Consider the following 107108-nt stretch of genomic DNA (forward strand, 5'->3'; position numbering starts at 1 on the left):
CAAGTGACATCTCAAATGCTGCACCAAACACCTGCCCGTATGGTATTTATAGCAATATTGTTAAAAATAAATAACAGGAAATTTTAAAGATTGTTTTCTTTTACTTCTTTTTCGCACTTATTTGAGAGACAGAGAGAGAGAACTCCCATCTGCCGATCACTCCCCAAATGCCTGTATTGGCCAGGGCTGGGACAAGTGAAGCTGGAAGCCAAGCAAGAACTCCATCCAGGTCTCCCACATGGGTGGCAAGGACCCAACTACTTGAGCCTACTGCCTCTCAGGGTGCCTGTTAGCAGGAAGCTGGAACAGGAAGCAGAGCTGGGACTTGAACCCAGGCTGTACACATACATCCCAACAAGTGACTTAGCCTTCAAGCCAAACACTTGCCCCTGAAAATATTTTTTCCTAGTTTCCAAACATTTAAAATATGGATGCTGAGAGTTATTGAATGTTTTCTTACATATGCTGCTTATTAAAAAATAAACTAGGTGGGATATTGCTGTAACACACTATAGTAATAAATTCTCCAGTATTGAGTTATCCTGGTCTGGTATAAACAATAAAAGAAAAGATGGCTAGAGAGTTATCAGATACATAAAGCAACAGTGGCAATACTAATATACAAGGAAGAAATCAAAGCAAAAAGCCTTAAATGATATGCAAAGGGCAATTCTGTTTGAATTTCTGTCTATTTCTTTATGTTTCACAAATAGGAACAATACATGGGCAGCGTAGGGGAGCAGAGATAATACAAAATGCTATAAAATGAAAAGTTTAATTTTGTCTTTGCCACAGTCATGGAATCCAGCTGCTCCTGAAAGGAAACTGGTGTTAAATATGTTAATAACGGTTACACTTCACAGACCTGGAAACAGTGAACACCATTGTGCCAAAGTACAAAAGCCAAAGAAGAAAGAAAAAGAACATCATATCTGCAAGATATTTTAGTGTATCATTCTCAGTCTCCAACAAATTACACAGGCAACAAATTAACAAGATTAACAAACCTTAATAGTGCATATCAAATGTTGTACCTTTGCAAGGTCTTTTTTTCTCAACATCAATGGAGTTTATTATTAGTAAAACTGAATAGCAGAAACTAAATACTGTCTGGCTACAGTGCATTAAGACAAAAATCTGCGATGATATTTTAAATTCTAAGTAAGCAAAATACTTGGGATTTTAGTGATAAATGTATGTAACATTAATGTGTATTACATGTAGGGAAAGCTACCATCTTCTAGAATGGATTTTCTCCTGGATATTCCTATATTCACAACATAATTATGAATTTAGCTTTACCTTTACAGCAATGCAATGAAAACACTCATTTTATCTCATGAAAGAAGGCATATAAATATTGTTGTTTTTAACCAAAATGAAAATCTAGAGATAAAAGTTGACTGTTCAAGCTCCTCACAGGAGAAAGTGACATTTCCCTAGAATGGATTTGTGTTTTTCTATTCTTCATTATTATGACCATTGAAATTGATCAAAGAAAATGAAATGAAATGAATAACAGCAGGCGCTTCTCTGATACACATATACTAATATATCAACTGTAAGAAATAGACATGATAGTAGAATCAATGAACAGAAAAACCTGCCAAGATGTGATTGAATTAAGTCTCACTTTTCCAGCATGAAAAAAAATTTTTTAATGATTGACTTATTTATTTGAAAGTCAGAGTTATAGAGAGGGGTAAGGGGGAGACATAGAGAGAAATCTTCCATCTCCTGGTTCACTCCCCAAATGGCTGCAACAGCCAGAGCTGGACCAAACTGAAGTCAGGAGCCAGGAGCTTCTTCCTTGTCTCCCATGTAGGTGCAGGAGCCCAAGCACTTTGGCCATCTTCCATTGCTTTCCCAGGCCATAGCAGAGAGCTGGATCAGAACAGGAGCAGCTGGGACTCAAACTGGTACCCATATGGGATGCTGAGGTTATAGGCAGCGGCTTTACCTTGCTATTCTACAGCGCCAGCCCCAGTATTTATTCTGACCTTCATACTCTGGAGAGAGAAAGTAGTAAGGATTTTGTATTTGAGTAGACACTGCATAGCACTGCAGGGCCATACCAGTTGTAGCTTCATTCTCCATTTCTTTCTTTTCAAAAAAAGGTTTATTTACATTTACTTAGATATTTATTTTTTAAATATTTACTAATTTGAAAGGCAGAGTTAGAGAGAGAGAGAGAGAGAAAGAAAGAAATCTTCCATCTGCTAGTTCACTCCCCAAATGGCCACAACAAAACAAGGAGCCTGGAACTACTTGCTGGTCTCCCACATGGTTGGCAGGGACCCAAGCACTTGGGCCATATTACGCTGCTTTCCCAGGTGCATGAGTAGGGAGCTGGATCTGAAGTGGAGCAGTCAGGACTCAAACTCATACCCGTTTGGGATGCCGCAGGCGTGGTTTAACCCTCTGCATCACAACGCCAGCCACCATTCTCTATTGCAGGCCATGTCTGCGAGGGTGTTTCATTGGCAGTCAATCAAATGTGGGTTTGCTGTTTCCTGGCGACAAAACCTGTTGCTTGAAGTCAGCTTTCTTTACTTTGCTCTTGCGTGTCTCTCAGTCATAAACTGCACCACACGAGGCCCTCACATTACCGCAGTTGCTGTGTTAGACCTGACTCATTTCTCCGAATTTTCCTGACGGGGTAGATTCCATGGTCTTGGGGGTATGAGCTCACTAATGAGACACCTGAAGAAATGGAGTTCTTACCAGAGGTTATACAGCCAGAGTAAAATGGGGGAGTCAATTTGAGACTTTTTTGTCTTTCTCTTTTCTTTTAATTGATTAATTTTTATTTTATTTGAAAGGCAGAGAGAGAGGGAGTGAGAGAGAGAGAGATAACTCATCCATCCACTGGTTCACTCCTCAAATGCCTACAACAGCTGGGGCTAGGCCAGGCTGAAGCCAGGAGTTGTGAACTCCATTCAGGTCTCTCTCATGGGTGTCAGAGGCCCAGGCATTTGAGCCATCACCTGCTGCCCTCCAGGGTACGCATTGGCAGGAAGCTGGATCAGAAGCAGGGTAGCCAGAACTCAAACCAGGCACTCTGGTACGGGATGGAGTCCACCTCTGTGCCAAATGCCCACCTCCCGCCTTTCTAGTTCTTGGCGTATTTAGGCTTTCTCCAGGGTATCCCTGGACTGCCTTAGCTAGCATTTATTCTGCTTCCCAGGCAGGTTCCTCGTTCTTGTGTTCCAGGGACTGGTTACAGTTATTTAAACAGTTTTCTAGTCCATTCATTTGTTTTGCTACTACTCTTTCATTTTTAAAAACATTGCTGTCATCATTTTTTTAAAAAAATATTTATTCATTTGGAAGTTAGAGTTACACCGAGAGAGGGAGAGACAGAAAGAGAGAATCTTCCATCTGCTGGTTCACTCCCAGATGGCTACAATGGCCAGGGCTGGGTCAGGCCAAAGCCAGGAGCCAGGAGCTTCTTCTGGGTCTCCCATGTGGGTGGCCAGGACCCAAGCTGTTTTTCCCAGGCCAATAGCAGGGAGCTGGATCAGCAGTGGATCAGGGGCACGAACCAACACCCACATGGGATGCTGTCATCACAGGAGGCAGCTTTACCCGCTACATCACAACACTGGGTCCAACTGTCATCCTTCTTAAAATTTTTTTTATTTTCTATTGCATAATTCTTATCTTTCTTTAATAAGAAATGAAAGTAAAGGAGGCTGTGAATTCTTCTCTTGGCATAACTGTGTTTTTGCCTCAAATATTTTGATCAGTATTTATTATTATTATTCTCGATTAGTCATTGTGTACGGTTTCCAAGTTGAGATTTGTTTTGTCCCAATACTTTTATTACTGCTTTTATCTTTTATTATACTTTAAAAATTATTATTATACTCTTGTCAGAGAGAGTAGAACATAGTCTCTTCCTTGGGGATATTTCTGAAACTTTCTTGGAGGCAAAATATTTGCAGTAAATTCAAGTAATAATTGATTGGTGTTTGCAGAGGTTTCATCAAGACCCAGGCTGAGGTTTCTGAAGGCCTCTCGTAACTGCTTCCTATGTTAAGTGTAACAACGCATGAAGATGATAAATGCAAAGCCAGACGTTGTGTTATTCTTCCTCCCCAGCTCCTTGTTACAAGTAAAGGATCTTGTCATATATTAGCTTTCATACATACATTTTGACCTTTTAAATTGTGTTACTGCATCCTTTTCTTAGTTTTTCTTAGTACTGAGAAAAAATATTAATTTTTCAGTTTTTATATTTTTATTCTTGTAATACTTCTTAAACTTAAAGCTTTATACATTTTGATGCTTTGTTAGTTGGTACGTAATGCTTTATGACTTTTCAAAGTTTTATTTATTTTATTTGAAAGGCAAAGTGACAAAGAGAGATCCTCTGTTCTGCCCTCAGCAGCTAACGTTAGACTGGACCAAACCCAGGAACAAGGAGCTGGGTCTCCCATGTGGGTGACAAGGACCCAAGTATTTGGGCCATCACCCAGTGCCTCCAGAAGGGTATATATTAGCAGGGAGCTGGATTGAAAGTGGAGTGGGGACTGGAACCCAGGCACTTGTGAGTGTTCTAAGGGGAATCTTAACAGTTTAGCCAAATGCCCACTTCTGATGATATTTATATATTAATTTTGTATAAGTCTCTTTATTATTACTAAGCAAACCTCTTTGTCCTGTTTATTTCTTTTTGCCTTTAAATTTTTTACCACTACTTTCTTTTTAAAAAAATTTTTTTTACTTATTTATTTTTTAGAGACCAAGAGAGAGCTGCCATCAGTTGGTTCTCTCCCCAGATGCCTGCAATAACCAGGGCTGGGCCAGCAAAGCCAAGATCTAAGAATACAATCCAGGTCTCCCATGTGAACGGCAATGACCCAGCTACTTGAGCCACTGCCGCTGCCCCCAAGGTCCACATCAGCAGGAAGCGAGAATCGGGCATCGGGGCAGAGTTGAATTCAGGCACGCTGGTGCAGGATAGGGGTGTCTTTACCGGCAGCTGAACCACTATGCCAAACGCCTGCCTCTATTTTCTTTTTGTTGAATTGTCTGGCTACACTTTTGATCAACCTTTCATTATATTCTTTCTAAGCTGTTTTATCTTCAGTGTGCCTCTTACTATGTGTGGTTGGGTTCTGTATTTTTACCTAATCAGGGTCTTTATATGTATATATGATTTTTTTATAGAATAAAGGGAAAACCCCACATTTTTATATCCTGAGGCAATTGATAATATTTTGTTATATTTCTTTCCTTTGCTTTTTATGAATTAAATACCAGCTTTTAATGAGGTATTTAATTAGGTTTTTAAAAAACTTGATTAGTACAGGGCCAGTGCTGTGGTGCAGTGGTAAAGCTGCTGCCTGCAGTGCCAGCATCCCATATGGGCGCCAGTTCAAGACTCGACTGCTCCTCTTCCAACCCAGCTCTCTCCCATGGCCTGGGAAAGCAGTGGAAGATGGCTCAAGTCCTTGAGCTCCTGCACCCGGGTAGGAGACCCAGAAGAAGCTCCTGGCTCCTGGCTTCGGATCAGCACAGCTCCAGCCATTGCAGCCATTTGGAGAGTGAACCAGTGAATGGAAGACCTTTCTCTCTCTCTCTCTGCCTCTGCCTTTCAAACAAATAAATAAATCTTTTAAAAAACCAAAAACATGACAAGTAGTTCTACATGCAAAAAATTAATGAAAAACATATAGAAGTACCTAAAATTAAATAATACAAATACAAGTCTGAATAATTCTCAGTTCCACTTTCCAGATACAACTTTTTTATTTTTTATTTTTTTTAACTTTTATTTAATGAATATAAATTTCCAAAGTACAGCTTATGGATTACAATGGCTTCCCCCCCATAATGTCCCTCCCACCCGCAACCCTCCCCTTTCCCATTCCCTCTCCCCTTCCATTCACATCAAGATTCATTTTTGATTCTCTTTATATACAGAAGATCAGTTCAGCATACATTAAGTAAAGATTTCAACAGTTTGCTCCCACACAGAAACATAAAGTGAAAAATACTGTTTGAGTACTAGTTATAGCATTAAATATCAAGGTACAGCACATTAAGGACAGAGATCCTACATGAGGAGTAAGTGCACAGTGACTCCTGTTGTTGACTTAACAAATTGACACTCTTGTTTATGGCATCAGTAATCACCCTAGGCTCTTGTCATGAGCTGCCAAGGCTATGGAAGCCCCCTGAGTTCACCGACTCTGATCATATTTAGACAAGGCCATGGTCAAAGTGGAAGTTCTCTCCTCCCTTCAGAGAAAGGTACCTCCTTCTTTGATGACCTGTTCTTTCCACTGGGATCTCACTCGCAGAGATCTTTCATTTAGGTGTTTTTTTTTTTTTTTTTTCCCAGAGTGTCTTGGCTTTCCATGCCTGAAATACTCTCATGGGCTTTTCAGCCAGATCCGCATGCCTTAAAGGCTGATTCTGAGGCCAGAGTGCTGTTTAGGACATCTGCCATTCTATGGGTCTGCTGTGTATCTCACTTCCCATGAGATACAACTTTTTTTTTTATTAAAAATTTATTTATTTGTTTGAAAGGCAGAGTTACAGAGAGTTGGAGAGAGAGGGATCTTCTGTCTGCTGGTTCACTCTCCAAATGGCCTCAATGGTTGGGGCCAGGAGTCAGGAGCTTCTTCTGGGTCTCCCACATGAATACAGGGGCCCAAGCACTTGGGCCATCTTCCACTGCTTTCGTAGGCGCATTATCAGAGAGCTGGATCTGAAGTGGGGCAGTTGGGTCTCAAACCAGCACCCATATGAGATGCCTGCATTGCAGCTTGCAGGTGGAGCACCAGCTGTGCCACAGTGCTAACCTCATTAAAGGACAAACATTTTATACACCTTCACTCCCTCTCACATCCCTTTCCCTCACAGCTCTCTGTATTTGTTAATTACTGTATAATTTTGCATTATCAATTTTAAATATTTGCATATTATTCCATAATTGGAATTAAGTATTTTGTGCTTTGTCTTTAGATTAATCTTGACCACTGAAACCCACAAAGCATCATTTTTAGCATAATGCACACATATACATTATTTAGTGCTTTGCTTTCTTTTGGAGGGGGATCTACTTAAATCTGCCACTGTTTTTCAATCTTTCATGTTATTATTTTTTTAAAAAATGTTTCCCTTTCCTTTTTCAGGAGCAAAATTCTCTTTATGGGTTGCATCATTTTTGGAATCCCTGTGTGTAAGGAAAGGCTTTTCCCCTCTTTTCTCAGTTTTGTGCTAGACCAACCAGAACTAGAAATCTAACTTCAAATCTCCCGAAGGGAAGGTGGAAGGGGAAGGGAAAGAGAAAGGAGAGGGGCGAATTCAACTGGCCCCGTGATTCCAGTGAGATGCTCTCAGGACCTGTGACTGCCCGGAACGCTTGTTTGGTTATCTGCGGCTGTGTAATAATCTTGAAAATTAGTGGTTGAAAACAATGCCCATTTTATTATTTCCAATGATCCTACGGGTTAACTGGGCTCAGCTGGGCCAGTTTTCAGCTGCATATAATGAGGGCTGCGGCTGTGTTCAGCTGGGCTCTGGACTGGGTGTATTATCCCAATGGCTCATTCCCACGGCTGGCAGAGATGCTGGCTGTTGGCTGGGGCACCTTAGGTTGGCCTTTCCATGTGGCTTGCGCTTTTCAGTGTGGCAGCTGCCTTCCGAGAGTCCCCAGAGAAAGGAAGTAGAAGCTGCCAGTCCTCCCGACAGCAGGGCCTGGAACTGGCACGCTGTCTCTTTCACCATGTTTTGAATTTGTTGACTCTGAGCTTAGAGCTACTCCAGAGGCTTCCCTGGGAAAATTCTCTCCTACATCTGACACCTGGCATTGTGCAATTATCCGCCCCCCCCCCCCCCCCCCCGCTTTGTTTTTTGTCTTACAAACTCTTATGTATCTTCGTTGATTTCTTCCCACTTTGCAGTTTGCTCTCTTTACTTTCCTGAGCTCTTTTCATTGTATCATCTTTTGGCTTCTTTGAGTTATCTCCGTGGAACCTGGGGAGTAAAGGGGCATAATTGTTTAATTTGCCATCACCAAACAACTCTACAATTTTAGTTTGGTGTTGATCATGTTCTGAAATTTTTATCCTAGTTTTTTATTGGCTAATTATTATTATATAATGTATATTGTATAAAGTAATAAAAATAGATTTCTTTCAAAAGTCATTAAAACCATTTTATTTAGAAACAATAGGTACCAATGGGTATAGTAATAATCATTAAGTTCTATGTGTAACAGAATACAAACTTACTGTTACTCTATGTCTATCACAATTTCTCCATTTGTAAATTCTTGTTTGTAAGTTTATTTTTTTTTTCATTCATTTGAAAGGCAGAGAGAGAGAGAGAGAGAGAGAGAGAGAAGGATCTTCCATATGCTGGTTCACTTCCCAAATGCCTGCAACAGCCAGGGCCAAAGCCAGGAGGCCAGAATTGCATCTGGATCTGTCACATGTATGGCAGGGACTCAATCATTTGAGACATCACCTGCTGCCTCCCAGGATGTTATTAGTAAGAGGCTGGATCAGAAGCAGAGGAGCTAGGATTCAAACTAGGTACTCCAGTATGAGATATGGATGTACCAAGTGGCAGCTTAACCCATTGGACCCCAACACACGGCTCCTGTAAATTCATTTTAAAAACCTTTTGATTGATTGATTTGAGAGAGAGAGAGAAAGAGAGAGAGAGAGAGTGAGTCCCTTCTGCTAGCTCACTCTCCAAATGCCTGCAACAGCCAGGGTTGGGCCAGGGTCTGAAGGGGAGAGCCAGGAACTCAGTCTAGATCTTCCATGGGTGGCTGGAGCCCAGCTACTTGAGTCATCACCCCTGCCTCCTAGGGTCTGCAGTAGAAGGAAGCCAGAGTCAGGAGCCAGAGCTGGGCCTCTAACCTAGGACACTCCTAAATGGAATACAGTCATCCCAAACAGCATCTTAACAGCTCTGCCAAATGCCCACTCCTCCACTGGTAGATTCTTTGAATTCCTTTAACAACAGAACTGTTCTTTCAAGTATACTTTCCAGGAAGATTTGATTAATACTAAAATTACCAAGTTCTTTCATATTTAGGAACATATTTCCCATGCCTCTGTCTTTGAAAGATATTGTGCCTAGGTTATGAGTTCTTGAATCATAGCCTTGCTTCTCAATATTGTTCCATGACCTTGTTCATCTTGTGTTCCAATGGATAGTTATCTAAAGTCAGTCTGATACATATGTTTTTCTTTTAAAGGTGCCAAGTTTCCTCTGCCCAGATGCTTGTAAGACTGTTCTCAGCCTTGAAATTCAGCTATTTCATCGTGCTGTGTCTTGGTCTTGGAGAATGTCTCTCTTTCCTTGATGCATTGTTTTAACCTGAAGAGTGAGACCTCTCTTTTGGCAGCATGTCCTCCTCTGTAGCCTTTGAGTCACTTTCTCATCCTTCTTTTGCTTCATTTTGCTCTCCCTTCTCTAGGACACCCATGATGTGTGTGCTGAATCACCCTTCTTTCTTTTCCCGTATGTGACTCAGGTGTCAGCTAAGGCCACTTGGCCACTTGAAATCTGGGTAACTGATGAAGGCCCCAGTCAATTCCAGGCCCTAAAAGACCAAAGACCCCACAATTGCAAGTATATCCTGTGTCTCTTTGTCTCTGTCTTTCTTACTAGACTGACAGCCACAAACTCACACTTTTTGTAAAAAATTATTTTCGCCAAAAAATCAACTGACATCAATATTGCCTCACTTATTTAAAAAAAGATTCATTTTATTTGTTAGAAAGACAGAGTTACAGAGTGGAGGAAGAGAAAGAAAAAGAGATCTTCTATCTACTGGTTCACTCCCCAGATAGCTGCAACAGCCAGGAACCAGGAGCTTCATCCAGGTCTCCCACATGGGTGGAGGCGCCCAAGCATTTGAGTCATCTTCCACTGCTTTTCCTAGGTGCATTAGCAGGGAGCTGGATCAGGAGTGGAGCCCATATGAAATGCTAGCAAGGCAGGCAGTGGCTTAACCCATTACACCACAACACTAGCCCCTTCCATCATTTTAAATTGATCTGGAGTTTGTGACCTTCCATCATCTCTCTCCCCCGATTTCTCTACCCCTTCATTCCACCTCTGGTCCTTACCCACTTTACGGCAGATAGTGGCCCCAGTTCCAAATTCTTTCACCTGGATGTTTCTTTAAAACCTTAACAACTTAATGAGCCTACAGCTGGGAGTAGGGTGGGTGCGGGGAATTTAGAACTCATTCTATACACTTCCAATCTGCCCAAACAAAAGCTTTGGTCACAGGTGCATTCAGGTATTTAAATGATGTCATCAAGATTATGTTTCCCACTCTTCCTCTCAGGTTATGTTTGTCTCTGCTTCTTTTTCTTGTGGCCTCATTCTCTTTGGATACAAATATGCTCATTCTATGCAGTAGAAAAGATGGCCGCGGGTAGCCTCAATCCAGTGTACAACCTTTTAACACATACAAAAGGGAGACACTCCCTCCGTTTCCCAGTATTTCATATATCAAGTCTCTTGGAAGAAATATGATTGGGCTGGCTTGAGTCAGTGCCCAATTGCATTGTGTAAACATGGCTGGCGTAGCATGATTGGACAGGGTGTATTGTGTACCCGCTCTCTTAGCCAGTCCCATGGGAATCACTGGGGATCTGTGAAGACCAGTTCTCCAGTGGAAAGAGGAGTGTTTTGTTGAAAAGACAAAAGCAACAGATGTCTACCACACCTCGCACCCTTTGGTATGGAAATGTGCCCTAGCTGTATTCTCTTTCCCTGTGTGGCTCATCCTGTCTCTAGTTAAGAGTTATTTGCAAAACCTTTCAAAACCTTGTCACTTAAATATCAATATTTAGGGAACCCACATTGGCTTGTGTTTTCACCTCTTTTGTGATTTTTTTTTGTCCTCTCAGTAGATTTCAAGGAAGGGGTGATAGTGGCAAGTTACTTTTATGAAAGGTCTTTTGTTTGTTTTTGTTTTGTTTGCCAGTAAAACATGTTGGAAACAGAAGAGCAAATTCTATGAAGAAGAGGGAGAAGGACCAAAGGACAGATGACCTTCTGAATCCCAATTTTTCCAAGTGAAATTATAGCAGCTGCAATGGTTTCACAAAAGAGTGTATGGTGTATATGACAATACAGCAATTCCGGCAGTAAAAATGCACAATCCACTAGGTGTCTGAATGGTTTTAAATTCAAAGAAAAATCCTGCTCTGCAGTTACTCATGGAAAGCAACAACATTTATTGAGGACTTATGATTTTCCAGGCACTCTGCTGAATAATGAGTACACTCATGGGTTAAGATTAAAGCGAAGTCTATGTTAAGCATTTAAAATCAACCTTTATGTAGATTTTAAAACCCTTTACTTGCTCCATGTACTCCACTCTTTATTATAAGTGATGATTTTAGAAGATTCTACCTAATTTTTTCCCTTGGAAATTTTTTTTAAAATTAATTTACTTGACTGACAGAGCAAGCTCTCCTGCAGTGGTTCATGCACAAATGCCTTCAATGGTGTGGGCTGGGCTGGACTGAAGTAAGAGTTAGGGACTGAATCCAGGTCTCCAGCATGGGTAGCAGGCAGGGACTCGAGTACTTGGGACATCACCGCTGCTTCCTGGAGTCTGCACAGCTGGGACTGCTAACCAGGAGCTGGAGCCGGGACCTGGACTAAGGTGCTCCTGGATAGTACACGGACATCTTAACTGCTCTGCTAAATGTCTGCTCCTATTTCCCTTAAAAGACAAAACAAAACAAACAACAACAAAAACTCTGTTTTTGTGTAACAGCAGCCATCATTTGGTGAAGTTCTATTACGTTATTTGAATTTTATATACATATCGCTAATCCTCCTCAAAACACTATACGTGTGATCATTGCCACTTATATATGAAAACAATGAGATTTAAAGGGGTTAACACTCACTGCTCAAGATCAAGCAACAGAATCCATAGAAGATGAAAGCAGTATCTAGGGGTAGTGAGCTAAGCCTCCGCGTATGGCACCAGCATCCCTTATGGGTGCCAGCTCAGATCCAGCTCTCTGCTATGGCCTGGGGAAAGCAGTACAAGATGGCCCAAGTCCTTGGGTCCCTGTACCTCCGTGGAAGACCCAGAAAAAGCTCCTCGCTCCTGGCTTCAAATTGCTCAGTTCTGGCCATTCGGCCATTTGAGGAGTGAACCAGCAGATGGAAGACCTTTCTCTCTGTCTCTCCATCTCTCTCTAACTCTACCTCTCAAACAAATAAATAAAAATCTTTAAAAAAAAAAAAAAGAAAGAAAGCAGTATCTGGAAGACATACCTGTGCCCTCATGTTCACTGCAGCATGAGTCACAAAAGCCAAGTTATGGAGCAACCTTCGTGCATGTAGCTGGATGAATAACATGTGGTCTAAATGTGCAATGCAGTGTTACTCAGCTTTCAGAAGGAGAAAACTCCTGTCATCGAGGACAATGTGGAAGAACTGGAGAAGGGATAAGTGGTTAGATAAGCCAGGCACAGGGGTGCTGCATGATCTTATGAATTTACTTCCAACAGACCAGAGAAATGGAATTCAAAGGTCTTTATTTTGAGGCAACCATTTTGAAATTTACGCATACAAGGGATTTCAAAAAGTTCATGAAAATTGGGTATTATGAAAAACCTATATATATATATTTCAAAATGTGTGTACCAAGATACACTTTTCTTGGAGCTCATGTTGTGACACGAGTCAAGCCTCTGCCTGTGACACTGGCACTACGTATGGATGCTGGTTTGTGTACAGTCTGCTCCACTTCCGATCCAGCTCCCTGCTAATGGCCTGGGGAAAGCAGTGGAAGATGGTCCAAGTGTTTGGCTCCTGCCACTCACATGGGAAACTCAGATGAAGCTCCTGGCTCCTGGCTCCTGTCTTCGGTCTGGCCCAACACTGGCTGTTGCGGTCTTTGAGGAGGGGACCAATGGATGGAAGATCTCTTTCTGTCTCTATCTCTGTCTCTCTCTCTCTCTAACTCTGGCTTTCAAATTAATAAATAAATCCTTTAAAAAATTGCAATCAAAATGTCAAAAAGCAACTAATTAAACAATTACACTGCAGAAATTGTAATAATACTTATCAAGAGTCATGTTTTCAAATGATTTTAATGACATGGAGAAATGTCTAAAATATACCAAGTGAAAATTAAAAAGTGAAAGAGATAAAAATTCTAAATACATTATATATTAAGTGAACAAAATTCGCATTTTTAAATGACTGGAGGCCAATCTGAAGTTAACACTGCAAAGTGGAGAAGGCGGAAAATAGCAATTGAAAGAATTCTAGAGACAAGAAAGAAAGGCACAAAACCACAGGTTTCTCTGCATCACTGTCCGAGGTTTCCAGCGCGGGAAGCAGAGAATCATGGGACAAACAGACACACCGTAGGCTCTGACGTTCTGGGAAAAATAGTGGGCGTCGGGGTTGAGTCCCTTTATCAGGTTCCACAGAGCTGGCTTGTGCTTCTTAAGCTTCCCCAGTTCCTTAGCACGGGAAAGTGATGCTCCTGCGAGCATCCCTGCTTCGGAGCGTCCTCGCAGTGAGGCTGCTAGGCTGACCGTCTGGCTTACACAGCAGCTCCCTGTCTGGATCAAGGGAGACGGTTACCTCAGTGACCTTGTTCACCTCAGGGTTCACTGTGGCAGCTCCGAAACTGCAGAGTGGAGAAAGTAAACCCTACATTGTGGTCACCTCGCCACCACAGAAAGAAACCAAACAGGTTCAACCTGAAACTGCCTGCTGACCTTTCCTGTTTCCTCACCCTGCAGAGTTCTGAGATCACTCACCTAAGGGACCAGCATTTGTTTATTTAATGCAGAGGGAGAGAGAGCTTCCATCCGCTGGTCCCCTCCCCAAAGGCCTGCAATAGCTTGGCCAAAGTTGGGAGCCAGAAGTTCAATTCAGGTCTCCTATGTCGTTGGCAAGGACCCAAGTTCCTGAGCCATCACCACCGACTCCTGGCTCTGAATAAGCAGGAGGCTGGAATCAGGAGTTGGAGCCTGGTATGGAGCCCAGGCACTTGGATACAGGAGGCAAGTGTCTTAATGGGTATCTTCACTGCTAAGGCTCAAAGCCCACCCCACCTCACCTGTTTTTTTGTATTTGGGTCTAATGTAAATGATGGTGCCCTGGATCGCCTACAGCTTATAAAATGGCTCCAAGACAACACCTCTACTGTTGGCGCTGACAGTCACACCCACATACCTTTTGAAGTTAGATAGGTAGATTTTTGTGGATAAGGAAGGATACATTCCATAAACACAAACTGGAGGACATTGATTAGATGGAACCAAGGAAGAACGTTTAGGACAGAAAATAGACCACGAGCTGGATATGAGTCAACAAAGCTACATAAAACATGCAGCATTTGGGAATTCTCAATGAAAGCATTGTTTGTAAGACAATTCTCCCTCTCTCTTTGTCCCTCTCCAGTGAAGATGTGGGTACAACATGTTGCAGAGAGAACACAGTGACAGCAGGAAATCTGGAGAGCAAATTACAAAGAGAGAGTGGATAAACACTAAGGCATTTCTAGAAGTGCAATAGTAATCAATAAATATATGAGTACGTATATCTAAGAAAACAGCAAGGTAGAGTGAGAGGTCAATGAGTATGCAGGTTGGTTTACTCCATTCACTGCAGAAGTAAGAGGTACAGCTGTCAAACTCAAAGGTTTAAGTTAAACATTCTGAGTTTAAATAGAAGAAAAAAGTCTCCAGTCTAGGGTAAGCTCTATCATTACTCCACGGGGTGGGGAATGCTTGGCCCATAGGCCATATACGGCCCACAGAATCATTTAGTCTGGCCCTACCAAGGCAACTGTAGGTGAGACTCAAAAGTCAATAAATCTATAGCAGGCTGATTTTTAAGTTGATGATTTTGTATGGTTTGTGGATGATGTTATAAAATCTAAATGGCCCTTGGCAGAAAAAGTTTCCCCATCTCTGCCAGATAAACTGTGGTTAATATTCATTGCATTATGCCACTTGCCACGTACCCTTCCAAGGTTCTGACATACATCAGCTTATTGATTCTCTGAGAAACACTATGAAATGTGTGCTATTATAGCCTCAATTTATAATGCATGCATAGAAAGGTTAAGTATCTTGGCCAATGACTTGCTGCCAGTGTCAGGGCAAGGTTTGAGGCAGGAAGCCAACTGACATCCAGCAAACTGGTGCTCCAGTCTTCCTACAATGAACCTATTTGAAGAGTTCACTCCTTGCCCTTTTGAGTTCATCACTGTGATTGTTCATTTTATGTGTCAACCTCCCTGTGTCACAGGTGGCCCAGACTAAAGACAGCTTCTGCATGTATCTTTGAGGATATTTATGGAGAGGGCTAGCACATGAGTTGGTGGAAAATGTATAGAGGATTGTTCTCTGCAATGTTGCTGGGCATCACCCAATCCACTGGGGGCCCAGCAGAACAAAAGCTGAAGGAGAAAGGCTTTGACTCTGTCTGCCTCCTGCCTGCCTGATATCTGGTGCTGGGACTTGGTCTTCTGCCCCTGGACTGGGATTTATATAATGAAGCTTCCTGAGTTCTCAGGCCTTCAGAGCTGGGCTGGATTTACTCCACCCACTTTCTTGGTTCTCCAGCCTGCAGAAAGCAAATCATGGAACTTCCCAGTCTCCTATGCACATGAGCCAGCTCCTCATAGCAAATCTCTTCATATACCTATGTACTCTCTGTATCCACAGATTATGATATACATCTTCTACCAACCACAATCTGAAAATATTACCAAAAAATTGATCATTACTGACATGAACTGTGCAGTTAGGCCTACAATGGTTGCATCTGTACTTTTTTCCTCACCATTATTCCCTACACAATACTGTCTGATGACTATTTGCAAACATTTTCATTATATTAGGTATGATAAGTAATCCACAGATGATTTAAAGTGTACAGGAAGATTGCATAGGTTATATGCAAATACTATGCAGAACTTGAGCATCTACACCCTTTGGTATCCCAGGGAGTCCTGGAACCGATTCTCTGAGGACACCAAGGAATGAGTGTGTATTCTGTTGGTTCTGTTTCTCTGGCTAATCCTGACTCACACAATTGTATGACTCCAATCTGCTCAGAGTCTGGTGCAACTTTAGGGAACTGAGAAAAGATACAATATGAATGATCTGCATTCACAAGTATCACTTTCTTATTTCCAGCTTCGCATCAGCTTATAGAAACATCCTGAAATCATAAAAAAATCATTAAAAAACATAAAAAAATATGTTTTGACAATGTATCTGCTCAGCACAAGAACCTCTGAGGGAGGCCGGCACTGTGGTGTAGTGGATGGAGCCACCGCCTGCAGTGCTGGCATCCAATGTGGGTTCTGGTTTGAGTCCTGGCTGTACCAATTCTGATCCAGCTCCCTGTTAATGCACCTGAGAAAGCAGTGGAGGACAGCCCAAGTGCTTGGGCCTCTGCACCCATGTGGGAGACCCAGAGGAAGATCCTGGCTTCAGCTTGGCCCAGCCCTGTTTGTTGAAGTCATTTGGGGAGTGAACCATCAGGTGTGAGATCTCTCTCTCTCTCTCTTTCTATCCTTCTTTCTCTGTAACTCTTTCAAGTAAATAAAATAAATCTTAAAAAAAAAAAAAAAGGAACCTCTTAGGATGTAATCACCACTGTGCATATTTGCATGCAAGTTTTATGCCTTTACTTTGTTACAAATGTTCTCACATATTCCTTATAAAAACCCTGACTGCATGTTGAGGCTGGTATTATCCTCTGCATTCTGTGGGTGAGATACCCGAAGTGGTGAGAGGTCAGAAGACTTGTCCAAGCCTCAACAGAACCAGGATGAGAATTCTTATTCACTGAGTGTTCCCCCAAGGGATGGAACCCCCCGAGGCCGGGGAAAGTCCCTGTTCCTCGGCGCATCTTGTGTCACTAGTATGATCATACATACCCTATGGGAGATCTTTAACATGGATTGTTGAAAGATGTTGGTAGCAAGAAGAATTCTAAAATGCTAGTGCATAGCAGGCGCAGTGCCTGCATCCTGAGGTAAAGGGCTGGAAGAGGTCTTTATTCTTTATTTTGTTCCACGAGGGCCCCTTCAGTCCCTTGTTCCTAAGGGAGGCCAGTAGTGCAGTCGTCTGAATGCACCAATCTCAGCCGGCGGGGGTGGGAGCTGTTGAAGAAGATCCTGCTGTTATTAGCGTGCCTTTCTCTAATGAAAGGGGGAGGGGTCTTGTTTTGAGCAGAGATTTTCTTTTTTGTTGTTGTCATGGGATTTCTGCCCCCTATACCTGATGATGGTAGAAGTGAGGCGGTTGACAAGGAGGAACTGGGCCCCAACAGCGCAGTGGTAAGCTGGGGGGTGGAAAACAGATGGCCCATGGGGAGCATAACAGATGAAATAGACATCCAGCTTAAATTTCCCTCTTCTGCTAACAGTGCCCTCGCCTTTTGGTCATGTCTGTTGAACATGGCAGCCCTGCCTTCCATGCTTGTGGAAATAAGACAGAGGGCTTCGTGCTTGCTGTGGGAAGATCAGGGATTAGAGAGGGGGCAATGGGTGGAGAAATGATTATGAAATAGCCAGAAGCGGGGCCAGCGCCACAGCTCACTAGGCTAATCCTCCGCCTTGCGGTGCTGGCACACCGGGTTCTAGTCCCGGTCGGGGCGCTAGATTCTGTCCTGGTTGCCCCTCTTCCAGGCCAGCTCTCTGCTGTTGCCCGGGAGTGCAGTGGAGGATGGCCCAGGTGCTTGGGCCCTGCACCCCATGGGAGACCAGGATAAGTACCTGGCTCCTGCCATTGGATCAGCACAGTGCGCCGGCCACAGCGCGCCGGCCGCAGCACGCCAGCCATTGGAGGGTGAACCAACGGCAAAGGAAGACCTTTCTCTCTGTCTCTCTCTCTCACTGTCCATTCTGCCTGTCAAAAAAAAAATTAAAAAAAAAAATAGCCAGAAATGAACAGCAGAGAAGCTTCAAGACATGGAAGGTGCAAGAGGTAAGCCAAGACGACCAGGATGAAAGTGTGGGGAAAAGGAGCAGCCCCAGGCACCCTGGAGGAGACTCAGAAGGGGTCGGGAGGACACCGGACCTGCTGCACACAAGCAGGGGCAAATTTGTATGAGCTTGAAATAGAAAGGCTCCCCCACCGCGGTGCACGTGCTCAGAAGCAGACACACGCACACGAGCGTGCTGAGAGCTGGACAGCCTGGGGAGGACGCGGGTTACTTCTGTTAACTGCGTGAACTTCCATGTGTCCTGAATCTGTGAACAACCACAAAGTGACACTAGCTCACACTGGCTCTGTGGAAGATGGGGGTGGGGATGAATAGTTCGTGGAAGGAAATGAAACCGTAGAAGCAACAGAACTGCAACCAGGAGAAACATTACTTATGCAAGTGGCATGTAAATACCTGCCTTTCTGCAGATACAACTCTGCCCCTTCGGATGGTTTTAGACACCTGCCGGGGGCTCTGGGCTGCAGCCCAGATAAACGGCTGTTTCAGCCAGGGAAAGTCAGATGTTGAGACATTTTTTAAAAAGATTGATTTTATTTATTTGAAAAGCAGAGTAATGGGGGGGGGGGAGAGAAAGAGAGAGAGAAAGAGAGATCTTTCATTCTCTGGTTCACTCCCCAGATGGCTGCAATGGCTAGGGCTGGGCCAGTCTGAAACCAGGAGCCTGGAACTCCCTCTGGGTCTCACACATGGGTGCAGGGACCCAAGCACTTGGGCCATCTTCCACTGCTTCCCCAGGCCATAGCAGGGAGCTGAATTGGAAGTGGAGCAGCCCAGGACTGCTCATATAGGCATCAGCACTCATAGGATGCCAGCATCACAGGCAGTGGCTTAAAAGCTGGCCCCTGTTAACATTGATTTTTATAAAGAATATAATAGACATCTGAATCAGCAAAAATAGTTTATAATTATTTGCATGTATGAAATAGTCTTTTTAAATGTGTTTGTTATAATCCACTATATATTAAAAGAACTCAAGAATTAATACACAATAGGCACATCTAGGCCTAATGGGTAGCTACATGTTTCCTGAAGAACTGTCAGCAATGAAAACAGTAATATTATAAATGTTTAAGTGACAATAATTACACTTGGCATTGAGATGAACGCCATACTTATTTTAGCCATTGTTTTGCTTCATATTCTACAAAAAAGCAGTACTCTGAAGATAATCTTTATACCCTAAAAGACCTACCTTTCATCATGATGCATCGTTTAATACCCTAAAATTCTTTTCTGTAACACTATGTTGTTGAATATATTCTACTACATCTAATGGAACAATGGTAACTCCTGGGTATATTTTTTTCTTTTTCTTTCTTTCTTTTCTTTTTTTCTTTTTGACAGGCAGAATTAGAGAGAGAGAGAGAGAGAGAGAGAGAGAGAGAGAAAGGGCTTCCTTTTTCGTTGGTTCACCCCCAAAATGGCTGCTATGGCCAGCGCACTGTGCCGATCCGAAGCCAGGAGCCAAGTGCTTCCTCCTGGTCTCCCATGCGGGTGCAGGGCCCAAGCACTTGGGCCATCCTCCACTGCCTTTCCAGGCCACAGCAGAGCGCTGGACTGGAAGAGGAGCAACTGGGACAGAATCCGGCACCCTTTCCGGGACTAGAACCTGGGGTGCAGGCGCCACAAGCGGAGGATTAGCCAAGTGAGCCGTGGCGCTGGCCACTCCTGGGTATATTTTAACATTTGTAAAATTTTAGCTCAAAATAAAAATCATCCATTGAAGTGGAAGTCTCAATAATAGATTCAAGATACAAAAATACCAGGTTACCTTCGAATAGAATTTTACCCTCTTTTTAGCAACTGTGTAGGTATTTATGTAAGCTGATTTCGAGAAATTCTTTTGCTAATAATACTTGAATGCACCAAGGAGTGAGAGAAACAGAGGCTGTGGAGAGGAGCCCCAGTTAAGGTGGTATCCTCCCCAGAAGATACGTTGAAGTCCTAACTCCCAGGACCTCAGAATGTGACCTTATTTGGAAACAGAGTCTTTGAAGCTGTAATGAGTGAAAATGAGGTCACACTGGAAGGGACGTCTCTTAATGCATTAGGGCTGACATCCTCATAAAAAGACAACCACGTGAAGACGGGCACACACAGGGAGCACTGTGACCACGGAGGCAGGCTAGAGGCAGCCAGGGATTGCTTGTCACACCAGGAGCTTAGAGAAAGGCGTGGAACAGTCTCCTTAGGCCTTCGAGAGAGTATGGCCTTGCTGATACCTGGATTTCAAACTTTGAGCCTCCAGCACTGGGAGAGTCAAGGCCTGCTACTTTGTAGGGCACCCTAGGAAATGAGTGCAGATGGAATGGATGCACACGCTTGTCTCTGGAGCCTGCTAAGTCGTGCACAGGTGACACACATATTTTGGGGTCTGGAATAAGTGGGAATTGATGCGAACCTAGCCAATTCCTTCCTATGTTTCCTCAGCATTATGATAGAAATAACATCTACACAGGATTATTAAGGGTATCGATTAGTACATACATGAAAGTTATGAGGCACAAAGTAGGCTCTCAAGAAATATTGTTTTTTAAACATATGATGGCCCATATTAATGGCCCATTAATATTATTTGATGTGCTCATGAAAATAAATAACTTTTTTCTTCAATGATTTCAATGATTATGAAAAAAAATCTATTTTAGAATTCAAACTTTCAGTGACCTAGATGTTACGTGTAATATTTTTGCAGTAATTATAAACAAAGAATTATTCACAATTAGTGGGATACAGATAATTCCTTCATTTACATGCACTACAGTTCTTGTTCAGTCATAAAAACTCCAGTTCCCTAACTAGATAAAGAACCCTCGAGGCTGGCTTTCCAGTACAATGAGTTAACTGCTGACAGACAGGATTGCTGGGTTCCGACCCAGCATCCTACTAAGGAGCCTAGGAAGGCAGTGGAAGGTGGTCCAAGCACCAGGTCCCTGCCATCCATGTGGGAAATCTGGATGCATTTCTAGGCTCCAGGCCTTTGGCCTGGCCCAGCCCTGGGTGTTTTGGCCATTTGATGAGTAATCTAGCAGATGGAAATGCTCTCTCCCCATCCCACTCCCCATTTTCTCTCTCTCTCTCTCTGTCACTCTGCCTTTCCAATAAAGAAAAATAATTTTTTAAAAAGAATACTAAGGTAAGAACCACAGAAGGTGTGTGATAGATAGAAATCCCCAAGCAAACACCAAGTTTTTTCATCTATTATATACTTTGAATGGAAAAAAAAATTTTTGAGAAATAGTAAGATGATTTTCATTCCAAGAGTACTGAAATGTGAATTATCCAAACTGGCGATACTGTTTCAAAGTCTGGGTTATCTATCAGTCTTATTAAAGGGGATAAAACCTGTGGTTCAGGGTGGGGGAATGATATATTACTTATGTGATTATCCCCTGAGATTCCATTAAAAAGATACTCAAGAAATAAAAAGAGTATAAATAGAAAGCAAAGGGTGATTAAGGGGAGAGGAATGGGCCTTTAAGTGACCTAAGTCTTTCAACAAATTTCTGGAAGACAGGGGAGTCATTTGAGCTAACGATTAAGATGCTCACATCCCACATCAAAATAACTGGGTTTGATACGCTGCTCTGGATCCTGACTCCAGCTTCCTCCTAATGCAGACCTGGGGAGGCAGTAGTTGATGGCTCAATTACCTGGGGTCCCTGCCACGCATGTGGATGATCCGGATCGCATTTGAGGCTCTTGACCCTGGTCCCGAACAAGCCCCAGCTGTTGTGGGCATTTGAGGAATGAATCAGCAGATAGGAGATCTCTCTCTGCCTCTCAAATAAATAAAATGTTTTAACTTGCCTGGAAAGCAAAAAAAGTAAACGGTAACTAGAGAAACCCGAGGAGGTGAAGGAGTTAAAAGCATACAACTTTGGCATGTTGACTACTTTGAGTTACAGGCACTTTTAAAACAGCAGATGTGAGATCACTCTGACCTTCCTTCTGTCTCTTCAAAGCAGATGAAATCCTCATGTGCAAGGTGTCCTCCCTACACCAGAAGGAAAACATCACTCTTATCAGCAAAGATAAGAAGTTGAGGCTCAGGAGAATCCGTCCAAACAAACCTTGTTAAACCAACCCTTATCCTCCCGGTTGCATCTCCACCCAATTAAGTACCCGAGCTCAAGCCTCTGCCTCGTCACTTTTACGATTCACTACTCTTGGCTTCATTCAGCAAACGTAAGTGTTCATCGCTTCCCAGCCTTTTGGCGAAGATCAAGTGAAGTGTTCATCTCCAACTGCATCTTGGGGTGTTCCTTTCCTTATGAAGACTCCGGTGCCACACAAACTTGTATGAAGTAGATTTGTAAGTTGTCTTTCTGTGGATCTGTTATGTCAATTTAACCCTCGGGCTCAGCCGAAACGCCTTAAAGGCGTGGAGGTAAGATTTAGTTTCCTCTACAAAGGGAATTCTAGCCTGGAGGATGTGTGAAGAAACCATAGTTAAGAAGGAAACCTAAAAGAAAAATAAGAAATGAAGGAGAAGGGAGGGTAGGAAGTATCTTACATGTTCTTAAATCTGTGTATATGAAGTACATGAAATCTGTCCCCCTTATGTAAATAAATAAATAGGAGGGTTAGGAAGCGCAATAGCTTGCAAGGGCTCAGAAAGTTCACTTCCCATGTATCTTTTCTTAGCAACTTACTTGGCCATGTGCCTCAGCAAAACAAAGGAGTAAACCAGGGAATGGACGCTATGATCCAGGAAATAGTGGTTTCCAATGAGGTGAGTAATTACGGGAAGTCCCTGGGTGGCAGCTGTCAACAGACCCAGACAGCAAGCAACAAAGGGCTTAGGAGGAAGTTATCCTGGGGAAAAAAAAAAAAAGAAAAGAGAATGAGTCTTTTAGAAAATCTTATACTAACTTTGAGATATTAGAATAATATAAAGATAACAAGGATCCAAAAGTAAAATGAAGAGAAAGAGCAGCAGGCATTTGGCCCAGCAGTTGAGATGTTGGTTAGGGTGCCTGTGCTGCAATTGGAGTTCCTGGGTTTGATTCCTGGCCCTGACTCCTGATTCTAGCGTCCTGCACCCTGGAAGGCAACAAGTACTTGGGTCCCTGCCATCCATGTGGGAGGACTAGATTTGAGTCTCCAGCTCCTGACCTTGGCTCTGGACCCAACCCACTGTGGGCATCTGGGGAGTCAGCCAATGGATGGGCACTCTCTGTGCTTCTGTCTCTTGAATAAATGATGGATGGAAGGAAGGAAGGAAGGAAGGAAGGAAGGAAGGAAGGAAGGAAGGAAGGAAGGAAGGGAGGAAGGAAGGGAGGAAGTAGGGGAGGAGCAGAATAAGGAAGGAAGGGAGGGGATTAAAAGTTACCTTATTAGGACAACTGGGCTGTAAACAACAGAAAAAAGAACTCAGTTTGGCTCCTAGAATAAGACATTTCTGATCTGAAGTACCAAGGGCTCTCTTTAGGCCAAGGAGGCTGCAGTTGACCCATTAATTCAGTAGTTCTGATTCTTCACCAAGCACGTGGTTTCTTTTCATCTTTCTCTCTCCCACCTCACTCATCCCAAGTCTGCCCCCCTCACACCGCTATTTCAGGGTTCACATCCAACATAACAGACTCCCAAGGAAGGCACTGTCTCTCTTGCAGAGAAGAAAAATTTCCAGAAGCCCTCAGCAGACACACCTTCTTGTCCACCGGCTAAAAGTATGTCATTTGCACAATCTAAACAATTGCTAGAAAAGAGAACAGAATCACTGCAGAAATTGATTGCCCCCCAACACCCACTCTCCTCTTTCTATTCTGTAGTAGAACTCTCTGAATTGTATCTGGATGCATAACCACCAAGCTAGAAGCTACCTTTCCCAGCCTCTCTTGAAGCTAGCTATAGTCATGTAAATAGGTTCTGGCCAATAGGACATGGTAGAAATGATGTGAGCAATTTGAGGATTTTATTTCTTTAAATGAAGTTTTATGTTCTTCACTACTTCCTTTCCTCCCTTCTGCATCATATGAGGGCTTGGTGGGAGTGAACCAGCCTCAAATATTAAGACCAGGGCAACCCCAAAGAGATGACAGAGTCACGGAGAGAAGGAGCCTGAGGCCTAGGACATGCACATGCAACTGTGCTGCTCTGTCTCCGTAGATTGTCTGCTAACTTGAAATTCTGCATCACAGGGAAATCAGATTTGGTCTATTTATTCTGATCAGTATTAAGTCAGCCAAAGTAATATCCTAATATCTGCAATGGCTCTCAGAGTATGATCCCATCCTGGCAGCACCAATACTGGCAGGTTTTCGGAAATGCAAATTCTTCGTACTCATCCTAGACCACTGAGTCAGTGTCTGTGGGTATAGCCTAGACATCTGTGGTTTTGTTGCTTTAATTTGAAATTGAAAAATTATGATTAATTTTTATTTGTTTGAGAGGCAGGGAAATGGAGAGAGCTCCCATCCATTAATGCACAATGCCATCCCAAATGCCCACAATGGGCAAGGTTAAGCCATGGGCAAAGCTAAGATCCAGGAACAGTCTCACACAGGGTACCAGGAAGCCAATTACTTGACCATCACCACTGCTTCCCAGAGTTTATATTATTGGGAAGCTGAAGTCAAGAGCCTGTGCTGGGAATCAAGCCCAGGTACTCTGATGTGGAACACAGGCGTCTTAACTGCTAGGCTCAACACCCATCCTGCAATCTTTCTCTATTTTTTGTTTCACTTGTTTTTGGAAAGACAGAAAGAAAGAAACTGAAGAAAGTTCCCACTCTGGTTGATTCCTTAAAAACTTTCCAAGATTGGGGCTGGGCCAGGGCCTAAGTCAGGAACTAGGAGCCCAGTTAAGGTCTCCCATGTATGTATGCAGCAGGAACCAACTACATGAGCCATCACCACTCCCTCCATGGTTCTGCCTTAGGAGGAAGCTGGAGTCAGGAGTCAGACGCAGGATTTGCACCTAGGTACTCGGATATGGGACGTGTGTATCTTACACCCCAGGCTAAATACCCACCCTGTCATCTATATTTTTAACAAGCCATCAGGGTCATTTTCATGCATATTCAAGTTTGAGAAACATTGATTCACCCATGCTGGATACCTTTCTCTGAAATGAAAAAATTGGGGATTGTGTTAGGTTCTGTTAGTGAGGTTGGAAAGATGCTGAGAAGGCAAGCAAGAGCATCTGCCACTGTTATAATCCAAGAAGCACAGTTCATTGATGTCTAACTTCTAGAATAAACCTAAAGATGAGTTTATAGTCTCAGAATAGAATTTAAAGGCCATGATCTTTGATAAAAAGTACAGTTATGAGAATTTAAAGGCCATGGTCCTTGATAATATGAAAGTACAGCTTACAGACCAAGTAATGGAAATCAAGAGAAGTGAGGAGCAGGAGGAGATGTTGGTCAAAGGAAACTGTAGTGGTGAAAAAAATGTCTTTTTCCTCTTTAGAGGTTTAATAATTGAGACTTCGGTAAAAACTAATCAGGCTGATTAGCAGAAGAAAAGACATGTTTTCTTTCTCACAATACAAGTTTACTGCGCACAAGGGCATTACAGGAAAATGAGAACTCAATATCCCAATGAAATGTAGACGCTTCAATACCCTCTTTATGTGGAAGCGAGAAGTGGAGGATGTGCACAACTTCAGAAGAAGAGTAAATGACTCTTAGGGGAGATAAAAGGGCCTGAGGAACAGACTACAGCCTGGAACAGGGTTTGTCTTGGCTCTGGGGGTGGTGTTGACTAGTTGCTAGGCATCGGCCTCCCCCACTGATGAGGTGTCTGAGGAAGGGATTCCCAACTATTCACAAGCAGAGATATCCTGCACAATTCAGCCTTTGGGAGTGGGAGAATTTCAGAGAAGACCTGCCCTGCATTTGCTGCGCCAAAGGTGCTCTCAGTTTGAAGTCCAAAGAGGCATATTTTGGGGTATCATTAGCTGAGCCTCAAAAGTACAAAGTTTCAGTTGGATGAGAGGAATAGGCTTCTGAGATAAACTGCATAGTATGGTGACTATCACTGAAAAGAAATTGCTAAGGGAGTAAATTACAAATGTTCTCACTATAAAGCATGATGTTAATTAGCTTGACATAGTCATTCCACATTGTATACATACATCACATTATACCCCATAAGTATATACAATTATAATTTGTCAATCAAAAATAAATTTTAGGGCTGGTGTTGTGGCATAGCAGGTTAGATCTCTGCCAATGATGTTGGCATCCCATATGGGTGCTGGTTCAAGATCTGGTTGCTCCACTTCCAATCCAGCTCCTTGCTAATGCACCTGGGAGAGCAGCAGAAGATGACCCAGGTTCTTGGGCCCCTGTGCCCACATGGGAGACCCAGAATAAACTCCAGGCTCCTGGCATCAGTGTGGCTTAGCCCTGGCCATTGCAGCCATTTGGAGAGTGAACCAGTAGATGGAGGATCTCTCTCTCTCTCTCTCTCTAACTCTGTCAAGTAAGAAAATTTAAAAAATAAATAAATTGAAATAAATTTTAAAAAGAGAAGTGAAACAAAATGAGGAGAAGAAAATGTCAATAGTTGACATAACAAGAAAGGAAGCTGTTAATTGAAAATTATAAGTGCAACATAAGAGGAACTCAAGAATATAATTCTGCTGGGACAAGGAGCTGGGTACAAGTGAACTAAATCTTCATAGTAGAAAGTAGTAGGATGTCAGTAGATAATTCCTGAAAATACTGTATCAAAACATGGTGGTAGCACATTATATAAAGATATATCTTTATATCAAAAGATAAAAGTAGACATGATTGGGGCTGGCGTTGTCGTGCAGCAGGTTAAGCCACTGCCTGCGACACCAGCATCCCATACTGGAGTGCCCATTTGAGTTCCAGCTGCTCTGCTTCTGATCCAGATCCCTGTTATGCATCTGGGAAAGCTACAGCAAATAGCTCAAGTGCTTGGACCCCTGCCACCCATGTGGGAGACCAAGTTGGAGTTCCAGGCTCCTGAATTTGGCTTGGTCCAGCCCCAGCTGTTACAGCTAATTGGGGAGTGAACCAACAAATAGATCTCCTTCCGTTTGTGACTCTCCCTCTTTCTTGGTTGCTTTCCCTTTCAAATAAATAAAATAAATCATATCTTAGAAAAAGTAGAAATGAATGACAGAGGGAGCAGTTGGCCTAGGGGTTTAGATGATTGCATCTCACATTAGATACTTGTAATTAAGTTTGAGACCTGACTCTAGCTCCTGACTCCAGCTCCCTGCAGTGTAGACCCTGGGAGGCAGTAGTAGTGGCTCAAGTAGCTGAATTCTTACCACTCATGGCAGTGACTTGGATTGTATTCCCAGCTCTCTGTCTCCCCCTCTCTGTTTCACTGCCTCTCTAACAAACAAACAAAAATTTAGGGGCTGGCACTGTGGCGCAGTAGGTTAATCCTCCGCCTGTGGTGCCGGCATCCCATATGGGCGCCAGTTCTAGTCCCGGCTGCCCCACTTCCAATCCAGCTCTCTGCTGTGGCCTGGGATAGCGGTAGAAGATGGCCCGAGTCCTTGGGCTCCTGCACCCACGTAGGAGACCTGGAAGAAGCTCCTGGCTCCTGGCTCCTGGCTCCTGGCTTCAGATTGTTGTAGCTCCGGTCATTGCAGCCATTTGGGGGAGTGAACCATCAGAAGGAAGACCTTTCTCTCTGTCTCTCCCTCTCACTGTCTGTAACTCTACCTTTCAAATAATTAAATAAAATCTGTAAAAAATTAAAAATTATTAAAATGCCTTAAAAGAATTTTCCATATTGGGATAGGGACTGTGGGATGGGAACTGTTTTCATTATTGGCCCTTTTCTATGTATATATATATTTTAACCTAGAGCATGTATTCCTTTGATGAACCATTCTAAAAGTATGTTATCAAGGGCAGGCATTTGGCACAGTGACTAAGACACTGCTTGGGACACCCACGTCTCATATCTGGGTGCATGGGCTGAGTCCCAGCTCTGGGCCCAATTCCAGTCTCCTGTTAATGCTCACCCTGGGCGGTGGCAGTGCTGGCTCAAGTAGTTGGGTCCCTGCCAGCCACACAGGAGACCTGAATTGAGTTCTGGGCTCCTGGCTTTGGTCTGGCACCGGCCCAGTGGTTGAGGGCATTTCGGGAATGAACCAGGGAATGGGAGCTCTCTGTATAGCTTTCTCTGCCTTGAATATAAATGAAGAAATGTGGAAAATGAAAGTTCTGCTCTCAGAAGGGCAATATGCACAGTAGGACACAGCCTTCCTCATTTCTTTGATTTTTTTTTAAAGATTTATTTATTTACTTGAAAGAAAGAGTTACACAGAGAGAGGAGAGGCAGAGAGAGAGAGAGAGAGAGGTCTTCCATCTGCTTGTTCACTCCCCAATTGACCGCAACGCCTGGAGCTGCCCTGATCCAAAGCCAGGAGCCAGGAGCTTCTTCCGGGTTTCCCACATGGGTGCAGGGGCCCAAGGACTTGGGCCATCTTCCACTGTTTTCCCAGGCCATAGCAGAGAGCTGGATTGGAAGTGGGGCAGCTGGGACTAGAACCGGTGCCCATATGGGATGCTGCCACTGCAAGCAGCGGCTTTACCCACTATGCCACCATGCCGCCCTGTGCTCCTTTCTTTGTAAGGCTCCCCTTTGTCCAGGGAGTATGGCAAGTTTGCAGAGCCTCAGCCACACCTGTCTCATGCCACGGCTTTGAACATGGTTTTATAGTGATTTAGAATTTATCTTTTTCAAAATGTCTAGTTCATAAAGTTAATCTTATGACACAGGTGAAGAAAATATTAATATTTCCGTTTTAAAAGTTATGAAGCAAAGAAGTAATTTGATTTGTTCATAGTTGGATAGCTACTAAGTACAGGAGAAAAATCATGATCAAACCCAGGCTTCTGAGTCTAGCCCAGTGTTTATTTCAGCATACCACTAGATTTGAAGAAGCTATTACTGGAACCCTCTTCCCCTCCAAAAGCAAGGTGTATAATGGTGCCTTACTGTATAACAGAGTATACTATGAGCCCTTCAACTTCAATTGCAGTGGGATCCAGGGTCTTGAATGCTTCTTGGGGTGCCTTCATCAAAATGTCCCTGCACTATCTTGGGGCTCCAGTGGGATACAGAAAAACTACCCCATGTTATCCCAATCCCAAACCAGTTCAACTGTCTCCATTCCCAGTCATAGTTACTTGGTGTTTAAAGCAGAAAGCTTAATAGCAGCTCTGAGTACAGAGGAAATCACACAGTGACAGTATGAGAAGAAGAAACATCCCAGCTAAATTTAAAGACAAAGACATGGGGGCAGGTGTGATGGTGAAGCAGATTAAGCCACCACTCAGGACACTCATATACCATGTCTGAGTGCCTGGGTTCAAGTGCCAACTTTACTTCATATACCTGGCTTCCTACTAATATTCACCCTGGGAGGCAACAGATGAAGGTTCAAATCCTTGGGTTCTTACCACCCACATGGAAGACTGAAATGGAGTAGACATTTTTGGAGTAAACCAGCAGACGAAAGGATCTCTCCTTAAATAAATAAAAATAAATTTTTTAAAAAAGATATAGGCATGATTTAATTGATTGTCTTAACAACATGCTAACTACTGTTGTACCTGGACAAGTGCTTTGGGAACAATGATTGTCAAAATACTATCAGGGGCCAGCACTGTGGTGTAGCAGGTTAAGCCTCCACCTGTGATGCCAGCATCCCATAAGAGCACCAGTTTGATTTGTCCACTTCCAATCCAGTTCTGGGGGTCTCTGCACTCGTGTAGGTGACCTGAGGGGAATTCTAGGCTCCTGGCTTCGTCCTGGCCAAGCCACCACCATTGCTGCCACTGGGGGAGTAAACCAACAGATGGAAGCACACACTCTCTCTCAAATTCTGCCTTTCAAACAAAAATTTTTAAAGATTTATTTATGTGAGAGGGAGAGACAGACAGAAAGGTCTTCCATCTTTTGGTTCACTCCCCAAATGGCTGCAATGGCTGAAGCTGGGCTGATCCAAAGCCAAGAGCCAGGAGCTTCTTCCGGGTCTCCCACATGGGTGCAGGGGCCCAAGGACTTGGGCCATCTTCTACTACTTTCCCAGCCATAGCAGAGAGCTGGATCAGAAGAGGAGCAGCCGGGACTTGAACCAGTGCCCATATACACCACAGCACCAGCCCCTTCAAATAAATTTTTTAAAAATCTTAAAAAATTATCAGTTTCCATGATGTGGATATTCACCTGCCTGATGGGAACTGAGGGGCTCAGGAGGATTCTCTGGGTGAAAACACCTCTTACCCATTAAAGCTCTGTGCTCTGCATCTGAATGGGAAAACAGGGCCGCTCCAAACAAAAGGGGATAGCTGCAAGACGACACCAGACTGCTCTGAGCTCATTCCTATTCCCTGGCCATGCCTCCTAAACTGCCTAAAGGATTATGCCAATGACTAGTCAGACACGCTGTCCTATCTGATCTGACCGTGCACAAAGGCCCCATGAGCAGGCTCTATGTAAAAAAACAAAACTAAACAACCAAATAGGGCCAATAATAAAAACCAAGAGTTTAACCTGAACCTAGGATAGAGAAGAACTCAATCTTAAGACAATTTATTTAATTCAGTTAAACACCAGTGGAGTATGACATAGATGTAGCTTGATCAAAAAGGCTATCATGTAGGGGCACCTTACTCTTTCCTCCTAGCGTGTATTAAATTGCTGCATCAGTTAAACCCCCATGGTAACGGCTATTCTTTTTGCTGCAATTAAACACAGTGATAAACATCCTGAAATCCATGGGCTGTGTGTGTGCACCCCCAGCTCCCAAAGGCCCACTTTAATCTTAAATGTCAACTTTCAGTTCAGCCAACACACAGGGCTTTATGATTCCTCACAGCACAACTCAGATGTGTGAATCAGTGGGAGTTCATGTCCTCTGTGATTGTTCATTTGGAAACATACCTGCCCCTCTTCACTGCCCAGGTAGCAGGTGAAAGACTCGATTTAATCCCTTTAGAATATTGCCATTTTTTCCTATTTATATAGGCTTGCTTCAGGGTAAACATGTGGTCTGTACAACGTTCGGCTGCTCACTGAGGCGGATGTAGATCTTTATCTAGTATCCCTCAAATTTAGTCTCATCCTCCTCTTCCTTGACTGGGGAGAAAAGACAGGATTTACTACATCCTTGTGATGCTGGGAGATTAAAGGGTGCTTACATGGTGACGTTCTTGGGCCTTGTCCGCTATGAGAGGCGGTAGCCACGTTTGCCCGGCTGCTGCTGGAATCACTTATGTCTTGGTCGGTGCCCAGTGGATCTCTTGCAAGCAGCAGCTCTTTGCAAGCTTGTGCCACATCCCCAACCCAGACCCTCACCAGAGGGTCCGGCCACGCCCATGCTGTCAAGTCCTGTCAGTCTTGCCATCCCTGGTTCTCAAGCCAACCATGTCTGGGTCTTCCACTATCACTGAGACCTACAGAAGCTTCCAGGCCTGATGACCCCTGTTGTAAATCAACAGTAGGTTGGAGGCCAGCGCCGCAGCTCACTAGGCTAATCCTCCGCCTTGCGGCGCCGGCACACCAGGTTCTAGTCCCAGTTGGGGCGCCGGATTCTGTCCCAGTTGCCCCTCTTCCAGGCCAGCTCTCTGCTGTGGCCCGGGAGTGCAGTGGAGGATGGCCCAAATGCTTGGGCCCTGCACCCCATGGGAGACCAGGAGAAGCACCTGGCTCCTGCCATCGGATCAGCGCGGTGCGCGGGCCCACAGTGCGCCGGCTGCAGCGGCCATTGGAGGGTGAACCAATGGCAAAGGAAGACGTTTCTCTCTGTCTCTCTCTCTCACTGTCCACTCTGCCTATCAAAAAATAAAAAAAAAAAATAAAAAAATAGAAAAAACAGTAGGTTGGGAGATGGTACTCCATTCTCCTCTGCCTTGAGAAATTCAGATATCTAACCCTACCCATACCCATCCCTCCTTTCTTCCACCTGCCGTGACCTCAGGTGGAAGGGGAGCTTTGCCCTTCTCTTCCTAGCTGGAAGGACATTCTCTGGATAATATTCTCCTTTTTTTCCAGAGGTGCCTCTGCTCTCACCCCAGGGTAGGAAGGGTTCAGGAAACAGAAACCAGCTTATCACAAAGAAACACAGGAATCTCTCAAAATAAAGGTTGTTATGTTATGTTACAAAAGGGAAAGAAGTCTCTGGGACAACAATGATTTGCCTCAGTTGGGCAAAGGCCAGGGCCTGGTGGAGGAGAGCAGCCTTCCCAGAAGCCTGCAGGGAACCAGGAGGCACCTTGGCCGATCGGTGCAAGCTCCGTGCTGCGTGAGGCGCCCCTGCCCTGGCCCTGGCCGGCAGAAGCAGTGAGGAGCGCTCCTTGTTAGGAGAGACACAGGCAGAAGGCTGTGGCCTCATTCTTCTCAGAGCTGTATCCCCACACCTGGCACTGGACGTGGCTTGTTAAGGACCCCCAGGGAACGCTGTATTGAGTGGAACGAACGAAATCTTCACTTCGCCAGTGACTCACACTCTGACCTTGTCAAGCTTCCTGCATAAGTCTCGTTTTTACCCTGTATAAGTACTGCTGATGGGCCAGTACGGTGGCGTAGTGAGTGGGTAAAGTCGTTGCCTGCAATGCTGGCATCCCATATGGGGACCAGTTTGAGTCCTGGCTGCTCCACTTCTGATCCAGCTCTCTGCTATGGCCTGGGAAAGCAGTAGAAGATGGGCCAAGTCCTTGGGCCCCTGCACCTGTGTGGGAGATGTGGAAGAAGCTCCTGGCTCCTGGCTTCAGATTGGTGCAGCTCCGGCCATTGCGGCCATTTGGGGAGTGAACCAGTGGATGGAAATCTGTCTCTCACTCTGCCTCTGCCTATCTGTAACTCTGCCTTTCAAATAAATAAACAAATAAGTCTTTAAAAAGAAATAAAGTATAGCTGATAGTAAATAAACCAACTTCTCAAGGTTTTTACATCCATACAAGAAAATAATACACTGCATGAACTTCATTCAATGACGTGAACTCAGAAAAAAGACGTGTAACTCTCAAATACACCGATACTAATAGGGCAGTGTCTAAAGCAGAATGCTAATTTTCTTCTTTTTAAAGATTTATTTTATTTATTTGAAAGACAGAGTTACAGAGAGAGGTAGAGATGGAGAGAGAGGTCTTCCATCCACTGGTTCATTCCCCAGATGGCCACAATGGCTGGAGCTGCACCAATCCGAAGCCAGGAGCCAAGAGCTTCTTTCCAGTCTCCCACGTGGGTGCAGGGGCCCAAGGACTTGGGCCATCCTCTACTGCTTTCCCAGGCCATAGCAGAGAGCTGGATCAGAAGAGGAGCAGCCAGGACTTGAACCAGCACCCATATGGAATGCTGGCACTTCAGGCCAGGGCTTTAACCCACTGTGCCACAGTGCCAGCCCCAGAATGCTAATTTTATCAGTGTTCTTTTATATAATAAAGTTGAAATAAAGAGTAATTTTTAGTAAAATTAATAAAACTACTTTTATGTTACAGGAGAAAAATTCTTCTTGGCCTGGCCCTTATGCAAGAAAATTCGCTAACTACTGTCCAAAGATGATCTCATCTACCACTGATTCCAAGGAATTATTATATAGAAATTTCCAACCGTGCAAAATTAGGTTGAGTCTTGATTTGAATTTGTGAAGTCTGAAATCTTTATGATACTGACCGCTTCCTTTCAGGAAGACAGTAGTTTCATTTGTTTATTTAAGTTATTGGTTTTTTTTTTCTATGAGTAGATGTTGGAATTTTCTTCAGATGATTCTGAAGAGTTTAATGAGATTTTTTCCTACTACAAATGAGACTTTTCTCTCAGTGGGCATTTCACCTGGTGGTTAAGATGCTCATGTCCCTAATCAGAGTGTCTGGACTCAATGCTCAGCTGTGTTTCCTAACTCCAGATTCGCACTCATGCAGGCCCCGGGAGGCAGCAGGAATGGCTCAAGAATTGAGTTCCTGCCACACGGGAGACCTGGATTGAATTCCCAGCTCTGGCTTCGGCCTGGCCCCATTGCAACCACTGAGGGCATTTTAGGAGTGAAGCAGTGGATGGGAGCTCTCTGTCTCGCAAATAAATACAATTCTTAAAAAAATTTTAGTGAGATGTTTTTCCTCCATCATCATTTCACTGTTTATAGAAGATATGCAGTGAAGATACTGATTTTTTAAATTTTGTTTTACAGCTACCATAGTAAAGATGGCAATAGTGGTGATCAAAATACAGTTTTATCTTATGGTATGGAGCAGTTGCCAATGGCAAGCACTCTGCTGTGTGTTTTACATGTGTCTCCCATCAAATCTATCAATTCATTTGCATTAATAATCCTACAAATTATTACCACTGTTATCCTAATATATAGATGAAAATTTTATGGCCGGCACCACGGCTCAATAGGCTAATCCTCTGCCTGCAGCACTGGCACACCGGGTTCTAGTCCCGGTTGGGGCGCCGGATTCTGTTCCAGTTGCCCCTCTTCCAGTCCAGCTCTCTGCTGTGGCCAGGGAGTGCAGTGGAGGATGGCCCAAGCGCTTGGGCCCTGCACCCGCATGGGAGACCAGGAGAAGCACCTGGCTCCTGGCTTCGGATCAGTGCGGTACACCGGCCGCAGTGTGCCGGCGGCAGCGGCCATTGGAGGGTGAACCAACGGTAAAGGAAGACCTTTCTCTCTGTCTCTCTCTCTCTGTCCACTCTGCCTGTCAAAAAAAGAAAGAAAATTTTAAACCTTGTGAGATTAAGTAATTTATCCAAAGTCACACAGCTGATTATTGTGCATTAATTAATTCTCTCAGATTTTCCAGATACAATGTTATATCATTTGTGCAAAATTATGTTGTTATCTCCTTTCAGTGGTTATGCCTCCTATTTTTATTCCATGCTACATTGAACTGCTTGTATTTATAGTACAATGTTAAATAACAATTCTCTCTCTTCGATATTCCTGAACCCTCTTACACTTGGTGGATATGAGTATGTGATGCTACAGCCAACTGCAATAATAATAATAATAATAATAATTCTTAACACTTACTATGCATGCAGGCAGTCTGAATCTGAAGTTGATCTCAATCACAGGACCAACACAAGGGCTGTCGTAGCCTGTTCTAGCACATGCCTTGCCACTATAGCCACATCCACACCCTGCAAATCTCCTTCACCTCCTCTCTCTCTCTTTTTTTTTAAGATTTTTATTTATTTATTTGAGAGGTAGACTTATAGACAGTGAGAGGGAGAGACAGAGAGAAAGGTCTTCCATTCACTGATTCACTCCCCAGATGGCTGCAATGGTCGGAGCCAGGAGCCAGGAGTTTCTTCCCAAGCACCTGGGCCATCTTCTACTGCTATCCCAGACCACAGCAGAGAGCTAGATGGGAAGAGGAGCAGCCAGGACTAGAACCGGCACCCATATGGGATGCTGGCTCTTCAGGCCAGGGCTTTAACCTGCTGTGCCACAGCACCAGCCCCATTACCTCCTCTCTTTAGTTTCCTGGCTTACTAGCCAGACTTCAGCTCTGAGTCTAGCTCCAAATGCATTAGCGATCCTGTTTGCTTTCAATATTATCTTGACCCCCGGGCCCCATTCAATGGAAGTAAATGGGTGACCCTGCTCTGTGTCATCGCTAGACCTCAGGACCCCATCCTACTCAAGTCCACAGTCCTCCTTTACCAACATATGAAATCTCTCCCAAGTTCCCTTTAAAATGTCTTTGACCACATAGAAATTAAGGAATTGTCAACATTTTTCTGTTAATTAAAAACCTATGGGGGGACGGTGTTGTGGCACAGTGGGTAAAGCTGCCACCTGCAGTACCAGCATCCTATATGGGCCCCAGTTTGAGTCCTGGCTGCTCAACTTCCAATTCATCTCTCTGCTATGACTGGGAAAGCAGTAGAAGATGGCCCAAGTCCTTGGGCCCCAACACCTGTGTGGGGAACCCAGAGGAAGTTCCTGGCTTGTGGCCATCTGGGGAGTGAACCAGTGTGAACCAGGGTAGGGGGAGAGATTTTCCACTTGCTGGTTCATTCTCCAAATTCCTGTAACTTCACTTACAGGCTAAGCCAGGTCAACCAGAAGCCTGGAACTCATTCTGAGTCTCCCGTGTGGCTAGCTAAGACCCAACTGCTGAGCCATCATCTGATACCTCCCAAGGTACACATTAGCAGGAAGTTGGCTCTGAAGTAGAGCTGAGACTCGAACCCAGGGACTCTGATATGGGATGTGGGGATCCCAATCCAAATGCCCATTGCAGTCTCTTTTAATTGAGTCAAGGGTGGAGAAGCTTTATTCCATCAAGGCCATCATTCGTGGGCCATACAAAATTATCAACTTAAAAATTAGCCTACTGTACATTTATTGAGTTTCCAGTTCTGCCTGTGATGCCTTGGCAGGGCCAGGCCAAATGATTTCAGGTCCAGCCCCTCGGCAGGACATCCCCAACCCTGATTTATCCTTAAAGTAATTATGATATAGTTGGATTAAAATCTATCATATTTGTGCGTGTTTCTTTTAAATTTATCTGAAAGGTAGAGTTAGAGAGAGGGAGAGGATGTCTTCCATCCACTGGTTCACTCCCCAAATGGCCACAGTGGCCAAAGCCGGGCCAATCCTAAGCCAGGAACCAGGAACCAGGAGCTTCTTCTGGGTCTCCCATGTGGGTTCAGGGGCCCAAACACTTGGACCATCTTCACTGCTTTTCCAGGCCACAGCAGAGAGCTGGATCTGGATCAGAAGAGGAGCAGCTAGGATATGAATCAACACCCATATAGGATGCCGGTACTGCTGGCAGAGGCTTAGCCTATTAAGCCACATTGCTGGCCCCAGTGGTTTTTATTTCCTTATTCTTATTCATTATTTCTTTTTTGTTTTCCTCTCCTTTTCTTCCCTCTTTGGTTTTAATTCAGTATTTACATGATTCTATTTTCTTCTTCTCAATGTCTTTGAATTTTTTCTAAATTATTTCCCTAGACTTTGCAATATACATTTATAACTAATAAGTCCACTTTCAAATAAGACTACACTGCTTCATGTTGGCTCAGTTATATTTCTAATTATTCCCCCATCCTTTATAACATCACTGTCATACATTTTACTTACCCAGAAGCTATGATGATTGAGTATACTATTGCTATTATTATTTTGAGCAGTTTTGTTAGATCAGTAAAAATAAAATATTTTGGGGTTCAGTGCTGTGGTGCAGAAATTTAGGCCTCTGCTTGCAGTGCCAGCAATCCATATAGGCACCTGGTCGAGTCTGGCTGCTCCACTTCCGGTCCAGCTCCCTGCTAATCCAACTGTGAAGGCGGCAGAGGATGGCCCAAGTAGTTGGGCCCATGCACCCATGTGGGAAACCTGGAAGAAGCTCCTGGCTCCTGGCTTCAGCCTGTCCCAGCCCTAGCTGTTGCAGCCATTTGGGGAGTGAATCAGCAGATGGAAGACTCTCTCTCTCCTCTCCCTGTATTTCTGCCTTTCAAATAAATAAATACAATCATAATGAAAAAAAGATTATATTTTTAAGATTTATTTTTATTTATTTGGAAGGCAGAGTGACACAGGGAGAGGGGAAAAACAGATCTTCCATCCCCTGGTTAACTCCCCAAATGGTTGTAACAGCCAGGGCTGGACCAGACTGAAGCCAGGAGCCAGGAATTCCATCTGGGTCTTCCACGTGAATGGCAGGGGACCAAGCCCTTGGACCAGCTTCTGCTGCTTTCCCAACTGCATTAGCAGGGAGCTTGATTGAAAGCAGAGCAGCTGGGCCTCCAGTATGGGATGCCACATCACAGGCAGCAGCCCAACCCATTGCACCACACGCCAGCCCTGAACAGCTTTGAACATTTCTTGAGAGGCAGATTTACCAGAGATAAAGTTACTCAATTTTTGTTTATCTGAAAAAAGCTTTATTTTGCTGGATACAGAATTCTTGGTTGCTGGTTTTTCTTTCAATACTTTAAATATTTTCCTGCCCTCTGATCTTCCTTGCATGGCTTCTGAAGAGAAAGTCAATGAAGTTCTGTTCCTTGTTGCTCTATGAGATGATTTTCCCCCTTCTGACTCCTTTCCAATTTTCTTCTTGTCTCTGATTTTATGCAGGATGAACATTACATACCTGGGTGTATAATTTTTTCTATTCATCCTGAATGGTATGTATTCTCCGAACCTTAGATCTGATGTTTGGTGTGGCCTACTCATTTTGGGGAATTCTTAGCCATCATTACTTGGAAAATTATTTCTACTCCTTTTATCTTTATATTCCTGCAAGTATTCCAATTATACATATGTTACATTGTTTGTTGCTATCTAGTTCTTGAATATTTCTCCTATTTTTAACAGTACACTTTCCTCTTTATTTTTTCAGTTTGGGAAGTTTCTGTTGACACATCTTTAAGTGCATTGATTCTTTTTTTACTATTTCCAGTCTCCTGATGAGCCCATCAAAATCATTCCTCCTTCTTGACACAGTGGTTTTGATTCCCCATTTTCTTTCTTAGAATTTCTTTCTCCTTATTATCTATCTGTTCTTGCATGTTGTCCACTTTTTGCCTTCATTTTTCTTACTATGTTATTGATAGTTATTTTAAGTTCCCAGCCTGATAATTCTAAATTTATGGATTTTTAGAATTTAGAATTTTAATCTATATTTTAAAAAATTAAAAGAGGGTGGACATTGTGGCACACTAGGTTAAGCTGCCAATTGGAATGCCCACATCCCATATCAGAGCACCGGTTCAAGTCCCAGTTACTCCACTTCCAATCCAGCTTCCTGCTAATGCATACCCTAGGAAGCAGCAGATGACAGCTCAAATATTTGGGCCTCTGTCACTCATATGGGAGAACTGGATGGAGTTCCTGACTCTTGGCTTCGGCCTGCCCCAGTTTCAACTATTATGACATTTGAGAAGTGAAAATAAAATGTGTTCCAATAAGCTGGGTAGAAGAGGTTGTTTGTATTGACAGAAAAGGATTGAAGAAAGTAGAAGCAAAGGAAAAAGCATATTGGTTCTTTCAAAGTTGCTTTTCTCATGAGGAAAGGGAGAGGGATTAAAAAAAAAAAAAGGAAAATAGTTGATTGGTTAACTTTACTTATTTTTGGTAAGTATTAAAGCAGAGGGAACTTCTCTAGCACATCAATTGAAATTGGCCTGATGGGAAATCTGGCTGTGACTTCTCTTATCTTGATTTCTTGGAAGGTTCAGTGTCTTAGAACTTTAGCGTGGGTGACTCCATTTTGGTTTTTCATCTGGTCTTCTAGGGTCTAGTGCAGAAACCTAGTCCAAAACCATAGCTTCCTATAATTTTCACTTAACGCTATTCAGCCAAAGGCTGTATTTCTTGAATCCTTTGTAGTTGGGTTTAACCATATGATATGTTTCGAGTTAATGAGCTGTAAGAAGAACTGGATGGGTGTTATGTCACAGTGGGTTGAGCTACCAGTTAGGGCACCTATGTCCCATACAAGAATGCCTAGTCCAAGTACAGGTACTTTGAGCTTCACAATCCAGGTTCTTGCTCACATGCCTGGGAAGCAGTGGACGATGGTCAGAGTTCCTGGGTTCCTGCCACTCAAGTCAGAGACCTCGATGGAGTTCCTGGTTTCTGGCTTCATCCTGGCCTCAATGTTGTGAACATTTGGGAGGAGAGAACCAGTGGAAGAAAGATTTCTCTCTCTCTCTCTCTCTGACACTTTCTTTTTCTTTTAATGAACTTTTTAAAGATTTATTTATTTATTTGAAAGTCAGAGTTACATAAAGAGAGAAAGAGAGGCAGGGAGAGGTCTTCCATCTGCTGGTTCACTCCACAGTTGGCTGCAACGGCCAGAGCTGCGCTGATCTGAAGCCAAGAGCCAAGAGCTTCGTATGGATCTTTCCATGTAGGGGCAGGGGCCCAAGGACTTGAGCCATCTTCTACTGCTTTCCCAGGCCCAAGCAGAGAGCTGGATCTGAAGTGGAGCAGCTGGGACTTGAATCAGCAACCATATAGGATACTGGCACTGTAGGCGGCAGCTTTACCCACCATGCCACAGAGCCAGCCCCCTGGACACACTTTCAGATAAAATACATCAGTATTTAAAAAAAGAAAAATAAGGCTGGTGCTGCGGCTCACTAGGCTAATCTTCCGCCTTGCGGCGCCAGCACACCGGGTTCTAGTCCCGGTTGGGGCGCCGGATTCTGTCCCGGTTGCCCCTCTTCCAGTCCAGCTCTCTGCTGTGGCCAGGGAGTGCAGTGGAGGATGGCCCAAGTGCTTGGGCCCTGCACCCGCATGGGAGACCAGGAGAAGCACCTGGCTCCTGGCTTCGGATCAGTGCAGTGCGCCGGCCGCAGCGCACTGGCCGCAGCGGCCATTGGAGGGTGAACCAACAGTAAAGGAAGACCTTTCTCTCTGACTCTCTCTCTCACTGTCCACTCTGCCTGTCAAAAATAAAATAAATAAATAAAAATATTTATAAAAAGAAAAATAAATCATATATAACCTGATGTTGCATAACAATGAAGTACCTTCTGAGAAATGCACCGTTAGGCGATTTTGTTGTTGAGTGACCATCAGAGTAGTGTTCTTACACAAACTATGACAGCTACAACATCACTAGGCAGTATAACCCTACGGGGACCATTGGCATATATGTGGTCTATCACTGGCTGAAAAGCCACTGTGGCACATGACTGTGTATCATATATTCTTAGACTGCTGAAATAAATAAACATGTCTCTTGTTCCTTTCTCCTCTCCAGGACCAAGGGACTGAGAGCTGAAGCAGTTGTCGTAGATGACAGGAGAGCAGCTCTAGTAGAACAACAAAGTAGAAGTCTGAGTGCCCCATACGGCAGAGCTGCCCTGTCAGCCCTGAAGTTTTACTTTCAGACTGGACACAGAGAGAAATAAAATTCTTTCATGTTTAGTTGAGTCTTTCTTAGAGCAAGTTGAATTGCAACCTGATTAGTGCAGGTTTCTGACCAAGTACATATCTCATTTGATTGTAACTATTTCTCTTAATTTGGATTTTTTTCATGATAACTGATCAGCAATAATATCAGCAAATAACAACATGCAGTAAATCTGTCTGTAACCGAAGGCCTGGAAGTTCAGCCAGGCCTTGTAGGATGTAGAACAGGAAAAAGCCATTAGTAAATGAGGTTACTCTCATCTTCATTCCTCCAACCTAGATTTCTCCACTCTGAGATTGCGAAATACATTTGGTCCCCATTTCCTGGTATATAATTCCTAAAACCCTTGGAATCTGCAAAATGATAAGTGTCTTTTCTATACTAGGGGTTGAACCAATAGCTGGGGGCTCCCAGAGGCCTCAGGATGCATGGTTGCCAAGGGAACAAACCACGTGATTAGAGGACTGGAACTTTCAGTGCTGACCTTCCAACCTCTGAGGAAGAGAGAGAAGCTGAGGATTAAGTTGTGCACCAATGACCTGTGACTTAATCAATCATGCCTGCTGTTCAACAAAAATTATGGGAGGCTATTGTTTTGGACTGAGTTACTGCACTAGGGCACCACAGACAGGATCAAACCAAAAAATAGGCACTCATGCAAGATGCCACATAATCAAACTGAAACTTTAAGGAAGCAGACAGGTCCTCAAACAGACCAGTTTTTCCTTAAAACAGGAGATTCCAGTCTACCTGAGTCAGTGCAATAAGGAAGTCCCCTCTGACTAAAACCTTAGAAAAAAGTAACCTGGAGTCACCTGATATTAACCAATTAGCATTTTTTCCTACTATTGTTTCCTTGTTTCCACGTTACAAAACCCACTGTTCTGCTGTTCTCCAGTGGGAAGTTCCATTCTATATTGTAGAATGGAGGCTGTCCTAATTCATGAACCACAAATAAATGCTAATTTTGTCTCTCGGCATTGCACAGTAAAGCCTCCATAAAACTCCAAAGGAGACAGAGTTCCGGGTTCTTCCAAATGACTGAACGAGAGGAGATTCCTGGAGCGTGGTGGACCTGGAGAGGCTCAAGGGCACCACACTCCCTCTTTTGAACCTCACTCTGTGCATCGTTTCTGTCTGTCTGCTGATTAAACCAAAACTCTTGAGACCAGGAGGTCTTGGAAATAAAAGGGTTGACTGAGCCCTGAAGATGCTATCCAGAAAAAGGACAAAGTCCAGGAAGTAGTTCCCAAAATGAACAGCAGCAGGACTAGATAGCAGTTGGAAACGATTGCTAGATGTAAAAAACTGAGTAGTTTATAATGAACATTTAGGGTAGGAAGTCTCAAATTATTTGCATTTAACCTACATTGCATCTAGACAAGAGGGCAGGATCACAGAAAGTGGGGAAGGCTTTGGGCAACGTGGGCAGTCTATAAAGAGAAGCAGACTTTGCCTCTGAATTGGCTGTGGCTTCATGCAAGATTTGGTGTCACCTAGGGGGCATGAAGGATTGGAAGATTTTAACACACATAAAAAATGTGAACCAGTCTGTCTTTTAGGCAGCTAGCTCATTACTAGTTAAATTTTCTCTGCGTTTCCTCAACTTCCATTTCCTAAACTTTTTTTCTTTGTTTGTGTTAGTTTGGGAGATGACCTTCATTGAGCTTATCCTATCCACCTGAGTGGAAATAACATCTGTACAAAAGCAAAGGTTTGTTACTCTGATTTCTGCATCACAATTAAAATCCAAACAAAGAAATCAACTCAAAATTCATAGCTTCTTTGAAGCCACAGTAACACTTAAATATGGTTAAGTCTTGGATACAGAAATTTGGTTGGTTGGAAAGCTAATTAAACTTCCAACGTGTTCAAATAGAATTACAAAAAGACTAAATTGTGTTGTTCACTGGAATCACCAAGACTGGACACTTGTTAGAGTCCTGAGATAATGAGGAATCCAGACATCCTTTGGACAGTCTTCTGTTGTATTTTCTTCCCAGAGATTTGTGGATGTGTGGGATGACATCACCATCAGCAATTGTAGCCTTGATGAGAGTCCAACTTTTTTTTTTTTAAGATTTACTTATTTATTTGAAAGGCAGAGTTACAGAGAAGCAGAGGCAGAGAGAGAGAGAGTGAGAGAGGTCTTCCATTCTCTGGTTCACTCTCCCAATGGCAACAACGGCTAGAGCTGAGCCAATCCAAAGCCAGGAGCCAGGAGGTTTTTTTGGGTCTCTCACATGGGTGCAGGGGCCCAAGGACTTGGGCCATCTTCCACCACTTTCCCAGGCCATAGCAGAGAGCTGGACTGGAAGTAGAGCAGCTGGGATTCGAACTGGTACCCATAAGGGATGCTGGCACTGCAGGCGGCGGCTTTACCTGCTATGCCGCAGTGCCGCCCAGAGAATCCAATTCTTCACTTCCACGGATACCAAGTTGCAAGTGAAGAGCAGTAATACACTTTTCCTTTAAGTCTTTTGATGCATTTCCTGCAGTTCAAGTACTCCAGGATGGCAGTCACGCCCACACACACCCATGGCTGGTCGTCCTAGATTTCAGGTGTAGGGGAATGCAGCCCACCTGGAATTGCAAGCCAGCACTCTGAGTGGGGAAAGCGCCTTTGTCTGGGTCTTTCCGGAGTCCTTCCCAGCCTTACCAGCAGCCACAACGAATTCTGCTGAAGCTCAAACAAGCAAGGCAGAGAAAGGGCTAGTCAGAGTGAGATCCCACTGCCTGCTTCATCAGTATACCATGGTTCAAACTCCCATTTCCTAAATTTTGTAATTAAATTGAGGACATCTCAGAATCTTTTTCCTTATCATGTTCATCTGTATCTGTTGTGATATCCTTTATAATGAACAAGTAAATGTGTTTCCTGGAGTTCTGTGAGCTACTCTACTGATATAATCAAAGCCAACAAAGAGTTGGTGGTGGGGTCCCTGATTCATTTTTTTAGGTCAGAAGAATAGGTGATGTAGGCAAATTTTAAATTTTCTCTTCTGCCCATAAGATTTGATCATTTCAGTCCATGATATATATTGATCAAAATAAAAAGGTGCTGCATTCACCTTCTAAACACTGGAGCCATGGACACATATAGTAGGACTCAAAGAAAAGCTTCAAAGGTGAAGTTCATGTATAACTAAACAAAGTCAGAGAAAAGAGTTCGGACTTCTGGGGCCAGGTGATAGCTATGAAAGGAGAAGGGGGTAGAGGTGCACACCAAGCAGGCTTTGTCTTGTTACACAGGTAGCAGTCATGGCAGCCCTCTCTGTTGGGGCCACATGTCAGATCCTAATCCCTTCTGACTATAACAAGATCTCTCCTAGGCAGAAGGGGGACAGCAGATAGGAAAGTGTATTTACATCTACTGGCTATTCACTAATTAAAATTTCCTTTATAGATATTTGTTTCTTTTTAGAAAGAACTGCCTCTCAGAGTTAATCCCATCAGCAGTTTCTCAGCTTGGCTGTCCTGAAATTTGCCAAAGAAATATATTTCTAGGTGGCATATTTTGGGTCCCACAGTTAACAACCTATTGCTTGCAATATATAAAGTAGGAAGCAGGTTTATGGGACTGAGTTTCAACTTTCAGAATCTGATGCTACCTTTAGGTAGACAGTGTCAGAATTTAACTGAATTACAGGACACCCAGCTGGTATCTGCTGGGGAATCCAACTGAAATGATTGCTTGCTTGGTGTGTATGGGTAAAACTTACACACATTTGGTTATAGCAGCTTTTGCATTGTGAGAGTATAGTAGGAGAAACTGGGTTTGTTTGTTCCTGTTTCCTTTCCTGTCCTTTGTTGATACATGGCCAAATACAGTTGAGGAGACCTCAATTTTTTTTAAGATTTATTTTTATTTATTTGAAAGACAGAGTTACAGAGAGAGGTAGAGACAGAGAGAGAGGTCTTCCATCCGCTGGTTTCACTACCCAGATGGCTGCAACGGTTGAAGCTGCGCTGATCCGAAGCCAGGAGCTAGGAGCTTCCTCTGGGTCTCCCATGTGGATACAGGTGCCCAAGGACTTGGGCCGTCTTGTACTGCTATCCCAGGCCACAGTAGAGAGCTGGATTGGAAGAGGAGCAGCCAGGACTAGAACTGGTGCCCACCTGGGATGCTGGCTCTTCAGGCCAGGGCTTTAACCCTCTGCACCACAGTGCCGACCCCTCAATTTTGAATTTCCTAACAGAGACCAACTGGGACCTCAGTCCTAATTTTAGAGACCTCTAGGAAAGGGAATCTGGCTCAGCTTTGTCTAGGGTCTACTTCTAACTCAATCAATCCATAGACAGAAAACATGGGATACAGTACTCAGAAAATGCTGGTATTCCCCATGTAAATAATCTATGGTCTAAAATGTGATTTACATATCCGTCTTCTACGTTATACTTTGTTGGTAAGTCTATGGAGAAACAGGAATTTTCATTCGGGGCTAGTGGAAACGCAAACTGATACAACCCTCACAAAGTGAGATTCGGTAATATCTAGCGAAACTGCACATACGCTTATTTTTTCACTTATAGGAAGTTGTTCTAAGGAGACACCTTCAATAACACGAAAACACACAGGAATGAGACTGTTCATTGCAGCATTGATTATAATTATCCCAAATGTCCCGATGTAAGGAAGTTATGAAATTATAGTACATCCATATAGTGGAGTACAGTACAACTGTAAAATCTCTATAAACTGATATGGAGTGATCTGCAAAATATGTTCTTCAGTAAAATAATAAAAGTGGGCAGGCAAAAGTGGGCAGGCGCTGTGGCATACTGGGTTAAGCCACTGTCTGCAGCATGAGCAGCCCACAGAGGTGCCAGTTTGAGTCCTGGCTGCTCTGCTTCTGATCCAGCTCCCTGCTAACGTGTTTGGGAAAGCACTGGAGGATGGTCCAAGTCCTTGGCATCCTGCACCCATGTGGGAGACCTAAATGAAGCTCCCAGCTCCTGGCTTTGGCCTGGCCCAGCCCTGGCCATTGAGGCCATTTGGGCAGTGAACCAGCAGATGGAAGATTCTTTCTCTGACTCTGACTCTGCCTCTGCCTCTCCCTCTCTGTAACTCTACCTTTGAAATAAATAAATATTTTTAAAATTACATAATAAAAGTGGCAGCTATTCTCAAAATGTGGTCTACATACTCTTGCAGTTCCACCCCTGAGACATTTTTGGATGGTCCATGAGGTCAAAACTATTTTCTGAATAATAGTGTGATGTTGTTTGTCTTCTTCATTGTGAGGACATTGGCACTGATGAAGCAAAAATGGTGGAAGATAAAACTGCTGGTCCCTTCCCAAATCAAGACCACCATGGCAAATACTTTCCTCTGCCACCCACTGTCAGTTAAAAAAAAAAAAAGAGAGAGACAATTTCACTTAAGAATGTCTTTGTTGAGGCAGGAAAAATTTGAAGTTTCATCAAAACTTTACCTTGAGTACACATATTTTTACTATTTTATGTGACTAAATGGGAAGGACACATCAACATTTCTGTTTATTTTTTTAAGACTTATTTATTTGAGAGACAGAGCTACAGACAATGAGAGGAACAGACTGAGAGAGAGGTCTTCCATCCACTGGTTCACTTCCATCCACTGGTTCACTCCCCAAATGGCTGCAATGGCCCAAGCTGTGCTGATCTGAAGCCAGGAGCCAGGTACCTCCTATAGGTTTCCCATGTGGGTGCAATGACCCAAGCACTTAGGCCATCCTTCACTGCCTTCCCAAGCCACAGCAAGAGAGCTGGATCAGAAGAGGAGCAGCCAGGACTAGAACCAGTGCCCATATGGGAGGCTGGTGCCGCAGGCAGAGGATTAACCTACCGTGCCACGGCATCAACACTTCTGATGCACACAGAATATTATGATTCTCTCAAGGGAACAGTATTTCTACAATTGTTTGACTGCAACTAACCTAACCACTTTTTCACAGAACACCATTTATACTTGAAATTGTTAGACAAACTGCTATTATTTAGACATGGATATTTGACTCTTATTTTATCAATTGTGAATGAAATGATCTTAGTACTTCAGACAAACGATAACAAGGGCCAGCATTTGTGGCATAGTGGGTACACACTGGCTTCCTATTTGGGTGCTGGGTCGAGTCCTGGCTGCCCCTCTTCCAATCCAGCTCCCTGTTAATGCACCTGGGAAAGTAGTGAAAGATGGTCCAAGTGCTTGAGCCCCTGTACCAATGTGGGAGACACAGAAGAAGCTCCTGATTCCTGGCTTTGGACCCGCCCAGCTTTGCAGCCATTTGGGGAGTGAGCTAGCAGATGAAAAATCTCTCTCTCTCTCTATTGTTCTCGCTCTCGCTCTCTTTGTCTCTTTCTCTCTCTCTTTCTCTCTCATTCTCGCTCTCGCTCTTGCTCTCTTTGTCTCTCTCTCTCTCTCTTTTTCTCACGCGCGCGCACACACACACACACACTCTGCCTTTCAAATAAATAAGTAAATCTTTTTAAAAATCTGATAATAAATATTGCTAATGGAAAAAATCCAAGTTTGAAATTAAATCTAAATTGAGAAAATTCTCATCTACTACCATTAACTTTACAGCTTTCTGATACCAATGGGGTCAGGGATAATATTAAGCAAAGCAATTTTTGATATGGCACAAGAAAGTATGTCAACACTGGGAAGATTTGCATATTTCAGTGAACCACTATTTTCCAAATAACCAAGGTATAATATTACAAAAACATGCATGTTTACAGACACAATCAAAGCACAAGACAGAGTAATGGACATTAATGTAACAGTACAAAAGACTTCAAAAATATGGTTTCAGAACCCACATTACTTTTAAGAACTTTTCAGGGCCAGTGTGCGGCATAGTGGGTAAAACCGCTGCCTGTGACACCGGCATCCCATTTGGGGAACAGTTTGAGATCCGGCTGCTCCACTTCCAATACAGCTCTCTGCTGATTCACCTGGGAATGCAGCAGCAGATGATCCAAGTGCTTGAGTCCCTGCCACTCATGTGGGAAGATGTGGATGGAGTTCTTGGCTTCACCCTGACCCTGTCCCAGCCATTGCAGCCATTTAAGGAGTACACCAAGGAGTGGAAGATTTCTCTCTCTCTCTCTTTATCTCTCTTAATTCTGCCTTTCAAATAAAAAAAAATTAAAAAAGAAAAGATAAGGTCAAAATAATATGGGAGAATGAAAAATGAAATTCAACTAAAAGTAAACCTAAAAGTATTTTGAAAGAATTATAGTCACATTGTAGAGTATGGAAGAAAGAACTATATCAAGTAACTTTTGATATAGTATTTTGACCTTATATCATAAGAATAAAGGAAATAAAAGCTGAGGATAATTTACTTATTATCGTTAATCAGGTTGTTTTTTGATACTGACACACTTGTTATACTTTAAGATTGAGCAAGAAGTAATTATCTTGAGTGCAATGGGAAAGAAGTTTCTCATTCTTACAGAAAAAAAGTTACAAATATGAAAAGTGAGAAAACTGAAACGAGTCCTGTGGTGTTAGACCAAAATTGGAGCGATCAGAATGAATTCATGATTTTCAACATACAAAATTGTGGGTGTGCATGTGTGCTCTATCACTTCACTGAGAGAACCTTGAATTCACGCCACTTCTGTTGCAATAAGCATACTGAGAGCCCTGATCTTAGCTTCTACATACCATTCTCTCTTTAAAAAAAATGTATTTATTTGAAAGTCAGAGTTACAGAGAAGGAGAGGCAGAGAGAGAGAAAGATCTTGCATCCACTGGATTCACTCCCAAAATAGCCACAATGGCTAGGACTGGGCCAGGCCGAAGCCAGGAGCCAGGAGCCTCATCCAGCTCTCCAATATGGGTACAGGGGCTCAAGGACTTTGGCCATCCTTGGCTGCTTTCCCAGGTACATTAGGAGGGAGCTGGATCAGAAGCAGAGCAACTAGGACTCAAACCAGTGCCCATATGGGATACCGGCACTGCAGACAGTGGCTTTACCTGCTATGCCACACTGCCAGCCTCCTAAATACCATTCTCCACTGAAAATAACAAAGGCTTCTCAAAGAAATGACTGATTCCAGTGTTGGGACAGAGAAAACACAGTATGAACATTATATACATGTTTTTGCACCAGAAAATAAGAAAACTCTCAAAGAATAATGAAAGCAAGGCCAAGAAAAAAAAAGACAAAAGGATAAGGGGGCCAGTTAAAGGGGCTCCCACTGGCCAAATCTGGGACAACTTGAACATCAAAATAAATAATAATGGTAATGGGTTAAAATCAACCAAATAAAACAGAACTCCACAAATCCACTCAGAGACAAATAGACAAGCAATGAGAAGCTCATCCAGATAGTGGAACACCAACAAATCCATGTAGAGATGACAAACCATAAAAGTTCAGAGTAAAAATTCAAAGATTGGAATGTGTACCTTGTTCCAAAATGTTTAGCAATTAAAAAGGGACAGTAACTTTACAGTGGAAAGCCCTGACAAGTTAAGATCACCAGTAAGAGGACAAGCCAACATTGAAGCCATGTGCTATCTGAAATGATTGACTAAGGAGGGCAGATTATTACTTTTGTGATCTGTCAAAAAGGCACATGCTCAGGGTGGACATTGTAGCTCAGATTAAGCTGCTACTTCGGAGGCCCATGTGCCATATTTAAGTGCCAGATCAAGTCCTGGCTCCTCTGCTTCCAATCTAGCTTCCTGCTAATGCATCCTGGGAGGCAGCAGATAATGACTCAAGTGTTTGGGCCCCTACCACCATGTGGAAGAGTAGATGGAGTTCCTGGCTCTCTGCTTGGGCCTGGTCCAGCCCTGGCTGGTGCAGGTATTTGGGGAGTGAACCAGAAGATGAATGACATTGCTCCCTCTCCTCTCCCTGTGTCCATCACTTTCCCTTTCAAGAAGATGAAAATAAATAAGCTTTTTTTTTAAAAGCACAACTTCAATCAAATCATGAGGAAACATTAGACAATGCCAAAATGAGGATGTGTTATAAAATACCAGGCCTTTACTTTAAAAAATGCCAAGGTCACGACTGACAAATATAGCTGTTCCAGATTAAAGGAGACAGATTTGCTTACTAAATACAATGTGTGATCCTAGATTGAATCCCAGTCTGGAAATTTCTATTTTCTTGTGAAGGACATTATTTGACAACTAGAAAAATATGAATCTGGTTAGTACATGAGGTAACAGCTTTATATCAGTGTTAATTTCCTAATTTCAATAGTGTATTATGTAAGAGGATGTCCTTGTTCTTAAGAAATACACAATTATTTAGAGGTCAAGGGACAAATACCTGTAACTTACTCTCAAATGATTCAGGATAAAGAGATATGTGTAGGCAATGATTGCATGCCTGTGTCTGTGAACAAGCAGGTTTGTGAAAGTATGTGGAAAACTGAAGAATTAAAAGATGTTTATTATTTGATCCAAAAATTGAAATATAGGAAGTTCAAAAAAATTCATGGATAATACATATGATGGAAAACTTGCACATGGATTTCAAAATTTTTGCACCAAAATAAATGTATTTGAGGAGCAAAGAGAGTGAAAGAAATAGAAAAAGGAGAGGGAAGGAGGGAGGGAGAGAGACTGAGCTTTCATTTGCTGGTTCATTCCCCAAATGCCCGCAATGGCCAGGGCTAGGCCAATAACTGGGAGCCAGGAACTGAATCCTGATCCCCCATCTGATTGACAGGAACCCAGCTATTTGAGCCATCATTGTGTTCTCTCAGGGTCTGCACTAGCAGGAAGCTGGAACCAGGAGACAGTCAGGAATCGAATAATGGCGCTCAGACATGGACCTGGGCATCTTAAGTGCTAGGCTAAATGCCTGCCCCTAAACTTATCTTTTAATTCTATTTTTCACGAACTTTTTAAAGTACCCTCAAATGTATACATAGAAAATAATGAATCCATCCAAGGAATCTGGGTACTATTCTTACAACTTTTCTGTGAGGCTGAAAATATATTAAAATCTAAAATTACCAAACAAAAAGTAAATGAAAAAGTAATAGGATCTGATTTATATATGCTGCAACATGGATGTTATCTGAAATAAAGTAAGCCAGACACAGAAGCACCAATCTTGTACAATCCCACTTACATGAAGTTCCTACAATAGTCAAATTTGTACAGGTCAAAACAGAAAGTTTAGAACAGCCTGAATACAGAATAGAGGTTTCCAGGGGCAGGAGGAAGGGGAGAATGAGGAGTTAGTGTTTAATGGGTGCAAAATGAATAGTATTCCAGAAATGGGTGGGGCTGAGGGTTGCACATCAATGTGAATGCAGTTAATGCCATTGGACTGAACATTTTAAAATGATCAAAATGTTATATTCTATGTTATGCATATTTTCCTACATATACCAAAAAAAAAAAAATAAATGAAGGTTGACGGTCACAGGTTTATACTTGAACCTCACATCAGCGCTCTTTCCCTAGAACTGATTGCAAAATGCAGTTTCATTCTACAAAAACATTTAAGGAACAACCTCTTCCCCACCAGAGATCTTGTACTATCTTGCCACCAAAGTGAGAAACAGCTCATTTAAATAATCAGTCTGCCTTGGCTCTGGAGGTAATCTAATCACTGTCAATTAACCAACAGCCCCACTGCAGGGCACCACTTCCCAAGGATGTTTGGCGACCCTGAGAAATCAAGCATTTTGCAAGCCGTTCCTTTTCACACCCTTTGACCTCTGTAGTCTGAACAGGAAAAGTAAAGCAGAGTGAAACAGCTGACTTACGCAGTCTCAATCGTGGCCTGGGCATGGCCTGACGTGGATGCACTCTCTGATCCTGTTTCTCGTAACTGTTTTTTGCAGTGTTAGGCAGTGGTAAAGTGCCTTCTCTACTTTACATGTCTGTGGTAACTGCCTTTACTACCAAACACCAGGGCATAGTCAATCTTGTCTTATTTTTAGAAACTTCAAGTACCAAGTGAAAAACTCATTTCTATTTTCACAGGCACAATGACATTTCAGGGCTTTAATCTTTCAAAACCTGTTAACCAGACTCTGCCTCTGATTCTGGAGAAAACTACAAGTTCCACTGTCCTTGACTCTAGTTAAATCAGCATTATCTCCTGCAGAATAAGGCATAATCCCATGAATAATTTGACTTCAATATACCTCTTAAGGTTCACCCTCCACTTACCACTTCTGCATCTGCCAGAGATACCACCAAACTGTAGGCACATCCCCAAAGTGTTCATCATCAGCTGGGTCATAGGATGTACCCATTTTCAAGATTTTGGGTATGCAGTGGTGAGTGGCTCTCTCACCAGCTGTGAACAAAAGGTCTTATTTTCCCTGAACCTTTACTCATTCTGCTTCCTTCAATTTTTGAATTTGACTGAACTATACATTTTTTTCCCCTTTGAATGCCTGAGCACCTCCATCTACTGTTCTTTGTTTACTTATTTTGTTTTTGCACCCATCAGCTTAATACTTTACCCCTAGTGAGCACTTAAGAATGTTTGCCACATGGGAGATCTGGATTGCCTCACCATCTCCTGGCTCTGGTCCCAGCCCAACCTCAGCTATTGCAGTCACTGGGGGTGTGAACCAGCAATTGGGAGCTTTTTCTCTGTCTCTGTCTCTCTTTCTGTCTCCCAAATACTTTATTATTTTAAAGAAATATTTGTCAAGTGAATAATATCACTATCGTAGCAGCCTTTTAACTTAAATAATAATATTATTGCTTTTTATCATGTTCAAAGCAAGAGAGAATCAACTCATTGCAGATAACTTGCAAGAAGTGAGTAGGCATAACCCCATCACTCCAGCAATGGAGTTATACACATATAGGATGACAGGTAGTCAAATTTGACCTATCAGATAAAGCTGAATCCTAGAAGAAAAGCACACAATTTTATTTATTTTTATTTGAAAGACAGAGAAAGAGAGAGAGAGATGGAGAGGGAGAGGGAGAGAGAGGGCTTCCTTCTGCTGGTTCATTCCCTATGGATGTTTGCAACAGCCAGGGATTGTCCAGGCCAAAGCCGAGTCAGTTACTCCATTAGGGTATCTCCCAGAGGTGGCAGAGAGCCAAGTACTGGCCCATCATCTGCTGCCTCCCAGGCTGTGCATTAGCAGGAAACTGGAAAAGGAGGCAGGACCCTACACCAGGCACTCCGATATGATGCAGGCATCCCAAGCAGCAGCTTAAGCCACTGTGTCACAATGTCCACCACACATAATTTGATTTTTATTTGTTTTCATAGACAATTCAAATAATGTCTAGAATAGATGTAGTTTGAGTGTGAATCCAGTAAACCCTTAGATACAATAAATAAAGCCTCAATTTGGTTAACCCAGAAGAAAGGATACAAAGTCTTTGCAGGGCCTCCAAATCTGTGTTATTCCTCAAGGACAATCTATGGCTGTGCTGACTGCCTGGTGTGTGCAGTTATAGGCATGAGAGAGACCGTGCAGTCTTAGCTTACCAATAATCAATGAGGTATGAGTATAAACTTCCCATTCCAGCAGAAATTTATTTTTCCCTAGCTTAGACCACCTGTTACCAGATAAGGATTGGTTAATAGTAAATTCGTTTTAATCTTCTTTATATATCTGGAGGCTTGACGATACAATACTCATTTTATTTTTCCCCCGGATTTATTTTGCATTTCCATGTAGAAATGGTTTGATTACTGTGTGTGATACAATAAGAGAAGTATCTGGGGATGAGTGAGGGAGAAATGGGAAGAGAATGTGAGTAAGTAAGTTATGTTAGGAAATTTTTCTCTAAACAGTATTGTAGGTAAGGAATACAGAGAGGCAATTCTGTGCACTGGATTTCAAAGCTACTTATAGAAAGCTTTGTACTGTTCTTTTTAAGAATATTTATTAATTATTTATTTGAAAGTCATAATTACAAAGACAGAAGGAGAGACAGAAAGATCTTATCCTCTGGTTCACTCCCAGAATGGCTACAACAGCCAGGGCTGGGCTAGGGTGAAGCCAGGAGCTAGAAGCTTAGCTTCTTCTGGGTCTCCCGTATAGGTGCAGGGGCCCAAGCACTTGTGCCATCTTCCACTTCTTTCCCAGGCACAGCAACAGCGAACTGGATCAGAAGTGGAACAACCAGGACTTGAACCAGCACCCATATGGGATGCCAGCACTGCAGACAGCAGCTTAACCCACTATGTACTGTGCTGGCCCCCAAAAGATTTGTATTTCAGTCTGAAGGAAGTTTCAAGAAATGTTGCTTAGAAACCCAACAAAATAACCATTACAGAATCATTAACCCTTCTGCAAAATGCACTTTGCTATAGGAAAATAAGAAGTGATGAGTGACTGTTCAAATAGATGCATGTGCAGGTTTTTGCTGTTTCTTTCCCATACAGAAACTGGAAGGAAGAATATCTCATTTTATTAGTTGGAAGCAAAGTGAAACTAACACAAGAAATCTAGACTTCCATTTTTAAAACAGTTGTGTTGTTTAGATTTTAAAACTAGAGTTCTTGTAAAATTCATAATATTAGAACAAATCACAAATTTGTAACTTTCAATGAGAAGTTCATGCAAGAATCATGAGAGAGGACAGGCATTTAATGCAGTGGTTAGGACAATACCTGGGACATCAACATCCTGTCCTGGGCCTTCTGCTTCCCACTCAGATTTCTGCTGATATGAACTCTGAGACACAGCAGACAATGGCTCAAGTGTGAGGGTCCCTGCCACCCACATAGGGGACCTGGATTGAGTTCTGGGCTTCTGGCTTTGGCCTGGACCAGCAGTAGCTGTTGCTGGCATTTGGGAAGCAAAGCAGCAGAAGATCTCTGTCTGTCTCTATGTCTGTCTTTTACATGGAATATAAATAAATAAATAAAAATTTAATTTAAAAAGAGCTATGAGAGAGAGAGGAAGGAAGGGAGGGATGAAGTAAGGACAGGCATTCAGATAAGTTATCTGAGATGCTCCTACTTTTTTCAAACCTAATGGTCACAATGTTATGTTTTTAAACCTTGGAATAAGGCTGTTTGTGCTTTTATGTCACATCTGGATTCTGAATGAAAAGAGCTTTATAATGGATGTATCAAACCCTTCTAGGCTTTACTCCCTTAGCTTCCCTTTCCTGTTCTACACACACACACACACACACACACACACACAAATAGCAATTACATTTTTAAAAGTAACTTTGCCCATATACTCAATAAAGTAAAACAATGCTCCTAGAGATTTTTAAGTGAGATACTGGTTTGGTTAACATGTTTCCTGAACACACACCCTCCCCAAAATCAAGGCATATGTTCTGGTAAGTGCCAGTTTACCTCTAAAATAGGCATGAGAGTACCACCAAAGAAAAAATGTAATTGTTCTCTCTGGCAAGGAGAGAATGTCTAACAGTAGGACAGAAATAGATAGAAAGAAAAAGACAACAGATCAGCATTCTGGGAGTATTAGTGAGCAAACTATTTAGACCAGGGAGTAAGTAGTTAGGCAAACCAGAATATTAACTATAAGCATGTTTCCAAAAAAAGCTACGATGTCTGAGATTTGCTTCAGAAGAACATGAGTAAGAAGGAAGCCTGTGAGGTCAAACAACAGTGGTCATGGTTGATCATTGTTGATGGGGACATGTGAATTCCTTATACTAGGATTTCCCATCTATTAGGTAAATTTCAAGTTTTTATAATAAAAAATAAAAAAGCAAAACAAGCAAAAAACACTCTGGGAATGACAAAATCCTTCTTTTTGATGTCACCTGGCTACTACTATTAAGTTTTGTTTGTTTCTTTGTTTTCAAATTTTATTTGAGAGAGAAATCTCACCTGTTGTTCACTCCTCAAATGCCTACAATAGCTGAGGCTGAGCAAGGTTAAAGCCAGGAGCAAGGAATTTATTCCAGGAACTCAATCCAGGTCTCCTACATGGGTGGCAGGGACCCAACTACTCCCAGTGCCCATTAGCAGGAAGCTGGAGTAAGGAGTGGGGCCAAACTCTAACCCAGGCACTCGCTCTTAAATCTGGGTGTCCCAAGCAGTAGCTTAACCACTGTGCCAAACGCCCATCCTTAATCATCTTAGTTTTGCCTTTTCTTCCATTTTATTTCATATTCCCACCACAATAATGACTCCTGAAAGGGTGGTAGCAAAGGAATGGAGGTGTCAAAGACTGAGGGACAGGTCAGGTGGCAATCAGCAAATCATCTTGATTGGGATCTTGAAGTTTCTGGTGGTTTGGAGCTGCAGCTGAAAGGCCATCTGATATATTTTGAAACCGTAGAGCCTGGGCACAAAATGGTTGGCAGGTTGCTTGGGCTGGTACTTGGGATGAACCGTGAAGAGCATGTGAGGGAAACCAGTGCTGACAGGCACCATCCGTGGGATGGTGTGTACATATCCATGCACTTGGGGCAGTAGAGCTTCTCCATGGCCTCACCTGGGATGTCCAAAAGGCCAATAGGAACCATTGGCTGGTTCTCCCAGTATACATGAGAACAGTGGCCAAGGTCTCCCTGCTTGTACTTTTCCAACATCTAGGCATTGCCACGGTTGGTGAGGATGTAGTGAGCATGAATCAATCCATAAAGCATCTCAGCCACCTGCTCAACGAGGTCATTCTGGTTGGGGCTGTCTCCCAGCTCTTCATCAGTTTCTAAGTCCAAGATCATGACAAGAGCTTGCCCATAGTGAGGTACCAGCTGAAGTCATTTTCTTAAATAAAATTGGTTCAGGACTAGCAGATGCGTATGTCGACTGTTGCCGATCATGAGAGGAAGGAGAGATTCAAGTATGGATGGATTTAGATGTTTATATCACCCTTGAAGAGGAGCCTGCTAACCTACTCTATAAATATGTTGCTGAAGAGACCTTCCAAAATGAGTTTCGCAGAGAAAATATAACAAAGTTTAAAAAATAAGGTCTATTCAAGTAGCTTGGAAATGATTAAATTTTCCTCCCTTTTAAGGTAAAATGGAAGAGTTGTTTTGGCTTTTGGATGCCATCCTGTGGGGGCCTGATGAACACTTTGGAAGATAACAGATTGTTCTCATTTATAAATATGCCTCTAGACTATAGAAAGCTTTTACTTAAATGTTCCATGCTTTTCAAGGTATGTGCTGATTTTACTCATACATTAAGAGTATTTATTAATTCATTTTGGGAAAAACTATCTTGCCCTATCTTTACATGTTGTAAATGTTTGGCCAAACCTTCTGTAAAAATTAACTATCAAATCAGGATTAATGTTTCCAATTTTGGAGACTTGGTCATTCAAATCCAAAACCATTTGCTACCTGGCTTGACAGCATTTGTTCTTATTTCTTGTAAAAGGCAATAAATAATTTGCTTCCAGAGTGTCACTGGGGTTATTCATACTTGCTAATGATTAACCACCAGTGGCTTATTAGACTAGAGAGTAAGATTTAAAGGACAAGAACACAGATTTGTCCTATTTTAGATCTCTGCTTTGGTTTTTATGAAGAATTTACGAAAATCTCTAACACAAATGAGAAGCAAACTTAAATGCCCAGTATTTGGGGACTGGTTATGTAAATTATTTCCATAGTTCCCTTGGATTATTAATTAGTCATTAAAAATGATAGTGTAGATCCCTGCACCAATCTAAGTTTTGGCACTTGTCTTTGTTAACCTCACTTCAACCCCAAAGTTAGCTGTTGTTAATATTTCCCTGAGGACCAATACAGAAAAACATAAGCATATAAAAATTCTACACAAAAAGGTGTAATAAGAGTAGTGTACAGTTCCATACTTTTTTTTTTCCAAAAATCCAATTTAACACATATAGTCATGAACCACATGGTGACATTTCTGTCAGCATATATGATGGACAGCATATATGATAATGGTCCCACAAGGTTATACAGCCTAGTGATGTCATAGTTCATTTTGTACAGGTACAACCTATGAATATGATATTTACACAACACCAAAACTGAAAAAAAAATGTTTCAGAAGCTATTCTTTTTTTTTTAAAGACTGATTTATTTATTTGAAAGTCAGAGTTACAGAGAGAGAAGGAGGGAGAGAGAGATCTTCCATCTGCTGGTTCACTCCCCAGATGGCTGCAACACCCACAGCTGGGCTAGGTTGAAGGCAAGAGCTTCATCCAGGTTTCCCACAAGGGTGTCACGGGCCCAAACACATGGGCCATCTTCTGCTGCTTTTCCCAAGCTATTAGCAGAGCTGGATCAGAAAATGGATCAGAAAATTATTCATCCACAGATTTTGTCCAAGGTCTTGAATGCCAGTTTAGTTGCATCACTCCTTTTGTGTGTGTGTGTATGTGTGTGTATTTGTTTGAAAGAGTTACAGAAAGAGGTAGAGACAGAGAGGTCTTCCATCTGTTGGTTCACTCCCCAGATGGCCACAAAGGCCAGAACTGAGCTGATCCAAAGCCAGGAGCCAGGAGCTTCTTCCAGGTCTCCTATGTGGGTGCAGGGGCCCAAGGACTTTGGCCATCTTATACTGTTTTCCCAGGCCATAGCAGAGAGCTGGATCAGAAGAGGAGCAGCCAAGACTAGAACCAGCGCCCATATGGGATGCTGGTGCTTCAGGCCAGGGCTTTAACCTGCTGCGCCACAGTGCCGGCCCCTTGCTTCACTCCTGATCCAGCTCCCTGGTAAAGCACCTGGGGAGCAGTGGATGATGGCTCAAGTACTTGAGTTCTTGTCACCCATGTGGGAGATCAGGGTGGAGTTCCTGGTTCCTGGCTTCAGCCTGGCCCATCGTTGACTGTTTCAGTCATTTGGGGAATGAATCAGTGGATAGAAGCTCACATACTCTCTCTCCCCTACTCTGCTTCCTAAATAAATAAGTCTTCTTTTGAAAAACATTCATCTCTTCTATGGTCTATATGAGCTCTTCATATATTAGAATCCAATGGTCTTATGCTTGTGCTGCAATTATTTTTCTCAATTTCTTTGCTTTAAAAAATTTCATGGAATTTTTCCTTAGATATGTTCAAAACTGTTTTTAAATGTCTATAAACATTTTTATCTCATCATTCTTTGATTTTGTGCTATGGTTACAAAAGCATTCTCAGTATAATATCATATATATGTATATCATATATATGCCTTCTTCTAGAGCAGGTATCTTACCCTGGGGCAGTACTGACATTCTGGACAGAACTTGGGCTGTGAGGAGTGTCCTGTGTATGATAAAACAGAGAGTAGCATCCTTCACCTCTGTCGACCAGATGCCTATACCATCCCTCCTCTGCAGTTGTGATCACAAGTACCTCTAGACATTGCTATACACACCCTGGTTTGAAAACCACTATTCTAAAATAAACATAGCGGGGCTGGTACTGTGGTGCAGGAGGTTAACGCACTAGTCTGCAGTGTCAGCATCCCATATGGGCATCTGTTTGAGTTCCAGCTGCTCCACTTCTGATCCAGCTCTCAGCTATGACCTGGGAAAGCTACTGCTTGGGCCCCTGCACCCATGTGGGAGACCCGGAAGAAGCTTCTGGCTCCTGGCTTTGGATCGGCACAGCTCTGGCCATTGTGGCCATTTAGGGAGTGAACCAGCAGATGGAAGACCTCTCTCTCTCTTTCTCTCTCTCTCTCTGTCTCTGCCTCTCTGTAACTCTGCCTTTTGAATAAATAAATAATTCTTTTTTAAAATTAAAATGAAATAAACATAGGTGCATATTTATTTATTTGAAAGGCATAGAGTCAGAAAGAGCTCCAGTCCTCTCGTACACTATGCAAATTCCAAAAACAGTGAGGAACCGGATGAAGCCAGGAGCCTGGAATTCAGTCCAGGCCACTCATATGATTGGCAAAAACCCAAGTACTTGAGCTTTCACCTGCTGCTTCTTAGGGTGCACATGAGCAGAAAACTGGGATCAGGAGGGGACCTGGAACCCAAGTGGCATCTTAACTGCTCTGCCAAACACTTGCCCCCAGCTTGATTTTTAATAAAGAGTAGTCGATTTTCCCCTGGTATGAAAAGATACCTTTGTCAAAATCTAAATCTTCATAATATATTTTAATCTACCTCACTGTCCTTTGTTTCCTTTTTTATTTACTAGTACAAAATTTTCACATTGTAATTATAAACTTCAAAATAGGAGCAACCAAGACCGTGAGTGAGTGAGATGTCCGTGGCTGTGGTCCCTATGGACAATCCCAGCCAAGCTGTTTTAATCATGTGAAGATGGGCTTTGTGATGGGCTGCGCCCTAGGCATGGCAGCTGGGGTACTTTTTGGCACCTTTTCCTGTCTCAGGATTGGAATGTGGGGTCTTAAACTGATGGGCAGGATTTGGAAAACCATGATGCAGAGTGGTGGCACATTTGGCACATTCATGGCCATTGGAATGGGGGTCAATTGCTAACCAGCGCAATGGCCCCCTGTTACATCTACACTTTTCCGTCAGTCCCAGTGTGTGTATGATAAAATCATCTTTGAGTAGCCCGAAAAAAAAAAAAAAACTCAAAATATTTGGAAGGATTTCCCCTACCTTCCCCTGCTCTCAATTCTTATCTTTAAGAATTTCTCTGGTGGGGCTGGCACTGTGGTATAATGAGTTAAGCCACCACCTGCAGTGCTGGTATCCAATACAGGTGCTGGTTCAAGTACCGGCTGCTCCATGTCTGATCTAGCTCCCTGCTAATGTGCCTGGGAAAGTAGTGGAGGATGGCTCAAGCGCTTGGGTCCCTAAACCCACATGGGAAACCCAGAAGAAGTTCCAGGCTCCTGGTTTTGTTTGGCCTGGATCCAGCCAATGTGGCCATTTGGGGAGTGAACCAGCAGATGGAAGATCTTTCTGTCTCTCTCTCTCTGTCTCTGTCTCTCTCTCTCTCTCTCTTTCTGCAATCGTGCCTTTCAAATAAAATAAAGTAATCTTTAACAAATTTTCTCTGGCTATTGGGTGATGCTTAATTTCAATGAACTGTGGCATTGCTTTGCCAATTTCTTTAAAAGAAAAAAAGTACTGTTGGTATTTCAATGGAAAGTGCTTTGAACTAAAAGACTGACTTAGGGAGACTCAGCATCTACATAGCTTCACTACTGAATCTTGCTAGAAAGAAAAAGGTGCCTTTTATTTCAATGAAGTCTTCCTTTATGTCTCTCAGTGGGGTTTTAAAGTTTTCTTCATAAAACTTGCACATATTTCTTGTTAATTTTATTCCTAGATATTTCATCGTTTTATTGCTATTATAAATGGCTCCTCTACTGCTGTGGGAAAAATAATGATGATAAATGGAAACATGCGAATGGATTAGCTCTTGGATGGAGAGAGAAGAAATTAGATAAAAGGTAGTTCAGTATTCTGAAGGGCTTACTATTGCATAAATATGGTACTTACTCTATATATTTTTAAAAACCAGGACCCCTTACATTATGCATTTAAAACAATATTTCACTGCTTTCAGCTTTTCGTCATATGAGTTTTAAATTAATAACAATAAACAACCAGGTTCTTACTTATTTTAAAGAGAAAAATAATCAGTACAATGGAAAATTATTAATAAACAAAAAGAAATAAAATTGACTGATAAAGGGACGGCATTGTGGAGTAGCAGGTAGAGCTGCCACCTGTGACACTGGCATCCCTTACAGGTGCCAATTGGAGTCCTGGCTGCTCCACCTCTGATCCAGCTCTCTGCTAATGGCCTGGGAAAAGCAGTAGAAGATGGTCCAAGTGTTTGAACCCCTGCACCCTCGTGGGAGACCTGGAAGAAGCTCCTGGCTCCTGATCAGCATATCTTTTGCAGCCATCTGGGGGTGAACCAGCAGAAGGAGGACCTCTCTCTCTCTCTCAGCCTCTGCTTCTCTCTCTCACTCTGCCTTTAAAATAAATAATTTTTTTTAAAAATTAGAAAAAAGTGCCATTTATTTCCTTAAGAGATAGATAAATAAGATATCGATTGATAATACACACTATTAGTAAGGGCTCAGTGAAAGATTTTCTTACATACTTTTGGTGGGCTTTTTATTTACTTTTTATTGATTTATTTTCAAAGATTTATTGATTTATTTGAAAGGCGGAGTGATAAAGAAGGAGAGACAGAGATAAAGACATTCCATCCACGAATTCTTTCCCCAAACTGCAATGACTGAACAGGTTCAGAGAAGCCAGGAGCCCATAACTCATCCGGGTCTCCCACATGGTGGCAGGGGCCCAGGTATTAGGCCCGTCTTCTGTTACTTTCCCCAGCACATTAGCAGGGAACTGGATGGGAGGCAAAAGAAGCCAGGACTCGAACTCCATTATGGCATGCTGGCATTGCAAGCAGTGGCTTAACTCACTGTGCCACAACACCAGCCCCTCTAGTGGGCTTTTTAAATAGATGTGACCACTTGGAGGGCAAGTCACTGTATCTATCAAAATTTTGAAAGCACACACTTTTCAACTTCCACCTTCCAGAGGCTCTTATAAATGTGGTCACACAGGCCCCAAAAGATCTATATGCAAGCTAACCTGCTAAGACTGGCAACCATAGGCTGCTGGGCACAGTCAGGAGCCCCTCAGAACGTGTGGTGCCCAAATTCTATCAGTTACTGAATATTTTGAATATAATTGTGCTATCTTTTTATGCTTAGTGACAAATTGGAAAGAACTGAATGCCCATCGGTAGGAACATTTTTTTAGAACCCCACAAATTGCAGAATAGCATTATTTTTTTACATAATTGGTCCAAGGATCACACTGGCAAGATGAATTAATCACTTCCCCCAACTCAACTTCCTCACCTGTAAGATGGGGATAATAAAAAGAGGTACTTCTTGAGGCTATTTTAGGAGTAAATGAGGTAAAATAAGAAAAGTATTTGCATATTCCTGGCCTGCTGTATCCAAAGTTTGAGTTCTTATTAATGTTTCTTTATGGTGTCATTTTAATGCATAATTTGTTTGGGTATCTGATTTGTTCATAAGGGTTTAATAATGAACTTACATTTTGGTGAGAAGTCAGAAGGGAAAAAACAAGTTAACAGTCAAACAAAATAATTACAAATTGTGGTGCTAGCTTAACAGCAGTTTAAGCCAACTATTAAAATGCCCACTTCCGGCCGGCGCTGTGGCTCAATAGGTTAATCCTCTGCCTTGCGGCACTGGCACACCAGGTTCTAGTCCCGGTTGGGGCGCCCAATTCTATCCCAGTTGCCCCTCTTCCAGGCCAGCTCTCTGCTATGGCCCGGGAAGGCAGTGGAGGATGGCCCAAGTCCTTGGGCCCTGCACCCCATGGGAGACCAGGACAAGTACCTGGTTCCTGCCATCGGATCAGCGCGGTGCGCCGGCGACAGCGCACCGCCACTGGAGGGTGAGCCAACGGCAAAAGGAAGACCTTTCTCTCTGTCTCTCTCTCTCACTGTCCACTCTGCCTGTCAGAAAAAAAAAAAATGCCCACTTCACATATGGCTGTGCCTGTTTGAGTCCCAACTGCTCTGCTTCTGATTTAGTTCCTTCCTAATGCATCCTGGGAGGCAGCAGATGATGGTTCACACACTTAGGGCCCTGCCATGCGCATGGGATTCAGAAATGCAGTTCTGCATCCTAGCTTTGGCCTGGCCCAGCTCTGGCTGTTGGAGGTATTTTGGGGGAGTAAACCCGTGGATGGAAGATCCTCTCTGTCTCTATTGCTATTTCAAGTAGATGAAAATAAACATTTTTTAAAAAGTTTGCACTGGGGCCCCTGCCTGCAGTGCCAGCATCCCATATGGGTGCCAGTTTGAGTCCCAGCTGCTCCACTTCCAATCCAGCTCTCTGCTATGGCCTGGGAAAGCAGTAGAAGATGGCCCAAGTCCTTGGGACCCTGCACTTACATGGGAGACCCAGAAGAAGCTCCTATCTACTGGCATTGGATCGGCGCCCCTCTGGCCATGGTGACCATTTGCGGAGTGAACCAGAGGATGGAAGACCTCTCTCTGCTTCCGCTTCTCTGTAACTTTGCCTTTCAAGTAAATAAATCTTCAAAAAAAGAATAAATAAAAATAATAAAACAATGTTTGTGCTATGGCAGAAATACAAGGGTTAAGCTAGATCTATGATTTCCCCTTGGGTAAAGCTGGTGATATCTGTAGACATTTATCTGTCACAAATAAGGAGAAAGCTACTACCATATACTGGTTATCTTTCAGGGATTTGCTACTAACATTTTACAATGTACATGGCAGCCTCCACAACAAAAAAATTATCCAGCCCCAAATGTCAACAGGGCTGTGGTTGGATATTCCTGAGCTAGATGATGGTAGTGGAGGCTCCTAATTCAGAGAAGACTCTTAAGAAACTAGCTAAATCATGACTAGTGAGAAACTATACCACGCACACCAAGTGGTAAAAGACCATCTCAGGCAGAGGGAACCTGAGAACAAGCAGAAAAGAAAAATCCATTGTATTTGTGTGTATAGTATGCAAATGCCCATAATAAGAACAGAAGGGGGCAAGTAGGAGGTGTTCCATATTATTTCACTTTGTATACAGTACTTCTTTATTGCTTGGCTTTTTGAAGACAGGATTTTTGTTTGTTTTTGCTTTTTACATTATAAAAGGAGACTAGAAAAAAGTTCAAACAGTGGATAGGCTGGAAGAGGACTTCTAATAAAACCAGATTTCAGGGGCTGGTGCTGTGGCACAGCAGGTTAAAGCCCCAGTCAGCAGCGTCAGCATCCCACACGGGCGCCAGTTTGAGTCCCAGAACTCCACTTCCAATCCAGCTCTCTGCTATGGCCTCGGAAAACTGTGGAAGACGGCCCAAGTGCTTGGGCCCCTGTACCCTCATGGGAGACCTAGAAGTTCCTGGCTCCTGGCTTCGGAGTGGCCCAGCTCTGGCCACTGCAGCCATTTTGGGGAGTGAAGTGCCTCTCTGTAATTCTGCCTTTCAAATAAATTAATTAATTGATCTTAAAAAACACACACACACACACCAGATTTCAGAGAGTAACACCCACGGAGCCCAGGAGGCCCCACTGGCCTTGGTGACCTAATGCAGGCCAGTGGCTCTCCCTCCTGCAGCCATCCGACCTTGCAGCACGACAGGATTTCCTCGTGATCAGCTGATTTAGACCCAGAACTTTATGCCCAATGCCTGCTTTAGGCCTTTCAGCTCTGTTAAATTTGGATGTTGACTTAAAAAAAAAAAAAGTTACACGAGTAGTTTGTGTACCAAATGAGATCATTTCAACCAGTGTTTCACAACTGTAAAGGACAACGCAGAGACCGGTTGCTGAGAATGAAGGAGGTAAAGGCTCTGCTCATTGAATAATCGCTTTGCTCTGTCCTCTTGATTCCAAAACCCATATAGAGAAGTGAGACTTCTACAGAGGAGAAAGAAGGGCTGGGTGGGGAAGTACAGACTATGAGAAAACTGATTCAAAACAAAAGTAGTAGCCCCAGTTACATTATTCATGCAGCAAAGAGGAGAATTATCCTGCCGGGGTTGACAGAATCACAAGATGGCTGCAGGACAGCCCCAGGCCCTCCTTAAGTAGCAAGCTCCTCTATCCTGAGAAGTGAGACTTGGGGCCCCTGGCACAGGGTCTGGAGCCCAGCATTGTACATATTTTATAAAAACATCTGCCTCTCAGGTCCTAGCAGCAAAAGGGATCCAATAACTGCAAACAGTCATTCCTCCAAGCCAGGACACAGAACTGACAGAAATCAGGCTTACTCAGTCTTTGAGTAGGTGAATGAAACGAACGCATTCTCCAGACACTTGATGGACCTGGTATCAAAGGCTTTAATGGTAACTGCATGTGTTGACACACTTTTCTGGTGTATTTGCCTTCCCAAGTTCCTATTAGAGCTTTGCTTTCTGAAGGTTTTGCAGGCTGTGAAAAGTCACAGCTTTTTAACTTGTTTGTTTCCCAGAGTTGGCCTTGAGGAAGAATTGAGAAGATGAGACACCAAATAGAACTGTGTGTGCCTGGAAAGACTGGTGAACTTTCATCAGGCAGCCTCCAAAAGCACCAAGCGACGCCTCAACCTTAGGAAATTTCCCAGCGCAATAACATGCATATGAATTCAGCAAATAATACGAGGCAAATGTGAATCCATATAATCTTATTTTTAGCACTAGGGGGAAATCTTAAAAGTCACTGGATCTGTTTTACAGAGACGCCCCTGAGACATTAAGGGACTGACAGCGCCAGAACGGAAACTTGTTTTTCCACCTCTAGAGAGGAAAATAAACAAAAAATATCCTAAGCAGTTGCTGGTATGCGGAGTCCACTTTTGGGGGGTTTGTTTTCCTTTCCTGCATTGCGAAGACCCTAGGGCACCAATCCAGAGCTCCTAACAAGTTTGGGGTCAGCTTTAGGGGTGGGGTCAACCCTCTACCTGGGGGGCTATAAGGCCTTGGCAGCACGAGACTGTGGCGGTGTTCCTCTTGGGAGCATCTCGCCAACTTCAGCAACTGCTTGCGTATGATTTACTCCAGCAAAAGGTGTGTACGGCGTGGATAAAGCTGGTGCTCTAGCCAAGGCGAATTTTAAGTCTCCACTTTTTTTCCTCCTCTTAATTTGAAAGAGGCTTTAAATTCCCTCCACCCCTCTCCGTTCCCCCCTGTAACGTTTGTTTTCATGCCGTAAACTCGCTCCAACTCTCGGTTGCCTGAGAATCGCGGTAATTAGCCAAGTTCACTTAGAGCCGAAAGAAAAGCTACCTTTGTGTACATAATGAGAGCCACCGCGTGGCCAAGGATAACCACGAGGAAGAAGGAAACGTTTAGGTCTCGGGCAGCCGAAAGCAGGCGGGGGGCAGGGCCCAGCCGACCGAGGCGTGCGGTGCGGACGGCTTCTCACCGCTTTCGAAGTTAGCAAACAAAGCGTCTCCGCAGTAACCGCCCGCTTCCAGACGGGGCTGCTGCCACTCAGGCCGCCGAGCGCCGCGGCGGCCGCCTGGGCTCCTCCTCCCAGCGTCTCTGCTCCCTCCTCTCCCGGCTCCCCAGCGGATGTGAGCCACCAATCCCAGCCACAAACAACCCTTCAAATGAAAGGACGGGCGGCCCTCTAACGGGCGGCGGGGCGCGGCCCCCTCCCCGCGCCACATCTGTCCGGCAGCGGGCGCAGCAGCTGATTCATCCCCGGCCAGGCGGGGGGGACGGAACTGCGCTGCAGGCGGTTGCAGGGCAGCTTCCAGCCTGGTGGTTTCTCCCCCAGGACCAAGTACCCCCCTCTCCCATCCCCCTGTGCTGTTTCAGATGTGGGCTCCCTTCTGTGCCGCAGAAGAAACAAAAATCACAAGGTGGTTGCCTTCTGAGAATGACGCTTTTCCCCCTTGTTGATTCGTTTTAAGTCCCGTAGTTGGAAAACCCACCCCAGGCTTTTTAAAACTCTGGCCAGAACGCACGCACTCTTGGGGCGGGGGAGGCTGGCTCTAATTTTCAGCGTAATCCGAAAACAGAGGCTCTAAAGTCTGGTTAGTCATGCTTTGGCCGCCTTAGTCCTCCTCCTCCTCCTTGGGTTTAACCTTATTTCCACGGGTTTTTCTCCTGCCGGCATCTCCACCGAGGTCACAAAACAAAAACAGCGCAGAGTCCACACCGGGGGCAGAGCCGGCGCTGACGTCTCCACGAGGCTTATTTACGTTTGGAATTTTTTCCTTTTTTTTTTTTTTTCTTAAGCGATGGGGATCGTCTTACTGTGGCATATGACAGTTCATTTGCTCAAAAACAACGGGACAAACCCACGCCAACAACTAGACGCAGAGGAGGGGGCTTGCGTTGGTTGAAACCAGCCAACAGCAAGCATCTGGCGGTTTAAAAAGGGGGCATTTCATCAAGGAACTCCTGTTGGAGTCCGCCTAACTCTCAACCAAAATAAACCACCAGGAACATGTGTTTACTTAATGGCTAGTTTCTGTTTGAAATACAGGGGGAGGAGGGGTTCCCTCGCTGGGCATAGGTCCTAAAAGTAGACTCTGTTTACCGAAGCAGACGAGCAGCCACGGCGTGGTCGCCCCTCTCTTGGGAAGGGTCCGGCGGTGGTGGAGTGAGGGTGTCAGGCTGCGTCTCGGCGGGGCAGGCTCGCGCCCGGGCAGTCCCCAGGCAGGGACGTTTAAAGAGCATGTGAGCATGACAAGTGCCTGTCCGCAACGTGTTCGATTTCGAAACCGCCCTGCAATCCAATCCGGAACTCGCAGCTTTAGCCCTGGGGAACAGACATTCGCCTAGAGTGTCTGCGTCTCATCCCCCCCTCACTCCCACCCCCACCCACTCCCACTGTCGCTGCAGGAGGAAGAGCCACGGGGGAAGGGCGCGACGCGGCGCGCCCGCGTGTCCATGGCAGCCGCGCATTCTGGAAGAAGTTGGTGCTTGTCCCACATACTTTTCCTGCCGTGCCCCGCCCCTTGGGTCAGAAGCGGCTCGGGCAGGGACTGTGCAGTTTGGGGTAGCTGTCAAAAACGAGAGGGGCAGCCTAGTCTTCTCTGGGTGCGAGGAGGGGAGTCCTTTTTTTTCCCATCGGCTGGCAGTTTCTTAACCAAAAGCACCCCTCGCCTGCTCCGGGAAGAAAGGCCCAAAGGGAAAGCCCGGGGGCGCTCGGCTGGTGACTCCGCCGCCCCGCGAGGGATGCGGGCGGCGAGCGCGCAGCAGGCAGGAAGAATCGAGTTTCTGAGGTCGGCCGCCGCCGAGAGGGACGGGTGACAGCGGCCGGGGCGCGATCCGGTCCACCCCGGCTGGAAGGGGCGGGGGAGGGGCGGAGGAGCGGCGAGGCGGGCGGGGGACGGGGCGGGCGGCTGGGGGCGGAGGCAGGACCTCCTGTACCTTCCCTCCTCGCCTTTCTCACTCTGACAGCGCCGAGGTGCGCCGAGCAGGAGCAGGGAACAAAGGAGCGGAGTAGGGAGGGGAGCGAGTTGGGTGAGGGAGAGCCCCCGGCCGGCTGCCAGAATCTCCCGGCAGGAGGAAGCCCAAGTGTCACTTGAATTCCACCCGAGGAGCGGGCGCCTGGGATCCGAGCCCCTTGTTTAGCAGCGACGGTTGGAGCACGTCCTACAAGTTACGGGAGAATCGGCCGGGAATCAGGACTCTCGCTTGGCCCCCGGTGCTCCGGCCCTCGGCCCCTCGAGACCCCAGCATTGCCTGGCGCTGGGAGAGGAGCTTCAGAATGAAAAGTAAGAAAGGTAAGGCGGCCGCGGGGCCGTGCGCGCCGCAGCGCGAGAGCCGGGGCAACGTGCTGACCCCGCCGCCAAGAGTGACTTGGTGGACTTTTTTCTGCCCTGGGGCACTTTGGGACTTGGAAAGGCGGCCGTGGGCTTTGTTGGGGCAGCGTCTGAAATGGCAGTTGCTGTTTTCCTTCTAGACACAACACGCGGGGGCTGCTGTGGGGGAGACGAGCCTCTCTCCACGCTGCTGGCGCGTTGTCAAGAAACACGCTCAGCGCCTTGTTTGTGCGCCTCCAAGTTTCATTGTCTGCTCCCACACCCCACGCTCGGCCCAGCCGCCGCGTGGCTCCTCGTCCTGTCTCTCCGGCGGGGGCTGTGGGGGTCCGGGCCGGGGGACCCTGCGCCTCGCTTTTCCAGGGCGGGGCGTGCAGCGGAACCGTGGCGCGTCTTTGTCTGAAAGAAAGTTCTGCTCCGAGAGCCCCCACTCCCAGCTGGGCCTGGGCACTTTTCTTGGGGCATGTGGTGTTTTCACAATTAAAGGAATGTGGTCCCGGCCCCTCACAAAGCCCTCTGCTGTAAACAGCTTTGGAAAACTAGACTTTAAGAAAGAAAAAAAAAATTCCCAGTCTCTCAAAGTTTTCCCACGATGGATTTGGGGCAAGATGAAGAGTTAGGACGGAGGGCCAGCCAGTTCCAGCGGCGTTCAGTCAGAACGCGTCCAAGTGTGACAAGCAGGCTTGGTTGTAAGTGCATAAGAGCGAGGCTGTCATTGTTTCCACCAAGCGTTCTGGAAGCTTTACAACTAAAACTTGCCGTCTGGTTTAAAAAAAAAATTGCAAAATACACAGAAAAAAAAAAAAAACACCACCTAGAAAGGTCAAGGACTGAGAAGTCCCTTTTGAAGTTCACTTCGGAGTCCCAGCCTGGGAGGTCCCCCGAGTGTTCCGTGGAGGGCCGGGGCTGGCTTTTCTGTTGTGATTTATGTGGAGTGGATCAAAACAGAAGTTAATCGCGGGGGTGGGGGCGCTGCTGCGCATGCCCGGGAGCTCCCTCGCGTGTGGGACTCCACATTCTTTCAGACGCGGACGGCGAGCGCGGCTCCCACGGAACAGCCGAGTTGTGGTGCGGCCGCCCCGCGCGCGCACACACAGACACACACACACGCACGCACGCACCGTCCCGGCGGCTGCGTTTCTCGCGTGTGTAGGGGGGAATCCCCTGTTGCCCTGTGGTTTCCGTGCGGGACTTTGAAACACGCGGCGCGTCTCTGTCCTCCCCACCCCCCCCCCCCAAGCTCTCCCGGCAGGAGAGAGAAATCACACGTGAAAGGCCGGGTCACGGCGGGGCGGGGAGGAGTTGGGAGTAGGACTTCCCTTTCTCCCTGAGGGCCACGGGGAGAACTGGGACGTTTCTCTTGGCTCTGTGAGAAGACGCGCGAGGGAAGAGCCGCGCCAGCCTGGACTCTGCTGGGATGACAGGTCCAGAGCCTTCCGGGGCGGCTGGGCGCGCTACCCCGGGGTGGGGGTGGGGGTGTCAGTTTCTGACGCGGGTTCCAGCGCGTCGAACGCCGAGCCGGGCTTCCGCCGGGGGCGACCAGCCCCATTGTTCGGGCTCGGGCGGGGGCTGCCCTGGTTCGCCTCCCCCCACCCCACCCTGGCCAACTCTCCCTCCCAGGTGGCTCCCCCGCAGCGCCCCTCGGCGCTCTCCGGTACCCCACCCCCGCCCCGCGGCTGGGGGGACCGAGCGGGACCGGCGGGCTGGATCCGTGGGGACCCCCGCCGCGCCGACTCACGGAAACAATGAAAGGTGACGTGGTGGAGGGGAAACTTGGCGACTGCTTCAGGGCCCGTGTCGGGGAGCTGAAAGTGCCGAGGTGGCCCGGGTTGCTTTCCCTTTTGAGGTTTTCCTACCCAGCTGTGTTCGCGCCGGGGGCGGGAGTCACGGCCTCGTTTCTGGGCTCCAGCGGCGAGTGACCCAGAGCCCTGGAGCGCCTCGGGTCGCGGTTACTGACTGAAAAAAAAAAAAAAAAAGTTTGCAGGCCGGTTTCAGTTGGGGCCGAGGAACTCTAGAACAAAAGCTCCTCGCTCGCCTCCGGGCTCCTCCCTCTCGGCGCGAGCCCCCGCGGCCCTGCCTCCTCGCGGTCGAGGCCACCTGGGTCGGAGGGCGCCTTCCCTGCGGGTCGCGTGAGCACTCCCCAGGGATCGCGGGCCGGCCTCGGCTCTGTGCCTGTCTGCCTTGGAGATGGCTGTGGAAATCGCCCCAGGTGGCCTTAAAGCGAAGGCACTTTCCACTGGCTTCCAGAGCCCGGGGTTTGGTCAGACAGGTTTGTGACAACAAACCTGGGCTCAGCCCGCAAAAACATCAGAAATGGCTTAAAGCAAGCAGAGAGAAGGTTCGATGAGGAGAATCCCTTCAGTCTGCTCCCGGTGTGACTGTTGAAGTGCTGCCTTAAGGGGTTCCTCCGTGGCAGACGGGGGCACCCAGGATTTCGGGGTTTGGGTGTTCAGTTGGATTTCCTTGGCTTTTCTAGAGATCTTTTGATCGGGAAACTTAGTTTAAGTTTGCTTTTCTTCTTAATTGTATGCTTCAACTTCACTTTCTCCCCAATTATTTCTGGATTCTTTACTAGATTTTTTTTTTTAAGTCCTACTGTCTCTTCTGCCCTCTTTCCCCCATCTTGGTGTGGCAGAGCTGATGAGAAAAAGTGCAGAGGCCAAGACTGCTTCTAAGGGCTGTGGGATCCATAGGCCATCTTGTGGCTTTCTAAACACCATTTCCTTGTATGTGGATAGAGTCACCGAGGCTTGCGAGTCAGCCCCCCTCCCTTCCAGCCACATTTTTTTAAGTGTAAGCAAAGCAAGACGTTTGGAAACAAGTCGTAACCGGGAAACTTTTCAAAAGCTCTGTTACAGTAGGAAATGAGTAAGGAGGAAAAAGTCTTTTTGTTTTTCCAAGCCGAGCCACAATCAAGAGGGAGAGTTTTAATGAAAACAGTCCTGACAGCAGCGAGCGTGGTTTAGCTGCAGTGAAATATCAGCTGGCCGAGGAACTGGAGTCTCCACTTCCTGTTACTTCAGCTTTTGTGCACATATTGGAAATATTTGTTAAGAGGTCCTGAGGCCTGGCATTCATTTATTTAAATGAACTGAGAACAGAGTGAAGTCGCGCTGCGGCTCGGTGTTGCTTAACTGAAACCTGCTTTTGTGTCACTAACCTATTCTGAAAGACCAGGCTTCTTGTCAAACTCTGCAAGCAGATCAAAGGGCAGGCTTCAGGGGTTTTTTTGTTTGTTTGTTTCAAACTCTTTGTTATTACCAACTTACAGTTGAGAACTCACTGTTCAATGAGCAAATTTTCACACTTTTCCTAGATTTGAAAAAGGGAAGCAGGATAATAGCCATGAAGAATGTCTGGCGTTTCAGACGTTGGAGAGTTTAAACAAATTGCTTTATTCAGATATGCTTTAGTGATTCAGTTAACTGAATGCATACTTTAGAGGTTAAATTTCCTTAATTATCAAAGCAAATGTGAAACAGGAACTCATTTATAATTTCTTAGATTTTTTTTTTTATTCATAGTCCTTTACCCAAATTTCAGTGTGCGTTTGAAAGTTACTCAACTTCTCAATAGTGAAAGCAGTTTCAGTTTTCAGTGTGCCCTTTTAAACTTTTTTCTTAAGTTTAATTAAATCCTCAGGGAAGGGAAACTTCAAATGCATGGCCGTTTAAAGTTGGGATTCTTGTGTGGTTTATTTATGGCTGTTTGTTAAGCCTTGGGCTGAAGTGAATTTGCAAGATCATCCACCTCTTTTGTTAGAACTTGCTTTACTTTGTCTCTGGAGGGTTCTGCCTTTCCTGTAGGAACGCCCTCCAGCACCTTCTGCCCCCTGCAGTCCAAAACTAAAAAATGTGTCACTGAGTAAAAGTCTGAGTCAATTAAAAAAATCCTTAAACATTTTTGTGTTAAATTCTCCAGAAATATTGCTATTTTCATGCATGCTATAGTTTGTCATTTTTATTTTTTAAATTCTAGATCTTCATAAAAGAATGTTCTTTAGTCATTCAAAACAGGCGGTTGTAGCATTTCTTATTTAAAAGTTTTTTGTAGTTCAAAATTAGGTTCAAATGTCTGTAAAGATCAGGTCTGAATTTTTATTGAACCCAGTCTATGATTTGCATATTCCCTATGGTTTGTGAATTCTTAAAATTTCTGATGGGATTAAAGTACTTAGAGCCAAAAGAACTTCCTTTGGGAGTAAGTTGCATATTCAGTTTTCTTTGTCATGGAATAATTTAAGACTGAACTGCTAATTGATATGTAATAAAGTACCCATAGTAGAAAAATATTTGTGTGTGATGAAACTGAAAACTTCAGTGGTATTTTTTAAAAAGGTGACAAGTAGATAAGCAATGAATAAGAAAAGACCATGGAGGTCTGTTCTTATCAGTGAAGATAATGTACAAACCCTCCCTTTTATTTTAAATCTTCGCTGGAAGCTGGAGGAAGAATAACGTGTGAAATGTGCATTAGGACACTCACTGGGTTGTTTTTCCCAGCTCCCAGTGACCTTGGAGAAGATCACTAGGCACATTGTGACGGACACAGCCCCCTTTCTGTTTCCAATGTGTGCAGGCTATTGACTTTTTCAGTGCAGTTTTTCTCTTGGAGTCAAACTGATGACTCTGAGCATCATTCAAAAGGAATGTGAGAAGTGAAATCCTAAAGGAAAGTAGCTGAGAAAGGGCATCTGACAGTTGGTTGAGAATCTACCTTGTGCTGCCGCTAGTGGGCCCTGGGAGTTCTGAACAGAAAACACCCTGCCTCCCTCACAGTGGTGGAGAAAATCCAGTTGAGTCACACTGAGTGGGCAGAACAAATGAGCATGGCAAGATAGAGGGGCCTTGCTGGTCCAAGTGACTGACAGTTGGCCTTGGTCTCTTCGTAGGTGTCATGGTAGCGTCCGGCAGTGAGACCGAGGATGAGGACAGCATGGACATTCCTCTGGACCTCTCCTCTTCGGCTGGTTCAGGCAAGAGGAGGAGGAGGGGCAACCTGCCCAAGGAGTCTGTTCAGATTCTCCGAGACTGGCTGTATGAGCACCGATACAATGCCTATCCCTCAGAGCAAGAAAAAGCCTTGCTGTCCCAGCAAACACACCTGTCTACGCTACAGGTAAGGAAAGAGCACGAGGTTTCGGCATGCCTCTTTATTTCCAAAGTCATTTCACAGCATTCCTCATCCTGTGTGTCAAGTCATCAAGTTCCTCCCCGCTCAAAAAAAAGAAGGAATATCTTTTTATTGTAAACTTTATAGTACTAACAGCTAATAACTGGCTATTCAGAGCACACAGAAACACTTGACAGTCATCTGTCAAGTGGCATTTCCTTTAATGCCTAAAGGAGCCCTCCTTTATGCAACAAACATAAAAAGGAGGTTAAACCTTACTCTACTGCCCAGGAAACTGGTTTGATATTTAAACAAGGGCAGACTTCAGTGAGGTAATTCATGTTGTGCCTGTTGACACAGTCATTTGAACTGAGAAAAATCAGTTACTGGGAGGAGTGGCACTTTTCATACAGGAAAGGTTTTCCTGTAGTTGATTAACTTAAATGCTGGGGCAGTAGGTAATAGGTTAAAATGGAGAGAATTTAAAAGGTAAACCTTTCTCTCTCAACTCATTTTCAGGTATTTGAGGTTTTAAAACCTTTTCTTTCTTCTGAAAAAATTTAAGCAAATTTAGTATTAGAGGAGGAGAAGTTTCTGGTGGGAGGCAGCTCTGTTTCTTGGTTGGGCTCACATAACTTGAAATAGCTTGCTAAGTCCAAACAGGCCTTCCTATGCCACCTTTAATACAAACAGAGATCAGTTAGGCACTCTGAGAAGAGAAATGTCCCCAGAACCTGTTTGCCAAGTGAATAGGGGAAATGTTTAAGCATACTGATGTAATTTCAGGTCTGTAACTGGTTCATCAACGCCCGACGCAGGCTCCTCCCTGACATGCTGAGAAAGGATGGCAAAGATCCAAACCAGTTCACAATATCCCGCCGTGGGGCCAAGATTTCTGAAGCTGGCTCTATGGAGTCTGCAGTGAGCATCAAAAACTTCATGCCAGCTCTTGAGGAGAGCCCATTCCATTCCTGTACAGCTGGACCAAACCCAATCCTAGGGAGGCCACTGTCTCCGAAGCCACCATCCCCAGGATCGATTTTGGCTCGTCCATCGGTGATCTGCCATACCACTGTGACTGCGCTGAAAGATGTGCCTTTCTCTCTTTGCCAGTCAGTCGGTGTGGGACACAACACAGATATACAGCAGATAGCAGCCAGCAGCTTTACAGACGCCTCTCTTGTGTACCCAGAGGACACATGTAAATCTGGACCAAGTACAAATACACAGAGTGGTCTTTTCAACACTCCTCCCCCGACTCCGCCGGACCTCAACCAGGATTTCAGTGGATTTCAGCTTCTAGTGGATGTTGCACTCAAAAGGGCTGCAGAGATGGAGCTTCAGGCAAAACTTACGGCTTAACCCTTTTTCAAGCAAAATAGTTCTCAAAAATGTCATGATTGCCGGGGTGATGGCAAGAGATGAATTGCATTATTTTATATATTTTTTTATTAATATTTGCACATGGGATTGCTAAAATGCAGCTTCCTGTTACTGAAATGTCTTCAATGGAATACAGTCATTCCAAGAACTATAAATTCAAAGCTACTGTAGAAACAGGATTTTCTTTTTTAAATGTTTCTTGGTAGATTATTCATAATGTGAGATGGTTCCCAACATCATGTGATTTTTTTTTTTCTCCCCTTTCCCTTTTGTGTTTGTTTTTTTTTTCAGACTGTGCAATACTTAGAGAACCTATAGCATCTTCTCATTCCCATGTGGAACAGGATGCCCATATACTGTCTTAATAAATTTTCAATTTTTTTTCAAACAAGTATGAATCTAGTTGATTGATGCCCTTTTTTTCATGATGTAATAAAGTATTTTCTTTAAAAGATACTGTAATGCAGAGTATTTTGTTAAGGGAGGCACTTCTTAAAAAGAGAAGGAATATAGCACCCAAGGAGCAGGAAGCTGGGGGTGGGGTGGGGTGTGAGTTAGGGGGCTGTCACCACACTTTGAAGAACTATGGACAACAAGCCAGTATACAGAAGCAGGATGTGTGATATTTACTCTTGATAGGAGGTGTAGCAGGCCTTTAAATATGCTTCAAACTAAATGGCACAAGTTAAAATTGTTTCATCTGTTCAGTGAATCACTCACATCCTTGGTAATCTTTCCTGCGTATTTTAAACATAGTACATTTAAAAGTCTTAAAGCAACTGGTTATGGTTTAAGTTTTCAGAAGTAAACAACCCAAGCAGTCTGAGCAATATCACTCTTCCACAATGCCCTTTAGAATGATGTTTGTTCAGAAGTAGGTGAGGCCTTTGCATTCAAGAAACATTCATGTGTAGAGAAATCACTTTTTAAAACATCTTCAAACATGTTTTAAGTGATGAAATAAACAATAGGGTTCTCTTTATTTTTGGATTATTAGTTTTTTTAGAAACATCTTTTCCAAGGTCACCGTGAAGTGGAGTTTGTTGGGACAGACGATTATTTATAAAGCCTGGATGGCCAGAAGGGAATGGATAGTGTTCCTTTCACTTAAATGGTTGAGCAGATTTGTCACATGCCACAAAACCATTCTTTGTAGTCCTGCTTAGTATGAAGTTTCTTTGTTGTTACAGTCGTGTTCTTTCAAGCTCTGCCCAAGCTATGAATTGTCTAAGTTTGAGGTAGCATCATGCTTCAGTCTTTTCTAAAAATGCAGAAAATTCTTTGTTTACCAAATGTAAGTTTGATTTTTCAACCCTATTTTTCGAAAGCCCCTACTAGAGAAAGTGATGGAGACTTTTTAAAGTGCAAAACTGACAGTGACAACCAAGAGGTTTAAGAAAAGTGAGGACAGGTATGGTGTTGTACCTGATGGCGGGCAGGTTGAAAAAGCACAGCTTAGCCCAGGCAGTCCCAGCTCTGAAGTTTCCAGAAATAGACAGAATCCAAAAAAAAAGATACGCTAGTAAATAAAAGGAACAAGCAATGCAAATTAAAAGCGGTTAAAAATCATTAGCTAGGTAGAACATTTGCAGCAGCAGTTAAGATGTTACCTAGGAGGCCGGTGCCGCGGCTCACTAGGCTAATCCTCCGCCTAGCGGCGCCGGCACACCGGGTTCTAGTCCCGGTCGGGGCGCCGGATTCTGTCCCGGTTGCCCCTCTTCCAGGCCAGCTCTCTGCTGTAGCCAGGGAGTGCAGTGGAGGATGGCCCAAGTGCTTGTCCCTGCACCCCATGGGAGACCAGGAGAAGCACCTGGCTCCTGCCATCGGATCAGCACGGTGCGCCGGCCGCGGCGGCCATTGGAGGGTGAACCAATGGCAAAGGAAGACCTTTCTCTCTGTCTCTCTCTCTCACTGTCCACTCTGCCTGTCAAAAAAAAAAAAAAAAAAAAAAAAAAAAAAAAAAAAAAAAAAGATGTTACCTAGGGCGTCAGAGTCCTATCCCTGGCTGTTGTAGGCATTTGGGGAGTGAACCAGTGGTTGGGGAAGTTGTCTCCAAAGTCTCTTAGCTCTGCTTTTCAAATACATAAAACAAATAAAAGTAAAAATCATGACTGGTTCCAAGTGCTAGATCAGTAGCTGAAAATTTTGCTTTAGTACTGATAAAGGAGACAAGCAAATAACTGAAAACCTGCCCGTGTTAAGGTGTTGCATCACTCACTAGAAGGGTGAGAAAAGGAGCCATTACAAATCATTTCTAACGAAGCTGAGGGGTCGATAGAACCAAGAAGTTTAAAAGAAAGTCCCTCTAAATTGTCTCATTTTATTTTTCTCCTAATGTTACAGATCCTGGTTGATATAAATGTAAATCATTTAAAACCAGGTAAATTTGGTTGAAAAGGTAAATGTAAAAAAGTATTCATACCAAAGCAAACGGAAATTATTTCTATGCTTATTTATATGGCATAACTTTTACTTTTTTTGAAATTTTATTTATTTGAAAGGCAGAATTACAGAGAGAGAGAGAAGTCTGCCATCAGCTGGTTTACTCCCCAGATGACCACAACAGCTAGAGCTGGACTAATTGGAAACCAGAGCTCCGGAGCCAGGAGCTTCTAGGTCTCCCACACTGGTACAGGGGCCCAAAAGACTTGGGCCATCTTCTACTGTTTTCCCAAGCCATAGCAGAGAACTGGATCAGAAGTGGAACATCAGGGACTCAAATCAGCTCATATGGGATTACCCACTATGCCACAGCACTGGCCCCAACTTTACTTTTAACTATTAGTGTATTGTGTTAAAAGTTCATCTCCCGGGGTCTGCTCTGTGGCTCAGTGGGTGCCATCTGCTCCAATCCAGCTCCCTGATAATGTGCCTGGGAAAGCAATGGAAGATGACCCAAGTCCCTGGGTCCTTGCACCCATGTGGGAGACCTGGATGAAGCTTCTAGCTCCTGGCTTTAGCCTAGCCCAACCCCAGTTCTTGCAGCCATTTGGGAAGTGAACCAGTGGATGGAAGAAACCTCTCTCTCTCCCTCTCTTCTCTCTAACTCCAGCTTTCAAATAAATAAATACATAACTATTTTTTAAAAGTTTATCTCCTGCTATATAATAGGGTCTTGCTTTTTAATTATAATGATTTCTGTCTTTTATTTACTATGTTTAGTAAATTTAGATTTAATTGATTTTCATGTATTTGGATTTAGTTCAGTATTTGGTTTTTTTCTCCTCCTTCTTGCCTTTTTTCAGGTTAGTTGAATATTTTCAGTATTTTGTTTTAATTTTCTGTTGGTTTATAAGCTATACCCTGTTTATTTTAATGATTCTAAGAATTACAACATGCATCTTTAACTTAGTGTAATCTACTTAGGGTAATACTGTATAATTTCATATAAAATATAGAATGTTGCAGCAGGAGAGTTCCATTCACCCTTGTTTCTTACATATTAGTACAGTTATAAATGCAATAAACCCAAAAGTACAGGCTGTAATTTTCACTTAAAACAGGTATATGTCTCTTAAACCATTAAAAGAGAAAAAAAGTATTTATTGTCTTTTATGCTTGCCAAATATTTACCATTCCAGTGCTCTTCCTGTGGGTCTGAGTGACATCTGGTGGCATTCTTTGCCAGCTGAGAGGATTTCCTTGAGAATTGTTGTGCAGCCTTGCTGGTGACAAATTATCTAAGTTTTTGTTCATTGAAAATGACTCTATATCACTTTCAACTTTGAAGAATAGTTTAACTAATGTAGAATTCTAGATTGTTTTTCCATGTAATACTTCAAAAGCATTTATCGTCTTTTGACCTTCATTGTTCCTAATGAGACATCAGCTGTCATTTGTGTTGTTCTCCTGTATTTAATGTTTTTTCTCTGATTGTGTTTCTTATTTATTTGAAAAGCAGAGTGACGTGGCCACAAAAGCCAGGGCCCAAAGCTAGGAACCTGGAACTCCATCCACATCTTCCACGTTTGTGGCAGGAATCTAAGAACTTGAGTCATCATCTGCTGCTTCCCAGGCTCATTAAGAAGCTGGATCGGAAGCAGAAATGAGACTTGATCTTGGGTAGTCCAATACGAGGTACAGGCTTCCCAAGTGTTGGTTTAACCTGCTGTGCCGTGACACCCACCCTTTGTGTTATTTTTTAATTTCAGCCGTTTGACCTTGATATCCTACTAAGCTTGATTTTCTTTGTATTAATCCTGCTTGAGGTTCATTGAGGTTTTTGGATCTGTAAGTTTATGATTTTAGCTTTATTTTTAAATCTAATTTAGAAAGATTTTGGCCATTTCTTCTACAGATTTGTTGTTAGCTTTCTTCAGCCCTTCTAGAATTCCAAAAAATATTATTAGATTTCCTGATATTGTCTGCACATCTCTGAGGCTCTATTTTTTCTTCAGTTTTATCTTTCATATTCAACAATTTGTGTAATTTATTTTCACTCTGCTGTTGGACTCATCCAGTAAGCTTTTCTTCCAGTTACCGTATTTTTCATATGTACAATTTCCATTTGGTTCCTTTTACCCTTACTGTTTCTCTGCTGAGATGCTCCTCATTGATTTATTAATTATGCATATATTTTCTTATAAGCTACTTAAAATACCTGACTTAAAACTCTTAGCTGCTACTTGTAACATCACAGTCAAGTTCTATTGACTGCATTTCGCCTCAATAGGGGGTCACATTTTCTTGTCTAGTGATTTCTTAGTACACACTCAGCATTATGGATGCTGTCTTAATAAAGCCCGGATTCTGCTACGTTCCTCTGAAAAGTTCAGTTTTGCCCTGAGGCAGTTCATTTGGCTGGGCTGAAACTTGAAACTCTAGTGATTAGTAGCTAAAATCTCAGATGAGTTCTTTCAGTTCCAGCTGCCGCCTTCCCAAGGGGTGGGCTCCTCTGCACAAGTCCACCAAGGTTTTGTGCAAAGTTCATGTTTAAAGTTTGAGATCTGTCTTTTCAATTCCTTCCTTTCCCGAATTCCTTTCCTGACTTTCCTAATCTTTCTGCTCTGTCCACCCCATCTGCCCATGACATCTCAGATCACTAAGGCTACAGGTCTGTGCCGCTCCCGCCATCTGAAAAATGAGGCCTGCCCTCGGGGGTAGAACCACAAATGTGTACATCTGGAAGTTCCCTCTTTTTAAGAGGAGATAACCTGCAGTTTCTGTCTGGTTTTTGATCATTCTCCAGGCCTTCAATTACCTTTTTTTTTGGTTAAATTTCTGTTTATGATTTACCATTGTCAATCTGGAGGAGGATTAGGATGAAAAAGGGAAAAAATGGCCTATTATAAAAATTAGAATCTTGCTGTAGAAAACTTTTAAACTCTAAATCAGTGGTTTTCAAAGTTATCTGCACATTGGCATCATCTGGAAAGCTTTAAAATGTACTGTGGCCTGGGATATTTGATCATTCTACAATGATTCCATCATTCTCCAGGCCTTTAAAATAGAATGTGGTCTGGGATCAGGAATGTTTAGTTCTCTTTGTGATTCTAATGTATAGGCAAGTTTGGAATCACTTCCCTAAATAATTCTGCAAATTAGCATTGTTTCTCTTCTTAAGCAGAACTTTGGGAATAGACCGTTCTCTTTCCAGACCTAAAAAAAAAAATACTATTTTTGTACTCTTTGTTTGGACACTAGACAAGTTTTTGTGGAAGAAATATAATTTGCTATAGAATTATATTGTCACTCAGGTCAACTTTTTATAGTTTAGCATAAATCTGATATTTGGCCTTAGGTACATGCAATACTATACACATGGTTCATACTAGTAAAGCCAAACCCCTAACGGTCTGAGAAACACTGTAGAAAGGTAAACATTTATTTGAATCAAACCAAAAATTTAAGTTTACCTCTGGCAATTGACAAGGGAGTAAAAAGGAATAGTTAGAAGTCAAAGTTCTAGGTCTCATTAAGCTCCTTCACGGGAGAATGTGTCAAGACGACCTCAAAAATTATGACCTCTAATTAAGAGCAGACTGCCTTTTGGGCTGTTTTATGATTCAGAAGCTAAAAAGGGAAAACATTCAACAAATGTTTTGTGGCTGAAGGAAGAGTTGATGGTCACAGTACCACAGCTGACAAATAAGAGAAGCATGACAAATTGATGAATAAGAATAATAAGTAGTACAGGGATTTAGTCAAATGTCAAGGAAACAGGGTTTTGAATGAGATGTTTTATAGACACCAATAGAATGTGCAAATTTTGAAGCACTGGGTGGATGACTTATAAATGAAATCAAATCCCATGATGGAAATTTATTCAGATTTAAAAAGGACAGAATTATAGACAGACATTTAAGTAACAGCATATAGGTAAAGCAAATGAAACCATGGAGGGATTTCATAAGGTTATTACCCTAAGAAGTATTGTCAATGTATTTTTGTTTCTTTTATTATTCCAAACTATTGTCTTTACAAACAAAATGACTGGAATTAGGACGTATTCACATCTGATCAGATAATTAAAACTTGGAACAAATTCAGCTTTTGTAACTTGTCTCAAATTATTGCGCATATGTGTATGTGTGTATGTGCATGTATACACACAAATATATACTTTTTAATATATTTTTTTTTTGACAGGCAGAGTTAGACAGTGAAAGAGAGAGACAGAGAGAAAGGTCTTCCTTTTTCCGTTGGTTCACCCCCCAAATGGCCCCGGCAGCTGGCATGCTGCACTGATCCAAAGCCAGGAGCCAGGAGCTTCCTCCTGGTCTCCCATGCGGGTGCAGGGCCCAAGTACTTGGGCCATCCTCCACTGCCTTCCCGGGCCACAGCAGAGAGCTGGCCTGGAAGAGGAGCACCCGGGACAGAATCCGGCGCCCCAACAGGAACTAGAACCTGGAGTACCGGCACCGCAGGCGGAGGATTAGCCTAGTGAGCTGCAGCGCCGGCCCTTTTTAATATTCTAAAAGTGAAATTCTGGGGCTAGCGCTATGGCGTATGGGGTAAAACTGCTGCCTGAAGTGCTGGCATTCCATGTGGGCACCGATTCGAGTCCTGGCTGCTCTACTTCTGATCCAGCTCTCTGCTAAGGGCTAGGAAAGCAGTAGAAGATGGTGGAAGTCCTTGGGCCCCTGCACCCACATGGGAGACCCAGAAGAAGCTCCTGGCTCCTGGCTTCAGATTGACCCAGCTCCGGCTGCTGCTATCATCTGAGGAGTGAACCAGCGGATGGAAGACCTCTCTTCTGTCTGCATCTGCCTCTCTGTAACTCTGGCTTTCAGATAAATAAATACATCTTTAGGGGCCGGCGCTATGGCACAGTGGGTTAAAGCCCTGGCCTGAAACATCCCATATGGGCACTGGTTCTAGTCCTGGCTGCTCCTCTTCCGATCCAGCTCTCTACTATGGCTTGGGATAGCAGTAGAAGATGGTCCAAGTCCTTGGAGCCCTGCGGCCACATGGGAGACCTGGAAAAAAGTTCCTGGCTCCTGGCTTCAGATGGGTGCAGCTCTGGCTATTGTGGCCATCTGGGGAGTGAACCAGCGGATGGAAGACCTTCTCTCTGTCTACCTCTCTCTGTAATTCTGTCTTTAAAAAAGAAAAAAAAAATACATCTTTAAAAATAAATAAATAAACGTAGAATTCTTTCCATATAAATTAAACAAAAGGATTTTTTATTTGAAAGGTAGAGAGACAGAGAGCTAGAGAATGAGATAGAGAGAGATCTCCCATCCACTGGTTCATTCCCAAATGGCCACAAAAACCTGAGTGGGCCCAGGCTGAATCCAGGAATGGAGAACTTTATCTGGGTCTCTCATGCGAGTGGCAGGAACTTGAATACTTGACCCATCATCTGCTACTTCCCAATGTTCACAGCAGCGGGAAGCTGAAATGGAAAGCATAGCTGGGGGCAGTGTTGTGGCGTAGCTGTGGGTAAAGTTTCTGCCTGTGGTGCCGGCATCGCATATGGGTGCTGGTTTGACACCTGGCTGCTCCACTTCTGATCCAGCTCTCTGCTCTGGCCTGGGAAAGCAGTAGAAGATGGCCTAAGTCCTTGGACCCCTGCACCCATGTGGGAGACCTGGAAGAAGCTCCTGTCTCTTGGTTTTGGATGGGCCCATCTCCGGCCGTTGCAACCATGTGGAGAGTGAACCAGTGGATGGAAGATCTCTCTCTCTCTCTCTCTCTCTCTCTTTGCCTCTGCTGCTCTCTAACTCTGCCTTCCAAATAAATAATAATAGTGTTGTGACCAGAAAACAGTTTAAAGGAAAAAAAAAAAAAAAGCAGAGCTGGGGTTGAAACCCAGGCACTCTAACATGACATGCAGTCATCACAGACTGTTTGTGCCAAACACCCACCTCTCTATATAAATTTTGATATATGGATAGGGCTTTTAGAGATTATACATAGATTGAAATATAGCAAAAATAGTTATTTAATTTTTTTTACATTAGCACTTTCAAAAAATGATCCTGTTGCTTTTTGACTTGTTACCTAATCACTAATGTTTTGTTGCTTTGAAGTTTTTTCCAGTAATTTTTCCAATTACCTCCAATAACTTTTTGTTCTGAAGATTTGTTTTTGTTTCTTAAGAGAGCAGAAAAAGAGACAGATAGACAAAGAGTAAGCTCCATCCACCGGTTCATTGTCCAAATGCCTACAAAACCATGGCTGGACCATGTCAAAGCTAGAAGCCTGGAACTCAAAGCAGATCTGCCACATGGGTGGCGGGGACCCAACTGCTTGAACTGTCACCTGCTGTCTACCAGGATGCACACTGGCAGGAAGCTGGACTTGGGAACCGAGTCAGGAGTCGAACCTAGGCCCTGTACTACGAGTGCGGAGCATCCGAAGCAGCTCTCACCCACACACTCACCCCTGATTCACATCTGATTTACTCAAATGATTCTGTGAAAAGCAATGTGTACAAGAGCCCCCACCATCACCACCACCAGTCCACTTGTTTCACTCTGCAGTTTCAGTTCCCCATGGTCAACCTCAGTTTGAAAATATTCACGGAAAATTTCAGAAATACAAAATTCTGAAGTTTTCAATTGAGTGCCATTATGAGTAGCAGGTGAAATCTTCCACCAAGCTGCTGTGTTCCAACCGGGACGTGAATCTTCCTACACTCACATTGTATCGCTAGCTGCTTATTCATCACTTAGGCGCCGTCTCAGTTATCAGAACAAATGCTGCCGTTTTGCAGTGCTTGTGTTCAAGGAGCCCTTAACTTAATCATGGCCCTGAAGCTCGGGGAGAGGGAGGCTGGGAACTCAGGTATGCCAGAGAGAAGTCATAAAGTGCTCCCTCTAAGAGAAAAGGTAGAAGTTCTCAGTTTTTTAAAAAAAGTATATGCTGAGTTTCCAAGGTTTGTGGTAACAGTTAGTCTTGCATTCATGAATTTGGAAGGAAAGAAAAATAAAACCTGCTAGGGGGCCAGCTCCGTGACGCAGTAGGTTAATCCTCCGCCTCCAGCGCCAGCATCCCATATGGGTGCCAGTTCGTGTCCCGGCTGCCCCTCTTCCAGTCCAGCTCTCTGCTTTGGCCTGGGAAAGCAGTAGAAGATGGCCCAAGTCCTTGGGCCCCTGTACCTCCATGGGAGACCAGGAGGAAGCTCCTGGCTCCTGGCTTCGGATCAGCACAGCTCTGGCCATTACGGCCATTTGCGGAGTGAACCAACGGAAGGAAGACCTTTCTCTCTGTCTCTTCCTCTCACTGTCTGTAACTCTACCTCTCAAATACATAAATAAAATCTTTAAAAAAAATAAAGATACCATTTGGAAAACCCACATCTATCAAAGTGTCTGTGATCAAGTCCCACCTGTTTCTGATCCAGCTTCCTACTAATGAGTACCCTGCGAGGCCGCAGGGGATGACTCAAGTACCTGGGCCCCCACCACCCATGTGGGAGATCCAGATAGAGTTCTCTGCTCCTGGTTTCAGCCAGCCCCGAATGTTAACGGGTATTTAAATTTTTTGTTTTAAATTTGTGTAATTGTGTAACAGAAAAAGCACTATATATTGACTTGATGAACCAGTGACAATCCTCTACTTGTAATTGATTGACTTACAATTTTTTAAAGCAATAAACATGCAGTAGAAACCATACTTTGAATTTTATATATAGGTATGTTATATATATACACACACATAAATATTTGAGAGACAGAGTTCCAATCTGCTCGTTCACTCCCCAAATGCCCACTAACCACAATCCCCCCTTCCCACAAGCAGGAACTAAAGCTGGAAGCCAGGAACTCAACTCAGGTCTCCCATGTGGGTGGCAGGAACACAATAGTTTGAGCCATCACTGCTGCCTCCCAGGGTCTGCATTAGCAGGAAGCTGGATTCAGACGCCAGAGCCAGGAACCCAACCCAGCTATTCTGATGTGGGATGGAGGCATCTTAACCAGCCTCTTCATAGAAATGTGTCTTTATGCTCGTGAGTTTGGAATTTTGATCTACCAAGCTAGTGATACTCTGTGGGGTGCTCTGTCAAAATACCAGGCAGCAGCCACAACTGCCAGTCACACAGTCATAAGGGGAAGCAATGTATATTCCACAATGTGCTCTATTGCCAGTTCAATAAGTTACAAGAGCTATTCAACACTTCATTATAAAATAGGCTTCACGTTAGATATTTAAGTGTTCTAAGAACATTTAAGGTAGCCTAGGCTAAGCTATGATGTTTGGAGGTTAGGCAAATTAAATGCATCTTCACCTTGATACTTTCAATTTAGGATGGGCTTATCAAGAAGGAACCCCATCACAACTGAGGAACATTTGTATTACATTTGCCAACATTTCCACCTCAGCTTATGTCTACATAGATGGTATAGTACATCTACAAAATCCAGAGCATAACTTAATCTACATCCTCTAGCAAGCCTTCTGATATGTTGGTGACTAGCTGGATTCAATAATTTCACAGTATATATATATATATATATATATATATACACACATACACGCACACACACATATATATACACACAACAAATTGCACACCGTCAAAATATGCAATTCTTATTTGTTAATTTTAAAAACTTGAAACTCAAAAGCCTGTGATTTTCTGTATAATCTGCAAATCAGATTGAAATGAGAATGTAGGATTAATTTGAAAAGGAAAAGACATTTCTTTAATTAATTATTAATGTTTACTTATTTATCTGAATATCAGAGTTACAGAAAGAGGAGAGGCAGAAGAAGGTCTTCCACCCACTGGTTTATTCCCTAAATGGCTGTAGTGGCCAGGGCTGGGCCAGGCCGAAATCAGGAGCTTCATCTGAGTCTCCCAAGTGGGTACAGGGGCCCAAGGACTTGGGCCATCTTCCACTGTTATTCCTGGACTCATTAGCAGGGAACTGGTTTGGAAGTGGAGCAGCGGGGTGTGGAACCTGTGCCCATCTGGGAAACTGGTGTCTCGGGCAGCAGCCCAACTCGCTAAGCTACAAGGTCAGCCCCAGAAAAGACATTTATTGAACACTAGATATTACTATTCATCTATTTATTTATTTTTGACAGGCAGAGTTAGACAGTGAGAAAGAGAGACAGAGAGAAAGGTCTTCCTTCCATTGGTTCACCCCTCAAATGGCCGCTACAGCTGGTGCTGCACAGATCTGAAGCCAGGAGCCAGGTGCTTCCTCCTGGTCTCCTATGCAGGTGCAGGGCCAAAGCACTTAGGCCATCTTCCACTGCCCTCCCAGGCCACAGCAGAGAGCTGGGCTGGAAGAGGAGCAACCAGGACAGAACCAGCGCCCCAACCGGGACTAGAACCTAGGGTGCCGGCACCGCAGGCGGAGGATTAGCCAAGTGAGCCGCGGCAACGGCCTATATATTACTATTTATTACATCACTATAGTGTCTATAACAGAGCCCACATTCTCTGGGTTATTTTGCAAGGTCACACTCTTTCTACACACTAATGCCTGAACTGCAGCAATTTTTCCCATAACGTTCAGTAAAGACTTGGGTTGCAGTCTGTACCCAAGTTTTATTTTCCAAGTACCTCCACTGATTTTTCTGCTATCAGATTACTTCTTCCCCTCCCCTACTCCATTTCCTTTTGACCACATCTGCTTCTTGGGGAGACTTGCAGGATCTGACACATCCTCCAGGTTTCCTAAGTCTTGGGACTAGCCAGTGCTTGAAATAATGGAGAGTGTCTCCATGCCAAGAAATCTGTTTTGTAGCTTTTCTCTGTAAGTGTTAACACTTAATCTACTATTCAATGCATTTCATTTCCCTTTTGTAAGTATCAGCTTTCTGAGCCTGCAACCTTGAGCTTTTTGAAAAGTAGCTTTGCTTTTTATTTTGACTGTTAGAATCTTTAGACTTTATCCTAGTGGCTATAGTCCACTCTGTACTCCTTCTTTCAATTTCCTCTCTCACAACAATTACAGCTTTTAAGTTATATTTCCCCAAATAGAGGTGAGGCACAGCTCTTGTATAGTAACATGCGCAGTTTAAATCCCACTTGTATTGAAAAGAAAGGGAGTATTTATGACAATGCCTTCCCTCAGCCCCAAAACCTCTGCCTTTTTTTGAAATGAGGCCATGTAGGTTGATTAGATCCAAGTCTTCCAATGTTTTACACCATAGGACAAAGATCACCTTTAAAATAAATAAATGCCTCCATGGGAAGAAAAATAAAGTAGGACAGGAATAAATTTTGCCTGTGTAAGTTTTTAGGAAAGGATTGCCACTTCCTGCCTCAATGAAAAGACGAACGAGCGCTCTTTGGTGAAATGTGTTGCTGTTCCCAGGCAGGTGCTGCCCGGAGTTGCCAACTCCGTGTTACCACATCAAAAGAACAGCAAGGGAGACCCTAATCTCAGCCTTCCTGTTTCTATGCCTGTCCACTGGTTTCCTTGAAGGGCTTTTTCCCCATTGTCTTCCACTGCATTATGGAAGATTATGCCACAACCCGCAGATCCTAGGACCTCTTCCAGGGGGTCATTCTCGTTTGTGCATCGAATCTGCGAAAGGAGACTCTGGACTGGTAGGCTCACGCACTGGCACGTATGTAGGTGTGCGAAAGCATACCTGCTGCTGGTGCTGGAAGAACAGGAAGAAAGTTCAGTTTGGGGCAACTCTCTTGTCATAAGCCCAGTTCCTATGTGCATCATGTTCTGGCTGAGATTCGTGTTCATTATCTGACTCTGGAAAGAGGCTGGGAATTCTGAGCTAGAAGCATCTAGCAATATACCTTACCAAGAGGTGTCTGTGTTCAAGGTTGTTAAGTCAGATAGTCTAGAGCTTTTTTTTTTTTTTTTTTTAAATTGGTCTCTCACTCCCTTTAGTCTAAATTACAGGTCTGTACTTGCCCTTGGGTTGTATTTCCCTTTCAAGGCCTATATAGTTTTGGTTTCCAGGGTCTCAGGCCCCTGTATTTGGAATTTTAAAAAGTGATTTACTTCGTACATTCCGTGGAAGGGTGTTTTAGAATCATCTGAAGCAAAGGAGAACTGAACTTGAGTAGCCTAAAAGCAAGTTATTTGACAACTTTAACCTTGGGTTTCCTTTTTTTCTAATTCGGTAACACACATATGCACACATGTGCACACAAACCAAATACCTAAATCTTAAGGTTCTTCAGAGGAATAAGTAGGGTAACAAAGTGGAAACTTTGTAAAATTTTAGGAAATAGCTGATTGTCCTACAAAAGTATGCTGTTGTTGGATCTTAGAGAACTCTCCCTGGGTTGACTTTTAAGTGTTACATCCACATCTCCCATCCAGTTTCCTGCTAATGTGCCTGGGAGGCAGCAAATGAGGGCTCCAGTGCTTGAGTCCCTGCTGTCCATGTGGGAGACCTGGATGAAGTTCCTGGCCCCTGATTTCCACCTGACCCAGCTCTGGCTGATGCAGGCATTTGGGGAGTGAATCAGCAGATAGAAGATCTCTCTCTCTCCCCCCCCCCCTCTCTGTTATTCTACCTTTCAAATAAATAAATAAATCTTTTATTAAAAAAAAAGAAAAGAAAAAATTCTGTGTTCAGACTGGCAGAGATAGCAAGAGAAGGGGTTGGGGCCGACAGAAGCCAGGAGCCAATGACTGCATCCAGGTCTCCAACGTGGATTGCAGGGGCCCAAGCCATTCTCCATTGCTTTCTAAGGCACAGTAGCAGGGAGCTGGATTGGAAGCAGAGGATCTGGGACTCAAACCAGCACTCCCAAGTTGGATGCAGGCATCCAAAGTGTTGGCTTAACCCCATGTGCCACAACACCCGCTCCTTCCCAACACTTGATTCATGGTTGGTTAAATTTGCAAATGCGGAATTTGTTGACTATATAAGCAGAGCTTCTGCCCCATGAAGAAGAACAGGCGCTCAACTGAGCTTCTGAACGCCTAAGTAGAAAACGGGCTGTGGGGCTGTGGGAACAATTCCTCTGGGCTGTTTTTCTTACCAGGAGAGTAAAGGGTTGGATTGGCTCATCTCTTAGGCTTTTAAGAATGAAAGTTCCAACATTCTAAAACATAAATAATGCATTCAGAATCAGTGTATTTATTGAAAATCAAATAAAATACTGATCATTATTAGTATAGGTGAAAGGTTTGCTGTATGACAGAATGCAAATAAATAGGATCAATAAAAGGGTCCCCAAATGATGAAACACTCACTTCTTTGGGCAAAATCTTCAAAAGGGTGATCGTAAATGTTAAGGCAGGCACTTCAGTCTGGGGGAGAGTGCAGTCTATGTTGAAATATCGAGTTAGAGAGTGTCATTGTTTTGCTGGGACTAGGTGTGAAGAGGAGGCATGTCCTGGTGCAACTGGCAGAGGGCAAAGCACAGGGGGTGCTGGGTGGAGTGGGGAAGGGAGGGTAGAATGGGTTGGAGGAGGTGATGGGGGGCAGGCAGAAGGGTGTGCTGTGGTCTGGTGGCTGGAGAGAGCCACAGGAGCCTTGTCATCACAGGTGTGATGTTCTTCACTGGAGACGCAGAAGGCAAGACCTCAGGGACCACAAGGGCTTCTTTCCTGATTCTTCTTTTTTAAATTGACGCATAAAAATTGTACATGTTTATGGGGTATCTATCATGGGATGTTTTGCTCCACAAACACATTGTGTACAGTTCAGATGAGGGTGAGCATATCTATATTTTCAAACACTTATCATTCCTTTGTGGTGAACACATGCAAGCTTCTTCCTTCTAGCTTTTTGAAACATACAGTTCATTGTCATTATCTGCAGTCACCTACTGTGCAGAACACCAGAGTTCTACCTCTATCTAACTGTAACTTAGTACCCGTTGATCAGTTTTTCCCTCCACTCTCCCCTCTGCTCCCCGCAGCCTCTAGTAAACACTATTCTACTCTCAGTTTCTATGACAGCAACGTTTTTTTAGATTCCATGTGTGAATGGAATCACACGGTATTTGTCTTTCAGTGCCTGGCTTATTTTACTTAGTTTCATTTTCATTCATGTTGCTGCAAATGACAGACTTTCATCCTTTTTTAATGACTGAATGATATTCCATGGTGTATAGTTACAACCTTAAGGATTTCTTTTTCTTTTTTTTAATGATTAAAAAGCCCCATATATTTAGAATTAGTCAGCTGTACTCAATTTAGGTGATTTGAATTTTGCTGGCCATAGCAAAAGCATTCTAATCAGGAGCCAAACATACGCCCCCTTCTCTCCATCAGGCCTGATCAGGGTGTTGGCTTTGGCCACATCAGTGTCATAGTTTCTTCAAAGCCCATTTGATCTGCTGCTTGTTGGCCCTTCTGTTTTAAAAAAAAAAAAAAAATTATTTTATTTGAAAAGCATAGTTACATAGAGGCAAAAGCAGAGACAGAGAGGGAGGGAGGAAGAGAGAGAGGAAGGGAGGGAGGGAGAGAGAGAGAGAAGAGATATTTTCCATCCCCTGGTTCACTCCCCAAGTGGCTACAATGACTGGAGCTGAGCTGTGGAGCTGAGCTGATCCAAAGCCAGGAGCCAGGAGCTTCTTCCGGGTCTGCCACGCGGGTGCAGGGGCCCAAGGACTTGGATCATCTTCTGCGGCTTTCCCAGGCCATAGCAGAGAGCTGGATTGTAAGTGCAGCAGCCGGGACTCGAACGGGCACCCATACGGGATGCCCACACTGCAGGCTTTATTTGCTACTCCACAGCGCCAGCTCTGTCTTCTGTCTTCTTCATGGCTGACTCAGTGGTCAGGGGGAACCTGATAATGGCCTGGTGGTCATGCTTGTTTCTCCAGAGGGCGCTCTTCTGAGGACATTTGGGCTGCCACCAGAGTCAGTATCTTGGGCTGCCAGATGATGGATGATAAGTGGATCTTCTCTTCCTCCTCTTCCTCTCCTTCCTCCCTACTGTTTACCTCTTCCTCAGCCTCATCCTCCTCTTCCTTTTGTGGCCACCTGTCAGCACTACATTCTTGGCCATTGCTTTAGTTTTGACTTTGAGAGGGGCAGAAAATTCCTTCTTTGCTTTTGGTGCCATCTTGGTGAAAAGACCTCAAGAATTTCCTGAGGATGGAATGAACTCCAGGAAAACCTATAGTTGATTGGGAAAATGGTATCAGTGTAATGGTATCAGTGTAAAGTCTGTGAGGAGTCAGAAGAGGATTTGGAAACTGGAGAGAAAAGGCAATGTGACTACAGGAATAAAAATGAGAATACTCTGAAGCCAGGGTGTGATGCTTTTTCTTAAATAAAAGGTTTTTTTTTTTTTTTAATTTATTTTATTTGAGCTGCAGAGAGAGAGAGAGAGGGCACTCCCATTTGCTGGTTCATTCCCCAGATACTCAGAGCCAGGAGCTGGGAATTCAACCCAGGTCTCCCACATGGGTAGGGAACCCAAATATTTGAACCATCAACACTGTCTTCCCAAGGTGCTCATTAACAGGAAACTGGAGTCACTAGCTGGAGGTGGGGATCCGACGTGGAATGCAGGCTCTTTTTGTTTGTTTGTTTAAAGATTTTATGTATTTACTTGAGAGGTAGAGTTACAGACACAGAGAGAAAGAGACAGAGAGAAAGGTCTTCCATCCACTGGTTCACTCCCCAAATGGCCACAACAGCCAGAGCTGAGCCAATCTGAAACCAGGAGCCAGGAGCTTCTTCTGGGACTCCCGTGGAGGTACAGGGGCCCAAGGACTTGGGCCATCTTCCATTGCTTTCCCAGGCCATAGCAGAGAGCTAGATTAGAAGAGGAGCAGCCGGGACTTGAACTGGTGCCCATATAGGATGCTGATGCCAAAGGCGGAGGCTTAGCCCACTATGCCACAGCATCAGTCTTGGGATGCAGGTGTTTTAACAGCAGGGCCAAATGCTCATCTCCACATGCGATGTCTTGTTAAGCTCCCCTCAGCTGATTTCCATTACAGCACACCTTTTTGTCCAATCATATTTCTCTGAAACTGTCCAGTCTACATCAAAGTTAGCTTGAGGGTAGGGGTTGTGGTACAGTGGGTTAAGCTGCCACTTGGGATGCCCATATCCTATACTGGAGTGCTGGTTCAAGTCTCATCTGCTCTGCTTCTTATCTAAATTCCTGATAACGCAAAACTTGGGAAGCAATGGATTATAGCCCAAGTACTTAGGTCCCTACCACCCATGTGGGAGACCTGGATTGAGTTCCTGGTCTAGTCCTGATGATGGGCATTTTGGAAATGAACCAGCAGATGAGATCTCTCTCTCTCTCTCTGCCTTTTGAATAAATAAATATTTCCTTCTTTTTTATTACTTTTTAAAAATTTTTTAGACAGGTAGAGTTTTAGACAGTGAGAGAGACAGAGAGAAATGTCTTCCTTCTGTTGATTCATTCCCCAGATGGCCGCTAAGGCCGGTGCTGCAACGATCCAAAGCCAGGAGCCAGGTGCTTCTTCCTGGTCTCCCATGTGGGTGCAGGGCCCAAGCACCTGGGCCATCCTCCACTGTCCTCCCGGGCCACAGCAGAGAGCTGGACTGGAAGAGGAGCAACTGGGACTAGAACCCGGCACCCATATGGGATGCTGGCGCCGCATGCGGAGGATTAACCAAGTGAGCCATGGTGCTGGCCCCATCTTTCTTTAAACTATTTTTTTAAAGTTAATATAAAAATTCAGATTTTGAGGTAGGCATTTTGCTTAACAGTTAAACCAATGGTTAGGGTATCTGCATCTATGTCAGGGTGCCTTGTTTAACATCTGGCTCTTAAATTCTTGCTATTATTGCAGACCCTGGGAGACAGTAGTAATGGCTCAAGTTGTTGGGTCCCTACCATCCATGTGAGAGACCTGGATTGAGTTCCTGGCACCTGGCTTTGACCCAGCCCAGCCCCAGCTATTGCAGATGAGTACTCTCAAACAATTTTTGAGTGCTTTTTTTAAATTTTAATTAAAAAAGTTTTGTTTTTCAACAATTTTTATTAAAAATACATAGGCTTCCGTGTTTCTTTGATTCTTCCTTTCTGAAAGTTCATTTTCAGATAAAACTTCGATAAGTTTGCATGCTTGTCTCTTGTTATAGGGACCTCAGCCCTGACTCTAGGGATAGGCAAGTAGAGCCATCTTTCCTCTTCTGTGGTCCCTGAACAGCAGGCTCCATCCTGGAGAGTGGCTATTGGAGGAGTCTGAAGAGCTGCTCCCCAAGCTGGCAGCCCCAAATCAACTGTCCCAGCATGGACATCCCCAGGCAGGGCAGGGTCACCTGCAGACAGCAGGAGCTCCTCCCAGTTCCAGAACCAGGGCAGGACTGCTCAGGGGTAAACCGAGGCTTGTGAATTAACTTCATGGTTTAGTTGTTGGAAGACTCAAGTAAGGTAAGCATGTAGGGAAGTGCTTTTTAATTTCTAAAGTATTCACATAATTTAACATCGGCTTTTCCTGGATTATAAAAATTCAACTTGAGGAAAATTGTGCCATAGAGCACCTGGTAATGTCTCAGACCCACAGAAAAGTTAAGAGAAGACTTAGCAAAAAGAGTGAGTTGTCCACAGTGACACGGCTCCTTGGTGGCAAGACCAAGAGTCAAATAGGTCCATCTTATTCCAAAGATCTTCCTCTGACCAAAGGCAGAGCCTTGTTCAACATCACCCACATTTCAGACTTCATCTTGTTAATTTATAGAATCTTTCTCTCTCCCCATACGCAGAACTGTAATGTGTTACACAGTGAATCTCTTTCTTTCTTTTCTAACGTCAACATTGGCTGTAGAATTAATGGTGGAAAATCTGTTGGCAAGGTTGACCCCCCGAGGAGTGCTTGAGGAAGAGACTTGGAGAGGAGAGCAAAATTGTTCTGTGTGAAGCAGAGGATCTTGCTTTCACTTTAGAAAGGGTGACGAGGGGATGGGCATTGTGGAACTGTGGGTTAAGTTGTGGCTTGGGACCACCTGAATCCATGTCAGAGTGCTGGTTCAAGTCTTGACTACTCTGCTTCTGATCCAGCCCCTTGCTAATGTACCTGGAAACAGTGGATGACGGCCAGAGTACAAGAGTTCCCCCCACTACCCATGTGGGAGACCCAGATGAGTTTTTGGCTCTTGGCTTCAGCCTGGCCCAGCTCCAGGTATCACAGCCATTTGGGTAGTGAACAAGTGATGGAACACTCTGCCTTTAGAGTAAATAAATAAATCTTAAGAGAGAGAGAAAAAAAAAAAAAAAAGGACAGTGGGACAGTGTTTGGCAAGGGTAAAGGAAGAGAGAGGAGAATGGGATTACCAAGATGAGTTGTCGCTGAAAAGTAGGCGCAATGAATTTTTCCCCAGCCTCTTCACAGAGGTGAGATGGCTTTTCATGCGCTCTGCTTTGTTGTGCTTTTTTTTTTTTTTTTTAAGATTATGTATTTATTTGAAAGGCAGAGTTACAGAGAGGCAGAGAGGGAGAGATCTTCCGTCTGCTGGTTCACTCCCCAGATGACTGCAACAGCTAGAACTGGGCTGATCTGAAGCCAGGACACTGGAACTTCTTCCCCGGGTTTCCCATATGTGTGCAGGGGTCCAAGGACTTGGGCCATCTTCCACTGCTTTCCTAGGCCATAGCAGAGAGCTGGATCGGAAGGGGAGCAGCCAAGTCATGAACTGACGCCCATGTGGGATGCTGGCACTACAGGAGGAGGCTTTACCCACTACACCACAGCTCCGACCCCTGTGCCTTTATTGAAAAAAAAATTTTTTTTGAAAGGCAGAGTGACAGTGAGAGAGACAGAGATAGACAAATCTTCCAGCTGCTGGTTCACTGCCCAAATGCCAACAATTGCCAGGGCTGGGCCAGGCGAAAGCCAGAACCAGAAACTTCATCCAAGTCTCCCGTGTGAATGACAGGGACCCAATCGCTTGGGCCATGATTTGTTACCTTCCAGGGAATGCGTAGTGAATCCAGGAACTCTGATATGGGATGTAAGCATTCCAAGGGCGACTTAACTTCTCTGGGGCAGTGTCTGCTCTTCTTTGTGCTGATACCTACCCTCTTCACACCCACATCCTCTGTGTGTGTTTGTGTGTGTGTGTGTGTGTAACTAGAAGGCGGCATTGAGTGTATGATCAATTAGACATGATGCAAAATGCAAGCATTTATGAGGAACCCAAACGCTAAAAAGACAATAAGCTTTAAGTCCCTACCAAAGAATTAATAGCAATCTTGGACAGTTACTGTGGCCTTTCATAGGTAGGAAATTGTAGTGGGAAGGAGGAAGAATGCAGAGGGTAGCTCAAAATAATTTTACCTCTAGGGCCACAGAAACTCACCTAGTCTCTAATGACACAGAAGGTCACAAATACACACCCAGACTGGTTAGATTTATAAATTGGGGCCAGTGCTGTGGCGTAGTAGATAAAGCTGCTGCCTGTAGTGCCGGCATCATCCCATGTGGGCGCCGGTTCAAGTCCCAGCTGCTCCACTTCCAATCAGACTCACAGGACTGGAATGGGTTGCTATCAAGCAAACCTAGCACCTTCCCTTGATCTCTTTCACATTTGTTTTTCTGCACCTGCTGCTTCCACTTTCTGCTTTCCTGACATGAGTTGAACCAACATCAGGCCCTCACTGGAACCAAGAAGATGCTGGTACTATGCACTTGAACTTCCAGAGCTGTGAGCTAAGCAAAACTTTTCACAAAGTACCCAGGCCTCAGGTATTTTGTTTTAGTGACACAAAACACAATAGACAAAAAACCCAGTAACATCTGAATTGGGCTGGACAATTCAGGATCTGTGATTTCTTTCCTTCTAGTTTGAATCTGATTATTTTGTCTTTTTGGGTGTTTTAAATTGCTTTCTTTGTTTGAAAGGCAGAGTGACAGTGAGAGGGAGGGAGAGATGGATAGAAGCAGAGAGAGAGAGAGAGAGAGGGAGGGAGAGAGAGAAGGAGAGTAAGAAAGAGATTTTCTATCCACTGCTTTACTCCCCAGATGGCTGTAACAGCTGAGGCTGGGCCAGGTTGAAGCTAGAAGCCAGGAACTCCACCCAGGTCTCCCAGATGGGTGGCGGGGGCCCACGTACTTAGGTCATTTTCCGCTGCTTTCCCAGGCACATTAGCAGGCAGCCAAATAGGAAGTGGAGCAACCGGGACATAAGCCACCACTCTATAATGGGAAGCTGGCATTTCAGGCAGTAGCTGAGCCCACAATGCCCCAAAGCCCACTGTGCCACAATGTTGGCCCCTCAAATCTCATTTTTATATAAAATATCCAGAAAGAAATGTGAAACCTGGCTGTAGAGGAAAACTAAAAGAGTGAAGGTTGATTGAAGCAGGAGGTCTATTCACAGAGCAGAGAACATGGGGATCTTTTCTAGTATACAAACTGTCACTGTGTTTAAGCCCCACCTGGAGGATTACAGTATTAACACCTATGTAAATAGTGAGTTACATAAGGCCAATTAGTCTCTAAATTCAGTGGTTCTACAAAAGCAGGAAAGTAGTAGAGGAAAAAATTATTTCAAGTGATTCATTCAAGATGTTGATTCTTAAGGGGTCAGCATTGTGGCGCAGTGAGTTAAACCACTGCCTGTGATGCTGACATACCACATGAGTGCTGGTTTGAGTCCCAGTTGTTCCACTTTGGATCCAGCTCCCTGTTAATATGCCTGGAACGGGGCTGGCACTGTGGCGCAGCGGGTTAAAGCCCTGGCCTGAAGTGCCGGCATCCCATATGGGTGCTGATTCTAGTCCCGGCTGCTCCTCTTCCCTTCTAGCTCTCCGCTATGGCCTGGGAAAGCAGTGGAAGATGGCGCAAGTCTTTGGGCTCCTGCACCCACATGGGAGACGCGGAAGAAGCTCCTGGCTCCTGGCTTCAGATCGGCTCAGCTCCGGCTGTTGCGGCCATCTTGGGAGTGAACCATCAGATGGAAGACCTCTCTCTCTGTTTCTACCTCTCTCTGTAACTCTGTCTTTCAAATAAAATAAAATCTTCAAAAAAAATATGCCCGGAACAACAGTGGAAGGTGGTCCAAATGTTTGGGCCCCTGCAAGTCATGTGGGAGACCCAGATGGAGTTCTAAGCTCCTGGCATTAACTTGCCCCAACCCCAGCTGTAGTGACCATTTGGAGGGTGAAGATGGAAGATTTCTTTGTCTCTCTCTCTCTCTCTCTGTAACTCTTTCAATAAAATTTAAAATAATAATAAAATAAATCTTTTAAAAAGAGAAAGAAAAAGCTGTTGATTCTTGGCGCCAGGTGACTATACAGAAAATTTTCAGTGTATGGTAATTAATTCACATTGTATCACAAAGTGCATTTTGGAAAATAAATTGATGCAAGCTAGTCAGTACATAAGAATACGCTCTGTAATGTTGAGCTTTCTGCCTTCCATGTTCTAAGTCTCAAAAGGACTGACAAAGAACCAGCCCAACAGAGATGTCCAACCTCAGTGGGAGACCGTACATGGATGGACATAGGTACTGATGCCCCAGATGGATGTCCCTTTGATACAAATCGAAAAATTGTGTCCTACTAGTAGGTAATACTTTAAGTAAGGATAGGGTTGGTTTGTTTGTTTTTTCCTTGTACACAGTACGCTAGTTCCTACTTGTCCTTGCCCTGGCATTTGAGTTAAAATACAACCCCAACAATGAACTTGTCATTCTAGTCATGTCTGTTACCTGTGACTGATTCTTCAAACATTCACTGCTCCCTGCTCCTCCAGGCCTCTGCTCACCTGTTCCTTTTGCTTTAAATGCCTATGTGGTGGGAGTTCTCAACCTCAGCTGCACAAAACATGGGTGCAATTGTTCTCCACCACCTCCCCCTGACCCAGGCTCTCTGATGCAATTGGTCTCCAGTGCAGATTTCTGTAAAGTTCCCAACCCAACTAACCAGCAGTTTCGTAGAGAATGGACCATGAAGTCTGGCTTTAGCCTCAATTGGGTGAATTTGTTAGAAGTGCAGACGGATTCTCAAGCAGACCTATGGAATTGCCCCCAGGCAATTCTAAGAAACACTGATATTTAAGAATTATTGCACTCAGGGCTGTCAAATGCCAGCAAGTCAAGCCCCCCTTGTCCATATAAATCTTCACCTACTTGCATTCCAACTACTATGTGTATTAGAGCAAACTGTAAAAGGCAAAATGCATTGAACATTTTCAAGTTTTTGTTTAGTTTGCTTCTAGTGCATTTTGCAGTATGGGCCCTTTCCTCTTTTCTTTCCTTCACTTTCCAAATGGAATGAGGGGACTCCAGAAAGTTCATGGAAAAATGGAAATAAAAGATAAAAGTTGAAAATACAAACCTTATTTCTCAACATATTCTCCAACAAGCTCAGGGCAGTCTTGTAAGTAACGATATAGCCATTCAGTCCATCCCTAAAGAACTGAAGTTCCTGGAAATTTAACCATCTCAATGCAGTCTTTTTTCAGGTTATGGACTGAAGAAAAATGGATGTCCTTTAAAAATGTTTTAAGATTAGGAAGCAAAGGGCTTGCACTGTGGCCCAGCACTGGCATCCCATATGGGTGCCGGTTTGAGTCCTGGAAGGGGAAGATCAAGCTCTCTGCTATGGCCTGGGAGAGCAGTGGAGGATGGCCCAAGTCCTTGGGCCCCTGCACCCACATGGGAAGACCCAGAGGAAGCTTCTGGCTCCTGGTTTCGGATAGGCACAGCTCCGGCCGTTGTGGCCAATTGGTGAGTAAACCAGCAGATGGAAGACCTCTGCTCCTTATTGGTCCAGTTTTACTTTGGACCACTTTCTCCTCTTGATAGCTGAACCCATTTTGCTTATCAATATTTCCGAAACTAATAAGCTGTGTGGGCCCTTGCCATGAATTCAGAGAAGAATTCTGAATACTGGCCCAAGTAAACCAGACGACATGGTAAGTTTTAAGGATTTTATTCAGTGAGAGAAATGCATAGGAGAGTGAGAGCTCTATCTAAGGGAGAAAGAGAAGTCTGGATCCATACCAAGCAGAGAGCAGGCCAGGAGCCAGCCATGTGTAGCAAGCATACAGGCAGGAGAGCAGGGAGCGGTGGCCCGAAGGCACAGGCAGCAGGGGCCACAAAGGGCAACCGGGGGAAGAACAAGGAGAAAAAAAGGGGCCGGCCCATGGTGCTCCAGGCCTTTTATCTACTTCCAAAGGGGAGTGTTTATATAGCCTGATTGGCAGGTGGGCATACAGGAGGGGTCAGGTAGGGGCCTGAGATCACACAGGGGTGTGGTGAAGTGAAGGCGTGGCCTTCCAGCTCACAAATCTAATCAATTTTATCTTATCTGCCTGTCAATAGCCATTGCTTTGATTGTGCTTTGTTTTCAGAATCACCCTAGTAAAGTCTTGTTTACTGTTCTTCAGGATCTTGATCCCATTTGTTTAAAACTCCTTTTGAAAGTCCTGCTGTTGTCTGCAACTGACCTTGGTACTGCAGTTTTGCTCACTCTAATTTTTCAGTCAGCACTGTGGAACCTGAACCAGCTATGATGTCAATAGTACTGGCTATTGTTTCTGCCATTCATTCTAAAGTCATCTTTAGTCAGGGCATGGATAAGATTTTTCCTCACAAATTGCTGCAAATGATCTGCCACTGCAGGCTTCATCTTCAATATCATCTCATCCTTTCTTAAAATGAGTTATTCAGCAGTGTGGCCAGCATCCTCTGTGAGCGCCAGTTCAAATCCCGACTATTCCACTTCCAATCCAGCTACCTGCTAATGCTCTTAGGAAAGTAGTGGAAGATGGCCCAAGTGCTTAGGCCTTTGCATCCACGTTGGAGACCCAGAAGAAGCTCCTGGCTCCTGGCTTCAGACTGGCCCATCTCTGGCTGTTTGGCTATGTTTGGGGTGAACCAGTGGATGGAAGATCTGTCTCTCTCTGTCTCCCCCGACCCCGTAACTCTGCCTTTCAAACAAATAAATAAATCTCTTAAAAAACCAAGTTATTCATTTGTAAGCTGCTGATTACTTTGGGACATTGTACCCATAACATTTTTTTTTTTTTTTGACAGGCAGAGTGGACAGTGAGAGAGAGAGACAGAGAGAAAGGTCTTCCTTTTCCATTGGTTCACCCACCATGACTGGCGCCCCACGCTGATCCGAAGGCTGATCCTGGTCTCCCATGGGGTGCAGGGCCCAAGTACTTGGGCCATCCTCCACTGCACTCCCGGGCCACAGCAGAGAGCTGGCCTGGAAGAGGGGCAACTGGGACAGACTCCGGTGCCCTGACCGGGACTAGAACCTGGTGTGCCGGCGCCGCAAGGCAGAGGATTAGCCTAGTGAGCCGCGGCGCCGGCCCCCATAACATTTTTGTAAAGCATCAGTGATTTATCATTCTTTCATCCAAGCTTCACCTTGAATTCTTTATTCTTGCTTCAGTTTTAGCAGAATTCATGTTGCTCTGATTGGACCTTTTTTTTTTTTTTTTAAAGATTAATTTATTTATTTGAAAGGTAGAGTTATAGAGAAGCAGAGGCAGAGGCAGAGAGAGAGGTCTTCCATCTGCTGGTTTACTCCCCATATGGCCACAATGGCTGGAGCTGAGCCAGGAGCTTCTTCCGGGTCTCCTATGTGGGTGCAGGGGCCCAAGGACTTGGGCCATCTTCTACTGCTTTCCCAGGCCATAGCAGAGAGCTGGATCGGAAGTGGAGCAGCTGGAAGTTAAACTGGTGTCCATATGGGATGCCAGCACTGCAGGCCATAGCTTTATCCACTATGCTATGCCATGGCACTTGCCTCCTGATTGAACCTTTTTGAAAATTTATGTCTTATCCTTCCTAGTGACTGAAACTTATTGGTATTCAGACATGTTAAAACAAGTTAGTACAAGTTTCTTTTAGTGCAGCAAACTTTCAAAATTCATGCATACTTCTTAAATAAGGATTTTCCACAAACTTTCTGAAGCCCCATTGTAGAATGGTGGCTAACCAGAGGGTAAAACTCAGTGTTTTACATTTAATAAAGAAATGGTTGCTTAAATTCAACATCAAAGCACAGTCTTTTCTGGTCTGGGGCTGTAATATGAACTAGACCTTAAGAAATTGTAGCTGCTGTGTAAAGTCTTCTGTGTGAATTTCCACACTGAGGAAGCATCATCGTCAAGTGTATTAAAAGACACGAGGCTGTTTGCCTAACATCAGTGTTAGGTGGTGACAGCCTGGAGGGACAAGCAGCATTTTCTGGCCAGCAAGGAGTGGCCAAAACTGTGGAGCGGAAAGGGTCACACCCTATAGCGTGACAAAGGGATGCATCTGAGAAATGAAGAGTTCCTGCTCATGACAAATGGATCTTGAAAGTCCCAGACTTTGCTATGGGCTCTGTCTGGACAGGAAAACCAGGGCTTCTTATGTGTCAGGAGATCTGCTTTAAAAGAAAAGAATAGGAAAAAAAAAAAAAAAAAAAAAAAAAAAAAGGACCTGCTGAAATGTTGCTTACTTCCTAGAGAGAAGGACACATTCTTGGATTGAATTCCAAAGGATGTCAAACTTAACAAGGATGTCAGAACTAACTCTGTCTTATTCTGGGACCATTTGTTTGCCAAGAACCAAAAATCACTCAAGACAGTTAGATAAAAGAGAGCTGATTTTTAAAGGCACAATAGATGTACTACGTTTGACGTGGTCATCTGTCAGTGTTGAGATAGGCCAGGCAGCTGTGCTCCTGTGAGCTTGTACAATAGATTTCCAGTGCATGCACAATTGTTTCAGTAGCTCTTTGAACACAGAAGAGACTTTTAAAGTCCTGGAATCTCCAACCTGAAAGAAGACTAACTTTTTAAAATGTTGACTATTTGGCCTTGACTACCAGGAAACCTAGGGAGAAATTCCATATTAATTATCTTAGGGACCCTGGAGATCTGGAAGTGCAGTGAAGCTATTTATCTTTTTTTCTCTTTTCCTTCATTTGGAATTATTCAGGTACTTCAATACTACAAATCATCTTAAAGTCTTTTTGGAAGTGGTGTTTTATTTAAAAGAAAAAAAAAAGAACAAAAACAACAATGATGATGATGATAGACTACTAAGAGTACCAGTAGGTGTCCTGTGGCATAAACCTAAGCATGAAAGTACATGTTCTGTACCTCCCTCCCAGCTGGTCCATTGTGAGTTCTTCTGCCTGTGCAGTTCTTTTGCGATCCAAGGTGAAGGCAAGTAGACCCACTTCCTGGAAGGATTCACACCCTAAGGCTACAGTTGTACCTAATCCTTCCTTAGTTCTGGACACTTTGTTCTGGGAGTTATAGAAAAAGTTGCACTAAAACCACCTCTGTATTTCTGGGGACTTTTCTGTCCTTTTGAAAGGCAACTGGAAGACGCTTGATTGTTTTCTTTTAGCATATCTCTGAATTTGCTTTCTGAGTACTTTGCTTCATTGTTTGAAAAGCAGATGCTAAACCTAGCTCCTGTTTGATGAAGTAAAATCAATATAACCTTTTAGGAAAGCCATTTGGCAGCATTTTAAAGCAAAAATGTATGACAACATATTTAAGAATGTAGCCCATAGATATGTGCCGAAGATGCATTGTAAAACAATTTTTTTTTTATCCAAGCAAGTGATAGAAACAACCAAAAACTCATCAGTGGGGGCAGTAGATGACCGCTTGTGTCTCATCCACAGATGAAGTCCTCTGGAGCTATCAAAGAGAATAGGTGGATCATAAGGTCCTAAAATGAAATGACGCATGAGTAAGTGAAAAGGCAAACAGGAAAGGAATGTGTATAGTGTGCTTCCATTGTGTGGGGGAAAATAGATATTCCCATTATGGTACTCAAAGCTCAAAGTTAGGAAGATACACATGCAATCAACTGTTCAAAGATGTTGAATTGTCTTTTATGTATGTGCCACCTAAAATAGACACCTTTAAATACTAATCATCATAGAGGACCTGCCCTATTGAATGAGAATCATTCGAGTGACACCATGCTGTCAGAGTGACTTCTCTGAGGTGATACATCAGGAAAGAACTAGAGTGAAAAGTACAGTCATTGTACACCCTTTATTTCTCTCTGAAATTCTCATGTGAGTATTTTTTTACAGGGGAAAAAAAAAAACACCGCAGACAAATTGCTTTGCCCTGTACATGTCACACATCTATGAACAAAGGATCTGGCTTCAGAGTGGATTCAAATATTAACTCTGTCACTTACTGGTGACCTTGAGATACTCCCTAATCTCTCTGTAACTCAAGTGTAGAGACTTCCTCATTGGGTGATCATGAGGATTAGGTTACGGAATACACATGAAACAGTTCGCCCAGGGCACAAGGGCCCTTTCTCAGTCAGTGGAAATTGTTTAGTAATAATGATGACAGTGGTCACATTGAACATTTATTGAGTGCTGACCATGTGCCTGACACTGCCTTAACAACTTTATGTATTTTAATTGACACAGTCCTTGTAACCATTCACTATTTTCATCCTAATGGTATACATGAGAAACTGAGGCACAGAGGGGTTAAATAATTTCTCCAAAAAGATACAGCTCATAAGTGGTAGAACTAAGGTTCAAACCAGGTGGTCTGTTTTAAAATCTGAACACTGATCCATGAACAGAATGATGACCCTGCCTGGCTTGGCACAGTTTTGAGGTTGATGAGAAGGTGAGTCAAGTTTCCAAAAGAAACACTGGGAATATCAGAAAATGTCTCATGAGCTTGTAGCAATGCTTATCTACTCGATCTCAAGTCAGAATATTATAATTGAAATGGCACATTGGTGTTTCAGTGGAGTGTGTAGGGATTTTTTTCCCTCCGTCTTTGTGAATCTGGAGTGGCTCCCTAAAACCTTGCTGGACAATCCCTAATTGGGGCTGAAGCCAACAGGGATTATAGGGTAGGGAGACCTCTCTGTTATATATTTATCACCCAGTGGACAAATCTAAACACGAATAGCCGTAGAGGACCTGTCCTATCTAGTGGAGAGCATTCAGGTGACATAGTTCTGTCATAGTGACTTTTCTCAGGTGATATATCAAGTTTCTCATAGCAGTCACCTGTCATTTCTTTAGATAAGCATTTCTTTAATATTTAACCCAAGCTCTTTCAGGTGAATATTTAACCCAATTCTAATGTGTTGTCTTTGCCAGAAAAAAAAAAACTGGTCCTTGGCTTCCTCATGACCTTATCTTCCAATGAAGTGCCCTTGAGAACAGGATAACTTCAACTACTGACAGATCCCAGATAGGATAAAACCAAAACATCTTAGATCCACCTTAGTAGGGTGATGAAATTTCTTTGTCTCCAGAATGACCCTGAATTATCTGAATAATTATTTCTACTTTACTGCTATTTACAAGGTGCTAAACAATCATTCACCCTCAGTTTGGAGATCCCCGTCTTCTTGTGCCAACAACGCCCCACTGTCGCAGCTTTCCAGGCTATTGATTACCTGTTCACTCTCTCTGTTAAGACTTCATGGATTTCATTTGGAACAACCTGCCAGTCAAGAGCTGCTCAATGCACCAACGGAAGACCAGACACAAAGACAGCTTCTCTTTGGACAGGCTCCCCATGCGGTCATTCCAGACTCATTCCCTTGCTTGACTAATGTTAAGAAAGAATCCAGGAATTGATCTGCTCGTTCGTGTTTGCCCAGCTCAGTGTTGGAAGGTGCTGGGCTCACCAAGACCTGCAGAGAACAGACAAGATGAAGGTACAGGGGCTCTTTTCTCTCAGCTTACTGGGGATAGGAGAGGCTGCTCAAGAACCGTGTTATCTTCAATCACACTAGGAAGGTATCTGAGGGTGAATTGCTTAAATTTTAATTCCCTTTCCGCCTTTGTGCGTGTTTTGCCTTTGTGATCTGCTTCCTCTCCCACTTGGGAGTTACAGACAGACATCCTATTGGCTGAGGTTGTAAAGCACATTTGGTCTTATTCTAGAAAGGAAATGATGCGACAAACCTGGTTTTGTTTTTGTTTTTTAAAGTCATACAGAGAAGTCAACCTTTTCCATACCAGGAGATTATTCCCTAAGATAAAAATAATTAAAAAGAAACACACTTTAAAACAAACCCTCCCTTTTTCAGTTGGTAGAATATTTTTATGAGCATTTGGAGAGATGTTTCCTTGCCAGTATTCTATGGGGCCATCCATAGTATCTACTTCCTTAGAGGTTTCTCCTCCTTCATAATTGAAACTGCAGGTAGGAAAGCTCTAGAAAGAAGGGAGCGCTCATCAACCAGTGGCCATATAGTGGTCCCTTGGCATTGGTGAGAGAATGGTTCCAGGACCCTGCACAAAAGGATGCTCAAGTCCCTTGTATTAAATTGAATGGAGTTTGCATCCATCCTGTGTACATCCTTCTATATACTTTAAATCATCTCTAGACTACGTATAATACCTAATATAGTGTAAATGCCATGTAAATAGATGCTACTCCATATTGTTTAAGGACTAATGACGTGGGGTAAAAGTCTGTAAATGTTTAGCTCTGACAAGTTTTTTCTAGTATATTCAGTGCAAGGTTGGTTGAGTACACAGATTTGGAACCATGGATCAGGAGGACTGAGTGGGCACACAACTCTAGAAGGCTAGCCACATTTTCTATTGACAGAGTATTGGCCCTCAGAAGTAAAAGCGCCTGGATGTAACACTACAGCACTCTGACATTGTTCATAACCTCCCCAAAGACTCTATGGGCAGACTGCGTCTCCCCCTCCCAGCACCACCTCCCCCATGCAACAGAAGAGAAAACACAGGCTCTATTTGCTTTCCCCTTTCCTTTTCCAGAGTGAAAGGGAGAATTTTTCTATGGAAGACTCTCTTCCCTGAGATTAACAGAAGCTTCCTTGTGACACTGAGTTACCTAGCAGGTTTCCAAATGAAATTAGCATCTTTTCTCCAGAAAGGCAGTCTGGAAGCGTGAACAGGTGGAATGGCAACTGTGATCAGTGTGGGGGAAACATTTTGTGCCGTGAGCGGTACAGTTTCACCAGCTACAGAGCAGAGCTTGACTTAGGCATTTCTGAAAATGCGTGTTTTGAGCCATTTTCTGTAAATTCAGGCTTATGCTCATTTACACAAAAGACCTATTGAAATAATCCCCTGGTTTTCTGAAGGGAGCCCAGCAATCTGTTTGTGCTGGGGCTTCACAGTCCTGTGATTTTTCTGATAATGTCAGCCCAGAGGGGAGCAGAGCACCAGGAAGTGGTACACTGTTTCTCCTTTTTCCGCTTTGTGGGAGATAGTGACTGACAGAGAAATTTAAGACTCGTTTGTAAACTTGTATCAGCAAATATTTTAGGGCCCGAGAAAGGGTTTTCAGACAGGGTAACTAGTTTCTGTTTGCAAAAGGGTTGATTCAATCTTAGTTTAGCAGCTAAAAGTCAAACAGCCTATTGAGCAAACCCAAGGTAAATTTCAGCACCATTCAGTATCAATGGCATTTGAGAATGAACACATTCAGACACTATGATTTTTAAT

General features: G+C 43.9%; 2 protein-coding genes and 2 pseudogenes across 6 annotated transcripts; 2 read left to right on the forward strand and 2 right to left on the reverse strand.

The window, feature by feature from the left end:
* Nucleotides 1-6314: 6314 nt before the first annotated feature.
* On the reverse strand, nucleotides 6315-75407 carry LOC138844047 (uncharacterized). The gene is made up of 5 exons (XM_089304910.1): nucleotides 75365-75407; nucleotides 70754-70853; nucleotides 67670-67891; nucleotides 21654-21810; nucleotides 6315-7992 (listed from the first exon to the last, which is right to left on the reverse strand). Exons 1-5 carry the CDS (start codon nucleotides 75405-75407, stop codon nucleotides 7978-7980), a joined length of 537 nt encoding a protein of 178 aa, XP_089161036.1. The 3' UTR covers nucleotides 6315-7977.
* Nucleotides 55840-56477, reverse strand: LOC103349365 (casein kinase II subunit beta-like; annotated as a pseudogene).
* On the forward strand, nucleotides 56520-64654 carry LOC127492480 (reactive oxygen species modulator 1 pseudogene; annotated as a pseudogene). The gene is made up of 2 exons (XR_016214597.1): nucleotides 56520-56560; nucleotides 59895-64654. The product of XR_016214597.1 is annotated as a reactive oxygen species modulator 1 pseudogene (transcript).
* TGIF1 (TGFB induced factor homeobox 1) lies at nucleotides 68526-75844 on the forward strand. 4 transcript variants are annotated; one of them, XM_070050425.2, is made up of 4 exons: nucleotides 70206-70321; nucleotides 70518-70649; nucleotides 73789-74015; nucleotides 74796-75844. In XM_070050425.2, exons 1-4 carry the CDS (start codon nucleotides 70315-70317, stop codon nucleotides 75369-75371), a joined length of 942 nt encoding a protein of 313 aa, XP_069906526.1. In that variant the 5' UTR covers nucleotides 70206-70314; the 3' UTR covers nucleotides 75372-75844. The 4 variants fall into 4 exon arrangements, with proteins under 4 accessions (XP_002713643.1, XP_008259336.1, XP_008259337.1 ...); XM_002713597.6 differs by lacking the exons at nucleotides 70206-70321; nucleotides 70518-70649 and adding an exon at nucleotides 68526-68861; XM_008261114.5 differs by lacking the exons at nucleotides 70206-70321; nucleotides 70518-70649 and adding an exon at nucleotides 68526-68852.
* Nucleotides 75845-107108: the final 31264 nt, after the last annotated feature.

This window comes from Oryctolagus cuniculus, chromosome 10, assembly GCF_051225735.1.
Source record: "Oryctolagus cuniculus isolate XC-2025 breed Fujian yellow rabbit chromosome 10, ASM5122573v1, whole genome shotgun sequence".
Classification (NCBI taxonomy): domain Eukaryota; kingdom Metazoa; phylum Chordata; class Mammalia; order Lagomorpha; family Leporidae; genus Oryctolagus; species Oryctolagus cuniculus.

Bases quoted from the DNA above. Each gene is read 5' to 3' on its own strand.
- TGIF1 (XM_070050425.2), top strand. The intron at 70,650-73,788 runs GTGACGTGGTGG...GTCTCTTCGTAG, and splicing joins ACTCACGGAAACAATGAAAG to GTGTCATGGTAGCGTCCGGC. The intron at 74,016-74,795 runs GTAAGGAAAGAG...ATGTAATTTCAG, and splicing joins CACACCTGTCTACGCTACAG to GTCTGTAACTGGTTCATCAA.
- LOC138844047 (XM_089304910.1), bottom strand. From the start codon at position 75,407: ATGACATTTTTGAGAACTATTTTGCTTGAAAAAGGGTTAAGCC. The intron at 67,892-70,753 runs GTAGGAAAACCT...TCTGTTCCCCAG, and splicing joins CCCGGCGCGAACACAGCTGG to GGCTAAAGCTGCGAGTTCCG. The intron at 21,811-67,669 runs GTAAACAGAGTC...TTTGCTTTCCAG, and splicing joins GTGGCTGCTCGTCTGCTTCG to GCAAGTTAAAACATTTTATT.